This window comes from Salvia hispanica, chromosome 2 (genome assembly GCF_029641045.1).
Source record: "Salvia hispanica isolate PSC_SH4W2 chromosome 2, Shi_PSC_v1, whole genome shotgun sequence".
Classification (NCBI taxonomy): domain Eukaryota; kingdom Viridiplantae; phylum Streptophyta; class Magnoliopsida; order Lamiales; family Lamiaceae; genus Salvia; species Salvia hispanica.
The window spans coordinates 23,574,854-23,697,660 of NC_142693.1; the positions used below are offsets into that span (position 1 = coordinate 23,574,854).

At 36.9% G+C, this 122,807-nt stretch overlaps 14 protein-coding genes, 1 long non-coding RNA gene and 3 pseudogenes across 18 annotated transcripts; 12 read left to right on the forward strand and 6 right to left on the reverse strand.

The window, feature by feature from the left end:
* The first annotated feature begins 2,371 nt into the window (after positions 1 to 2,371).
* Positions 2,372 to 4,255, forward strand: LOC125202383 (uncharacterized; annotated as a pseudogene). Its single transcript, XR_016135385.1, has 2 exons — positions 2,372 to 2,921; positions 3,511 to 4,255. The product of XR_016135385.1 is annotated as an uncharacterized LOC125202383 (transcript).
* Positions 4,256 to 6,792: 2,537 nt separating this feature from the next.
* LOC148931848 (uncharacterized) lies at positions 6,793 to 8,743 on the forward strand. Its single transcript, XR_016135352.1, has 2 exons — positions 6,793 to 6,876; positions 6,965 to 8,743. It is a non-coding gene; the product is annotated as an uncharacterized LOC148931848 (long non-coding RNA).
* Positions 8,744 to 15,083: 6,340 nt separating this feature from the next.
* Positions 15,084 to 15,536, forward strand: LOC148931850 (protein ACCELERATED CELL DEATH 6-like). Its single transcript, XM_089064922.1, has one exon. It carries the CDS (start codon positions 15,084 to 15,086, stop codon positions 15,534 to 15,536), a length of 453 nt encoding a protein of 150 aa, XP_088921048.1.
* LOC148931849 (uncharacterized) lies at positions 15,084 to 20,427 on the forward strand. Its single transcript, XM_089064551.1, has one exon. It carries the CDS (start codon positions 18,543 to 18,545, stop codon positions 19,308 to 19,310), a length of 768 nt encoding a protein of 255 aa, XP_088920677.1. The 5' UTR covers positions 15,084 to 18,542; the 3' UTR covers positions 19,311 to 20,427.
* A 3,247-nt stretch (positions 20,428 to 23,674) lies between these two features.
* Positions 23,675 to 24,929, forward strand: LOC125213573 (uncharacterized). The gene is made up of 2 exons (XM_048114199.2): positions 23,675 to 24,051; positions 24,638 to 24,929. Exons 1-2 carry the CDS (start codon positions 23,750 to 23,752, stop codon positions 24,639 to 24,641), a joined length of 306 nt encoding a protein of 101 aa, XP_047970156.1. The 5' UTR covers positions 23,675 to 23,749; the 3' UTR covers positions 24,642 to 24,929.
* A 632-nt stretch (positions 24,930 to 25,561) lies between these two features.
* On the reverse strand, positions 25,562 to 26,553 carry LOC148931851 (uncharacterized; annotated as a pseudogene).
* Positions 26,554 to 29,608: 3,055 nt separating this feature from the next.
* On the forward strand, positions 29,609 to 31,640 carry LOC125189654 (uncharacterized). Its single transcript, XM_048086911.2, has 2 exons — positions 29,609 to 30,091; positions 30,741 to 31,640. Exons 1-2 carry the CDS (start codon positions 29,621 to 29,623, stop codon positions 31,509 to 31,511), a joined length of 1,242 nt encoding a protein of 413 aa, XP_047942868.2. The 5' UTR covers positions 29,609 to 29,620; the 3' UTR covers positions 31,512 to 31,640.
* Positions 31,641 to 44,050: 12,410 nt separating this feature from the next.
* Positions 44,051 to 46,881, reverse strand: LOC148931852 (uncharacterized). The gene is made up of 6 exons (XM_089066101.1): positions 46,310 to 46,881; positions 46,030 to 46,170; positions 45,784 to 45,943; positions 45,227 to 45,386; positions 45,012 to 45,152; positions 44,051 to 44,512 (listed from the first exon to the last, which is right to left on the reverse strand). The coding sequence occupies exons 1-6, from the start codon at positions 46,674 to 46,676 to the stop codon at positions 44,315 to 44,317; spliced, it is 1,167 nt and encodes a 388-aa protein (XP_088922227.1). The 5' UTR covers positions 46,677 to 46,881; the 3' UTR covers positions 44,051 to 44,314.
* An 8,218-nt stretch (positions 46,882 to 55,099) lies between these two features.
* On the forward strand, positions 55,100 to 55,552 carry LOC148931854 (protein ACCELERATED CELL DEATH 6-like). Its single transcript, XM_089064923.1, has one exon. The coding sequence runs from the start codon at positions 55,100 to 55,102 to the stop codon at positions 55,550 to 55,552; it is 453 nt and encodes a 150-aa protein (XP_088921049.1).
* LOC148931853 (uncharacterized) lies at positions 55,100 to 60,443 on the forward strand. Its single transcript, XM_089064541.1, has one exon. The coding sequence runs from the start codon at positions 58,559 to 58,561 to the stop codon at positions 59,324 to 59,326; it is 768 nt and encodes a 255-aa protein (XP_088920667.1). The 5' UTR covers positions 55,100 to 58,558; the 3' UTR covers positions 59,327 to 60,443.
* A 3,247-nt stretch (positions 60,444 to 63,690) lies between these two features.
* On the forward strand, positions 63,691 to 64,945 carry LOC148931855 (uncharacterized). Its single transcript, XM_089063732.1, has 2 exons — positions 63,691 to 64,067; positions 64,654 to 64,945. The coding sequence occupies exons 1-2, from the start codon at positions 63,766 to 63,768 to the stop codon at positions 64,655 to 64,657; spliced, it is 306 nt and encodes a 101-aa protein (XP_088919858.1). The 5' UTR covers positions 63,691 to 63,765; the 3' UTR covers positions 64,658 to 64,945.
* Positions 64,946 to 65,577: 632 nt separating this feature from the next.
* Positions 65,578 to 66,569, reverse strand: LOC148931856 (uncharacterized; annotated as a pseudogene).
* A 3,049-nt stretch (positions 66,570 to 69,618) lies between these two features.
* LOC148931857 (uncharacterized) lies at positions 69,619 to 71,655 on the forward strand. Its single transcript, XM_089063503.1, has 2 exons — positions 69,619 to 70,106; positions 70,756 to 71,655. Exons 1-2 carry the CDS (start codon positions 69,636 to 69,638, stop codon positions 71,524 to 71,526), a joined length of 1,242 nt encoding a protein of 413 aa, XP_088919629.1. The 5' UTR covers positions 69,619 to 69,635; the 3' UTR covers positions 71,527 to 71,655.
* A 12,419-nt stretch (positions 71,656 to 84,074) lies between these two features.
* On the reverse strand, positions 84,075 to 87,738 carry LOC125217929 (uncharacterized). Its single transcript, XM_048119510.2, has 8 exons — positions 87,505 to 87,738; positions 87,170 to 87,419; positions 86,334 to 86,724; positions 86,054 to 86,194; positions 85,808 to 85,967; positions 85,251 to 85,410; positions 85,036 to 85,176; positions 84,075 to 84,536 (listed from the first exon to the last, which is right to left on the reverse strand). Exons 1-8 carry the CDS (start codon positions 87,615 to 87,617, stop codon positions 84,339 to 84,341), a joined length of 1,554 nt encoding a protein of 517 aa, XP_047975467.2. The 5' UTR covers positions 87,618 to 87,738; the 3' UTR covers positions 84,075 to 84,338.
* A 4,929-nt stretch (positions 87,739 to 92,667) lies between these two features.
* Positions 92,668 to 97,339, forward strand: LOC125202440 (patatin-like protein 6). The gene is made up of 3 exons (XM_048100832.2): positions 92,668 to 94,043; positions 95,534 to 95,856; positions 96,953 to 97,339. The coding sequence occupies exons 1-2, from the start codon at positions 92,943 to 92,945 to the stop codon at positions 95,801 to 95,803; spliced, it is 1,371 nt and encodes a 456-aa protein (XP_047956789.1). The 5' UTR covers positions 92,668 to 92,942; the 3' UTR covers positions 95,804 to 95,856; positions 96,953 to 97,339.
* A 2,984-nt stretch (positions 97,340 to 100,323) lies between these two features.
* On the forward strand, positions 100,324 to 102,339 carry LOC125202442 (chloride conductance regulatory protein ICln-like). 2 transcript variants are annotated; one of them, XM_048100836.2, is made up of 7 exons: positions 100,324 to 100,582; positions 100,669 to 100,792; positions 101,334 to 101,448; positions 101,544 to 101,603; positions 101,698 to 101,736; positions 101,817 to 101,908; positions 102,046 to 102,339. In XM_048100836.2, the coding sequence occupies exons 1-7, from the start codon at positions 100,410 to 100,412 to the stop codon at positions 102,115 to 102,117; spliced, it is 675 nt and encodes a 224-aa protein (XP_047956793.1). In that variant the 5' UTR covers positions 100,324 to 100,409; the 3' UTR covers positions 102,118 to 102,339. The 2 variants fall into 2 exon arrangements, with proteins under 2 accessions (XP_047956793.1, XP_047956792.1); XM_048100835.2 differs by having other exon boundaries at positions 100,325 to 100,582; positions 101,692 to 101,736.
* A 1,144-nt stretch (positions 102,340 to 103,483) lies between these two features.
* EMB1144 (chorismate synthase, putative / 5-enolpyruvylshikimate-3-phosphate phospholyase) lies at positions 103,484 to 108,593 on the reverse strand. Its single transcript, XM_048100833.2, has 13 exons — positions 108,356 to 108,593; positions 107,312 to 107,462; positions 106,967 to 107,043; positions 106,790 to 106,848; positions 106,589 to 106,672; positions 106,359 to 106,451; positions 105,849 to 105,929; positions 105,174 to 105,305; positions 104,894 to 104,996; positions 104,668 to 104,762; positions 104,513 to 104,578; positions 104,031 to 104,115; positions 103,484 to 103,900 (listed from the first exon to the last, which is right to left on the reverse strand). Exons 1-13 carry the CDS (start codon positions 108,498 to 108,500, stop codon positions 103,752 to 103,754), a joined length of 1,320 nt encoding a protein of 439 aa, XP_047956790.1. The 5' UTR covers positions 108,501 to 108,593; the 3' UTR covers positions 103,484 to 103,751.
* Positions 108,594 to 110,510: 1,917 nt separating this feature from the next.
* Positions 110,511 to 116,069, reverse strand: EMB1997 (para-aminobenzoate (PABA) synthase family protein). 2 transcript variants are annotated; one of them, XM_048099295.2, is made up of 14 exons: positions 115,945 to 116,069; positions 115,293 to 115,718; positions 114,671 to 114,802; positions 114,191 to 114,258; positions 114,000 to 114,064; positions 113,707 to 113,773; positions 113,309 to 113,569; positions 113,099 to 113,225; positions 112,722 to 112,996; positions 112,548 to 112,627; positions 112,357 to 112,459; positions 112,200 to 112,282; positions 111,400 to 112,008; positions 110,511 to 111,267 (listed from the first exon to the last, which is right to left on the reverse strand). In XM_048099295.2, the coding sequence occupies exons 2-14, from the start codon at positions 115,615 to 115,617 to the stop codon at positions 110,757 to 110,759; spliced, it is 2,706 nt and encodes a 901-aa protein (XP_047955252.1). In that variant the 5' UTR covers positions 115,618 to 115,718; positions 115,945 to 116,069; the 3' UTR covers positions 110,511 to 110,756. The 2 variants fall into 2 exon arrangements, with proteins under 2 accessions (XP_047955252.1, XP_047955251.1); XM_048099294.2 differs by having other exon boundaries at positions 112,357 to 112,465.
* Between the last annotated feature and the right edge of the window lie 6,738 nt (positions 116,070 to 122,807).

A 122,807-nucleotide genomic window follows, 5' to 3' on the forward strand; every position in this document is an offset into this window, starting at 1 on the left:
AGGTGGCATTATGACATAGTATGTCTAACCATTATTTATTTTACACGTGGAAATAAATTTACACCTAAACTAATTTCATTTAATGGGGTATTAACTGCTTTGGAAAAAGGCTAAAATATGGTATAATATTTTTGGACTTCCTATCCATATATAATAATTTGCATCCATATATAACGTGTAGGAGCTGATTATAAGGAGATGACTAAAAATAATTTCATATTATGTAATTTCTATTTAAATAGTCTAAAATAAAATATTGTACTTAAGAGATTACTTTTACAAACGTAGCAATACATACTAAATTAAAAAATAATTAAAACTAATCATATCAATTGATCACAAAAATTCTAATCTAATTAAAATTACATTCTAAATTAAAAATAATGAAAACTTATATTATCAATTGATCATAAAAGTTTTAATCAAATTAAAATATTTAAATAGATAGAATACCTACTACTACTATCTTCGTCTCAACATGTTTCCTTTTTAATTTGACTCAAATAAGATGATACATTTCTATTTTATGGAAACTTTCTCTCTCCAATTAATAAACTCAATCATTTTTTTCTCACTCCAATTATAATATTCAATTCTATTTCTCTCTCTATTCAAATACTTGCACCCACATTTTCTCTCTCCAATTAAATACATTAATCAATAACTCCTAAAATCTCATGTCGGACAAGAAAACTGGAATGGGAGGAGTACCTATTACTTACTCTATTGCACATGCTCCTATTTTAAGCATGACATTTAGAAAAATGATATTATCTCCGTCCCGAAAGCTTGATACAATTTACCATTTCGGTTCGTCCTTGAAAGTTTGACACACTCCACTTTTTACCATTTTTTATAGTGGACCTCATATTCCACTAACTCATTCACACTCACATTTTATTATAAAACTAATACTTTAAAAGTATGACTCACGTCCCACCAACCTTTTCAATTCACTTTCTATTACATTTCTTAAAACTAATGTCTGGTCAAAGTGTGCCAATATTTGAGGGAAGGAGGCTGTACTTTAATAAATAAAATGAAAAAAAAAATAAAGTATGACTATCTCAATTTTTCTGGTTGTTATACCAAGAGGTGAATGAACATAGATCAATCTTTCAGATTGCATTAAAAAAATAGAGAGTAAGGAAATTTCTTAATGTCGTTCCTCTTTTGATTTGAATAAATTATCAGGAATTTTTAAAGGCTCGCCTACTGTTGTGTGAATATATTATAATATTAGAAGCTATAGTATATAAAAATTAAAATATACACCTACTCCACAATACTTTCTTGAAAAATGTAGAACTAGTTATGAACTGCCTACAGTATTGTCATTTTTTAAGGTTTCACACTGTTAGATCATGTGACTACATTTCTAACAATAAAATATTGCGCTAGATTTCCTGTAACAACAAAAATTATATTCTATCTAATTATGATCCATGTTACTCCATCCGTCTCATAAAAGTTGAGACAAAACTTTTGGGCACGGAGATTAAGAATTTATATTAAATAAATAGGAGAGATAAAAAAAGTAGGAAAGATAAGAGAGAGTAAAGTAAATGATGGAATAAAGTAAGAGTGATTAGATGTTTTGTCTTTTGTTAAAAAAGGAAATGACTCAACTTTGTTGGGACGGACTAAAAAGGAATACGACTCAACTTTTATGGGACGGAGGGAGTACTACATAGTACTATGTCGTAGTATGAGATAATTTTAGTCTAACTTTTACTGAATCCTCCCTTCATCCTCAAAGAATATGTATTTTGGATTCGCCACGAGTTTTAATGCAAAATTGATAAAGTAAGAGAGAAGTCGAGAGAAAAAGTAATTAAAGTATTATTAGTGGGAATGGTTCTCACCTCATTAGAGAGAAAAGAGTTTCCAAAATAGAAAGTGCATATTCTTGTGGGACGAACTAAAAAGAAAAGAGTGCATATTCTTGTGGGATGGAGGGAGTAGTATTTATTAAGAAGATATCATATAAAATTGTTCTATATTATCATGAGTAATGAGTCATGACATATACTAGTACTCCCTGGTGCACCTTAATTAATTACATCTGCTAATGACTACGAAGGAAACCATTTTTAACTTTTAGAGTCTATAATGACTATCTCAGATTATTAGAGATTTACATCAAAATAAAGAGAGAGAAAATAAAATCAGATGTAATGTGTGAATAGATCAGTTTTTGTCCTTTAATTTGAATAATGTTATGAGCCTTAACTGTCAGACATATGGATCCACGCATCTTCTTTTCTAGGTCAACCTTAATGGCAGGTCATTTTTTAAAGATTGCCAGGTTGTCTTAACATGTCTCATCTACTATGTGTCTGCGTGAATATACATTTAAACATAATACTACTATATATACATAATGAGTTAGAGAATCACAAGATTAATTATATGTAACAAAGAGGCAAAAATAGATTTGGCTGAAACAATGGTTGCAGAAGCAGTTACAAAGAAACTATACGATGCTGCAACGATGGGCGATGTGGCATCTTTCGAAACACTCGTGCAACAAGATCCATTTCTTGTTGATCAAGTTTCATTCGCACGTTCAAGAAATCTCCTTCATATTGCAGCTGCAAATGGGCACGTTGAGATTGCCGGAAAATTGTTTTTCTATAGCCCCTGAGATGTGCTGGTGGGTCGACGATCAAGGCATGAACCCGGTTCATGTTGCTGCCATGAAAGGGCATCTTGATATCTTGAAGGTTCTGCTTGAGCATGACTTGTCTCCTGCAATGGAGAGACTGCATCGTGGCCAGACTGTGTTGCACTTGTGCGTGAAACATCATCAGCTTCGAGCTCTGCGGTTTTTGGTGGAGAGATTGGGCGATCTTGCGCGCGCAAAGGATGATGATGGGGAGACACTCTTGCATTTGGCTGTTAGGTACAATCAAGTTGAGGTAACTGCCAACTCTTTTGTATGTCCTTCACAATACTATAGTTAGGGTGGATACATAAAAAATAACATTTGATGATATTTTTGCTACATATTTTGTCGTTTCTTCAAATTATTATTTTTGCATATTAATTTACGTAAAATTTGGATAAATTTGATCATAAGCCTCTTACCCTCTTCGTAATTGTCTATAGTCATACATTCGACTCAAGTTGCATCGACAATCAATTAACTCAATTCGTATCTACCTCGTCAAACATGTTTTAATCTCTCAATACATTTTGCCCACTTGTAATTTTATAGTCTAGTAGGAGGAAGAAGGATCCCCTGCAGCAGGGTGGTTGTGTTTAAAACACAGCAGTCTGTGAATAAAACGCAGCTTTCCTTTTTTTTATCATTTTTCTTTTTCCTTTTCTTTTATTTATTGTTTGTGTAAGAAATGGCACAGCACCTGCTGCAGCAGGTGATCCATTTCCCTAGTATGAGATGCATTACCAAATATATGAGGGGATTATTTCCAATAGATTTCCACAATCCATTTACTACCATTAACTCTGTTTGTGAATTAAATTATTATTGTATCAAAATCTCAGATGGTACAATATTTGCAAGAAAACAAAACAATAGAGAAGCTAACAGAGAATTCCATGGGCAAAACCGCGCTTGATATCTTGCGAGAGCGCTCGCAACACACATCCACATATTCCGAAACCGAAAAAGTCCTACTACGCTTAACCGAGCCGTTCATTTTCAACGAATTCCGTGAGGTAACCGACATGACGATGGTAGTGGCGGGCCTGATCGCCACCATGGCGTTCCAGGCGGCCGTCAGCCCCCCGGGCGGCGTGTGGCAGGAAGACTCGTCAACACACAGCGCCGGCAAAGCAGTGATGGCATCTTCTCATCCGGATCTGTACAAACAGTTCTCTCGCGCTAACACCACCGCTTTCGTCTCATCCCTCCTCGTGATCCTACTCGTGGCCTTCCGAGCGCCGACTAGCGCGCCTGTTTTCGTGATTATCATCTGGTACGCGGCGCTGGTGTCGATGGCGTCGATTGGAGTGAGCTATGGAATTACCTTTATCATGACAAATCCTGTGGAGACAGTAACGGTTGGCCTGATTGCTACGATACTTGTCCTTGTGTTTATGGGCATCTCTTTGTTAGTGGGCGCCTATAGTCATATACTGCAGTTGCACTCTGCGTGGAAGAGCACGAAACAGCATCAAGAAGATCAGACATTCGCTCATCGAATCTTTCGATGGTTTGATCAGATTAATTGATGTGTAATTTTAGAGTTTTTATTTCAATGCACAATGTAGCTCGAGTTTTGGAAAATGATTTCAGTATTACAACGATACTGCAAGAATACAACGTTGACAGTAGTATTTCGATTGCCAATTCACAGGGAGGTGTTGGTGATTTTATTCAAGAAACGAATAAAGCATGTAAAAGCACGGGAGGTGCTGCACTTGATGGCACAACGTAACTCGTGCTCGAGCACATGCAGGCGTGTGAGCACCGTGTGCTCATTGCCATGCTCTGCCATTGAGCAGTCATATTCACTCTGAAAAGCACGGCGTTGCGGATGCTCTACAAGACTTGGTACAAGTTATCCTACAGTTTATACAAATTAAGTTGTTGGTCAATCTTTTAAATTTTCACTATCTAGCTAGAGTAACTATATATCTCAAATTTTTTAAGTTTTTAAACCAAATAAGACAAAGATGCCACATCACTTATTCAGACTAAATTAAGAATAAAATGAGAAGAGAGAATCACATATGTGAATAGATTAGTTTTTTTTTTTCTTTCGTTTCTCATAATTTAAATCATTGAACTAAGCATTCATCTTCTTTGCTGGGTCAACACCTGAATGCAGGTCTTTGTTATAGTATTAAAAATACATACTCTACTATTTTATTTTTATGATCTGTCTACAATATAATGCATTTGCATGAAACGATAAACAAGAACAAATAATATTTTATGGTTTCACATGGTCAGATCATGTGACTACTTTATGGACACTACAGTCTAAAAGGTTGCACTAGATTAGATTCCTGTAACGTAACAACCATAATATTATTCTATCTAATTACGATTTATCAGTTATCATGTTACTACATCTGATAATAATAGGAAGACATCATCTAAAATGTCTCTATATATGCAAAACAGATATCGGAAATCAAATTTTATCCACCAACTTAATTTCAAAAAAATTCAAGTCAATTATGAACGGAAAATATTTAAATGTAGTATTTACTTAATTTGGTGCACCCACTACTAATGAGAACTTGTTATATAAGTAGTGGCACAAAACATCTAACAATTACTATATTTAATTTAAATTCTATAATGTCTATCTCAAGTTTTTCCAGCTGTAACTGAGAGACTGACATATTTGATTAGATTAGTATTTTTTTCTTTCATTTCTCTTGGTCAACCTCTTTTAGAGTTGGTTTTTTTTTTTTTTTAACCTTGAAAGGGTCAAAAACAACTCACACCTATTCAGGGTTTGTGAACATATATAGGCAAATTTATTAAAGTGGAGTGGGATTAGAAAAGAGTTGTCTATGGACTATGGATAATGTGACCAAAATTTTCAAAATTTTAAAAGTGAAAATAAATTAATTTTTTTAGACGGATCGAAATGATAAAATAAAATGATTTTAATTGGAAACAAAAGAAGTATTAAGATTATAAGTATTTATACATACTGTAAATCATTTTTTATGGTTTTTGAAACGGTAAAACACATTTCCAGCTCTGATCCTTGCCGACGTTAAATCATTTTTTATGGTTTCACCAAAATTCCTGTAACATGTGTATGGATCAGTTTTTCATTTTTCTTTATTAATTTTTTAAATTAATCAAGCATATGTAGCTGGATCCGCTCATCTTATTTTCAAAGTCAACCAGGTTTTTTTTAAACATTGTCAGGCTGTCTGAACATGTCTAATTACTCTGTGTGTGTGAATATACATATAAACCCAATGTATATATATATCATGGGTTAGCAACTTTCTAGGTTTGTTATGTAAAAAAAAGAGGCGAAAATAGATTTGGCTGAAACAATGGCAGCAGAAGCAGTTACAAAGAAACTATATGAAGCAACCTTCCAAACACTTGTGCAACAACATCCATTTCTTGTTGATCAAGTTTCATTCTCCCGTTCAAGAAATCTCCTACATATTGCAACAATGGTGGGACAACTGGGCGTCTTGGATGAGATGCTGAGGAAGTGTATATAGTAGATAGAAAATGTTTTCCTATAAACCAAATCTCTTTCGAATGAGAAATACTCCATCCATCCTCAAAGAATATACACTTTGAATTTGATACGGATTTTAATACAAAATTAGTAAAGAAAGTGAGAGATAGAGAGAAATAGTAATTAAAGTATTGTTAGTGAAAAATGGTCTCACCTCAATAAAGAGAAAAAAGTTTCCAAAATTAGAAAATTGCATATTCTTGTGGTACGGACTAAAAATGAAAAAATGCATATTCTTGTGGGACGGAGTGAGTACAATACGTTTAAGACATAATAAATAAAATAAATAAATAACATATATATACAAAATATATTATTAATAATGTTCAAAATTTAGTGTAAAACAACGAAAGGTACTATTCACAAGATCACAAAATATATTAAGGATAATCAAAATTTATTGTAAAATAACGAAAGCTACTATTTACAGGGAGTGAGTGGATGAGATTTTAGGTTTTTCTTTTAAAATATTGGAAAATTAGTTTCCAAAATAATTATTGGTTGGGAACGACGAAGACCTCAAGTCAATGCCGGGTCAATGTTTTCACTATCTAGATTCTTGAGTAACATATCAGATTTGTAAAGTTTTTTAACCAAATAAGACAGAGATGCAACATCATTTATTCAGACTAAATTAAGAATAAACACAGTGAGAAGAGAAATCACATATGTGAATAGATTGGTTTTTTTTCTTTTCATTTCTCATAGTTTAAGTAAGCACTCTTTCCTGGGTCAACACCTTAATGCAGTTCTCTGTTAAACATTTTCAGACTATCACCTATAAGAGCATCCACAATAGCGGCTAGCCGAACCATTGTAACCAGCCAGCCGAGAATCGGGGAGAAAATCGGCGTGGGCTAGCCGATTCGGGTGCGCTGGCCGCCATTGTGGCGTGCCGATCGACCAGCGATCGGCCAGCGCATATTTTCAATTTTTTATTATTTTTTTATTTTTTGAAAACCTATATATACGCGATTTTAGTTTCATTTCCATTTGCACCACTTGTTTTAACGAGTTTTCTCTCTTTCTAAATTTCTGTACAAGAGCAACATCGAGCGATGGACAACAACAACGAGTCCAGTCCGGCGACGAGCGGCTCTCATACTCCCACGGTACCCGTGGGATCTGGATGGGGCCAGATGGGCGGGCAGATAGGGCCAGGGTTTAACGTCCCTTGGCAACAGTTGATGGGGATGATGGCTGGAGCACCGGGGGGCATGCAGGGAGGGAACCAGGGAGAATGGAATGCCCGGCGGGGTGCAGGCGAGCGGCGGGCAGTCAGGGCCGGGGTGGGGAGGTATGCCTCAGATGCAGCAGCAGATGATGCAGCAGATGATGGGGATGATGTGGCAGGGAGGGATGCAGTCCGGTATGCATCCCGGGATGCAGGGGCCACCGGGGGGGGACACGGTCTATCGTCCCTCTCTTGATTTTTTGACGGCTTCGTCTCACACATCGACCCCAATGGAGACGCAGTTCACTGGCGATGACCTTTTGTCATTGCATGAGATGGGGATCGATCTCAGGGATCCGGACACTCCCGTTCCAGCGGGTCGGGCCGCGCCGAAGAAGAAGAAGGGCAAGGGGAAGGGCAAGGTGATCACGACACTCCCATGCGGAGGAAGTGGACGGAGGATGAGTACGCCGGTGTGGCCAAGGCGTGGTTGTCGGTCTGCGACGATCCGCTGGTTGCGAACAACCAGCGGGTCGTCAACATGTGGGCGAAGATTAGAGCAGCCTACAGGAGGAACTGCCCGCATGGGAAGGACTACAGCGGGGAGGAGTGCCGGAAGGGGTGGGAACGGATCAGGGCCGCGGTCAGCCGGTTTTCGAGGTTGTACGCCAACGCCCTCCGCCAGCTGACTAGTGAGCAGAATGAGGAGGACGCCCGGAGGATAGCGGAGAGTCAGTTCCCCTTGTCGGGGAAGTATAAGGAGTTCCTCTTCTGGGAATGCTATGTGTTGCTGAAGGACTCCGAGAAGTTCCGGGCGGGGTGCGACGTTGGGTGGCCGAAGAAGCAGAGGTTGAACTATTCCGGCGACTACAGCGGCAGCAGCGGATCCCACGACCTCCCCCCGGATGCTGAGTAGTTTCCATCCCCTCCATCCTCTACTCGTCGTCCTCGCCCGGTTGGCCAAAAGCGGGCGCAACGGGCAGCTAGGGGAGGAGGATCCCCCCTATCGACCCAGGAGGTCATCTCGGCACCCGCCCCCCCATGCGCATACACATCATTCTCGCATGCAAAAATGGAGGAACGAATGTTCGCGGTCTTCCAAGAGTGGAAGGCCGCAACCGACCCCACGGAGAAGAGGTTCCTCTACTCGATGCTCGAGAACATGCGGGTGGATTTGGATGCCTCGAGGGCAGTGGTGGGGGGTTTAGACGCGGGCTCAGATACCCCGGGTGGCGGCGAGGATGGCGGCGGCGACGACGAGGAGTAGAGAGTGGCAGGGCTCGTGTGTGGAAGCCCTTTTTTTTTAAAAAAAAAATCATGTATTTTTTTTTATCTATGTACATTTTTTTTAATGAAATGAATGAATTTTCCCGTATATGTCTCGTAAATTTAATTCCGTAATTTAATCGTAAATTTTATTCTGTAAAATGTAGTTATTTTTGAATTATTTTTATTGCGGCTGGCCTATGCTGATGTGGCAGGTGGATTTTTAGTGCTGATGACTTGGCAGGGAGAGAGAGTGGTTGGCCTATAGCTGGCCTATTTCTATTATGGATGCTCTAAGTAAAGGTGTGTGTGAACATGCATACTCCGTATAATAATAATAATAAATTGGTACAGAGTCCATAGTATTAAAAAGGGATATTGACACCTAATATCATGGAATTTTCAAAAAGTTAGGTTTTTCCCACGAACTTTGAAATTGACAAATAATACCACGAACTTTACCATGTGTTTGTTATTTCCCACCAATGCAAAAACTAAGGCAAATAATTTTATTTTACGAATTTTTTTTCATAATTTCTTGACAACAATTTCGAGAGTTTCAAGTTTTTCAATCTTTGAAGATAGTTTTTCTTGAAGCACATCGTCCAAAATTGTTCTTCAATCTATTAATATAGCCGGAATTTTTTTCATTGGTGGAAAATAACCAGGGACGGATGTAATGTATTACCAGGTGGGGCAAATGCCCCTCCTCCAATATTGATATATAGTACTCCCTCCGTCCCAAGGAAGATGACCCCTTTCTTGGGCGGCACGGGATTTTATACAACTTTATTTTGTGTGTTAAGTGGAGAGAGTAAAGTAAGAGAGAGAGATAAAGTAGAGATAAAGGGGTTTCCATTTTTGGTAATGGGTCATCTTGGTTGGGACAAACTAAAAAGGAAAGTGGGTCGTCTTCAATGGGACGGAGGGAGTACTATTTTATTTAATAATTTCTCAAATTCTAAAATTTCTTTATATTTGCCCCCTTCCATTTATATTCCTGGATCCGTCCCTGGAAATAACAAATTCAAGGTAAAATTTGTGATATTATTTGCCAATTTCAAAATTCGTGGAAAAAACACAAGTTCGTGATATTAGCAAGTGATATTATTTGCTATTAGTAGTACTATTTTATTCCATGGTTAGAACACGTGACTACTTTATGGCCACTACAGTCTAAAAGGTTGCAAAACAGATATCGGAAATCTTATCCACCAACTTAATTTCAAAAATATTCAAGTCAATTATGAACGGAAAATATTTTAATGTACTCCACTTAATTTGGTGCAACCACTACTATTGAGAACTTTTAATTTTCACTGTCTATGATGTCTATCTCAAGTTTTTCCATCCGTAACAGAAAGACTGACATATTTGACTTAGATTAGGTTTCTTTTCTTTTTTTTCATTTCTCTAGGTCCCCCTCATTTAGAGGTTTTTCATTAAAGTTGAGTAGGATTAGAAAAGAGTAATTGATATAGTGTCTATGGACTATTATGGATAATGTGACCAAAATTTTCAAAAATTTAAAAGTACAAAGTAGATTAATTTTTTAGACGGATCAAACTGATAAAATAAGATGATTTTAATTGGAAACGAAAGGAGTATTAAGATTATAAGTATTTATGCATACTGTAAATCATTTTTTATGGTTTTTGAAACGGTAAAACACATTTCTAGCTATGATCTTTGACGACGTTAAATTATTTTTTTATGGTTTCACACTATGATCTTGATCATATGAATACTTTTCTAACACAAAAATGTCAAAATTCTTGTAACATGTGTATGGATCAGCTTTTCATTTTTCTTTATAAATTTTACTTCCTATGTCCCATAATAAAAGTCACACTTAATTTTTACAATAAATGTTAAGTAGGTCTCACATTCCACTAACTCAATTCACTCATATTTTATTATAAAATTAATACTCCCTCCGTCTCACTTTAGAAGTCCAGGTTGAGTTCGGCACAGGTTTTAAGAAATATAAAGGAAAGTTGGTGAAAAAAGATAGTGGAATGTGGGTCCTACTTTTATATATTAGTTTTATAATAAAATGTGAGTGAGAAAAGGTGAGTGGAATGTGGGGCCTATTACCAATAATAAAATATTACAAACGAGACTCCTAAAATGGGACACCCAAAAGTAGTAAATCGGAATTTCTAAAGTGGGACGGAGGAAGTATAAAAAAGTGGTCTCATATTATACTAACTTTTCTAACTTTATTGAGTTAACATTGCCATGACTGTCTTAACATGTCTCAATTACTCTGTCTAAATTAACCAAGCATATGTAGCTAGATCCGCTTATCTTAGTCCATCCGCAACGCTATCTCTTATCCGTCTCTTAACCGTCTCATCTCTTCACTATTCATGGGCCCCACTGTACTTTTCAGCTCATCTCTTAGCTAAGAGACAGCACCTGCAACCCTCCATCTCTTAACCATCTCTTAACTATTCATTCAATTTCATTTTTTATTTTTAATTCCAACAAATTCAATTAATAAAAAACACACTTCATTATAAATAAAATAAAATTACAATTTAAAATACATAAAAAAATAAAAAAGACATAATAAAAAAGCTAGAAATTACAAATTGCACACTTAAACTCAAATAAAAAAAAATGGAGGCAAAGAAGCAGAAGAAGGAGTTCTCTAGTGACGATCATCTAATGGTTGCCAAATTTTGCCCAAATGTGCTCCATTAGATCCTCCTGGAGTTGGGCGTGGGCGGTAGAATCACGTGTCCTTGCCCGAATAGACAACCGCTCTTGCAAAGACGGATGCACTCCCGTTCGAGGCGGACTACTTGCGGTTGAGCTTCCAGGGGTTTCAGGGTTGAACCAATTTCCCGCCTCAGGTCCTTCGTCGGCGACAATCATGTTGTGCAAGATTATGCACGTATACATAATGTCGACCATATTCTCCATAAACCAATGTCGAGCCGGGGCTTTGATAATGTTCCATCGAGCTTGGAGAACCCCGAACGCTCTCTCCACATCCTTGCGAGCAGACTCTTGCTTCTGCGCAAAAAGAGACTGCTTTTCGTCCGTAGGCCTGTTGAACGTCTTCACGAAGGTTGGCCACTTCGGATAGATGTCGTCGGCAAGATAGTACCCCATTTTATACTAGCGATTGTTAGCGACGAAGTTGATGGCCGGCACTTTACCATTCAGAACTTCAGCGAAGAGGTCGAAGTTGTTGAGCACGTTGATGTCGTTGTTCGAGCCGGGGACCCCGAAATACGCATGCCAAATCCATAGCCGGTAGTCGGCGACGGCCTCGAGTATAACGGTGGGGTGGGTGCCTTTGTGGCCGCTCATGTATGACCCCTTCAACGCCACAGGGCAATTCTTCCATTGCCAATGCATGCAATCGACACTCCCGAGCATCCCGGGGAATCCGTGCACTTGTTCGTGAAGACGGGGCAGAAACTGACAATCTGCGGTGGTTTGCTTCTTCAGAAATTCGGCGGTGAAGGCTGCCCGGACGCCTTTGCAGAAGTTCAACAAACAAAGTCGCCCAGTGGATTCTCCGACGTGCAGGTATTCGTCGAACGCATCCGCCGTTTGTCCAGTAGCAAGCTGACGGATCGCCGCAGTACATTTCTGGAGCGTCGTGTGGCTAGGACAGCCAACAGCGTCGAACCCTTCTCTGAAGAACTCTTCCCGTGCCGCCAATGTATTCGCGATATGCAAAAATAGCGGGCGTCACATACGGAAACGGCGAAAGAAGTAGATATCTCCCCACACCGGGTTCGGACTGAAGTAATCACGTTCCAACCTTGCGGCGGCTTCCTCCCGGTTACGGTGGATGTATGTCCGGCGTCGCCTAGGAGGCGCGGCGGCTTCCTCCTCCCTACGTCGATCTGCTTCTAGCGATTCTTCCATTCTTCGACGCATTTGCTCAAATGGATCCATAATTGATTAAATTTGGGAGAAGAAAAAAATAAAGGAATGATTTTATAGAAATGATTGGAGAGGAAAGAAAGAGAGATGAGAGAATAGATGTGTGTTTGTGTGTAAAATGGAGAATGAAGAAGAGTATATATAGAATATATATAAAAAAAAAATTAAAAATATGACCATTCAGGTAATATTACCGTTTTTTATTTTAATTTTTTATTTTTTATTTTTTTGAAAAATCTGATTTTAAAAAAAAATTGAATTATGACGTCATAAATCCGACGCCCACTCGCGGGTCGGCGAGTGGGCGTCACGCCAGCAGCCCGCGCGCGCCACGTGGCGCCGGGCGCGTGTCTCGCGAGCTCGAGGCTTGCCTCGCCGGGACGCGTCGGGCGTCGAGACATCTCGTCTCGTCGAGACGAGACGGGAGCCGCAACGCTGTCTCGATGCCGTCTCGTCTCGTCGAGACGAGACCGAGTCCGCAACGAGGAAGCGTTGCGGATGCTCTTATTTTCTAAGTCAACATTGCCAGGTTGTCTGAATACATGTGCCTGTCTGAACATGTCTCAATCACTCTGTGTGTGTGTGTGAATATATACATCATGAGTTAGCAACTTTCAAGGCTTGTTATGTAAAAAAAAAAGAGGCGAAAATAGATTTGGCTGAATGAAACAATGACTGAAATGATAAAATATTAATTTGATATGAAAGGAGCATAAGATTACACTTGCTGAAGACTGCTATGATCTTTGAAGATGATAAATCATTTTTTATGGTTTCACACGGTTTGACCACGTGAATAAATTTCTAAAACCAAAATGTTGTGCCAAAATTCATGTAACAACCATAATATTATTCAATCTAATTTTGATTTTTCAACTATCAGGTTACAGGTTAAAATTTGAGTCAACTTTATTGACTAATAACAAAGAAACATATACCATATTCTTATGAATTAGTGGTATGAAATATGGAAAATAGACGACATCGAAATCAAATTTTATCTACCAACCTGGAGTTCAAATAAATTCTAGTCAATTTTGACATGAAGAGATTTAAATATCGTTACTCTAGCTTGGTACACCTGGTACGAACGAGAACTATATACCGGTTGTTGCGCAAAACATCCTACAATTTATACAAATTAAGTTAGCGAGAAGAGAAAATCACACATATGTAACGCCCAGTTTTATCGGTCTTTCGTCTTACTTAATAAGAGAAGTTCAAAACTAACCAACCATTTTGAGTCTGATCTGGATCGTCATTGTCACGGGATAGGTAGGAGTCATCCATGGTTAGTGAACCTACAAGAAAGTGAAAATGTTGAGGGTCATACTTGGTTTTATTTTATTGCACAAACACAACTTTTTCTGAATGTTGTTATACTGTGACTCTTTGAGATGGATGAAAGAATGTACTCCCTCTGTTCCATTAAAAATGCAACGTTTTCCTTTTTTGTTTGTCCCATTAAAAATGAAACGTTTCCTTAAATGGAAACAACTCTATCTCTACTTTTTCATCTCTCTTACTTTACTCTCTCTTCATTAACTCACAAAACAACACTACATAAAATCTCGTGTCAATTCTCAAATGTTGCATTTTAAGTGGGACGGAGGGAGTATATATTAGTGAGAATTTGATAGAAATATGATAGAGATATTAACATTACAACTAGAACAGACATACAAGTGCAATACATATTACAAGGTGAAAGAGACATACAAGTCCAATACAAATCAAACTCCATTAATTCAGTCACAATTCAACCAAAATATTACAAGGTGTGTCAGCTTAACAAACTATACACAAAAACATATTTTACTCAAGTGACATCAAGTTTTGGTCAAAATTTAACCAAATTATATTTTACTCATGTGTCATCAAGCTTCGAAAAATTGTACACTAATATACTCCAATATTTCTTCATACTTCCCATTTTTTTCCTAACCAATTTTTGACATCTAGTTTAGACGAGTTACTTCAATATTCAAGAAAATATTCAACAAAACTTGTAGGAAGAAGAGAAGAGTGAAATACCAGTTGTTAAACCTCTTGATTTCTCAGATTTGTCTGCCGCTAGAGTGAAGAGTTGGGAATGTCGGCTGTTCTTGTTTTGTCTCCCGCTTATGTTGATCTAGGGTTGTGAAGGGTAAATTGGACCCACAATAAAAAAAGTGATGGTAAATTAGGGAATATACTACCATGAATAAATTCTCTCACTTGTATCAAACGCATGTTAGCAATTCTGAAATATATTCAGAGTTGTATCAAACATGTGTATATAAACTTATTTTTCTAAAAATATGAATTCTTTTAATAAATATATTCTAACTTTACAGCTTCTATTATAGGCTATCAATTAATCAAGCATATGTAGCTGGATCCGCTCATAAATCAAGTCAACCTTGAATGAATGTATTTTTTAAATATAGCCAGGCTGTCATGTCTCACCTACTCTTGTGTTGAATATATGAACAAACATAATATATATACATCATGAGTTCCCAAATCACAAGCAGGAGAAAATATAGTTGGGTGAAACAATGGTCTCAGAAGAAGCTAAAACGAAACTATATGATGCTGCAACAAAGAATGATGTAGCAACTTTCCAAATACTTGTGCAACAACATCCGTTTCTTGTTGATCATGTTTCATTTCCACGTTCAACAAGTCTCTTACATTTTGCAGCCGAAAATGGGCGCGTTGAGATTGCCAGAGAATTGTTATCTGTAGCCCCTAGGATGCGCTGGTGGCAAGATGATCAGGGTATGAACCCGGTTCATATTGCAGCCATGAGTGGGCAGGTCAAGATCTTGGAGCTGCTGCTTCATCTGGACTTGTATCCGGCTATGGAGAGACTGAATCGAGGCCAGACTGTGATGCACTTGTGCGTGAAACATCGCCAGCTTGAGACGTTGAAGTGTTTGGCTGAGAAAATGCGCGATCATGTGAATGTGAAGGATGATGATGGGGAGACACTTGCATTTGGCTGTTAGGTGCAATCAAGATGAGGTAAGTGCCAACTCTTTTGTTTGAGTTTGAAAGGAAGGGGTTTTGCACGCGTGTCGTAGGCGCGTGTGCCTTCCTATTCAACAAGATTTATAAGTTCCCACTTTCCAAAATACTATTAATTAGTATATGGTAAGTTAGGGTGTCGAACCCACGAGAAACGGTAGCATCCGTTATGTATTTCCACACTTAGAAGGATTTTGGCGATGCCGCCACGCTCTAAATTGGGGGTGGGAATAAACTACGAAATATAAATAACACTTAACTAAGATTGGGAACTAAAAGTGAAAATAACATGCAAGTAAAAGAAAGCATTTAAACTGGAAAGTAGACTGGGCAAGTTGGTAAATTGGGCAACTTAGAAGTGGCGAAAATAAGAACATTTCGGAAATGAAAAGAGAGCAGCAACTTGCATGAGCATCCTAAGTTCAGAAAGCAAAATGAACTAAGTTAAAAGACTAAGAAAAATAAACTAAGTGTTGGCTCCTAAAAGAAAGCTAGAAAACTAGGATTGTGACACTTAAAAGTGGCTAAACTAATTTAATCCTAAAAGCTAAACTAAATAAGATGTAAATGGAGGTTGAGTGCAGAAATTAACTAAGCTAAAAGGGCTGCCAAAAGTGAAAAGAAAGCATGTACTTGTTGTCTCTTAAACCTTATTACCCAAGGTGTAAAACCAATGGATAAAAGCCTACAACTAATGGTCCTTTCACTTAACTTCTAAAAGCTGATATCTCTCCTAATTCTACATCATAAGGCACGAAAATATGGAGAAGAAAGAGAGTAGATGGCTGCTACATAATTAAAAATGCAAGAGAAACATAAAATCATCAATTAAACTACCTAAACATGCATTGGAAACACCAAATGAAAAGCTGAAAATTAAAGCACTTAAACATGATAGAAATAAGCTTCAAGAACTCTTAAACATGGTGAAGAGAAACTGATTTTAAAAGCTTGAAAAAGGTTTTAACTAAACAAGAACTTAACCAACACTAGAACTAAACAACAAGCTAAATCGGAAATCAAACAAGAACTAAACTTTAAAACACATTCAATACATAAACACTAAGAGCAATTACTACTTGAAATGAGCCTTTAAAACAAGTCCAACAACAACAACAACTAAGATTTAGAAAGGAGCAAAAGTACTACAAAATTAAGAACAAGCAAACTAGAGAAAGCAAACACTACTACTAAATTACTACTACTTCAACCCATGGTGAACAATGATCTTGGCAGCCTTGAAGTTGAAATCTCTCTTCTTAAGGAAGAGAGAAAAGTTTCCTACAGAGAGAGTAACTAAACTAAACTAAAGCTAAAGTGATGAGTGATGGTGGTTGGTGACTAAGTCTTTTTAATACATATATCCAATAAAAGATATTTTCCTTATTTTTTACTCTCCAAGGGCTGATATGGGCGTGTGTAGCAAGTGAGAATTGTCCTTGACAAATGTGTGGAAGTGGCTTTAGTCATTTTCCCGTCAGGTTCAAACTGGCCAGTCCAACAGCTTGGCCAGTTTGGGTCTTCTTTGCCTTCTTCCTTCACTTTCTTCCATTCTTTGTCAGTTTGCCCTCTTTCTTGCATGTTTTCCTCTTTGTGCCTCAATCAAGCAGCTTCCAAACTTAATGATCCATTCCCTGCCAAAATAGCATTTTCTCATGCAAATATTCAACTAATAAGTGCGAAAAGTGATCAAATCCGAGTGACGAAAACTAGCCTATCAGAGTTCCATGAATTAGCTAGCCATTTGATTTTTATATTTTATTACTCTCTCCATCCCTAATAATTCGTTAATCCGGCACGACTTTTAAGAAATATAATAAAAAGTGGGTTGAAAAAGTTAGTGGTATGTGGGTCCTACTTTTATATATTAGTTTTATAATAAAGTGTGAGTGTAAATGAGTTAGTGGAATGTAGGATCCACTACTAAAAATGGTAAAAGTGAAAGGTAACAAAGTTTTAGGGGCGAACGAAAAAGGAAATATGTGACAAATTTTCAAGGGCGGAGGGAGTACTACTTAATTTAGTCATACATTTGGCTTGAGTTGCAACCACAATCAATCCACAAAGGGTGCATGCTTTCTCTTTGATTGTCAATTTATCATGACAATGAGGCCTAATATAAGTTGAGAAAAGATGCGATATTATTATCATGAGTTAGATTGACAATGAGGAAATGGAGTTGCTTTATATATTTTACATATTTTCTCATCAAAGAGATTAAGAGGTAATATGACAATGAAGCTTAACTTAGTCGATAACACTTTTACCCTCGAATCATTATTGACCCTTCTTTTTAAGAAGGGGAAAAGAATTAGAGAGAGCTCGAACATCACGAGAGGACAGAGTGGGGCTGACAGTAGGATAGGATTGGACATATTGATCCTTTTATTTTAAGGGAGGATTTTGATAGTAATTTGTACTCCATATTTTAGTTTTTTGTGGGTATTTGATTAGTGTTTCCAATACAAATGAGTACAATAGAGTACTCCCTCCATCCCACTTAAAATGTAACATTTGAGAATCGGCACGGGATTTTATGTAGTGTTGTTTTGTGAGTTAATGAAGAGAGAGTAAAGTAAGAGAGATGAAAAAGTAGAGATAGAGTTGTTTTCATTTAAGGAAACGTTTTATTTTTAATGGGACAACAAAAAAAGGAAAACGTTGCATTTTTATTGGGACAGAGGGAGTATTAGTTAAGGCATCATATATAAGCTTAATGGTTGCGACCATCTTGTTCAAAATGCTTGAAAATGTATTGTTTTTGCATAGTTAGAATACAGGTTCACATTTTGTGCATATTTATTGATGTTTACAATAGAAATGAGTCTGTTCCTAAGCTTAATTTGTTGACCTTGATATCGCATTGACCGAAAAATTTGTCAAGGGCAACTAAGTTGTTGGCTAATACTCCGTATTTGATTTCCGTTGTACATTATTTCGCATCATTAACTCTATTTGTAACTTGAATAATCGTATCAAAATCTCAGATGGTAAAATATTTGCCGGATAACTATAAAGTAGAGAACCTAACGGCGAACTCCATGGGCAAAACACCGATCGATATCTTGAGAGAGAACTCCCAACACACAACTGATCGTTCAGAAATTGAAAAGTCACTACGTTTTGCATATGACCCATTTCCCAGCATCTCACGCGAGATAACCGATATGACAATGGTAGTGGTGGGCCTAATAGCCGCGATGGCATTCAGTGCGGCCGTCAACCCCCCGGGTGGCGTGTGGCAGGAAGACACTCCATCACACAAAGCCGGCAAAGCAGTGATGGCATCTTCACATCCCAAACTATACAAATACTTCTCTTTGGCTAACACCACCGCCTTCATTTCATCTCTCATCGTAATCTTACTCGCAACAATGCAAACGCCAACCTACGCAACTGTTTTCTTGGGATTCATCTTGTATGCAACGTCGGTGTCGATGGCATCTATTGGAGTGAGTTACGGAGCATCCTTTATTATGACCAATCCTATTGAAACAGTAACACTTGGCCAAATTGTTGCTATAGTAGTCGCTGGGTTAGTGGGCATTGTTGTATTAGTATCCATATGCACTGCTTCAACGCGGTCGTACTGTACGTGGAAGAGAGAGAAAAGCCAGCGTGAAGATCGTACAATACCTAATAATTTCTTCCGCAGTTATTATCAGTACCGACGGAGCATAGAAGATTCATTCACCGAGTCCAGAGGAAATTTATTCAATGCGGTAATATTACTCCCTCCGTCCCGGCTAAGATGACACATTGCTTAGCCGGCACAGGATTTTAGGAGTTATTGGTTAAAGTGTTTAATTGGAGAGAGAAGGTGGGTGTAGGTATTAAAGTAGAGAGATGAAGATAGATGGATATTTTAATAGGAGTGAGAAAAAGTGGTTGAGTGTATTAATTGGAGAGAGAAAGTTACCAAAAAAGGAAATGTGTCATCTTAGTTGGGACAAACTAAAAAGGAAAACGTGTTATTTTAAGCGGGACGGAGGGAGTACATTTTAAAAAAGTTCTTGGGATGAGTGAATGATACTCCCTCCAACCTATTAAATATGCAACATTTGCTTTTTCGATACAGTTGACATACTTGGATTTTACATGGTTTTAGAGGGTGGTTTTGTATGAACTTGAGCATATTTCGTCTATTATTAGGCGTGTTTATATCTACTTCTCTATTATGTTGGTATGTTGACCATTTTGTTAAGAATGTGTAGGAAAAGGTACAAAATATGTGGATGTGCAGCAGCCTTGGTTTGAAACAATATTTACTGGATATTTTGAAGTTCAATCAGCCCCTAATGCATATCAATCTTTTCGTCTTCAAAAGAGCTTCGCGTGGGTATCTCGCACGCCTCAATCGGAGTTCGATAGAAGAAGTTATGACTGTTATACGAACACTGCGCTGTCCAGAAATTCCCACCCGGCCGGGTGAATTATTACCCTATAATTCCACCCGGCCGGGTGGCGTAATTATGCCTGCGAGATTCCAGAGAGTACCAAGAAGTCCCACCGGGCCGGGTGAATTTCCAGTAGATTAATTCCACCCGGCCGGGTCCGTCATTTTGGCGTTTTTCAAAGCAGAAACGCTATTTTTGAAGAGGGGAATAAGAAGGAAGAATTAGGTCAATTCTATTCATTCTCTACAAGCGACAAAACACATCTCTCTCTTTGTGAAGAACTCTTGGAAGAAGATTGAAGATTCAAGCTTCAATTCTTCCGCCAATTGCAATTCGGATCATGATTTTCATTGTTTTGCTTAGTTTCTTTTTGTTTTTTACCATGAACATGAGTAACTAAACTTCTTTTATGTAGAATTCTTGGTGAAGATGCATTGATTCATAGTTTTAATCCAATTGACTTCGTTTTTATCTAGCTCTTGTAATTGTTTGGTTTATTCATGTGCTTTTTCCTGTCAATTGCTTGATCACCAATTGGTAGTGTTAGGGTTTCTTAGAGTAATCGGGAGGTGAAATATTAATCTTGAAAGAGGGATAATTCACACCTTAATTCAATAAAACTCGGGAGAGTTGAGGTTTTGAGTGGGATCTTTAATCTAATCGAACTATTAGGAGTTAGGTCTAAGAATTAGAAGGGGACTTCAATTAATACACCTAATCTACGGATTTCTCACCTCGGGAGGGGGTTTAATCTATATTTGTGATTGATTCAACAATTCTGGAGACTTTAAATGGTAAATCGGTTTCAATTGGGTTAGGCTATGAGTTGTGCATCGGATCTTTGAATTCTGCATATTTCTCTATCATTTTCTACAACTTGCTTAATTGTTTTCTTGTTTAAGTGCTTATATTTATCTATTTGTGCATTATATGCTTTTCGTAGTGTTAGAACAAAACCAAAAATTTCCTGATTCTCTAGATAGTAGTCAACATTTGTTCGTGGTAGTTAAGTTGATACGAATTTGTCTCTGTGGGATACGATATACTCTTGCTTGCTATTTGCTACAGTAGCCCTGTACACTTGCAGGTATTATTTGGGTAAAACAAAGTTGAGTCAAGTTTTGTTTTGTGAGTTAATGAAGAGAGAGTAAAGCAAGAAAAAAGAAAAAGTAGAGAGAGTATAATTTTCATTTTTAGAAGCGTTTCATTTTTAATGGGACAAATAAAAAAGGAAAGCGTTTCATTTCTAATGGGACAGAGGGAGTATCAGGGACATGTTTTATAGTGGAATCGAGCCACCGTGGGCTGGGGAAAAATACCAAAAAATGATATATCGCTCGTGTCATATTGAAAAATATCGAAAAATTATCGAATTTTCGATACGATACGATACTGTATCGTAAGTTTTGGATACGATAACGATATGAATTTTCTTATATCGCGATATATCGTTTTATATCGAATATACGATATATATCGATACTTTCGATATATCGTTTTATATCGAATACACGATATATATCGTATATATCAAAACATATTGAAATTCAATACATATTCAAGTTTAAAATTATAAATATATATAAATCCATTTAATTTTTGTGTAATTTTTCGATTTTGAAATTATATTTTTCGATATACATGTATTTGATACGATAACGATATTTCGATATATCGTTCTTAACGATATATCGAATTTCGGTATGATATATCGAAATATCGATACGATAATGATATTGATATTATCCATATCGAAACTTCGATATATCGAAACTTTCAATACGATAACGATATGAAATTCTTCAATATCGATATTTTCGATACGATACACGATACAATGTTTCCGATACAATATATCGTATTGACCCACCCCACCCTTAACTGTGGCACACCCTATTCTGATGTATTACTTACAAAGTTACAAGTGAATGTAAAAGGAAAGTACAATTATTTGATTTCCTTCGAATAAAACTCTAATTCCTTGAATTGAAGTTTTTCCTTTCTAACACAAGCTAATTGTGTTTAAATTAATGTATTTCTATATTAACACAAGCTAATTCCTTTCTATACTTTTTAATTAAATGCATAAATAAATTTTTTTTTTTCAAATAAACCAATTTTTGGTTATACAAAATTTGGTTGCATAGATTTATTTATTTCAAAAACGTGATAAATAATATCAAGCCCATTAATCTCACCTTTTTATACCAGCTTGGATCACCTATCTACCTACCTCTAAACACGGCCCAACGAATTCAATACAAAATGATGAGAAGTGTATATAGTAGATAGAAAATGTTTTCCTCTTTCCAAATCTTTTTCTAATGAGAATTACAATACATTTACGAGATATATAATAAATAAATAGAATACATACAGGGATGTGTGGTCGATTGTTAACTCATCATTTAATTGCTAACTACAACTAATTTAAAACTTTATAATTTTAGAGATCTAATGGTCTATAAAAAGATAATAACAACTAACAAATTTAGGATTTTGGAACTCAATGTCAATATAGTTTATAAAATATATCAACAATGTCAACACAATTTAACTAAAATCAGAAAATTATTGTACTATAAAAGATGAATTTATAAATTAAACATTTTAAGTGGACCCAGAATTCCATTATCACAACCCATTTATTACACACTCCACCACTTTCTTAAAACTCGTGCCCTTTAGAAATTGGGCTGCTATTGCTGGACGAAGGGAGTATCTCACATCATCGTTGTATATAGTTAAAGAATGAAATACGCCAGTTCTACCTAGGATATTGTTTTACAACTAGGAAAAACTACATCTTAGATAATTTTGAACTTATTTCCCAAATTAACTAGTATATGATAAATTAAAGGATGATACATTATAAGCTCACACGAGAAAATTGGACACATAAAATTGAAGTTTGAAATATCTCATGTCATCATAGTATAAATTAGAAATATATAATTAAAATATGAAATACTTTAGGTCATCGTAATATATAATAGTAAAAAATACACTATTTAAGATGTTGTTTGACCATTTCAAAATATATAACTTTGATATTATATCACATTATTTGTATGAAAAATCTTAAAGTAAAAAAGTGGAAATACATATAATTAGAGTATGAATTACATGTCATCTAGATGTTCCTTTGTTTTTTCTAGTGGACTAGAAAAAACAAAGTCGTGCAAAGTTTTTCTCCAATATTAGCCGTCGTATTTTGATTTACTAGAAAAAACAAAGTCGTGCAAAGTTTTTCTCCAATATTAGCTGTCGTATTTTGATTTCGCAATGTATCACCCCCTCATTCCTTGGAATTTTGTCACATTTTTCTATTTCCATCCGTCCCTCAAAATTTGTCACATTTCAATTTTTACTATTTTTTATAGTGGACTCTACATTCCACTAACTTATTCTCCCTCACATTTTATTAAAATAATACTCCCTCCATCCCATAGAATCAGCGTGTGAACATATAAATTTCATTTGAACATTTATGATTCAAGTGCAAGTGCTTAAACTAATTATAGTAGTATTTCATTTCCCAATCTGGTTGTGAGCTTGGAAAAAGTGAATGTTGCAAGTGTTGAATCTAATGCGGAAAATATAAATAGTAACCTAGGACTACAAAAACAGTTATATGCAAAATTAAATAATTTATTATTTTTTTAAAAAAAATATTTTAAGTATTATTATTTTTAAAAATTTCAGCCCCGACTTACTAAATTTTCTGGCTCCGCCACTGCTTAAGCCCTACCCTCTTCTTTAGTGTGTCCACCCATGGGCATGTTGAGATTGCCAGAATGTTGTTAACCGTAGCCCCCGATGAGATGTGCTGGTGGATCGATGATCAAGGCATGAACCCGGTTCATATTGCTGCCATGAAAGGGCATGTTGACATCTTGAAGGTTCTGCTTGAAAATGACTTGTCTCCTGCTATGGAGAGACAGCATCGAGGCCAAACTGTGTTGCATTTGTGTGTGAAACATCGTCAGCTTGAGACATTGAAGTTTTTGGTGAAGAAGTTGGACATTCTTGTGCCTTTGAAGGACGATGATGGGGAGAAGGCCCTTCAATCTGGCTTGTTAGGTGCAACCGAGATGAGGTAAGGCCACTTTTTCTTAATTTGGTTGTCAATTTATCACGAGTAAATAGGATAAGAAAAGTTGACAAAAGATGCAATAAAATTTATCTAGTACAGATTGTGGGGAGTATGGAACCTGAAAGGAACGTTAAGTAATCCCCGCAAGGCTGAAAGGAAATTTACCTAGTACAATTTGTGTTGAGTATTGGATTGATGTACAATTACTATATTTTAGGCCCAATTCGAATCTTATCATAACTAGAATTAGGTTTCATTACTTTTGCATATATACATATAGGGTGCGTTAATAGTAAAGATGAAACAATTTTTTGAACACACCCCACCCCCTATATATGATCTTACATTTTATCACGTATCCAAAATTTATTGCGAAAATCATTGTCTTAACATCGCTCCGAAACGTAGATATACATCGAATCAAACTGGTTCGACTTTTACATTCATGATATTATCTATGCTAATATCCTAACAAGTCGTACTAGTTATGGCGCCCAACATTTAAGTCTCTACATATCCAAGTCAGGCTAATTTTTATTGAAATTAACTCAATTTGTTATGTGAATTAATTATTGCATCAAAATCTCAGATGATACAATATTTAATGGAGAAGAATACAATAGAGAAGTCCATCATCAACGATATAACCGACATGACAATTGTGGTGGTGGGCCTGATAGCCGCGATGGCATTGTCATCTGGTATGCAACATTCGTGTTGATGGCATCTATTGGAGTGAGTTATGGAGCTTCTGTATTCATGACTAATCCTATGGAAACACTACCACTTGACAAAATTGTGGATATTGTAATCTTTGGATTCGTGAGCATCCTTGTATTAGTACTCGTCTGGATTGTTATAAAGGAGTCGTCAAATAAGAACATTTGGACCCGACTTGGACTGGTGGTCAGGCGAATAAACAAGTCATGGCCAACAAGTACATTGGTTGTTGAGAGGGGATTCTTACTTTTGGGATAAGTTCTCTATTGGAATATTTTAATATGGTCCAACATAATCGTCTAAAGATTGTATAATATTTATGACTATTTATTTGAATGATCCGATTACGTGATCTATTAAGTTAATATGTTAAGGACCTAAATCCCTAACGATCCGATAAAACGGAAAATAACAAGATAAAGATAATCCGGAGCCTGTGAGGGTCGGCGGAGATAAGGATCTGGGCGGTTGTGCGCGGGTTCCAACCCGTCAGGCAACGGCTACAGATCAGATATACGTTCCGGCTGTGCGCGGAGACCTTCCGTCGGGCAGCATGTAGCGTAGGAAATTATGGATTCAAAGCATTTCGCAAGGCATTTGGCCAAAATAATATATTCATTGATTGGATGATTAAATATGATAACAAGCTCGCCTATTTATAATGCTAGACTTCTACCCTAACTTATTGAATAAGAAAACAAAGATATGGAAAAAATATGGTGAAATAAAAGATACTAAATAATTAGGAGATATGATCGTATCAACTCCCCCGCGGTTAAAATCCGCCTTGTCCTCAAGGTGGAAACCACAAACCAACGACGATAGTTGAAAGCAAAAGCTTTGGCGAGGCGTCTCCTCCTGGATCAAACACACACCGAACAGCTAAACGTCTCCCTTTATCACCTCTATAAAAAATCAACAAAGGAGACCCAATGTTGTCGGCAAAATTCCATGCCAAAATGAAAAGCTTGTCCATGTCTCTCAGAATGCTCAAACATGGCGTGTCATTGCGTGGAGGGATCAACCTTGCATCGGTGTCGAGCGATGTTGATTGAAGATTCAGAAGTGGGGCATCACTGACATTCAAATCCACATAGACACAAGCAAGTGCATGCGAACCGGAGTGAGCATCCCCTATCTTACCCAACTCTTCCGCTTTTAATTTAAGCTCATCCTCAAACAACCTTCGCTTCTCTCCATTTCCTCTTGATTGTCTTGTTTTTTCATATCAAATCCAGCTTGGATGTCATTAACAAGGCTCTGATTCTCCATGCTCTCTCCCTCACTCGGCTTCTCTGTCAACACACTAAAATCTTTCTCTTTCGGCTCTAAACTAGATCGAAGGGCTTCGGCTTTATTTTCTTTCTCCAGCAAAGTCTCTGTATCTTCTCTCATCTCCAATTCCTTATGTGTTGGAACACTAAGATCATCAATCTTCTCATCATATACCCGGACGAGCACTCGCCGCAGCGTATTGTCGGTCTTGACGATCCCTTTGAGGGACTCGTCATTTGGTACAACAAGATTAGCACCCCCATTGTGAACGGCATTGTTGGGAACATCCTCAACTAGATTTTCGTCAACAATATTCTCCTCAAATTCGCACTTCAACTGGGCGAGGAGGGCAGCTTGCTCCCATCTATAAACACGCAATTTCTCGTTGTAATCATTCACGGCAGCTAGTTGGGCCGGGCAAGGCAAACGAACCTTGAGACTGGGAGCAACAACAGAAAACGGCGTTGTGCGGTGACACAACGATCGGTCGCACTGCGGTGGCTGGTACATAGGATGCGCGTGCAACACTTCCCGAGAGTCCCAATAGGTAGGCGAGCGCGGAGGCTGGTCCGGAATTTGACTGGTCACACGCGCGAGCTGATTGTACAGGTAGGGGTGTGCTTTCAGTTTTCGGTTCGGTTTTTTGCTTAAACCGAACCGAACTGAAAAACCAAAATATTTTGAAAATTAAAATCGAACCGAAACCGAATAACCGAAACCGAAAAAACTGAAAACCGAATTGTAAAAACCGAATTAACCGAAGAAACTGAAATTGTAAAGATCTCAAAATATCAAAACTTCAAATATGAAAAAGAAAAAAAACATAAAAGCACAATATTATTAGCATCCATCAACGACAAAAACAAATATTAACTCACAAACAAAAACTCAAAATATAAAATATGTACAATTTGTTCATCACAAAAATACGAAACCAGTATTCTGTACCAAATTGAAATACAACTAGTTCTAGTGAATAAGAAAAGAGAGAATTGTGCTTTGAATTATGAACTAAATCGGTGAACTAAAAGCATTCAGTATTTATGCATTTATCGTGGAAGAGACGGCGTGAAGGCTGGGAACGACAAAGGCGACGGCGTGGAAGTGTCGCCGGGAAGTGTGGAGGCGACGGGAATCACGGGATGGAGGCGTGGAGGCGACGGGATGGAGGTGTGGAGATGTGGAGAAGAAGAGATGTGGAGAAGAAGAATTGGAAGCGGCGGAGTATTCTGATTATTTTAGGGCTAGGGTTTTTTTAGTTAAATACTATATATATATAATAAATCATAATATTTAAATAAATTCGGTTTTTTGGGTTTTTTTTCATCCAAACCGAACCGAACCGAAAAACCAAAAAAAATTTTAAATTGAAACCGAACTGAACCGAAAAATCGAAATAACCGGATATTCGGGTTTCGTTTTTTTGTTCACCCCTATGTACAGGTCCCACGGAGGCTGTTCGGCGGAGTAGCGAGGCAGGTGGGATGCGGTCTGGACTCGCATCGCTCTCACCTCCTCCTGAGGGTGAAGTTGGTCCCAGTACGTCTCCAAGTGCCGGGGCCGGTCAAAGGTCGGGTAGCTGCGCTCCTGCTGTCGCGCCGGTGAGTCCTAGCACGTTGTCGGCCTGCCCCTGCTCTCTATGCGATCCCGATCATCAACGCGACGATCGCGCGGTCCATAGTTAGGGTTTCTGGGGCGAGACCACCTCTCCCAATTGCGTCTTCGCCGTGCCCCGTCACCATCACAATCGTCGTCGTCATACCCTATTCACTGATCATGCCTGCGGTTGGGGTTTGGTTCAAGATTATCGAACGGCGATCCGTTTCATCCCTCCAAGAATCAAATTTATCTAGTCTATCCAACAATTGATCCAGTTTGCCGCTAATGGAGTTGTTGTTGTTGCTGTCATCCAAAGGCCGAATAGACGGCTCCTCGTCCAAGGGTGGTCGCTGAAGTCCAAGGTAGTCACGACGGACACCGACATTGTGCGGCAGGAGGAGCCGTTCGGAAAAGTGTCCATGCGGTGGCTCCCCCAAGTTCCATTCCCGTTATTATGAAAGCGGGACATGAGTAAACCGATCAAAGCACCAGTTGTTAAGGACCTAAATCCCTAACGATCCGATAAAACGGAAAAAAAAACAAGATAAAGATAATCCGGCACCCGTGAGGGTCGGCGGAGATAAGGATCTGGGCGGCTGTGCGCGGGTTCCAACCCTTCGGGCAATGGCTACAGATCAGATATACGTTCCTGCTGTGCGCGGAGACCTTCCGTCGGGCAGCAGGTAGCGTAGGAAATTATGGATTCAAAGCATTTCGCAAGGCATTTGGCCAAAATAATATATTCATTGATTGGATGATTAAATATGATAACAAGCTCTCCTATTTATAATACTAGACTTCTACCCTAACTTATTAAATAAGAAAACAAAGATATGGAAAACATATGGTGAAATAAAAGATACTAAATAATTAGGAGATATGATCGTATCATAATATAACTTATAGGCTCACACGATTATCTATAAGAGTATGAGGACTTGTGTAGATACTACTTTGGATAACTTTAATTTTGTTATGAGTGAAATTAGAGTTATAATAAAGTTAGAGACGTGTTCTCTAAATAAATGTGTTCGAATTGTTCTTGGGATTTGTTGTTCAGTTGTCCATCAGTTCCTCTGTGTTTTCTAATGCGAACACAAGATTTCTTTTGACAAATTATTGAAGAAATTTCGAACGAAAATTTGAAGTTGTTTGTTTAATTCATTATAAAGAATTTCAATAGTTGTTGATTTTTTAATGAAAATAGTTAGCAACTCTTTTCAATATAGAAATCACCAAAAACAACAGAAATTTATGGTGGATTCGATAATGACTAATGGATCAGTCGTTATCAATATGTATCAATTTGGCCGTAACAAATAAGAACATTTGGACCCGACTTGGACTGGTGGTCGTGACCAACAAGTACATTGGCTCTTAAGAGGGTCGATTCTTACTTTTGGGATAAATTCTCTTATTTGGTACGTAATATGAAATCGTACAAAACTTCCCATCTCAATAAAGAATAATACTCCCTCCGTCCCCCATTAAGAGTCACACTTTTCCATTTCAATCCGTCCCCAATTAAGAGTCACATTTCATTTTTACCATAAATAATAAGTAGGTTTCACATTCCACTAACTCAACTCACTCACATTTTATTATAAAATCAATATAAATAAATGGGTCTCACATTCCATAACTTTTTCAACCAACTTTTCTTTACATTTCTTAAAACCCGTGCCCGGTCAAAGAGTGACTCCTAATAGGGGACGGAGGGAGTAATATATATAGCACATAATCAAAGTATTCACTCAAAGAATCTCCTTTTTCTTCTCTCTCTTTTTCTTGTATCCTACGATTGTCGCTACTAGGAAAATTCTATGTCCTGAGGTGATTAGGTCTTCTTTACGACAGGTTGTCTTAACTATTTTCTTGTGTGCTTGAACATACAAATAAAAATAATATATATACATCATGCGTTAGGAAATCACAAGCTATAAGTAAAAAAAAGGCGAAAATAGAGTTGGCCGAAACAATGGTTTCAGAAGAAGCTAAAAAGGAACTATATGATGTTGCAACAAAGAATGACGTAGAAACTTTCCAAATAATTGTGCAACAACATCCATTTCTTGTTGATCATGTTTCATTTCCACGTTCAAGAAGTCTCTTACATCTTGCAGCTGAAAATGGGCGCGTTGAGATTGCCAGAGAATTGTTATCTGTAGCCCCTGAGATGCGTTGGTGGCAAGATGATCAAGGCATGAACCCGGTTCATATTGCAGCCATGAGAGGGCAGGTCGAGATCTTAAAGCTGCTGCTTCAGCTGGACTTGTATCCAGCGATGGAGAGACTGAATCGAGGCCAAACTGTGATGCACTTGTGCGTGAAACATCGTCAGCTTGAGACGTTGAAGTGTTTGGTTGAGGAAATAAGCGATCTTGTGAATGTGAAGGATGATGATGGGGACACACTCTTGCATTTGGCTGTTAGGTGCGATCAAGTTGAGGTAAGTGCCAACTCTTTCTTTGTGTTCTATGAAATAGCTAGCCATTTGATTTTTATCTATTTTTAATTTAGTCATACATTCGGCTTGAGTTGCAACCACGATCAATCCACATAGGGATAAGGGTGCATGCTTGAAAATGAGGCCTAATACACATAGAAGTTGTTAAAAGATGCGATACCAATATCATGAGTTAGATTCAAAATGAGGAAATAGGGGTTCTTTTTCAATATGGAGTAGTATATGTTTTCCATATTTCCTCGTCAAAGAGATTGAGAGAATATGACGATGAAACTTAACTTAGTTTGTAAGACTTTTCCTCTCTAACAGTTATTGACCTTTTAAAACAAGTGAAAAGAATAGAGAGATCGAACATCACAAGAGGATAGTAGAATGTGGGTCTTATTTTTATACAGTATGGTATTAGTTCTATAGTAATAAAATGTGAGTGAAAATGAGTTAGGGAAATGCAGGGCCCACTACAAAAAATAGTAAGGATTAAAGATGACAATTTTTTTGGAATGGATGAAAATGGAAATGTGATAGTAAATTTTTTGGGAGCGAGGGGAGTATTTGATTTTCATTATTCATATTGTATATTTCGCATCATTAACTCTATTTGTAAACTTGAATAATCGTATCAAAATCTCAGATGGTAAAATATTTGGTGGAGGACTATAAAGTAGAGAATCTAACGGAGAACTCCATGGGCAAAACACCGCTGGATATCTTGAGAGGGAACTCCCAACACACCACTAGGCCTTCAGAAATTGAAAGGTTACTACTTTTGGCATATGACCCAATTCCCAACACCTATCGCGAGATGACTGACATGACAATGGTGGTGGTGGGCCTGATAGCCGCGATGGCATTCAGTGCGGCGGTCAACCCCCCGGGTGGCGTGTGGCAGGACGACACGTCATCACACAGAGCTGGCAAAGCAATAATGGCATCTTCACATCCCACACTATACAAATACTTCTCTCATGCTAACAACACCGCTTTCATTTCATCTCTCTTAGTAATCTTACTCGTAGCCATGCGAGCGCCAAGAAATGCATCTCTTTTCGTGGAAGTCATCTTGTATGCAACGTTGGCGTCGATGGTATCTATTGGAGTGAGTTATGGAACATCCTTAATCATGACCAATCCTATTGAAACACAAACAGTTGGCCAAATTGTTGCTATAGTAGTTGCTGGGACAGTGGGCGTCATTGCATTAGTACTCGTATGTACTGTTTTAGAGAGTTCGTTCAATACGTGGAAGAGAAAGAAACTGCAGCATACAGATCGTAAATTCAATGATTTTATATTTCGCTTTCAATATCAGTTTCAGCAGACCATGAACTATCTCTTTGCCAGACTAATTAGGAGGGGCGGGCCACCCCCTCCTACCCGTCCGGGGAGCCCAAATATCCTCTAGAGTTGAGCCGAAAATAACATATCCTCTAGAGTAGTAGTATTTGTTTTCAATTCATGTTATGCAATGATTTAACTTATAGAATGAACTACAAAACTAGTATCCAGAAAATGTGGTTTGCATCTTTCCGGGACTCAGCATTTACAAAATCACATTTTCAGTCAAAAAATTCCAAAATCCTAAATTCAGTCCCTCCTTGAGGGATGTATTTGTCCATTTAGCTTCATTTGCCCATTTACTGCTCTAGTTTTGTAGTTCACTCTAACTTATATAGCCTTTCGGCTATTAGGTCTATGGTTCAACGTACTTTTTCTTTTCTTAGTCCCTTCTTTATTTTATCATTTATATTTCTTCTTATTAATAATATAAACTCAAATATTTACTACTTTACCTAATTACTTTTGTATTTTTAATTAAAATCAATTTTATTCATATTTTAAATTTATTTATTTTAAAAGGATTAAATTATTAGCAATATAAACCCAAATATTTACTTTACCAGTAATTAAATATATTTGTATAATATTACAATAAGTTTGGATTTGTTTAAATTAAGGTGTTTCTCTAACTTATTATGTCTTTTACGAAACTCACTAATGAAACAAAACAAAGCTTGTTTACGGTTATAAAATCTTTAATTTCTTGTAATATAATGAGGACTGATAACAAGAAAATCAATCATCATAGAGTTGTGATCAATGTCGAACCAATTTTAAAGAACCGAACTAGAGACCAAATCTGGGCCACTAGATCTAGCTTTTTTTATGAGATGTGCTGCTGTGAAAATTTTTTCGGCTTCATTACTAGCCCATTTTACTTCATTGTATAGGTTTATTACTTCATTCTGTACGTAATACCTTGAAACTACAACATGTTTTTACTTGTTTCCAGTAAGTTTGAAATGATTTAACATATGCTTCATTCAAATTCATTGACATGGGTTTTTTCTTGATTAACATTTAAAAATGTAATTTATTCAAGTGAGTTTATTACTTCATTCAGAAACGTTATTACTTCATTGGATAAGATTTTTACTTCATTCCAGTAAGACTTCAAATGCTTCTACACATACTTCATTCCAATAATTTATTACATTATTCCATGTGTTTATTAAACCATATTAGCGCTATGGCGGTGGTGATAGATATTGTAGAGAGAAAGAACGGCACGCGACGGCGAAACCACATTTACGTATTGGAATGAAGTATAAACCTACTGGAATGAAGTAAAAAGCTATTAGAATGAAGTAAAAACCTACTAGAATGAAGTAATATATTCTGGAACGAAGTTAAATCTTCGTAACATGTTAGTATGACTTATTTACCTTCGGATGAATTAAAATAGGCTCGTGATGAAGGCGAAAATAATTTATAAATTTTTGTATCTTATCCATAAAAAACTAGATCTAAAAGCCCTAATTTGATAGGGTCCGGTAGTTCGATCTTTAAGAGTGGATTTGTGGATAATGGGACTCAATCATCATATATATATATATATAGGGTAGTGATAAAATGCAAACCCATATATTGTACAAACTCCAAACTTTTTCAACACAATATCAACATAATGTCAACACAGTATAAAATTTCAAGATTCTGATATCAACACAATATCAATACAATGTCAACACAATTTCAACACAACATCAACCGTTCACATTTTTTGTTGCTATTATTTCATGATCTGTTGATATTTTCTAACGGTCCAGATCATAGTTTGGAGTTTGTACAATATTTAGAGTTTGCATTTGATCACGTCCCTATATACAAGTTTTAGATGGATATAATGTGTATGTGCAAGTTAATGCATCTCATTAAAAAATCAAGCATAATCTTATTTTGTTGGGTATATTTTATTTTGAGTTAAACTAAAAATGGAGTGTAATATTAATATCTTTTATGACAAATTTTTAATTTTCTTGTAAAACATGTACACATGATTAATTCAACTATTAAGAGGGAAAAGGAAAATTTATTGATTTTATTATTAAAATTATATGGAGTATTAATATTTAAATTATTAAAAAATTATAAATCAATATTAAATTCGGCTCCATTTCCGGATTTTCGGATCGCCACTGAACGATTCAATCACCGTGTCCGGAGGACATGTAGTCAAAGCTGCAGTATTACAAGAAAGACTTGGGATGAGTCCTTTGAATGATATTCAGAGACATATTTTACAGAGGAATCGAGACCAAACGTTTGAATGTATAACGCAAGAGGAATGTACAATTATTTGATTTCCTTCAAATAAAAGTCTAATTCCTTGAATTGATATTTTGTCCTCACAATAAGATTATCGTCCCAAATGTGGGCTCAAAAGGAGTAAATAGATGACTTGGGCTCATAACAAGTAGTACTAGCTTTCTCAAGGAAGGAAATGGGCTAGAAAAAGAATAATTGTTAGGCCCAAATTATAACTTGATTTGTTAGAGTTTAAATTTCTCATTTACTACTTGATATGCCCAACATGTAAATTCCTTTGCCATCATGATATAATATGTCTCGTTCTTTGGTTCTATTCGTATCCTCCACATTGGTCACGTAAACAAGTAATTAAAACGTAAAAAGAACTTTGGTTATTGGTAATAAAAAATGCAGCCACACAATCGACGTCCTTCCGAGAACGGCCAAAAAGATAGAAAAAGTCATAGTGTTACTGAAAACATCCTTTGTGAATGAGGCCAAACTAATGAATTCGAGGGGACGAGGAGTGAATATTTGATTCACACCAGTAGTTAGTAGTACATGTTATAAAAATAAAGAATTCAGAGACACTAAAATTTATCTCCACAATCAAATAGAATATTATCTCATGCTATTATTCCAAGCACAGGTTGGGCTTTTAGTGGACTTTTTCAACTCTTACATAATACTACATGTGCATTACATATATACGAAGTAAAATATTACAAGCCCAAAAAAAAAATTAAAAAGTAACATAGTACAAAATAAAAATCAAATAGAATATTCAAACATCTTCTAATTAGTTAATTATCAAACCTTGTAATATAAAAAGGTCATTGCTGGTAATAAACTTATTTCTTAAGTTTAACTCGTTAGCACAAATAATTAACCATCGTCAATCTTAACTACGTATAATCCACTAATTGTTACATTCCATAAAGTAAAATAAACAGATTCTCGTATACATGTCTTTAAGAAAAACTTTACAGTTTGGAAAACTTGTATCAGCAAATAAAATTATTGGAAATGCCCAATTTTGTCCTAATTAAGTAGTAGTATAAGCTCGAACTTTGATAGTTAATCTTTTGGTGTTAATTTGCTTTGTTGCTTTGTTCTAGCCAACTTGTGGCTATATGTCTTTTGTTCTCCCTCGGGTATGCCCGAGCGTATGATATAAGCGTTTGATTTGGTTTATTTAATTATTTATTCATAAAAAATAAAAATAAAAAAAGAATGTGTGGGGTGACGAGGATCCGTCTTACAATCGGGCCCCGGTATGTTGGGACCCTCCTCAACGACAGGCCCACTTCGGATCACCAATCGGATCAATCTTAATTACTTTGTGTGTGTGAATATACATATATACCCATCGTAAATAAATCATGAGTTAGCAACTCTCAAGGTTTGTTATATGAAAAGAAGAGGCGAAAATAGAGTTGGATGAAACAATGGTTGCAGAAGCAGTTACAAAGCAACTATATGATGCTATAACAATGGGCGATGTACCAACTTTCCAAACATATGATAGTTCAAAATCAAATGCTAGTAACCAACTTAATTTTAATAGTCGGAAACTACAACAAGTACAGGTCAATTTAGTTCTTTAGTCTTTCTATCAACCTCTGTGAGTAGACAATTTCTAGAGTCAAGAATACTTCTGCCAAAATTAAAATCTATGTGGCATGTCCAACAACAACTTTAATTTTTTAATTTTTAAATAATGTGAAGATAATATAATAAATTTAGTGTTGAAATGTCAAGTTAACACATCAAACCAAAATGTATTTTTTGGCAATGGTGAAAGCAAGAATCAGCCTATAATTAATTGGTGTATTTTTCAGCTATGAGCCCTAATTTTAACAATTTCAGTAATGGGCCTGAATGCACCGTGTCTAGACAATTATTATATGATATGAGATTTTGATGCAATAATTCAAGTAAATAATAGAATTAATGTTACGAAATACAAACATACGATAGTGCAAAATCAAATGCTAGTACCCAACTTAATTTTAATGTCTAATTAATAGTCGGAAACTACAACAAGTATAGGCCTATTTAGTTCTTTAGTCTTACTATCAACCTTTGTGAGTAGACAAATTCTAGAGTCAAGTATTCTGCCAAAATTAAAATCTATGTGGCATGTCCAATAATAACTTTAAACTTTAAATAATGTGTAAAATCTACCTCTTCCTCTCAATTTCACCGGTACTCACAAATCATTCTGTGTCACAATGACTTGAAATTCGCACGGTACTCACAAATCGAGCTTAGAAAATGATTTCAACATTGCCCCCTAAACGATGTAAGATTGGACAATAGCTATCGTTGTGTTAGGTTTGGTATACTGAAAAGCATGTTTCGAGCAAGTTTCGCTCGAATAGAATCTTGCTTGTATACGTAAAACTCCCACTTTTAACCCGATTCAGTATTATTCGAGCAGTCTCGCACGAATAGAATCACCATTATTATTACATTGTGTTTGCTTGTGCATTTATAAGATGTTTTACAAATATTTAAATGCATAAGAAGTAAACAAAGTCTAAGTCTTTTGCTTAGTAGACCGGTTGTGGGCGTTGTCCACTTTAAGGTAACACGGTCGGATCTATGCAATGCTTTGCAAAAGAAAAAGAAGAATTTCACAACCTAGATAGGCTTAGACTACCTATCGTGAAAGGTTGCAATGTCAGTCCGCATATTTCTAAGCCTTACTGAAATAAGATGACATTAGTGTAGTATAGCACTGAACGGATCTAACAGCAAGACGTGTCTTTATGCTATCTACTGAAAGACTAGGTCTTGATAAAATATTTTTTCTTAATCTACATATGTTAGTATTGAGCATACGGTATTGATTATGCACTACTTTGACTTATCAAATGGTGCGGGTTTTTCGCAACCCAATAATCCTGATATATTGGGTAGTGGTGATTAATATCTAGCGGTGCTAGGATTGCTATTATGTTGAATCGTGCACGAGGTGAGTCTCGTTTGTTAATGTCCTCAAGAGGAGCTCGAACAAGGTTTTATTATTCGGAAAACTGGCCAGTTGGAGTTTTATTACTCTATGAATAATAAATAAATGTTTCTTGCTAAGTCCACTCTTGGAATTAATAAGATATTAATTAATTAAGTCCATAGCAGACATTAATTAATTAATGGACATTTATATCTTAAGCGCGGGAAATAAATAATAAACAAAGTGGAAACCCGGATTACTTGTAATTTCGGATTTGGATGGGGAGAGTTCAATATTACTTCTGTAGTGGCTTCTCGTAATATTCCAATATAAGCTTGTATTAAATTGTGGGTTCAATTTAATTAGTAAAAAGCTAATCGAGGGAACCCATATCCAAAACCTTCCATAGATCCCTGTCTGGGCCCAAAAGAAACTTAATATAAATAGGAGAATAAAGGAGGCAGAATGATCACAATTTTCATACTTGAAATTTTTGAAAATTTCGAACTCTCCAGCTGTGGAGAATTTCGAATTCTTCACCTTTTCCCAAAAGGATTTCTTCTGTCTTCTTTATTTAAGTCCTAGTATTTTGATAAGATCAGCCCACCCTGATATCAAGATACAGTTCGGGAACCAGAGAGAAGATTCGTGGTCTAGTATTGAAGATCATCACGTGGAGAAGGCGCCAGCAATCGACGATTCTTTGGAGAATCAAATCGGTAACTCTAAACCGTAGAAATCATGTTTAGGATTTATTTTCTATGAGCATGAATTATTTGCGTTCTAGCATGCAATTATCTGTTTAAGATGTGAATTGATTAATCGCATAATCGGTCAAATAGATCCGTGTCTGATTTATTTGTTTGTACAAGTCTTCCGCTGTGCAAGGGGCTCCAAACCCCAGCACGTTGATCATCGCGACACCGTGCGAATTTCAAGTCACCATGCGAATTTCAAGTCATGCTAATACAAAACCTTTTTGGCTCGTTTTTTTCGTCGACGATGTCTACCACTAGAACTACATAACAAATTCAGTGTTAAAATGCCAAGTTAACTCATCAAACCAAAACGTATTTTTTGGCAAGTCAAATAAAATGTATGACTAAAGTATTCAGACAACACAAGAATAAATTGGGTAGCTAATTTGTGGAACTCGAACTCAAACAAAGAATTGTCTCTTACCTCTGGCTGATTGTACTTAATAGAAAAACTCAAGACTGTCTCCCATCAGCATCCTGCTCATGAAGAAGGCTGAGAAATTTGTCCACCAGAAACCTTAACCCTGGTAATTGACGATGTTTCAAGCTCAATGCCGGCACATTCTGGCGACGCTCCAATGGCTCCATTCCTAGAGACGAGTCATTCTTCAATACTTTGTCACAATATTTTTGCAAAAACTGCATAAATGGATCCAAGGTTGAATCTTGAAGTTCTAATTTCACTAATTGTTTCCTTGTTTACCATGTTTGCAGAGAGGCTATGGACACCTTATGACAAAGTAGCAAATGATCCAGAGAAGGTCAAGAGTATAATGATGTATTTTCGATGTCTACTGAATCAAATGGGAGTCGGCGTTGCTTCATTGGATTGACTTGGGAGGAAAGAACATGTTAATTACTTGCAGTGAAGTAGTTTTGCTACAAGTATAACATGTTTACTGAACATTTACATCAATGTAAATGTTGGTTGTTATTGATAACAACATTTTCAGACTTTACTCACTCTTTTATTAAAGTATATATATATATATAGAGAGAGAGGATTGTGTTAGTGTGCTAACTAATTTACAGTAATAACTAATAACTTTCAATATTGTGCATTATAATTATCAACACAAAGACATAATAAAATATGATCTAAAACTGCTTAATTATGACCTTCCGTATTTTTGGTTAATTATTGACCATTGGATCATCTAATCCTAGGGCCATGATTTGGGCTGCATTTCTTGATTTAAGCACATACTTGTTTTGATCATCTCCCTATATATATATATATATATATATATATATATATATTGAAGGCTATTTAGAGTATTATATTTTGACATTCATCTGGTTTTTTTATGTAGAAGAAGACATACATTAGGTTTTATTCTATCATGGTTTTGGTAGAGTTAACAAGTCCACTAGAAGAACAATTATGTGGCTTGTATATAAGTAGAAGATTTTAGGATTGATCATGGAAACACATAATTTTGTTTGTATCTTTATCCAGCAATCACAATGTGTCATAAATTTGGAAAGGAAAATTTTAATTCAAGGGATAAGACTTTAAATCGAGGGATCGAAATGAAATACTCCTACGAATTGTAATATACAAGCACTTCCTCTTATACTGAGACAATTACTCAATAAGATTCAATCATTTTCTCTCTATTCCTCTGTAAACAATGTCCCCAAAATTCAACTCGGAGCTTACGCAATCTGTTACTATTTTCTTGAATCATTTCTCACCCTCAAATTGCAACATAGCAGACAAATACTTGACAAAAAGATAAGGAAAGATAGATAATCTGTTAGTACTAATTGTGTGATGATAATACTTCTAAGTCTGATAAAATGTCTGATAAGGAAATATAGATAAAATGTCTGATAAGAAACAAACTGAAACTTCTATTCTAGAGCATTACATGGCAGAGCTCCTAAGTCTTTCCTAAAGTTGAAGCAGATAAAAAACGTGGAAGACTCGATCAGTGAATGAACGATCTTCACTCCACAGATTCTGCTCCTTCCACTTCGTGTACGCATTCTTCAAAACAGCCATGGCAATTGCTAACACTAAGACGCCCACGAACGCAGCACCTACAGTAGCAATGAAGCCTGTATTTGCACCGGATTTGTGATGACCATTGCAGTTCCATAGCACAGTGAAACACCTCCTAACGCCACAATCGTCGCAAGCAATATGGCGAGCGTGTAGCTAAATGACGTCTGCGGCGGACTAATGAAGATGAGAAGGAGGACCAGGAGAGACGAAACGTAGGCAGTGTTGTTAGAACGCATGAACAGCTTGTAGAGTCCGGGATGAGTGGATGCCACCACTGCTTTGCCGGATTTGTGTGATGACGTGTCGTCTTGCCAATAGCCGCCCAGGGGGCTGAGGCTCGCCGCATGCGCCATCTGAGCAATCAAACCCATCACAACCGAGGACATTCCGGTTGCATTTCGGATCATGGCAGTGATGGGCCTGAATGTACCGTGTCTAGACAGATATGTTATGGTTTGAAACTACAACAAGTTAGTTATGCCGATAACAACTTTAATCTTTAACAAATTCAGTGTTGAAAAGTCAAGTTAATTAACACATCAAACCAAAACGTATACTACTTAATTTTGGCAGTGGTAAAAACGAGAACAGCCTATAACAATTTCAGTAAGCATACAACATGGATTAAATTATTGTGGTTGCAAATCAAACAAACAGAATATATGTTTAGTGTTGAAATGTCAAGTTAATTAACACGTCAAACCAAAACGTATAGTACTATTTATTTTTGGTAGTGGTAAAAACAAGAATCAGCCTATAATTAATTGGTGTATTTGTTTAGCTATGAGCCCTAATTTTAACAATTTCACAAAGCATACAACATGGATTAAATTATTGTGGTTGCAAGTTAAACAAACAGAATGTAATGAAGAACATAATGTATTTTTTAGCCTATAATTAATTGATGTATTTTTCAGCCTAATTTGAAGAATTTCAGTAAGCATAAACATAGATTAAAAAGCATTTTAGTCATACATTAACCACAACAATTTAATCCTATGTTCAGACAGGACAACAGAATGTATGACTAAACACACCAATAAATTAATTAAGCACTTAATTACCTCAGGATGATTGTACTTAATCGCAAAGCTCAAGATGGTCTCACCATCGGCATCCTGCTGATGAAGAAGATTCGGAAACTTTTCCACCAGAAACGTCAATGCCGCTAACTGCCGATGCTTCACACTCAACAACAACACACTCCGGCGACCCTCCAACAGCTCCATTACGGGAGACGGGTCATGCTCTAGCAAAAGCCGGATGACGTCTACATGGCCGTTGGCGGTTGCGACATGAACCGGGTTCATGCCGCGGTCGTCGACCCTCCAACACATCTCCGGTGCTAGAAGAAAAAGCGCTCGGGCAATCCCGACGTGCCCTTTCGCTGCCACAATGTGAAGCGGCGACGACCTCTTGTCGTCGAGTTCTTGAGCTAGCTGTCGCCCCACCTCCAACAGTAGCTCCACGATCCGCTCTTGTCCCTCCGCTATTGCAATGTCAAGTTAATTAACACATCAAACCAAAACGTATAGTACTATTTAATTTTGGCAGTGATAAAAACAAGAATCAGCCTATAATTAATTGGTGTATTTTCTAAGTTATGAGCCCTAATTTTAACAATTTCATAAAGCATACAAGTCGTCTTTGCCGGGTTTGTGTGATGGCGTGTCGTCTTGCCACAAGTCGTCTGGGGGGCTGAGGCCTGGTGCGCCATCGTAGCTATCAAACCCACCACTACCGTGGTCATTCCTGGCAGTGATGGGCCTGAATGCACCGTGACTAGACAAATATTCAATGATCTGATATTTTGATGCAATAATTTAAGTAAATAATAGAGTTAATGTTACGATATACAAACATACGATAGTGCAAAATCAAATGCTAGTAACCAACTTAATTTTAATGTCTAATTAATAGTCGGAAACTACAAGTATAGGCCAATTTAGTTCTTTAGTCTTACTATCAAACTTTGTGAGTTTCTAGACTCAAGTATTCTGCCAAAATTAAAATCTATATGGCATGTCCAATAATAACTTTAATCTTTAAATAATGTGTAAAATCTACCTCTTCCTCTCAATTTCACCGGTACTCACAAATCATTCTGAGTCACAATGACTTGAAATTCGCGCTACTAACAAATCGAGCTTAGAAAATGATTTCAACATTTGCCCCCTAAACGATGTAAGATGGACAATATCTATCGTTCATCATCGCGACACCGTGCGAATTTCAAGTCACCGTGCGAATTTCAAGTCATGCTAACACAAAACCTTTTTGGCTCTTTTTTTTGCGTCGACGATGTCTACCACTAGAACTACATCACTCTCGTTTTTTCTCTCTTCGTAATCTTCCGCGTCTTTGTCCGAGCGCCAACTCAATCATTTGTTTTGGGGGGTCATCTGGTATGCAACATGGGTGTCGATGACATCCATTGGAGTGAGTTTTGGAGTTTCCGTAATCATGATCAATCTTGTGGAGACATGAACAGTTGGCCAAATTATTGTCATTGTAGTCTATGTGTTCGTCGACATCCTTGTAACCGTACACGTCTACACTAATATACAGGAGTTGCACTCTGTGTGGAAGAAACGGATACAGTTGTATCAAGATATTGCCATCGTTGATCGAATCTTTCGTTGGTATTATCAGCTTAGACGTAATATTGGAAGGAAAGCCACTAAACTAGAAAACAAAGCCTTCAATATGTTGAGACAGTGGCAGGTTTAGGTTAGGTCGAATGGGGTCGATCTACCGCACCGCCGGCCTAGGAGGGCCGGAAAATGCCATTGATTTCGATCTATATAACTTCCTCGACCCCATGCACGGTACGTTGAAGAGGATAAAAGAGTAGGAGAGTATACATTGTCAATTATATCCGCAGTGCACAATTTATTACTTAGTGTAGATGTTGAGGACGGGGATAGCGAAGGAAGTGGCGAAAAGGACGACATTATGTTTCCAACCAATATCTATCTGTTTTCATAGGATTATGTTTTTTAATATGACTATGATCTGTTTTCTTAGGATTATGTTTTTTAATATGACTATGTTTTCTAATGTGAGTGTGACTTCTGTTTTCTTAAGATTGTGTTTTCTAACGTGACTATGTTTTCTAATGTGAATTCTGTTTTCTTAGGATGATGTTTTCTAATGGGGCTATGTTTTCTAATGTGACTTCACTACAACAATTAGTCCTTTAGAGATGTGAAAATTTGTTGCTAAATAATGTAACGACACTTCAAAAAAGCGTCCCTATTGATAGCATGCCAAACAAAAATAAGGGCGCAACATAGAAGCGTCGGTGAATTATTTTTAAAACGCTTTTTTAAAAAGTGTAAGTAAATAATTTAGAGACACTATTAAAAAGCGTTCCTAATTGACATTTAAAGACATTATTAAAAAAGCGTCCTCGAATGCAACAAACCATTACATCTAATGATATTCAATACATATTACGGCAAAAAATATTCAACAAGCCATTCAAAAAAATATAGCTGATAATGGAAGCTAAAATATAATATAAAAATATTAAACGAAACATTCACAAATCATGTATATATGTATGATCCTATTGAGGATTCACTCTTACAATTCTTGTCCTTGTTTCACTATGTCATCCAACTATTAAAAGTCATTTTAATAGAATAGCTTCTAGTGGTTTCCATTGAAGAACAATCCAAATCTCTCCTGTTGGAATTCATTTCTGGAGCAAGGTTGAATTTCTCAAATTAGTTTACTTCTATAACCTCCCACAATAATGTACAACTATAAATTCAATAACAGAATCATCAAAAGAAAATCAAGAATTAAAAAAATCATAAGACATTCAAATGTATTCAGGAACTCATTGAAAAAAATAGAATAGGCAACTAAGAACAATGGACTACAATTAACAAGGACATCCTCTACTTCAAAAAAGCCATCTTCTCAAGCATTAACACGAAAAGGTTAAAACAATGGTTATCGGCTCCCAACAACAAGAAGTTCTTTTCTTTGTTGTACTACTAAACTCATTGATATAGAGTTGAAAGATGCATAACAACATAATAATAACATTGTGTATCAACACTGGTAACAAACTAAATACCGAATAAATATATGCAACAATTCTTCTTTAACAATGAGTGAAGCAACATAACAGCTTACCTGATCATCCATTGGGGCGAAGCTAAGATGATTAAAAGAGGAGGTTGGAGCACCGCCGAAGAAGTCAGCATAACCCTCAGAGACAGGCTAAGAGTAGTTATCCATGTATTGCACCACTTGCCCATCCTCTTTCAAAAAATTTAATTTGAGACATAAGTACACATCGTATCGAATTGAGTAGAAAATCCTTGTGTTCATCTCTTTTGTATTTGTGATTATTTTTGTGTTTTTTATCGAACCGAGTACTTAGTTCTTGTGTAGTTGTGTTCATCTCTTTTGTGTGTGTGTTATGCCCATCAATTGGTATCAAGAGCCTCGAGTTTAAGAGAAAGAAATCACGATGAGGATTGATGGAAAATTGTTGCGGAAAAGTTGGACACATCTGATTTTAGATCAGAAGATGTCAATCGGTGATTTCATTAATCTTTGTATTAAAAAGAAATGCTTCACTTAGGTGTTATGGAGAGAATAGTATGTTACATATATGAACTTAGATTTATATCATATACCAAATAGTACATTATACACTATACATTACACATTTACACAATCATATTCCTAAAGTCATCCTCTCCCTAACTTCTTACATATCATATTCATGAAATCCCTAACTTCCTACATATCATATTTACACCAAACTACATATAAATCCCACCAACACCTTATAAGTCGATTTATCATGTTCGGACATCTAGAAGAACAGATCGAGATACCTTGTACACAGCCACAAATAATGTGTATCATGGTTGCACAAATGAGAAATCTTGAAGGATCTGTTGCAACACAACCCCACAAGAAAACAATCCCACACCAAAAATGGCAGGATATGATTTAGACAATGTTGTTTGCTCAGTCTCCTCACCTTGTTTCTTCTGCTTCATCGCCCAAGCCATTGCCGGAGGCAGAACTCCATACAACACCGTCATGCAATACCCACCCTGTTCAATCTCATGCTCAGCACTACTCACTCAAAAAAAATCTGAAACCCAACTTTTTTTATGGAGAATTGCATACTTAGCTCCTTTATTATATTTGATAAGTAGAGTAGTCCATGAAACTTATATAGTGATTTCGGTTCTCTCCTTACATCGTTGTGAGTTGTTTGTTTATTTCATTTGCCAACAAAAATGATATACATTTTACAAGTTATCTAATTTTTCTATAGTTTCTTTGAATTTCTCCATATCGTTACTTGGCATCTGGAAATAATTTGGCATAGCTTTGTGAATACAATACGATTGTTTAAACAACATCGTATTGTATTCATAAAGCGACATTTTATTTTTTGCCGAAAGATAGTCGCATATAGCGGCCAGTTTCGTTTTGGGTAATTTCAAATATATCATGGAAAAATTGGGGAAGTAGTAAACATCGTGTATTTTCAGAAAAAATTATAAGTTCGTATATTTATATGCATTTAACCCTTTATAGACTTACAGCGAAATCTGTGGCTGCAGAAAACGCATCCGGGAGTGCATTTGACACGAGAAGTGAAGGCGCAACTACCATTGCTGTCGCAGTGATGCTTGTCTTGTTCTTCTTCCACCAGCCATTGATGGAGTACAACGATCTCGGTTTCTACACATAATCACTCAGTTAGTGAATTAGTTACCTCGAATTGGAAAGGCCTAGACTACAAAGATGGAGGCTACCTCTACAACTACAAGTTGTTTAGGAGGAAAATTCGATGCTAGATTGTTTAACTGCTCCTTGAAGAACTCTGAGAAGCTCAGAAGGGTGCTGATTTGGGAAGTTCCGACAGCTAGAAGTGCGAATGCCTCGACCATATATGGGACACCTTCCCATCTAACACTGTAATAGAAATTGAAACAGAGAGTGAAAAAGAGAACAATTTTAAAAATAACTATGATAAGTCTATAAACCTGCTGTAAATTTTGAGGATTTAAGGAGTTCCTTTGCTATATGTATCAAATTGTTTGAAACAAACTTTCTGAAACTGTCGAGTTTTGATAGATTGTGAGAAAATGTGTATATCTCACAAACCACTAGGAAAGTTTGAGTGAATCTTTTTGCATTGAATTCTAGACTGACTGAGGTATTCATAAATGTTAAGGTCAGTCTCTAAGGCCCTCTGGATGGATTTGGTAAATTAAGTTTAAGTCGGTGCATTGCAGTAGATTGTTTCGGAAATAAGATAATTTTAATAGAAGTGGTGAAAAAGCGGAGGAAGATGAAACGATTAGCTAACCTTAGAAGCAATTCAACGGGATCAGACACGTTGTTTGCCCCGTTGGAGAGACCTAGCGCGATAGCATCCCAAACGAGCAATGTCAGCAATGGCACCACACTGCCTAGAACGACTGAAGCACGGATACGTGCAAGATCCCCTTCGAGATAAGCACATAGAACTGTAAATAAACAAGAACAGAGTCTACTCAGAAATCATCATCTTATAATGTGCCAAAAAGATATCCAAACCCTGATCATCACCCACCCGGAGTTATATCATGGTAAACTAAAGCAAACACCATGACTGGAAGAGTGGCCGGAACTTTCCCCCAATCTCCGCCCCCGGCCTCAAATCCAGACCACCCTCCAAACAGAAGAGCAAAAGCCTCTATTGCCACAAGAAGGCCTATTTTTCCCAATTGCAAATATCAACAACAACAAAAACAAAATCAAACATGATTAGCCTTAACACCGAGAGGTGGTCTACCGTTAGTGGGGACCACACTCAACTAGGATCAAACAATAGTACTAGTTTCGAAAGAAACCTATCATGGATGCAGTGAGCCACTGGTTAACTTGATCTGTGGCTCGAGTGCCACCCACGCAAACAAGAATGGTGAACGAGAAAGTGAAGAGGAATCCACAAAACGACACTGGGAAATCGGTTAGGTGGTGAAGGATCTCGCCCGATTTTGAACAATTAGCTACCACATAAGTGTAGCCTAAGAACATATACAGCAAAGAGGCTAGAGCTCCACCCCATTCTCCTAGAGTCTCTTGAGCCATGGTTCGGATAGACATCGCCTCGAGTTCATCACTCTCTACTTTCCCCTTCTTGTTCCTCTGCAAAGCGACATTGATCTCGACTAGCAAGAGGGCTTCTATCAACAGAAATGCCCAACACAAAGTCATTGTTATTGAACTTGGAACTATCCCCTACAAAAATTAGATCAGAAGCAAGCAACCAAGATTTAGCTAGTTAAGAGAACTATATTTAATACTCCATCTCTAACAAAGTCTATTAATTTCATTCTCAAGAAAAACATTTTGGTCATAACCCAATGAATTGTTTGTTTCAACTTTTCTTGTTCTTTTAACACATCTTGAAGCAAAACTCATCTTTTTTTCTTCATGCATTGTTCTTAGATTATTATATCATTCAACGTGAATAAAAAGACATCGTCAATGCCTACGCGATAGAAGACTGAAACACATTTCACATTAGTAATGGGCTATCCACAATAGCGGCTAGCCGAACCATTGTAACCAGCCAGCCGAGAATCGGGGAGAAAATCGGCGTGGGCTAGCCGATTCGGGTGCGCTGGCCGCCATTGTGGCGTGCCGATCGACCAGCGATCGGCCAGCGCATATTTTCGATTTTTTATTATTTTTTTATTTTTTGAAAACCTATATATACGCGATTTTAGTTTCATTTCCATTTGCACCACTTGTTTTAACGAGTTTTCTCTCTTTCTAAATTTCTGTACAAGAGCAACATCGAGCGATGGACAACAACAACGAGTCCAGTCCGGCGACGAGCGGCTCTCATACTCCCACGGTACCCGTGGGATCTGGATGGGGCCAGATGGGCGGGCAGATAGGGCCAGGGTTTAACGTCCCTTGGCAACAGTTGATGGGGATGATGGCTGGAGCACCGGGGGGCATGCAGGGAGGGAACCAGGGAGAATGGAATGCCCGGCGGGGTGCAGGCGAGCGGCGGGCAGTCAGGGCCGGGGTGGGGAGGTATGCCTCAGATGCAGCAGCAGATGATGCAGCAGATGATGGGGATGATGTGGCAGGGAGGGATGCAGTCCGGTATGCATCCCGGGATGCAGGGGCCACCGGGGGGGGACACGGTCTATCGTCCCTCTCTTGATTTTTTGACGGCTTCGTCTCACACATCGACCCCAATGGAGACGCAGTTCACTGGCGATGACCTTTTGTCATTGCATGAGATGGGGATCGATCTCAGGGATCCGGACACTCCCGTTCCAGCGGGTCGGGCCGCGCCGAAGAAGAAGAAGGGCAAGGGGAAGGGCAAGGTGATCACGACACTCCCATGCGGAGGAAGTGGACGGAGGATGAGTACGCCGGTGTGGCCAAGGCGTGGTTGTCGGTCTGCGACGATCCGCTGGTTGCGAACAACCAGCGGGTCGTCAACATGTGGGCGAAGATTAGAGCAGCCTACAGGAGGAACTGCCCGCATGGGAAGGACTACAGCGGGGAGGAGTGCCGGAAGGGGTGGGAACGGATCAGGGCCGCGGTCAGCCGGTTTTCGAGGTTGTACGCCAACGCCCTCCGCCAGCTGACTAGTGAGCAGAATGAGGAGGACGCCCGGAGGATAGCGGAGAGTCAGTTCCCCTTGTCGGGGAAGTATAAGGAGTTCCTCTTCTGGGAATGCTATGTGTTGCTGAAGGACTCCGAGAAGTTCCGGGCGGGGTGCGACGTTGGGTGGCCGAAGAAGCAGAGGTTGAACTATTCCGGCGACTACAGCGGCAGCAGCGGATCCCACGACCTCCCCCCGGATGCTGAGTAGTTTCCATCCCCTCCATCCTCTACTCGTCGTCCTCGCCCGGTTGGCCAAAAGCGGGCGCAACGGGCAGCTAGGGGAGGAGGATCCCCCCTATCGACCCAGGAGGTCATCTCGGCACCCGCCCCCCCATGCGCATACACATCATTCTCGCATGCAAAAATGGAGGAACGAATGTTCGCGGTCTTCCAAGAGTGGAAGGCCGCAACCGACCCCACGGAGAAGAGGTTCCTCTACTCGATGCTCGAGAACATGCGGGTGGATTTGGATGCCTCGAGGGCAGTGGTGGGGGGTTTAGACGCGGGCTCAGATACCCCGGGTGGCGGCGAGGATGGCGGCGGCGACGACGAGGAGTAGAGAGTGGCAGGGCTCGTGTGTGGAAGCCCTTTTTTTTAAAAAAAAAAATCATGTATTTTTTTTTATCTATGTACATTTTTTTTAATGAAATGAATGAATTTTCCCGTATATGTCTCGTAAATTTAATTCCGTAATTTAATCGTAAATTTTATTCTGTAAAATGTAGTTATTTTTGAATTATTTTTATTGCGGCTGGCCTATGCTGATGTGGCAGGTGGATTTTTAGTGCTGATGACTTGGCAGGGAGAGAGAGTGGTTGGCCTATAGCTGGCCTATTTCTATTATGGATGCTCTAAGTAAAGGTGTGTGTGAACATGCATACTCCGTACAATAATAATAATAAATTGGCACAGAGTCCATAGTATTAAAAAGGGATATTGACACCTAATATCATGGAATTTTCAAAAAGTTAGGTTTTTCCCACGAACTTTGAAATTGACAAATAATACCACGAACTTTACCATGTGTTTGTTATTTCCCACCAATGCAAAAACTAAGGCAAATAATTTTATTTTACGAATTTTTTTTCATAATTTCTTGACAACAATTTCGAGAGTTTCAAGTTTTTCAATCTTTGAAGATAGTTTTTCTTGAAGCACATCGTCCAAAATTGTTCTTCAATCTATTAATATAGCCGGAATTTTTTTCATTGGTGGAAAATAACCAGGGACGGATGTAATGTATTACCAGGTGGGGCAAATGCCCCTCCTCCAATATTGATATATAGTACTCCCTCCGTCCCAAGGAAGATGACCCCTTTCTTGGGCGGCACGGGATTTTATACAACTTTATTTTGTGTGTTAAGTGGAGAGAGTAAAGTAAGAGAGAGAGATAAAGTAGAGATAAAGGGGTTTCCATTTTTGGTAATGGGTCATCTTGGTTGGGACAAACTAAAAAGGAAAGTGGGTCGTCTTCAATGGGACGGAGGGAGTACTATTTTATTTAATAATTTCTCAAATTCTAAAATTTCTTTATATTTGCCCCCTTCCATTTATATTCCTGGATCCGTCCCTGGAAATAACAAATTCAAGGTAAAATTTGTGATATTATTTGCCAATTTCAAAATTCGTGGAAAAAACACAAGTTCGTGATATTAGCAAGTGATATTATTTGCTATTAGTAGTACTATTTTATTCCATGGTTAGAACACGTGACTACTTTATGGCCACTACAGTCTAAAAGGTTGCAAAACAGATATCGGAAATCTTATCCACCAACTTAATTTCAAAAATATTCAAGTCAATTATGAACGGAAAATATTTTAATGTACTCCACTTAATTTGGTGCAACCACTACTATTGAGAACTTTTAATTTTCACTGTCTATGATGTCTATCTCAAGTTTTTCCATCCGTAACAGAAAGACTGACATATTTGACTTAGATTAGGTTTCTTTTCTTTTTTTTCATTTCTCTAGGTCCCCCTCATTTAGAGGTTTTTCATTAAAGTTGAGTAGGATTAGAAAAGAGTAATTGATATAGTGTCTATGGACTATTATGGATAATGTGACCAAAATTTTCAAAAATTTAAAAGTACAAAGTAGATTAATTTTTTAGACGGATCAAACTGATAAAATAAGATGATTTTAATTGGAAACGAAAGGAGTATTAAGATTATAAGTATTTATGCATACTGTAAATCATTTTTTATGGTTTTTGAAACGGTAAAACACATTTCTAGCTATGATCTTTGACGACGTTAAATTATTTTTTTATGGTTTCACACTATGATCTTGATCATATGAATACTTTTCTAACACAAAAATGTCAAAATTCTTGTAACATGTGTATGGATCAGCTTTTCATTTTTCTTTATAAATTTTACTTCTTATGTCCCATAATAAAAGTCACACTTAATTTTTACAATAAATGTTAAGTAGGTCTCACATTCCACTAACTCAATTCACTCATATTTTATTATAAAATTAATACTCCCTCCGTCTCACTTTAGAAGTCCAGGTTGAGTTCGGCACAGGTTTTAAGAAATATAAAGGAAAGTTGGTGAAAAAAGATAGTGGAATGTGGGTCCTACTTTTATATATTAGTTTTATAATAAAATGTGAGTGAGAAAAGGTGAGTGGAATGTGGGGCCTATTACCAATAATAAAATATTACAAACGAGACTCCTAAAATGGGACACCCAAAAGTAGTAAATCGGAATTTCTAAAGTGGGACGGAGGAAGTATAAAAAAGTGGTCTCATATTATACTAACTTTTCTAACTTTATTGAGTTAACATTGCCATGACTGTCTTAACATGTCTCAATTACTCTGTCTAAATTAACCAAGCATATGTAGCTAGATCCGCTTATCTTAGTCCATCCGCAACGCTATCTCTTATCCGTCTCTTAACCGTCTCATCTCTTCACTATTCATGGGCCCCACTGTACTTTTCAGCTCATCTCTTAGCTAAGAGACAGCACCTGCAACCCTCCATCTCTTAACCATCTCTTAACTATTCATTCAATTTCATTTTTTATTTTTAATTCCAACAAATTCAATTAATAAAAAACACACTTCATTATAAATAAAATAAAATTACAATTTAAAATACATAAAAAAATAAAAAAGACATAATAAAAAAGCTAGAAATTACAAATTGCACACTTAAACTCAAATAAAAAAAAATGGAGGCAAAGAAGCAGAAGAAGGAGTTCTCTAGTGACGATCATCTAATGGTTGCCAAATTTTGCCCAAATGTGCTCCATTAGATCCTCCTGGAGTTGGGCGTGGGCGGTAGAATCACGTGTCCTTGCCCGAATAGACAACCGCTCTTGCAAAGACGGATGCACTCCCGTTCGAGGCGGACTACTTGCGGTTGAGCTTCCAGGGGTTTCAGGGTTGAACCAATTTCCCGCCTCAGGTCCTTCGTCGGCGACAATCATGTTGTGCAAGATTATGCACGTATACATAATGTCGACCATATTCTCCATAAACCAATGTCGAGCCGGGGCTTTGATAATGTTCCATCGAGCTTGGAGAACCCCGAACGCTCTCTCCACATCCTTGCGAGCAGACTCTTGCTTCTGCGCAAAAAGAGACTGCTTTTCGTCCGTAGGCCTGTTGAACGTCTTCACGAAGGTTGGCCACTTCGGATAGATGTCGTCGGCAAGATAGTACCCCATTTTATACTAGCGATTGTTAGCGACGAAGTTGATGGCCGGCACTTTACCATTCAGAACTTCAGCGAAGAGGTCGAAGTTGTTGAGCACGTTGATGTCGTTGTTCGAGCCGGGGACCCCGAAATACGCATGCCAAATCCATAGCCGGTAGTCGGCGACGGCCTCGAGTATAACGGTGGGGTGGGTGCCTTTGTGGCCGCTCATGTATGACCCCTTCAACGCCACAGGGCAATTCTTCCATTGCCAATGCATGCAATCGACACTCCCGAGCATCCCGGGGAATCCGTGCACTTGTTCGTGAAGACGGGGCAGAAACTGACAATCTGCGGTGGTTTGCTTCTTCAGAAATTCGGCGGTGAAGGCTGCCCGGACGCCTTTGCAGAAGTTCAACAAACAAAGTCGCCCAGTGGATTCTCCGACGTGCAGGTATTCGTCGAACGCATCCGCCGTTTGTCCAGTAGCAAGCTGACGGATCGCCGCAGTACATTTCTGGAGCGTCGTGTGGCTAGGACAGCCAACAGCGTCGAACCCTTCTCTGAAGAACTCTTCCCGTGCCGCCAATGTATTCGCGATATGCAAAAATAGCGGGCGTCACATACGGAAACGGCGAAAGAAGTAGATATCTCCCCACACCGGGTTCGGACTGAAGTAATCACGTTCCAACCTTGCGGCGGCTTCCTCCCGGTTACGGTGGATGTATGTCCGGCGTCGCCTAGGAGGCGCGGCGGCTTCCTCCTCCCTACGTCGATCTGCTTCTAGCGATTCTTCCATTCTTCGACGCATTTGCTCAAATGGATCCATAATTGATTAAATTTGGGAGAAGAAAAAAATAAAGGAATGATTTTATAGAAATGATTGGAGAGGAAAGAAAGAGAGATGAGAGAATAGATGTGTGTTTGTGTGTAAAATGGAGAATGAAGAAGAGTATATATAGAATATATATAAAAAAAAAATTAAAAATATGACCATTCAGGTAATATTACCGTTTTTTATTTTAATTTTTTATTTTTTATTTTTTTGAAAAATCTGATTTTAAAAAAAAATTGAATTATGACGTCATAAATCCGACGCCCACTCGCGGGTCGGCGAGTGGGCGTCACGCCAGCAGCCCGCGCGCGCCACGTGGCGCCGGGCGCGTGTCTCGCGAGCTCGAGGCTTGCCTCGCCGGGACGCGTCGGGCGTCGAGACATCTCGTCTCGTCGAGACGAGACGGGAGCCGCAACGCTGTCTCGATGCCGTCTCGTCTCGTCGAGACGAGACCGAGTCCGCAACGAGGAAGCGTTGCGGATGCTCTTATTTTCTAAGTCAACATTGCCAGGTTGTCTGAATACATGTGCCTGTCTGAACATGTCTCAATCACTCTGTGTGTGTGTGTGAATATATACATCATGAGTTAGCAACTTTCAAGGCTTGTTATGTAAAAAAAAAAGAGGCGAAAATAGATTTGGCTGAATGAAACAATGACTGAAATGATAAAATATTAATTTGATATGAAAGGAGCATAAGATTACACTTGCTGAAGACTGCTATGATCTTTGAAGATGATAAATCATTTTTTATGGTTTCACACGGTTTGACCACGTGAATAAATTTCTAAAACCAAAATGTTGTGCCAAAATTCATGTAACAACCATAATATTATTCAATCTAATTTTGATTTTTCAACTATCAGGTTACAGGTTAAAATTTGAGTCAACTTTATTGACTAATAACAAAGAAACATATACCATATTCTTATGAATTAGTGGTATGAAATATGGAAAATAGACGACATCGAAATCAAATTTTATCTACCAACCTGGAGTTCAAATAAATTCTAGTCAATTTTGACATGAAGAGATTTAAATATCGTTACTCTAGCTTGGTACACCTGGTACGAACGAGAACTATATACCGGTTGTTGCGCAAAACATCCTACAATTTATACAAATTAAGTTAGCGAGAAGAGAAAATCACACATATGTAACGCCCAGTTTTATCGGTCTTTCGTCTTACTTAATAAGAGAAGTTCAAAACTAACCAACCATTTTGAGTCTGATCTGGATCGTCATTGTCACGGGATAGGTAGGAGTCATCCATGGTTAGTGAACCTACAAGAAAGTGAAAATGTTGAGGGTCATACTTGGTTTTATTTTATTGCACAAACACAACTTTTTCTGAATGTTGTTATACTGTGACTCTTTGAGATGGATGAAAGAATGTACTCCCTCTGTTCCATTAAAAATGCAACGTTTTCCTTTTTTGTTTGTCCCATTAAAAATGAAACGTTTCCTTAAATGGAAACAACTCTATCTCTACTTTTTCATCTCTCTTACTTTACTCTCTCTTCATTAACTCACAAAACAACACTACATAAAATCTCGTGTCAATTCTCAAATGTTGCATTTTAAGTGGGACGGAGGGAGTATATATTAGTGAGAATTTGATAGAAATATGATAGAGATATTAACATTACAACTAGAACAGACATACAAGTGCAATACATATTACAAGGTGAAAGAGACATACAAGTCCAATACAAATCAAACTCCATTAATTCAGTCACAATTCAACCAAAATATTACAAGGTGTGTCAGCTTAACAAACTATACACAAAAACATATTTTACTCAAGTGACATCAAGTTTTGGTCAAAATTTAACCAAATTATATTTTACTCATGTGACATCAAGCTTCGAAAAATTGTACACTAATATACTCCAATATTTCTTCATACTTCCCATTTTTTTCCTAACCAATTTTTGACATCTAGTTTAGACGAGTTACTTCAATATTCAAGAAAATATTCAACAAAACTTGTAGGAAGAAGAGAAGAGTGAAATACCAGTTGTTAAACCTCTTGATTTCTCAGATTTGTCTGCCGCTAGAGTGAAGAGTTGGGAATGTCGGCTGTTCTTGTTTTGTCTCCCGCTTATGTTGATCTAGGGTTGTGAAGGGTAAATTGGACCCACAATAAAAAAAGTGATGGTAAATTAGGGAATATACTACCATGAATAAATTCTCTCACTTGTATCAAACGCATGTTAGCAATTCTGAAATATATTCAGAGTTGTATCAAACATGTGTATATAAACTTATTTTTCTAAAAATATGAATTCTTTTAATAAATATATTCTAACTTTACAGCTTCTATTATAGGCTATCAATTAATCAAGCATATGTAGCTGGATCCGCTCATAAATCAAGTCAACCTTGAATGAATGTATTTTTTAAATATAGCCAGGCTGTCATGTCTCACCTACTCTTGTGTTGAATATATGAACAAACATAATATATATACATCATGAGTTCCCAAATCACAAGCAGGAGAAAATATAGTTGGGTGAAACAATGGTCTCAGAAGAAGCTAAAACGAAACTATATGATGCTGCAACAAAGAATGATGTAGCAACTTTCCAAATACTTGTGCAACAACATCCGTTTCTTGTTGATCATGTTTCATTTCCACGTTCAACAAGTCTCTTACATTTTGCAGCCGAAAATGGGCGCGTTGAGATTGCCAGAGAATTGTTATCTGTAGCCCCTAGGATGCGCTGGTGGCAAGATGATCAGGGTATGAACCCGGTTCATATTGCAGCCATGAGTGGGCAGGTCAAGATCTTGGAGCTGCTGCTTCATCTGGACTTGTATCCGGCTATGGAGAGACTGAATCGAGGCCAGACTGTGATGCACTTGTGCGTGAAACATCGCCAGCTTGAGACGTTGAAGTGTTTGGCTGAGAAAATGCGCGATCATGTGAATGTGAAGGATGATGATGGGGAGACACTTGCATTTGGCTGTTAGGTGCAATCAAGATGAGGTAAGTGCCAACTCTTTTGTTTGAGTTTGAAAGGAAGGGGTTTTGCACGCGTGTCGTAGGCGCGTGTGCCTTCCTATTCAACAAGATTTATAAGTTCCCACTTTCCAAAATACTATTAATTAGTATATGGTAAGTTAGGGTGTCGAACCCACGAGAAACGGTAGCATCCGTTATGTATTTCCACACTTAGAAGGATTTTGGCGATGCCGCCACGCTCTAAATTGGGGGTGGGAATAAACTACGAAATATAAATAACACTTAACTAAGATTGGGAACTAAAAGTGAAAATAACATGCAAGTAAAAGAAAGCATTTAAACTGGAAAGCAGACTGGGCAAGTTGGTAAATTGGGCAACTTAGAAGTGGCGAAAATAAGAACATTTCGGAAATGAAAAGAGAGCAGCAACTTGCATGAGCATCCTAAGTTCAGAAAGCAAAATGAACTAAGTTAAAAGACTAAGAAAAATAAACTAAGTGTTGGCTCCTAAAAGAAAGCTAGAAAACTAGGATTGTGACACTTAAAAGTGGCTAAACTAATTTAATCCTAAAAGCTAAACTAAATAAGATGTAAATGGAGGTTGAGTGCAGAAATTAACTAAGCTAAAAGGGCTGCCAAAAGTGAAAAGAAAGCATGTACTTGTTGTCTCTTAAACCTTATTACCCAAGGTGTAAAACCAATGGATAAAAGCCTACAACTAATGGTCCTTACACTTAACTTCTAAAAGCTGATATCTCTCCTAATTCTACATCATAAGGCACGAAAATATGGAGAAGAAAGAGAGTAGATGGCTGCTACATAATTAAAAATGCAAGAGAAACATAAAATCATCAATTAAACTACCTAAACATGCATTGGAAACACCAAATGAAAAGCTGAAAATTAAAGCACTTAAACATGATAGAAATAAGCTTCAAGAACTCTTAAACATGGTGAAGAGAAACTGATTTTAAAAGCTTGAAAAAGGTTTTAACTAAACAAGAACTTAACCAACACTAGAACTAAACAACAAGCTAAATCGGAAATCAAACAAGAACTAAACTTTAAAACACATTCAATACATAAACACTAAGAGCAATTACTACTTGAAATGAGCCTTTAAAACAAGTCCAACAACAACAACAACTAAGATTTAGAAAGGAGCAAAAGTACTACAAAATTAAGAACAAGCAAACTAGAGAAAGCAAACACTACTACTAAATTACTACTACTTCAACCCATGGTGAACAATGATCTTGGCAGCCTTGAAGTTGAAATCTCTCTTCTTAAGGAAGAGAGAAAAGTTTCCTACAGAGAGAGTAACTAAACTAAACTAAAGCTAAAGTGATGAGTGATGGTGGTTGGTGACTAAGTCTTTTTAATACATATATCCAATAAAAGATATTTTCCTTATTTTTTACTCTCCAAGGGCTGATATGGGCGTGTGTAGCAAGTGAGAATTGTCCTTGACAAATGTGTGGAAGTGGCTTTAGTCATTTTCCCGTCAGGTTCAAACTGGCCAGTCCAACAGCTTGGCCAGTTTGGGTCTTCTTTGCCTTCTTCCTTCACTTTCTTCCATTCTTTGTCAGTTTGCCCTCTTTCTTGCATGTTTTCCTCTTTGTGCCTCAATCAAGCAGCTTCCAAACTTAATGATCCATTCCCTGCCAAAATAGCATTTTCTCATGCAAATATTCAACTAATAAGTGCGAAAAGTGATCAAATCCGAGTGACGAAAACTAGCCTATCAGAGTTCCATGAATTAGCTAGCCATTTGATTTTTATATTTTATTACTCTCTCCATCCCTAATAATTCGTTAATCCGGCACGACTTTTAAGAAATATAATAAAAAGTGGGTTGAAAAAGTTAGTGGTATGTGGGTCCTACTTTTATATATTAGTTTTATAATAAAGTGTGAGTGTAAATGAGTTAGTGGAATGTAGGATCCACTACTAAAAATGGTAAAAGTGAAAGGTAACAAAGTTTTAGGGGCGAACGAAAAAGGAAATATGTGACAAATTTTCAAGGGCGGAGGGAGTACTACTTAATTTAGTCATACATTTGGCTTGAGTTGCAACCACAATCAATCCACAAAGGGTGCATGCTTTCTCTTTGATTGTCAATTTATCATGACAATGAGGCCTAATATAAGTTGAGAAAAGATGCGATATTATTATCATGAGTTAGATTGACAATGAGGAAATGGAGTTGCTTTATATATTTTACATATTTTCTCATCAAAGAGATTAAGAGGTAATATGACAATGAAGCTTAACTTAGTCGATAACACTTTTACCCTCGAATCATTATTGACCCTTCTTTTTAAGAAGGGGAAAAGAATTAGAGAGAGCTCGAACATCACGAGAGGACAGAGTGGGGCTGGCAGTAGGATAGGATTGGACATATTGATCCTTTTATTTTAAGGGAGGATTTTGATAGTAATTTGTACTCCATATTTTAGTTTTTTGTGGGTATTTGATTAGTGTTTCCAATACAAATGAGTACAATAGAGTACTCCCTCCATCCCACTTAAAATGTAACATTTGAGAATCGGCACGGGATTTTATGTAGTGTTGTTTTGTGAGTTAATGAAGAGAGAGTAAAGTAAGAGAGATGAAAAAGTAGAGATAGAGTTGTTTTCATTTAAGGAAACGTTTTATTTTTAATGGGACAACAAAAAAAGGAAAACGTTGCATTTTTAATGGGACAGAGGGAGTATTAGTTAAGGCATCATATATAAGCTTAATGGTTGCGACCATCTTGTTCAAAATGCTTGAAAATGTATTGTTTTTGCATAGTTAGAATACAGGTTCACATTTTGTGCATATTTATTGATGTTTACAATAGAAATGAGTCTGTTCCTAAGCTTAATTTGTTGACCTTGATATCGCATTGACCGAAAAATTTGTCAAGGGCAACTAAGTTGTTGGCTAATACTCCGTATTTGATTTCCGTTGTACATTATTTCGCATCATTAACTCTATTTGTAACTTGAATAATCGTATCAAAATCTCAGATGGTAAAATATTTGCCGGATAACTATAAAGTAGAGAACCTAACGGCGAACTCCATGGGCAAAACACCGATCGATATCTTGAGAGAGAACTCCCAACACACAACTGATCGTTCAGAAATTGAAAAGTCACTACGTTTTGCATATGACCCATTTCCCAGCATCTCACGCGAGATAACCGATATGACAATGGTAGTGGTGGGCCTAATAGCCGCGATGGCATTCAGTGCGGCCGTCAACCCCCCGGGTGGCGTGTGGCAGGAAGACACTCCATCACACAAAGCCGGCAAAGCAGTGATGGCATCTTCACATCCCAAACTATACAAATACTTCTCTTTGGCTAACACCACCGCCTTCATTTCATCTCTCATCGTAATCTTACTCGCAACAATGCAAACGCCAACCTACGCAACTGTTTTCTTGGGATTCATCTTGTATGCAACGTCGGTGTCGATGGCATCTATTGGAGTGAGTTACGGAGCATCCTTTATTATGACCAATCCTATTGAAACAGTAACACTTGGCCAAATTGTTGCTATAGTAGTCGCTGGGTTAGTGGGCATTGTTGTATTAGTATCCATATGCACTGCTTCAACGCGGTCGTACTGTACGTGGAAGAGAGAGAAAAGCCAGCGTGAAGATCGTACAATACCTAATAATTTCTTCCGCAGTTATTATCAGTACCGACGGAGCATAGAAGATTCATTCACCGAGTCCAGAGGAAATTTATTCAATGCGGTAATATTACTCCCTCCGTCCCGGCTAAGATGACACATTGCTTAGCCGGCACAGGATTTTAGGAGTTATTGGTTAAAGTGTTTAATTGGAGAGAGAAGGTGGGTGTAGGTATTAAAGTAGAGAGATGAAGATAGATGGATATTTTAATAGGAGTGAGAAAAAGTGGTTGAGTGTATTAATTGGAGAGAGAAAGTTACCAAAAAAGGAAATGTGTCATCTTAGTTGGGACAAACTAAAAAGGAAAACGTGTTATTTTAAGCGGGACGGAGGGAGTACATTTTAAAAAAGTTCTTGGGATGAGTGAATGATACTCCCTCCAACCTATTAAATATGCAACATTTGCTTTTTCGATACAGTTGACATACTTGGATTTTACATGGTTTTAGAGGGTGGTTTTGTATGAACTTGAGCATATTTCGTCTATTATTAGGCGTGTTTATATCTACTTCTCTATTATGTTGGTATGTTGACCATTTTGTTAAGAATGTGTAGGAAAAGGTACAAAATATGTGGATGTGCAGCAGCCTTGGTTTGAAACAATATTTACTGGATATTTTGAAGTTCAATCAGCCCCTAATGCATATCAATCTTTTCGTCTTCAAAAGAGCTTCGCGTGGGTATCTCGCACGCCTCAATCGGAGTTCGGTAGAAGAAGTTATGACTGTTATACGAACACTGCGCTGTCCAGAAATTCCCACCCGGCCGGGTGAATTATTACCCTATAATTCCACCCGGCCGGGTGGCGTAATTATGCCTGCGAGATTCCAGAGAGTACCAAGAAGTCCCACCGGGCCGGGTGAATTTCCAGTAGATTAATTCCACCCGGCCGGGTCCGTCATTTTGGCGTTTTTCAAAGCAGAAACGCTATTTTTGAAGAGGGGAATAAGAAGGAAGAATTAGGTCAATTCTATTCATTCTCTACAAGCGACAAAACACATCTCTCTCTTTGTGAAGAACTCTTGGAAGAAGATTGAAGATTCAAGCTTCAATTCTTCCGCCAATTGCAATTCGGATCATGATTTTCATTGTTTTGCTTAGTTTCTTTTTGTTTTTTACCATGAACATGAGTAACTAAACTTCTTTTATGTAGAATTCTTGGTGAAGATGCATTGATTCATAGTTTTAATCCAATTGACTTCGTTTTTATCTAGCTCTTGTAATTGTTTGGTTTATTCATGTGCTTTTTCCTGTCAATTGCTTGATCACCAATTGGTAGTGTTAGGGTTTCTTAGAGTAATCGGGAGGTGAAATATTAATCTTGAAAGAGGGATAATTCACACCTTAATTCAATAAAACTCGGGAGAGTTGAGGTTTTGAGTGGGATCTTTAATCTAATCGAACTATTAGGAGTTAGGTCTAAGAATTAGAAGGGGACTTCAATTAATACACCTAATCTACGGATTTCTCACCTCGGGAGGGGGTTTAATCTATATTTGTGATTGATTCAACAATTCTGGAGACTTTAAATGGTAAATCGGTTTCAATTGGGTTAGGCTATGAGTTGTGCATCGGATCTTTGAATTCTGCATATTTCTCTATCATTTTCTACAACTTGCTTAATTGTTTTCTTGTTTAAGTGCTTATATTTATCTATTTGTGCATTATATGCTTTTCGTAGTGTTAGAACAAAACCAAAAATTTCCTGATTCTCTAGATAGTAGTCAACATTTGTTCGTGGTAGTTAAGTTGATACGAATTTGTCTCTGTGGGATACGATATACTCTTGCTTGCTATTTGCTACAGTAGCCCTGTACACTTGCAGGTATTATTTGGGTAAAACAAAGTTGAGTCAAGTTTTGTTTTGTGAGTTAATGAAGAGAGAGTAAAGCAAGAAAAAAGAAAAAGTAGAGAGAGTATAATTTTCATTTTTAGAAGCGTTTCATTTTTAATGGGACAAATAAAAAAGGAAAGCGTTTCATTTCTAATGGGACAGAGGGAGTATCAGGGACATGTTTTATAGTGGAATCGAGCCACCGTGGGCTGGGGAAAAATACCAAAAAATGATATATCGCTCGTGTCATATTGAAAAATATCGAAAAATTATCGAATTTTCGATACGATACGATACTGTATCGTAAGTTTTGGATACGATAACGATATGAATTTTCTTATATCGCGATATATCGTTTTATATCGAATATACGATATATATCGATACTTTCGATATATCGTTTTATATCGAATACACGATATATATCGTATATATCAAAACATATTGAAATTCAATACATATTCAAGTTTAAAATTATAAATATATATAAATCCATTTAATTTTTGTGTAATTTTTCGATTTTGAAATTATATTTTTCGATATACATGTATTTGATACGATAACGATATTTCGATATATCGTTCTTAACGATATATCGAATTTCGGTATGATATATCGAAATATCGATACGATAATGATATTGATATTATCCATATCGAAACTTCGATATATCGAAACTTTCAATACGATAACGATATGAAATTCTTCAATATCGATATTTTCGATACGATACACGATACAATGTTTCCGATACAATATATCGTATTGACCCACCCCACCCTTAACTGTGGCACACCCTATTCTGATGTATTACTTACAAAGTTACAAGTGAATGTAAAAGGAAAGTACAATTATTTGATTTCCTTCGAATAAAACTCTAATTCCTTGAATTGAAGTTTTTCCTTTCTAACACAAGCTAATTGTGTTTAAATTAATGTATTTCTATATTAACACAAGCTAATTCCTTTCTATACTTTTTAATTAAATGCATAAATAAATTTTTTTTTTTCAAATAAACCAATTTTTGGTTATACAAAATTTGGTTGCATAGATTTATTTATTTCAAAAACGTGATAAATAATATCAAGCCCATTAATCTCACCTTTTTATACCAGCTTGGATCACCTATCTACCTACCTCTAAACACGGCCCAACGAATTCAATACAAAATGATGAGAAGTGTATATAGTAGATAGAAAATGTTTTCCTCTTTCCAAATCTTTTTCTAATGAGAATTACAATACATTTACGAGATATATAATAAATAAATAGAATACATACAGGGATGTGTGGTCGATTGTTAACTCATCATTTAATTGCTAACTACAACTAATTTAAAACTTTATAATTTTAGAGATCTAATGGTCTATAAAAAGATAATAACAACTAACAAATTTAGGATTTTGGAACTCAATGTCAATATAGTTTATAAAATATATCAACAATGTCAACACAATTTAACTAAAATCAGAAAATTATTGTACTATAAAAGATGAATTTATAAATTAAACATTTTAAGTGGACCCAGAATTCCATTATCACAACCCATTTATTACACACTCCACCACTTTCTTAAAACTCGTGCCCTTTAGAAATTGGGCTGCTATTGCTGGACGAAGGGAGTATCTCACATCATCGTTGTATATAGTTAAAGAATGAAATACGCCAGTTCTACCTAGGATATTGTTTTACAACTAGGAAAAACTACATCTTAGATAATTTTGAACTTATTTCCCAAATTAACTAGTATATGATAAATTAAAGGATGATACATTATAAGCTCACACGAGAAAATTGGACACATAAAATTGAAGTTTGAAATATCTCATGTCATCATAGTATAAATTAGAAATATATAATTAAAATATGAAATACTTTAGGTCATCGTAATATATAATAGTAAAAAATACACTATTTAAGATGTTGTTTGACCATTTCAAAATATATAACTTTGATATTATATCACATTATTTGTATGAAAAATCTTAAAGTAAAAAAGTGGAAATACATATAATTAGAGTATGAATTACATGTCATCTAGATGTTCCTTTGTTTTTTCTAGTGGACTAGAAAAAACAAAGTCGTGCAAAGTTTTTCTCCAATATTAGCCGTCGTATTTTGATTTACTAGAAAAAACAAAGTCGTGCAAAGTTTTTCTCCAATATTAGCTGTCGTATTTTGATTTCGCAATGTATCACCCCCTCATTCCTTGGAATTTTGTCACATTTTTCTATTTCCATCCGTCCCTCAAAATTTGTCACATTTCAATTTTTACTATTTTTTATAGTGGACTCTACATTCCACTAACTTATTCTCCCTCACATTTTATTAAAATAATACTCCCTCCATCCCATAGAATCAGCGTGTGAACATATAAATTTCATTTGAACATTTATGATTCAAGTGCAAGTGCTTAAACTAATTATAGTAGTATTTCATTTCCCAATCTGGTTGTGAGCTTGGAAAAAGTGAATGTTGCAAGTGTTGAATCTAATGCGGAAAATATAAATAGTAACCTAGGACTACAAAAACAGTTATATGCAAAATTAAATAATTTATTATTTTTTTAAAAAAAATATTTTAAGTATTATTATTTTTAAAAATTTCAGCCCCGACTTACTAAATTTTCTGGCTCCGCCACTGCTTAAGCCCTACCCTCTTCTTTAGTGTGTCCACCCATGGGCATGTTGAGATTGCCAGAATGTTGTTAACCGTAGCCCCCGATGAGATGTGCTGGTGGATCGATGATCAAGGCATGAACCCGGTTCATATTGCTGCCATGAAAGGGCATGTTGACATCTTGAAGGTTCTGCTTGAAAATGACTTGTCTCCTGCTATGGAGAGACAGCATCGAGGCCAAACTGTGTTGCATTTGTGTGTGAAACATCGTCAGCTTGAGACATTGAAGTTTTTGGTGAAGAAGTTGGACATTCTTGTGCCTTTGAAGGACGATGATGGGGAGAAGGCCCTTCAATCTGGCTTGTTAGGTGCAACCGAGATGAGGTAAGGCCACTTTTTCTTAATTTGGTTGTCAATTTATCACGAGTAAATAGGATAAGAAAAGTTGACAAAAGATGCAATAAAATTTATCTAGTACAGATTGTGGGGAGTATGGAACCTGAAAGGAACGTTAAGTAATCCCCGCAAGGCTGAAAGGAAATTTACCTAGTACAATTTGTGTTGAGTATTGGATTGATGTACAATTACTATATTTTAGGCCCAATTCGAATCTTATCATAACTAGAATTAGGTTTCATTACTTTTGCATATATACATATAGGGTGCGTTAATAGTAAAGATGAAACAATTTTTTGAACACACCCCACCCCCTATATATGATCTTACATTTTATCACGTATCCAAAATTTATTGCGAAAATCATTGTCTTAACATCGCTCCGAAACGTAGATATACATCGAATCAAACTGGTTCGACTTTTACATTCATGATATTATCTATGCTAATATCCTAACAAGTCGTACTAGTTATGGCGCCCAACATTTAAGTCTCTACATATCCAAGTCAGGCTAATTTTTATTGAAATTAACTCAATTTGTTATGTGAATTAATTATTGCATCAAAATCTCAGATGATACAATATTTAATGGAGAAGAATACAATAGAGAAGTCCATCATCAACGATATAACCGACATGACAATTGTGGTGGTGGGCCTGATAGCCGCGATGGCATTGTCATCTGGTATGCAACATTCGTGTTGATGGCATCTATTGGAGTGAGTTATGGAGCTTCTGTATTCATGACTAATCCTATGGAAACACTACCACTTGACAAAATTGTGGATATTGTAATCTTTGGATTCGTGAGCATCCTTGTATTAGTACTCGTCTGGATTGTTATAAAGGAGTCGTCAAATAAGAACATTTGGACCCGACTTGGACTGGTGGTCAGGCGAATAAACAAGTCATGGCCAACAAGTACATTGGTTGTTGAGAGGGGATTCTTACTTTTGGGATAAGTTCTCTATTGGAATATTTTAATATGGTCCAACATAATCGTCTAAAGATTGTATAATATTTATGACTATTTATTTGAATGATCCGATTACGTGATCTATTAAGTTAATATGTTAAGGACCTAAATCCCTAACGATCCGATAAAACGGAAAATAACAAGATAAAGATAATCCGGAGCCTGTGAGGGTCGGCGGAGATAAGGATCTGGGCGGTTGTGCGCGGGTTCCAACCCGTCAGGCAACGGCTACAGATCAGATATACGTTCCGGCTGTGCGCGGAGACCTTCCGTCGGGCAGCATGTAGCGTAGGAAATTATGGATTCAAAGCATTTCGCAAGGCATTTGGCCAAAATAATATATTCATTGATTGGATGATTAAATATGATAACAAGCTCGCCTATTTATAATGCTAGACTTCTACCCTAACTTATTGAATAAGAAAACAAAGATATGGAAAAAATATGGTGAAATAAAAGATACTAAATAATTAGGAGATATGATCGTATCAACTCCCCCGCGGTTAAAATCCGCCTTGTCCTCAAGGTGGAAACCACAAACCAACGACGATAGTTGAAAGCAAAAGCTTTGGCGAGGCGTCTCCTCCTGGATCAAACACACACCGAACAGCTAAACGTCTCCCTTTATCACCTCTATAAAAAATCAACAAAGGAGACCCAATGTTGTCGGCAAAATTCCATGCCAAAATGAAAAGCTTGTCCATGTCTCTCAGAATGCTCAAACATGGCGTGTCATTGCGTGGAGGGATCAACCTTGCATCGGTGTCGAGCGATGTTGATTGAAGATTCAGAAGTGGGGCATCACTGACATTCAAATCCACATAGACACAAGCAAGTGCATGCGAACCGGAGTGAGCATCCCCTATCTTACCCAACTCTTCCGCTTTTAATTTAAGCTCATCCTCAAACAACCTTCGCTTCTCTCCATTTCCTCTTGATTGTCTTGTTTTTTCATATCAAATCCAGCTTGGATGTCATTAACAAGGCTCTGATTCTCCATGCTCTCTCCCTCACTCGGCTTCTCTGTCAACACACTAAAATCTTTCTCTTTCGGCTCTAAACTAGATCGAAGGGCTTCGGCTTTATTTTCTTTCTCCAGCAAAGTCTCTGTATCTTCTCTCATCTCCAATTCCTTATGTGTTGGAACACTAAGATCATCAATCTTCTCATCATATACCCGGACGAGCACTCGCCGCAGCGTATTGTCGGTCTTGACGATCCCTTTGAGGGACTCGTCATTTGGTACAACAAGATTAGCACCCCCATTGTGAACGGCATTGTTGGGAACATCCTCAACTAGATTTTCGTCAACAATATTCTCCTCAAATTCGCACTTCAACTGGGCGAGGAGGGCAGCTTGCTCCCATCTATAAACACGCAATTTCTCGTTGTAATCATTCACGGCAGCTAGTTGGGCCGGGCAAGGCAAACGAACCTTGAGACTGGGAGCAACAACAGGAAACGGCGTTGTGCGGTGACACAACGATCGGTCGCACTGCGGTGGCTGGTACATAGGATGCGCGTGCAACACTTCCCGAGAGTCCCAATAGGTAGGCGAGCGCGGAGGCTGGTCCGGAATTTGACTGGTCACACGCGCGAGCTGATTGTACAGGTAGGGGTGTGCTTTCAGTTTTCGGTTCGGTTTTTTGCTTAAACCGAACCGAACTGAAAAACCAAAATATTTTGAAAATTAAAATCGAACCGAAACCGAATAACCGAAACCGAAAAAACTGAAAACCGAATTGTAAAAACCGAATTAACCGAAGAAACTGAAATTGTAAAGATCTCAAAATATCAAAACTTCAAATATGAAAAAGAAAAAAAACATAAAAGCACAATATTATTAGCATCCATCAACGACAAAAACAAATATTAACTCACAAACAAAAACTCAAAATATAAAATATGTACAATTTGTTCATCACAAAAATACGAAACCAGTATTCTGTACCAAATTGAAATACAACTAGTTCTAGTGAATAAGAAAAGAGAGAATTGTGCTTTGAATTATGAACTAAATCGGTGAACTAAAAGCATTCAGTATTTATGCATTTATCGTGGAAGAGACGGCGTGAAGGCTGGGAACGACAAAGGCGACGGCGTGGAAGTGTCGCCGGGAAGTGTGGAGGCGACGGGAATCACGGGATGGAGGCGTGGAGGCGACGGGATGGAGGTGTGGAGATGTGGAGAAGAAGAGATGTGGAGAAGAAGAATTGGAAGCGGCGGAGTATTCTGATTATTTTAGGGCTAGGGTTTTTTTAGTTAAATACTATATATATATAATAAATCATAATATTTAAATAAATTCGGTTTTTTGGGTTTTTTTTCATCCAAACCGAACCGAACCGAAAAACCAAAAAAAAATTTAAATTGAAACCGAACTGAACCGAAAAATCGAAATAACCGGATATTCGGGTTTCGTTTTTTTGTTCACCCCTATGTACAGGTCCCACGGAGGCTGTTCGGCGGAGTAGCGAGGCAGGTGGGATGCGGTCTGGACTCGCATCGCTCTCACCTCCTCCTGAGGGTGAAGTTGGTCCCAGTACGTCTCCAAGTGCCGGGGCCGGTCAAAGGTCGGGTAGCTGCGCTCCTGCTGTCGCGCCGGTGAGTCCTAGCACGTTGTCGGCCTGCCCCTGCTCTCTATGCGATCCCGATCATCAACGCGACGATCGCGCGGTCCATAGCTAGGGTTTCTGGGGCGAGACCACCTCTCCCAATTGCGTCTTCGCCGTGCCCCGTCACCATCACAATCGTCGTCGTCATACCCTATTCACTGATCATGCCTGCGGTTGGGGTTTGGTTCAAGATTATCGAACGGCGATCCGTTTCATCCCTCCAAGAATCAAATTTATCTAGTCTATCCAACAATTGATCCAGTTTGCCGCTAATGGAGTTGTTGTTGTTGCTGTCATCCAAAGGCCGAATAGACGGCTCCTCGTCCAAGGGTGGTCGCTGAAGTCCAAGGTAGTCACGACGGACACCGACATTGTGCGGCAGGAGGAGCCGTTCGGAAAAGTGTCCATGGGTGGCTCCCCCAAGTTCCATTCCCGTTATTATGAAAGCGGGACATGAGTAAACCGATCAAAGCACCAGTTGTTAAGGACCTAAATCCCTAACGATCCGATAAAACGGAAAAAAAAACAAGATAAAGATAATCCGGCACCCGTGAGGGTCGGCGGAGATAAGGATCTGGGCGGCTGTGCGCGGGTTCCAACCCTTCGGGCAATGGCTACAGATCAGATATACGTTCCTGCTGTGCGCGGAGACCTTCCGTCGGGCAGCAGGTAGCGTAGGAAATTATGGATTCAAAGCATTTCGCAAGGCATTTGGCCAAAATAATATATTCATTGATTGGATGATTAAATATGATAACAAGCTCTCCTATTTATAATACTAGACTTCTACCCTAACTTATTAAATAAGAAAACAAAGATATGGAAAACATATGGTGAAATAAAAGATACTAAATAATTAGGAGATATGATCGTATCATAATATAACTTATAGGCTCACACGATTATCTATAAGAGTATGAGGACTTGTGTAGATACTACTTTGGATAACTTTAATTTTGTTATGAGTGAAATTAGAGTTATAATAAAGTTAGAGACGTGTTCTCTAAATAAATGTGTTCGAATTGTTCTTGGGATTTGTTGTTCAGTTGTCCATCAGTTCCTCTGTGTTTTCTAATGCGAACACAAGATTTCTTTTGACAAATTATTGAAGAAATTTCGAACGAAAATTTGAAGTTGTTTGTTTAATTCATTATAAAGAATTTCAATAGTTGTTGATTTTTTAATGAAAATAGTTAGCAACTCTTTTCAATATAGAAATCACCAAAAACAACAGAAATTTATGGTGGATTCGATAATGACTAATGGATCAGTCGTTATCAATATGTATCAATTTGGCCGTAACAAATAAGAACATTTGGACCCGACTTGGACTGGTGGTCGTGACCAACAAGTACATTGGCTCTTAAGAGGGTCGATTCTTACTTTTGGGATAAATTCTCTTATTTGGTACGTAATATGAAATCGTACAAAACTTCCCATCTCAATAAAGAATAATACTCCCTCCGTCCCCCATTAAGAGTCACACTTTTCCATTTCGATCCGTCCCCAATTAAGAGTCACATTTCATTTTTACCATAAATAATAAGTAGGTTTCACATTCCACTAACTCAACTCACTCACATTTTATTATAAAATCAATATAAATAAATGGGTCTCACATTCCATAACTTTTTCAACCAACTTTTCTTTACATTTCTTAAAACCCGTGCCCGGTCAAAGAGTGACTCCTAATAGGGGATGGAGGGAGTAATATATATAGCACATAATCAAAGTATTCACTCAAAGAATCTCCTTTTTCTTCTCTCTCTTTTTCTTGTATCCTACGATTGTCGCTACTAGGAAAATTCTATGTCCTGAGGTGATTAGGTCTTCTTTACGACAGGTTGTCTTAACTATTTTCTTGTGTGCTTGAACATACAAATAAAAATAATATATATACATCATGCGTTAGGAAATCACAAGCTATAAGTAAAAAAAAGGCGAAAATAGAGTTGGCCGAAACAATGGTTTCAGAAGAAGCTAAAAAGGAACTATATGATGTTGCAACAAAGAATGACGTAGAAACTTTCCAAATAATTGTGCAACAACATCCATTTCTTGTTGATCATGTTTCATTTCCACGTTCAAGAAGTCTCTTACATTTTGCAGCTGAAAATGGGCGCGTTGAGATTGCCAGAGAATTGTTATCTGTAGCCCCTGAGATGCGTTGGTGGCAAGATGATCAAGGCATGAACCCGGTTCATATTGCAGCCATGAGAGGGCAGGTCGAGATCTTAAAGCTGCTGCTTCAGCTGGACTTGTATCCAGCGATGGAGAGACTGAATCGAGGCCAAACTGTGATGCACTTGTGCGTGAAACATCGTCAGCTTGAGACGTTGAAGTGTTTGGTTGAGGAAATAAGCGATCTTGTGAATGTGAAGGATGATGATGGGGACACACTCTTGCATTTGGCTGTTAGGTGCGATCAAGTTGAGGTAAGTGCCAACTCTTTCTTTGTGTTCTATGAAATAGCTAGCCATTTGATTTTTATCTATTTTTAATTTAGTCATACATTCGGCTTGAGTTGCAACCACGATCAATCCACATAGGGATAAGGGTGCATGCTTGAAAATGAGGCCTAATACACATAGAAGTTGTTAAAAGATGCGATACCAATATCATGAGTTAGATTCAAAATGAGGAAATAGGGGTTCTTTTTCAATATGGAGTAGTATATGTTTTCCATATTTCCTCGTCAAAGAGATTGAGAGAATATGACGATGAAACTTAACTTAGTTTGTAAGACTTTTCCTCTCTAACAGTTATTGACCTTTTAAAACAAGTGAAAAGAATAGAGAGATCGAACATCACAAGAGGATAGTAGAATGTGGGTCTTATTTTTATACAGTATGGTATTAGTTCTATAGTAATAAAATGTGAGTGAAAATGAGTTAGGGAAATGCAGGGCCCACTACAAAAAATAGTAAGGATTAAAGATGACAATTTTTTTGGAATGGATGAAAATGGAAATGTGATAGTAAATTTTTTGGGAGCGAGGGGAGTATTTGATTTTCATTATTCATATTGTATATTTCGCATCATTAACTCTATTTGTAAACTTGAATAATCGTATCAAAATCTCAGATGGTAAAATATTTGGTGGAGGACTATAAAGTAGAGAATCTAACGGAGAACTCCATGGGCAAAACACCGCTGGATATCTTGAGAGGGAACTCCCAACACACCACTAGGCCTTCAGAAATTGAAAGGTTACTACTTTTGGCATATGACCCAATTCCCAACACCTATCGCGAGATGACTGACATGACAATGGTGGTGGTGGGCCTGATAGCCGCGATGGCATTCAGTGCGGCGGTCAACCCCCCGGGTGGCGTGTGGCAGGACGACACGTCATCACACAGAGCCGGCAAAGCAATAATGGCATCTTCACATCCCACACTATACAAATACTTCTCTCATGCTAACAACACCGCTTTCATTTCATCTCTCTTAGTAATCTTACTCGTAGCCATGCGAGCGCCAAGAAATGCATCTCTTTTCGTGGAAGTCATCTTGTATGCAACGTTGGCGTCGATGGTATCTATTGGAGTGAGTTATGGAACATCCTTAATCATGACCAATCCTATTGAAACACAAACAGTTGGCCAAATTGTTGCTATAGTAGTTGCTGGGACAGTGGGCGTCATTGCATTAGTACTCGTATGTACTGTTTTAGAGAGTTCGTTCAATACGTGGAAGAGAAAGAAACTGCAGCATACAGATCGTAAATTCAATGATTTTATATTTCGCTTTCAATATCAGTTTCAGCAGACCATGAACTATCTCTTTGCCAGACTAATTAGGAGGGGCGGGCCACCCCCTCCTACCCGTCCGGGGAGCCCAAATATCCTCTAGAGTTGAGCCGAAAATAACATATCCTCTAGAGTAGTAGTATTTGTTTTCAATTCATGTTATGCAATGATTTAACTTATAGAATGAACTACAAAACTAGTATCCAGAAAATGTGGTTTGCATCTTTCCGGGACTCAGCATTTACAAAATCACATTTTCAGTCAAAAAATTCCAAAATCCTAAATTCAGTCCCTCCTTGAGGGATGTATTTGTCCATTTAGCTTCATTTGCCCATTTACTGCTCTAGTTTTGTAGTTCACTCTAACTTATATAGCCTTTCGGCTATTAGGTCTATGGTTCAACGTACTTTTTCTTTTCTTAGTCCCTTCTTTATTTTATCATTTATATTTCTTCTTATTAATAATATAAACTCAAATATTTACTACTTTACCTAATTACTTTTGTATTTTTAATTAAAATCAATTTTATTCATATTTTAAATTTATTTATTTTAAAAGGATTAAATTATTAGCAATATAAACCCAAATATTTACTTTACCAGTAATTAAATATATTTGTATAATATTACAATAAGTTTGGATTTGTTTAAATTAAGGTGTTTCTCTAACTTATTATGTCTTTTACGAAACTCACTAATGAAACAAAACAAAGCTTGTTTACGGTTATAAAATCTTTAATTTCTTGTAATATAATGAGGACTGATAACAAGAAAATCAATCATCATAGAGTTGTGATCAATGTCGAACCAATTTTAAAGACCGAACTAGAGACCAAATCTGGGCCACTAGATCTAGTTTTTTTTATGAGATGTGCTGCTGTGAAAATTTTTTCGGCTTCATTACTAGCCCATTTTACTTCATTGTATAGGTTTATTACTTCATTCTGTACGTAATACCTTGAAACTACAACATGTTTTTACTTGTTTCCAGTAAGTTTGAAATGATTTAACATATGCTTCATTCAAATTCATTGACATGGGTTTTTTCTTGATTAACATTTAAAAATGTAATTTATTCAAGTGAGTTTATTACTTCATTCAAAAACGTTATTACTTCATTGGATAAGATTTTTACTTCATTCCAGTAAGACTTCAAATGCTTCTACACATACTTCATTCCAATAATTTATTACATTATTCCATGTGTTTATTAAACCATATTAGCGCTATGGCGGTGGTGATAGATATTGTAGAGAGAAAGAACGGCACGCGACGGCGAAACCACATTTACGTATTGGAATGAAGTATAAACCTACTGGAATGAAGTAAAAAGCTATTAGAATGAAGTAAAAACCTACTAGAATGAAGTAATATATTCTGGAACGAAGTTAAATCTTCGTAACATGTTAGTATGACTTATTTACCTTCGGATGAATTAAAATAGGCTCGTGATGAAGGCGAAAATAATTTATAAATTTTTGTATCTTATCCATAAAAAACTAGATCTAAAAGCCCTAATTTGATAGGGTCCGGTAGTTCGATCTTTAAGAGTGGATTTGTGGATAATGGGACTCAATCATCATATATATATATATATAGGGTAGTGATAAAATGCAAACCCATATATTGTACAAACTCCAAACTTTTTCAACACAATATCAACATAATGTCAACACAGTATAAAATTTCAAGATTCTGATATCAACACAATATCAATACAATGTCAACACAATTTCAACACAACATCAACCGTTCACATTTTTTGTTGCTATTATTTCATGATCTGTTGATATTTTCTAACGGTCCAGATCATAGTTTGGAGTTTGTACAATATTTAGAGTTTGCATTTGATCACGTCCCTATATACAAGTTTTAGATGGATATAATGTGTATGTGCAAGTTAATGCATCTCATTAAAAAATCAAGCATAATCTTATTTTGTTGGGTATATTTTATTTTGAGTTAAACTAAAAATGGAGTGTAATATTAATATCTTTTATGACAAATTTTTAATTTTCTTGTAAAACATGTACACATGATTAATTCAACTATTAAGAGGGAAAAGGAAAATTTATTGATTTTATTATTAAAATTATATGGAGTATTAATATTTAAATTATTAAAAAATTATAAATCAATATTAAATTCGGCTCCATTTCCGGATTTTCGGATCGCCACTGAACGATTCAATCACCGTGTCCGGAGGACATGTAGTCAAAGCTGCAGTATTACAAGAAAGACTTGGGATGAGTCCTTTGAATGATATTCAGAGACATATTTTACAGAGGAATCGAGACCAAACGTTTGAATGTATAACGCAAGAGGAATGTACAATTATTTGATTTCCTTCAAATAAAAGTCTAATTCCTTGAATTGATATTTTGTCCTCACAATAAGATTATCGTCCCAAATGTGGGCTCAAAAGGAGTAAATAGATGACTTGGGCTCATAACAAGTAGTACTAGCTTTCTCAAGGAAGGAAATGGGCTAGAAAAAGAATAATTGTTAGGCCCAAATTATAACTTGATTTGTTAGAGTTTAAATTTCTCATTTACTACTTGATATGCCCAACATGTAAATTCCTTTGCCATCATGATATAATATGTCTCGTTCTTTGGTTCTATTCGTATCCTCCACATTGGTCACGTAAACAAGTAATTAAAACGTAAAAAGAACTTTGGTTATTGGTAATAAAAAATGCAGCCACACAATCGACGTCCTTCCGAGAACGGCCAAAAAGATAGAAAAAGTCATAGTGTTACTGAAAACATCCTTTGTGAATGAGGCCAAACTAATGAATTCGAGGGGACGAGGAGTGAATATTTGATTCACACCAGTAGTTAGTAGTACATGTTATAAAAATAAAGAATTCAGAGACACTAAAATTTATCTCCACAATCAAATAGAATATTATCTCATGCTATTATTCCAAGCACAGGTTGGGCTTTTAGTGGACTTTTTCAACTCTTACATAATACTACATGTGCATTACATATATACGAAGTAAAATATTACAAGCCCAAAAAAAAAATTAAAAAGTAACATAGTACAAAATAAAAATCAAATAGAATATTCAAACATCTTCTAATTAGTTAATTATCAAACCTTGTAATATAAAAAGGTCATTGCTGGTAATAAACTTATTTCTTAAGTTTAACTCGTTAGCACAAATAATTAACCATCGTCAATCTTAACTACGTATAATCCACTAATTGTTACATTCCATAAAGTAAAATAAACAGATTCTCGTATACATGTCTTTAAGAAAAACTTTACAGTTTGGAAAACTTGTATCAGCAAATAAAATTATTGGAAATGCCCAATTTTGTCCTAATTAAGTAGTAGTATAAGCTCGAACTTTGATAGTTAATCTTTTGGTGTTAATTTGCTTTGTTGCTTTGTTCTAGCCAACTTGTGGCTATATGTCTTTTGTTCTCCCTCGGGTATGCCCGAGCGTATGATATAAGCGTTTGATTTGGTTTATTTAATTATTTATTCATAAAAAATAAAAATAAAAAAAGAATGTGTGGGGTGACGAGGATCCGTCTTACAATCGGGCCCCGGTATGTTGGGACCCTCCTCAACGACAGGCCCACTTCGGATCACCAATCGGATCAATCTTAATTACTTTGTGTGTGTGAATATACATATATACCCATCGTAAATAAATCATGAGTTAGCAACTCTCAAGGTTTGTTATATGAAAAGAAGAGGCGAAAATAGAGTTGGATGAAACAATGGTTGCAGAAGCAGTTACAAAGCAACTATATGATGCTATAACAATGGGCGATGTACCAACTTTCCAAACATATGATAGTTCAAAATCAAATGCTAGTAACCAACTTAATTTTAATAGTCGGAAACTACAACAAGTACAGGTCAATTTAGTTCTTTAGTCTTTCTATCAACCTCTGTGAGTAGACAATTTCTAGAGTCAAGAATACTTCTGCCAAAATTAAAATCTATGTGGCATGTCCAACAACAACTTTAATTTTTTAATTTTTAAATAATGTGAAGATAATATAATAAATTTAGTGTTGAAATGTCAAGTTAACACATCAAACCAAAATGTATTTTTTGGCAATGGTGAAAGCAAGAATCAGCCTATAATTAATTGGTGTATTTTTCAGCTATGAGCCCTAATTTTAACAATTTCAGTAATGGGCCTGAATGCACCGTGTCTAGACAATTATTATATGATATGAGATTTTGATGCAATAATTCAAGTAAATAATAGAATTAATGTTACGAAATACAAACATACGATAGTGCAAAATCAAATGCTAGTACCCAACTTAATTTTAATGTCTAATTAATAGTCGGAAACTACAACAAGTATAGGCCTATTTAGTTCTTTAGTCTTACTATCAACCTTTGTGAGTAGACAAATTCTAGAGTCAAGTATTCTGCCAAAATTAAAATCTATGTGGCATGTCCAATAATAACTTTAAACTTTAAATAATGTGTAAAATCTACCTCTTCCTCTCAATTTCACCGGTACTCACAAATCATTCTGTGTCACAATGACTTGAAATTCGCACGGTACTCACAAATCGAGCTTAGAAAATGATTTCAACATTGCCCCCTAAACGATGTAAGATTGGACAATAGCTATCGTTGTGTTAGGTTTGGTATACTGAAAAGCATGTTTCGAGCAAGTTTCGCTCGAATAGAATCTTGCTTGTATACGTAAAACTCCCACTTTTAACCCGATTCAGTATTATTCGAGCAGTCTCGCACGAATAGAATCACCATTATTATTACATTGTGTTTGCTTGTGCATTTATAAGATGTTTTACAAATATTTAAATGCATAAGAAGTAAACAAAGTCTAAGTCTTTTGCTTAGTAGACCGGTTGTGGGCGTTGTCCACTTTAAGGTAACACGGTCGGATCTATGCAATGTTTTGCAAAAGAAAAAGAAGAATTTCACAACCTAGATAGGCTTAGACTACCTATCGTGAAAGGTTGCAATGTCAGTCCGCATATTTCTAAGCCTTACTGAAATAAGATGACATTAGTGTAGTATAGCACTGAACGGATCTAACAGCAAGACGTGTCTTTATGCTATCTACTGAAAGACTAGGTCTTGATAAAATATTTTTTCTTAATCTACATATGTTAGTATTGAGCATACGGTATTGATTATGCACTACTTTGACTTATCAAATGGTGCGGGTTTTTCGCAACCCAATAATCCTGATATATTGGGTAGTGGTGATTAATATCTAGCGGTGCTAGGATTGCTATTATGTTGAATCGTGCACGAGGTGAGTCTCGTTTGTTAATGTCCTCAAGAGGAGCTCGAACAAGGTTTTATTATTCGGAAAACTGGCCAGTTGGAGTTTTATTACTCTATGAATAATAAATAAATGTTTCTTGCTAAGTCCACTCTTGGAATTAATAAGATATTAATTAATTAAGTCCATAGCAGACATTAATTAATTAATGGACATTTATATCTTAAGCGCGGGAAATAAATAATAAACAAAGTGAAAACCCGGATTACTTGTAATTTCGGATTTGGATGGGGAGAGTTCAATATTACTTCTGTAGTGGCTTCTCGTAATATTCCAATATAAGCTTGTATTAAATTGTGGGTTCAATTTAATTAGTAAAAAGCTAATCGAGGGAACCCATATCCAAAACCTTCCATAGATCCCTGTCTGGGCCCAAAAGAAACTTAATATAAATAGGAGAATAAAGGAGGCAGAATGATCACAATTTTCATACTTGAAATTTTTGAAAATTTCGAACTCTCCAGCTGTGGAGAATTTCGAATTCTTCACCTTTTCCCAAAAGGATTTCTTCTGTCTTCTTTATTTAAGTCCTAGTATTTTGATAAGATCAGCCCACCCTGATATCAAGATACAGTTCGGGAACCAGAGAGAAGATTCGTGGTCTAGTATTGAAGATCATCACGTGGAGAAGGCGCCAGCAATCGACGATTCTTTGGAGAATCAAATCGGTAACTCTAAACCGTAGAAATCATGTTTAGGATTTATTTTCTATGAGCATGAATTATTTGCGTTCTAGCATGCAATTATCTGTTTAAGATGTGAATTGATTAATCGCATAATCGGTCAAATAGATCCGTGTCTGATTTATTTGTTTGTACAAGTCTTCCGCTGTGCAAGGGGCTCCAAACCCCAGCACGTTGATCATCGCGACACCGTGCGAATTTCAAGTCACCATGCGAATTTCAAGTCATGCTAATACAAAACCTTTTTGGCTCGTTTTTTTCGTCGACGATGTCTACCACTAGAACTACATAACAAATTCAGTGTTAAAATGCCAAGTTAACTCATCAAACCAAAACGTATTTTTTGGCAAGTCAAATAAAATGTATGACTAAAGTATTCAGACAACACAAGAATAAATTGGGTAGCTAATTTGTGGAACTCGAACTCAAACAAAGAATTGTCTCTTACCTCTGGCTGATTGTACTTAATAGAAAAACTCAAGACTGTCTCCCATCAGCATCCTGCTCATGAAGAAGGCTGAGAAATTTGTCCACCAGAAACCTTAACCCTGGTAATTGACGATGTTTCAAGCTCAATGCCGGCACATTCTGGCGACGCTCCAATGGCTCCATTCCTAGAGACGAGTCATTCTTCAATACTTTGTCACAATATTTTTGCAAAAACTGCATAAATGGATCCAAGGTTGAATCTTGAAGTTCTAATTTCACTAATTGTTTCCTTGTTTACCATGTTTGCAGAGAGGCTATGGACACCTTATGACAAAGTAGCAAATGATCCAGAGAAGGTCAAGAGTATAATGATGTATTTTCGATGTCTACTGAATCAAATGGGAGTCGGCGTTGCTTCATTGGATTGACTTGGGAGGAAAGAACATGTTAATTACTTGCAGTGAAGTAGTTTTGCTACAAGTATAACATGTTTACTGAACATTTACATCAATGTAAATGTTGGTTGTTATTGATAACAACATTTTCAGACTTTACTCACTCTTTTATTAAAGTATATATATATAGAGAGAGAGAGGATTGTGTTAGTGTGCTAACTAATTTACAGTAATAACTAATAACTTTCAATATTGTGCATTATAATTATCAACACAAAGACATAATAAAATATGATCTAAAACTGCTTAATTATGACCTTCCGTATTTTTGGTTAATTATTGACCATTGGATCATCTAATCCTAGGGCCATGATTTGGGCTGCATTTCTTGATTTAAGCACATACTTGTTTTGATCATCTCCCTATATATATATATATATATATATATATATATATATATATATATATATTGAAGGCTATTTAGAGTATTATATTTTGACATTCATCTGGTTTTTTTATGTAGAAGAAGACATACATTAGGTTTTATTCTATCATGGTTTTGGTAGAGTTAACAAGTCCACTAGAAGAACAATTATGTGGCTTGTATATAAGTAGAAGATTTTAGGATTGATCATGGAAACACATAATTTTGTTTGTATCTTTATCCAGCAATCACAATGTGTCATAAATTTGGAAAGGAAAATTTTAATTCAAGGGATAAGACTTTAAATCGAGGGATCGAAATGAAATACTCCTACGAATTGTAATATACAAGCACTTCCTCTTATACTGAGACAATTACTCAATAAGATTCAATCATTTTCTCTCTATTCCTCTGTAAACAATGTCCCCAAAATTCAACTCGGAGCTTACGCAATCTGTTACTATTTTCTTGAATCATTTCTCACCCTCAAATTGCAACATAGCAGACAAATACTTGACAAAAAGATAAGGAAAGATAGATAATCTGTTAGTACTAATTGTGTGATGATAATACTTCTAAGTCTGATAAAATGTCTGATAAGGAAATATAGATAAAATGTCTGATAAGAAACAAACTGAAACTTCTATTCTAGAGCATTACATGGCAGAGCTCCTAAGTCTTTCCTAAAGTTGAAGCAGATAAAAAACGTGGAAGACTCGATCAGTGAATGAACGATCTTCACTCCACAGATTCTGCTCCTTCCACTTCGTGTACGCATTCTTCAAAACAGCCATGGCAATTGCTAACACTAAGACGCCCACGAACGCAGCACCTACAGTAGCAATGAAGCCTGTATTTGCACCGGATTTGTGATGACCATTGCAGTTCCATAGCACAGTGAAACACCTCCTAACGCCACAATCGTCGCAAGCAATATGGCGAGCGTGTAGCTAAATGACGTCTGCGGCGGACTAATGAAGATGAGAAGGAGGACCAGGAGAGACGAAACGTAGGCAGTGTTGTTAGAACGCATGAACAGCTTGTAGAGTCCGGGATGAGTGGATGCCACCACTGCTTTGCCGGATTTGTGTGATGACGTGTCGTCTTGCCAATAGCCGCCCAGGGGGCTGAGGCTCGCCGCATGCGCCATCTGAGCAATCAAACCCATCACAACCGAGGACATTCCGGTTGCATTTCGGATCATGGCAGTGATGGGCCTGAATGTACCGTGTCTAGACAGATATGTTATGGTTTGAAACTACAACAAGTTAGTTATGCCGATAACAACTTTAATCTTTAACAAATTCAGTGTTGAAAAGTCAAGTTAATTAACACATCAAACCAAAACGTATACTACTTAATTTTGGCAGTGGTAAAAACGAGAACAGCCTATAACAATTTCAGTAAGCATACAACATGGATTAAATTATTGTGGTTGCAAATCAAACAAACAGAATATATGTTTAGTGTTGAAATGTCAAGTTAATTAACACGTCAAACCAAAACGTATAGTACTATTTATTTTTGGTAGTGGTAAAAACAAGAATCAGCCTATAATTAATTGGTGTATTTGTTTAGCTATGAGCCCTAATTTTAACAATTTCACAAAGCATACAACATGGATTAAATTATTGTGGTTGCAAGTTAAACAAACAGAATGTAATGAAGAACATAATGTATTTTTTAGCCTATAATTAATTGATGTATTTTTCAGCCTAATTTGAAGAATTTCAGTAAGCATAAACATAGATTAAAAAGCATTTTAGTCATACATTAACCACAACAATTTAATCCTATGTTCAGACAGGACAACAGAATGTATGACTAAACACACCAATAAATTAATTAAGCACTTAATTACCTCAGGATGATTGTACTTAATCGCAAAGCTCAAGATGGTCTCACCATCGGCATCCTGCTGATGAAGAAGATTCGGAAACTTTTCCACCAGAAACGTCAATGCCGCTAACTGCCGATGCTTCACACTCAACAACAACACACTCCGGCGACCCTCCAACAGCTCCATTACGGGAGACGGGTCATGCTCTAGCAAAAGCCGGATGACGTCTACATGGCCGTTGGCGGTTGCGACATGAACCGGGTTCATGCCGCGGTCGTCGACCCTCCAACACATCTCCGGTGCTAGAAGAAAAAGCGCTCGGGCAATCCCGACGTGCCCTTTCGCTGCCACAATGTGAAGCGGCGACGACCTCTTGTCGTCGAGTTCTTGAGCTAGCTGTCGCCCCACCTCCAACAGTAGCTCCACGATCCGCTCTTGTCCCTCCGCTATTGCAATGTCAAGTTAATTAACACATCAAACCAAAACGTATAGTACTATTTAATTTTGGCAGTGATAAAAACAAGAATCAGCCTATAATTAATTGGTGTATTTTCTAAGTTATGAGCCCTAATTTTAACAATTTCATAAAGCATACAAGTCGTCTTTGCCGGGTTTGTGTGATGGCGTGTCGTCTTGCCACAAGTCGTCTGGGGGGCTGAGGCCTGGTGCGCCATCGTAGCTATCAAACCCACCACTACCGTGGTCATTCCTGGCAGTGATGGGCCTGAATGCACCGTGACTAGACAAATATTCAATGATCTGATATTTTGATGCAATAATTTAAGTAAATAATAGAGTTAATGTTACGATATACAAACATACGATAGTGCAAAATCAAATGCTAGTAACCAACTTAATTTTAATGTCTAATTAATAGTCGGAAACTACAAGTATAGGCCAATTTAGTTCTTTAGTCTTACTATCAAACTTTGTGAGTTTCTAGACTCAAGTATTCTGCCAAAATTAAAATCTATATGGCATGTCCAATAATAACTTTAATCTTTAAATAATGTGTAAAATCTACCTCTTCCTCTCAATTTCACCGGTACTCACAAATCATTCTGAGTCACAATGACTTGAAATTCGCGCTACTAACAAATCGAGCTTAGAAAATGATTTCAACATTTGCCCCCTAAACGATGTAAGATGGACAATATCTATCGTTCATCATCGCGACACCGTGCGAATTTCAAGTCACCGTGCGAATTTCAAGTCATGCTAACACAAAACCTTTTTGGCTCTTTTTTTTGCGTCGACGATGTCTACCACTAGAACTACATCACTCTCGTTTTTTCTCTCTTCGTAATCTTCCGCGTCTTTGTCCGAGCGCCAACTCAATCATTTGTTTTGGGGGGTCATCTGGTATGCAACATGGGTGTCGATGACATCCATTGGAGTGAGTTTTGGAGTTTCCGTAATCATGATCAATCTTGTGGAGACATGAACAGTTGGCCAAATTATTGTCATTGTAGTCTATGTGTTCGTCGACATCCTTGTAACCGTACACGTCTACACTAATATACAGGAGTTGCACTCTGTGTGGAAGAAACGGATACAGTTGTATCAAGATATTGCCATCGTTGATCGAATCTTTCGTTGGTATTATCAGCTTAGACGTAATATTGGAAGGAAAGCCACTAAACTAGAAAACAAAGCCTTCAATATGTTGAGACAGTGGCAGGTTTAGGTTAGGTCGAATGGGGTCGATCTACCGCACCGCCGGCCTAGGAGGGCCGGAAAATGCCATTGATTTCGATCTATATAACTTCCTCGACCCCATGCACGGTACGTTGAAGAGGATAAAAGAGTAGGAGAGTATACATTGTCAATTATATCCGCAGTGCACAATTTATTACTTAGTGTAGATGTTGAGGACGGGGATAGCGAAGGAAGTGGCGAAAAGGACGACATTATGTTTCCAACCAATATCTATCTGTTTTCATAGGATTATGTTTTTTAATATGACTATGATCTGTTTTCTTAGGATTATGTTTTTTAATATGACTATGTTTTCTAATGTGAGTGTGACTTCTGTTTTCTTAAGATTGTGTTTTCTAACGTGACTATGTTTTCTAATGTGAATTCTGTTTTCTTAGGATGATGTTTTCTAATGGGGCTATGTTTTCTAATGTGACTTCACTACAACAATTAGTCCTTTAGAGATGTGAAAATTTGTTGCTAAATAATGTAACGACACTTCAAAAAAGCGTCCCTATTGATAGCATGCCAAACAAAAATAAGGGCGCAACATAGAAGCGTCGGTGAATTATTTTTAAAACGCTTTTTTAAAAAGTGTAAGTAAATAATTTAGAGACACTATTAAAAAGCGTTCCTAATTGACATTTAAAGACATTATTAAAAAAGCGTCCTCGAATGCAACAAACCATTACATCTAATGATATTCAATACATATTACGGCAAAAAATATTCAACAAGCCATTCAAAAAAATATAGCTGATAATGGAAGCTAAAATATAATATAAAAATATTAAACGAAACATTCACAAATCATGTATATATGTATGATCCTATTGAGGATTCACTCTTACAATTCTTGTCCTTGTTTCACTATGTCATCCAACTATTAAAAGTCATTTTAATAGAATAGCTTCTAGTGGTTTCCATTGAAGAACAATCCAAATCTCTCCTGTTGGAATTCATTTCTGGAGCAAGGTTGAATTTCTCAAATTAGTTTACTTCTATAACCTCCCACAATAATGTACAACTATAAATTCAATAACAGAATCATCAAAAGAAAATCAAGAATTAAAAAAATCATAAGACATTCAAATGTATTCAGGAACTCATTGAAAAAAATAGAATAGGCAACTAAGAACAATGGACTACAATTAACAAGGACATCCTCTACTTCAAAAAAGCCATCTTCTCAAGCATTAACACGAAAAGGTTAAAACAATGGTTATCGGCTCCCAACAACAAGAAGTTCTTTTCTTTGTTGTACTACTAAACTCATTGATATAGAGTTGAAAGATGCATAACAACATAATAATAACATTGTGTATCAACACTGGTAACAAACTAAATACCGAATAAATATATGCAACAATTCTTCTTTAACAATGAGTGAAGCAACATAACAGCTTACCTGATCATCCATTGGGGCGAAGCTAAGATGATTAAAAGAGGAGGTTGGAGCACCGCCGAAGAAGTCAGCATAACCCTCAGAGACAGGCTAAGAGTAGTTATCCATGTATTGCACCACTTGCCCATCCTCTTTCAAAAAATTTAATTTGAGACATAAGTACACATCGTATCGAATTGAGTAGAAAATCCTTGTGTTCATCTCTTTTGTATTTGTGATTATTTTTGTGTTTTTTATCGAACCGAGTACTTAGTTCTTGTGTAGTTGTGTTCATCTCTTTTGTGTGTGTGTTATGCCCATCAATTGGTATCAAGAGCCTCGAGTTTAAGAGAAAGAAATCACGATGAGGATTGATGGAAAATTGTTGCGGAAAAGTTGGACACATCTGATTTTAGATCAGAAGATGTCAATCGGTGATTTCATTAATCTTTGTATTAAAAAGAAATGCTTCACTTAGGTGTTATGGAGAGAATAGTATGTTACATATATGAACTTAGATTTATATCATATACCAAATAGTACATTATACACTATACATTACACATTTACACAATCATATTCCTAAAGTCATCCTCTCCCTAACTTCTTACATATCATATTCATGAAATCCCTAACTTCCTACATATCATATTTACACCAAACTACATATAAATCCCACCAACACCTTATAAGTCGATTTATCATGTTCGGACATCTAGAAGAACAGATCGAGATACCTTGTACACAGCCACAAATAATGTGTATCATGGTTGCACAAATGAGAAATCTTGAAGGATCTGTTGCAACACAACCCCACAAGAAAACAATCCCACACCAAAAATGGCAGGATATGATTTAGACAATGTTGTTTGCTCAGTCTCCTCACCTTGTTTCTTCTGCTTCATCGCCCAAGCCATTGCCGGAGGCAGAACTCCATACAACACCGTCATGCAATACCCACCCTGTTCAATCTCATGCTCAGCACTACTCACTCAAAAAAAATCTGAAACCCAACTTTTTTTATGGAGAATTGCATACTTAGCTCCTTTATTATATTTGATAAGTAGAGTAGTCCATGAAACTTATATAGTGATTTCGGTTCTCTCCTTACATCGTTGTGAGTTGTTTGTTTATTTCATTTGCCAACAAAAATGATATACATTTTACAAGTTATCTAATTTTTCTATAGTTTCTTTGAATTTCTCCATATCGTTACTTGGCATCTGGAAATAATTTGGCATAGCTTTGTGAATACAATACGATTGTTTAAACAACATCGTATTGTATTCATAAAGCGACATTTTATTTTTTGCCGAAAGATAGTCGCATATAGCGGCCAGTTTCGTTTTGGGTAATTTCAAATATATCATGGAAAAATTGGGGAAGTAGTAAACATCGTGTATTTTCAGAAAAAATTATAAGTTCGTATATTTATATGCATTTAACCCTTTATAGACTTACAGCGAAATCTGTGGCTGCAGAAAACGCATCCGGGAGTGCATTTGACACGAGAAGTGAAGGCGCAACTACCATTGCTGTCGCAGTGATGCTTGTCTTGTTCTTCTTCCACCAGCCATTGATGGAGTACAACGATCTCGGTTTCTACACATAATCACTCAGTTAGTGAATTAGTTACCTCGAATTGGAAAGGCCTAGACTACAAAGATGGAGGCTACCTCTACAACTACAAGTTGTTTAGGAGGAAAATTCGATGCTAGATTGTTTAACTGCTCCTTGAAGAACTCTGAGAAGCTCAGAAGGGTGCTGATTTGGGAAGTTCCGACAGCTAGAAGTGCGAATGCCTCGACCATATATGGGACACCTTCCCATCTAACACTGTAATAGAAATTGAAACAGAGAGTGAAAAAGAGAACAATTTTAAAAATAACTATGATAAGTCTATAAACCTGCTGTAAATTTTGAGGATTTAAGGAGTTCCTTTGCTATATGTATCAAATTGTTTGAAACAAACTTTCTGAAACTGTCGAGTTTTGATAGATTGTGAGAAAATGTGTATATCTCACAAACCACTAGGAAAGTTTGAGTGAATCTTTTTGCATTGAATTCTAGACTGACTGAGGTATTCATAAATGTTAAGGTCAGTCTCTAAGGCCCTCTGGATGGATTTGGTAAATTAAGTTTAAGTCGGTGCATTGCAGTAGATTGTTTCGGAAATAAGATAATTTTAATAGAAGTGGTGAAAAAGCGGAGGAAGATGAAACGATTAGCTAACCTTAGAAGCAATTCAACGGGATCAGACACGTTGTTTGCCCCGTTGGAGAGACCTAGCGCGATAGCATCCCAAACGAGCAATGTCAGCAATGGCACCACACTGCCTAGAACGACTGAAGCACGGATACGTGCAAGATCCCCTTCGAGATAAGCACATAGAACTGTAAATAAACAAGAACAGAGTCTACTCAGAAATCATCATCTTATAATGTGCCAAAAAGATATCCAAACCCTGATCATCACCCACCCGGAGTTATATCATGGTAAACTAAAGCAAACACCATGACTGGAAGAGTGGCCGGAACTTTCCCCCAATCTCCGCCCCCGGCCTCAAATCCAGACCACCCTCCAAACAGAAGAGCAAAAGCCTCTATTGCCACAAGAAGGCCTATTTTTCCCAATTGCAAATATCAACAACAACAAAAACAAAATCAAACATGATTAGCCTTAACACCGAGAGGTGGTCTACCGTTAGTGGGGACCACACTCAACTAGGATCAAACAATAGTACTAGTTTCGAAAGAAACCTATCATGGATGCAGTGAGCCACTGGTTAACTTGATCTGTGGCTCGAGTGCCACCCACGCAAACAAGAATGGTGAACGAGAAAGTGAAGAGGAATCCACAAAACGACACTGGGAAATCGGTTAGGTGGTGAAGGATCTCGCCCGATTTTGAACAATTAGCTACCACATAAGTGTAGCCTAAGAACATATACAGCAAAGAGGCTAGAGCTCCACCCCATTCTCCTAGAGTCTCTTGAGCCATGGTTCGGATAGACATCGCCTCGAGTTCATCACTCTCTACTTTCCCCTTCTTGTTCCTCTGCAAAGCGACATTGATCTCGACTAGCAAGAGGGCTTCTATCAACAGAAATGCCCAACACAAAGTCATTGTTATTGAACTTGGAACTATCCCCTACAAAAATTAGATCAGAAGCAAGCAACCAAGATTTAGCTAGTTAAGAGAACTATATTTAATACTCCATCTCTAACAAAGTCTATTAATTTCATTCTCAAGAAAAACATTTTGGTCATAACCCAATGAATTGTTTGTTTCAACTTTTCTTGTTCTTTTAACACATCTTGAAGCAAAACTCATCTTTTTTTCTTCATGCATTGTTCTTAGATTATTATATCATTCAACGTGAATAAAAAGACATCGTCAATGCCTACGCGATAGAAGACTGAAACACATTTCACATTAGTAATAGTAAAAAGTAGAATTGCAAGAATTATATGCACAAAATTGAATCTTTTTCACACCCCACATTTCATCATGGAAAACTTAATGACTTCAATTCCAAATATAATCTTGTTTCATTTCTAAGCAAATCTAAAGAGAGAGAGAGAGAGAGGGTTACTGCAGGGGATGTCTTCTTTGGAAGAGCAAGAATCCCAGTGCCAATGCTTGTCCCAATAATTAGAGCAACTGCACCAGCAATGCTGCCCTTTTTCCTACTAATCTTCACAGGATCATTTCCCAATTTAGCTATCACAAGTTTCTTGTTTTTCACCTCTGCAAATTTCCTAATATATGGTTGTTTTTGGCATTCCAGCTTAGGGTAGCTGAAGCCACACCCAAACAGGGCACTGTTGAATGAAGAAATTTCTCTGAAATAAGTTAATAAACACACACAAAATTAGAAAATGTGTTATTGAAAGATCAAAAAACAATTGAATCACAATAACTTAATACCTTAATTTAGAGAAATTTGTCTCTTGTTGATGATGTCTCTGCCATTTTGGACTTGAGCTTCTGCAAATTCTTGACTGATGGGGAGAGGAGAAGATCAGGTGGTTGAAATTCATCAAACTTCACACACACACACACAGAATGTGGGATTTCAGTCCAAAAATGTGGGAAGAGAAGAGATGGTGCGTGTGGAGTTCAGTTAACTTGTGTAAACAATCACAAAGGCAAAATATCTCTCTTTTTATTTTGGGGATGATATTTAATGATGAAAATTGGTATTTTGACTTTAGTGTTTCGTAGAAAGGTAATCAATTGAAGAAATATTGTGTACCGTGACATAATAGTAACGGTGGATTAAAACGTGATTTTTTTTTCTTTTTTTTTTTAACCATAGGTGTACCGAATTTGTCTTTTGGCGGAATCCGACTTATCCTGTTTGATCGAATTTGCGGATTAAGACTGTAAGTAGGCCAGATTGATTCTTTTTAAACAATCGCTTTCATGGATATTGAAAACTTTAATTACTCTTTGTTGGAGTATTTTAGAAGGGGAAAATGATTGAGTACGGCATCATATTTGGTACGTTAAATAGTTTGATTTTGATATAAGACTTTGAATTTTTAAATTCTTTTTTACCTAGAGCCATAAATTTTGTTCGAACTAGAGTTTGATGAAATTTCATAAGTGCTATCTACTAATATTCTCTATTTATTTTTAAAAAATTAAATTAAGTTTATCATTTTGGGTTATTTCTTAAAATTAGACTAAGTCTAAAAATAGAAAGTTTTTAACAATATATCAATGTCCTATAATCTATTAACACTATTTTCATAACCTTTTTTTTTTCTCTCTCTTACTTTTTCCTTATCTCTCTTTTTTCGTGTCGCTTACAAATTTATCTCATTTTTTTAGAAAAGAGTGAGTATGAGTAGAAAACAATCTAATGTATTTCTTCTTATATAGTACCTCCTCCGTCCCACTCAAGATGACAACCTTCTTGAGTGGCACGGAATTTTAGAAAGTGTTGTTAAGTGGAAAAAAGATAGTTGAATATTATAATGAAGAGTTAATAAAGAGGAGGTTATTTTCAAAATTGGAAAATGATTATCTTGATTGGGACAAACAAAAAAGGAAATATTACCATCTTGAATGGAACTGAGGAAGTGTATAAAAAATCACATTAATAACAAAAGTATAAATGTAACTATATCTAACCAAAAGATTGGGCCTTTCATTGGTTTGGTTAAACAAATGATTAGCTTATTTTGTATGACGTTATCAGGCCAAGCCCAAATATACGCCCACTAATAGTAGTGTAGTTTATGGTGTTCAATTTAAGGGATACACTATTGAATAGCTTTTTATATTGTGACTTAGGCAAAAACAAAATAATAACATAAATTCATGCATGTAACAATTTGGTAGTATTAGTTTGAATCCTATGGTTAGCGAGTATTGATTTAAATAGGAAGTGAGAAATTGTATTTAATGAATATTATTTGTCACATCTCTGTGATAGACTGATTATTATTTACAAACGTTTTAATATTTATTTTCTTTTCTTAAAGAAATTTATTGTTGTTTACTAAACTTAAAAGAAAAGAAATAAAACAAGCTATACATAATACAAGTGCATAGTATATTAATAAAAAAATAACACTAATATAAACCAAATTGAATATTCAAACAACTTCTAATGAATTGGCAAGCCTTGTAATCTGAAAAATGGGAGTAATTGCTATTAATAAACTTCTAATTTCTTAAGTTCAACTTAAACATATAATTAAGTAATTAACCTGCATCAGTCTTAATTATAGCCCTCAAACTGTCACTTCCAATAAGTAAAACTAACTGATTCTCAATAGTGTGGCCATGTCTTAAAGAAAAATATTACAGTTGGAAAACTTTTAAATTTACCCATGATGGTGATATGAAATATACTAATAGTATTATAAAATAAGTAAATTATTTTTAATTATATTATCGAATTTTGATACAAATTGTAGCTTTTTAGTGCGAATTTAATTTAAAATAAAAACAAATATATATACTCATTTACATTATTCTCATAATAACTTGCATCAAATTCAGTGTTCTAAATCTTGCCCTTATCCAGTTATCCTCCATATTTTCATCAAATAATTATAGATAACAGGAGTGAATGTATCCTGTGAATATCTTTTAGATGGGGGTGAATTAGTTTTATACTATGAAATAAAGTATTTGACATGAATCATGCAATCTTTGACCATATTTGATCATTAAAATTTTTTCATCTCTATATCTTTGTCGTAATTGTTTGTCCCAAAAATCTTGGGACATTGTTTCTCTCATTACTGCGTCGGTGGACCACACGTATGTAATTACTGGCACTTATTCCTTACAGTATTTATTTTTCATTTTAATTAATTCGTTTCTATTAATCAATTCACATAGTACATTATTAGACAATGAGCATTAAATTATTTGATATGGAAAAGTGTTTCTAATAGATAAAGACGGAGATCTAATTGAAAATGTCAAAACATCACGGGTTTCAACTTTATTAATTTCTTAATATAAAATTACTTATTTGCTAATTTTTAATAATAATAAACCTGTCAAAAAATATTGAATTCTAAGGGATTATATTCGATTCGATTCAATTCAAGCGACCTACATTTCCAAAATTAAATAATTTGATTAGTTTATATTATTATTGTAGGTAGAGAGAAATGTTTGTAAGCTACTAAGCTTGTTATACCAGTATTTTGTAAGCTTGTTGGTTGGTGGACCATTAGTTGTAGTCTTACCCACGTTTTTTTTCCTCCTTATTAACCTCATTTATAAATATATTTTGAATAGTTAGTGATACTGGAATGTGATCAAATGAAAATTCTAAATATGGCACAAACTTAAAATTATGATCTGGACCATTGAAAAATGTCAACAGATTACAAAAAAATGTCAACAGAACTTCAGCGTAGTCAATGATTGATGTTGTGTTGATACTGTGTTGACATTAAAATCTTGAAATTTTACACTGTATTGATATTGTATTAACTATGTTGAAACTGTTTTGAAGAGTTTTGAGTTTGTACAGTATATAAGTTTGCATTTTATCGCTACATTGGTTATACTTATATTAGAATTGCAGTTTGGTAATGGCGTATTAATTTCACGTAAAAATGGTGTACCAAATCAAAATAGAGCAAATTTTGTGTGTTTTAAAGTAAATAATTAATTATTAACCTCATAGTACTCCCAGCCCATACAACATAATATTGCACGAAAATGAAACACAAAATTTATAAAATATTTTCTTTAATCAATAGGGTTGTATATTCAAATTACCATAGTCACACACTCACAGAGTTACGGAATAAATTATTTTAAAATATTTTAATTTTTCTTAAAAAATATTAGTATTATTTAATTAGTTAATTTTGAGAATCGTGACTCTATCATGTTGGAGCTTTAATCATACTTTTACATATTTTTTTTATTTTTTGTATGATAAATCAATGAACTATGGTAAAAATAAGCTTTTTGGAGGTTTTGTTAAATTTTTATAAATTTATTTTATTTTGATTTTAAACAAAAGGCATGCATGGAATGTGAAATGAGTTCTTAGGTCTCAGTCTAAAATGTTGGCTTCTACTACTGTTTTTTTTCGAATTAGATTGATCACATCTGAAATGCAAATTACTTATTTCGTTCACTGTTAATGAAGTATCATAAAAAATTGATTAATTAAGAAATAATTAAAAGAAAAAAATTAAACTTTGTTAACGAATAATAATAGTATAAGAAAAACTTCCCAACTAAATTAAAATACTGATTTTCTTGAACACAGAAAAAATGAAAAGAGTAAGATTATTGGTGCGGCTGAAATATTATCAATAACATGTACACCACGCCCATCGGCAATCACGCATATAGTCCACTATCACTCTACACCGTTGATGTTAACAACCAACGGCTATGATTTGACAACACATTCTCATTTCTCAACGGCCCATCACTCAATGATACACCACCTGAAACTGACCAAAAGGTTTTCGCAAATAAAAACCAAAACAAATTCGCAGCCTTTTCCTTTCAATAAAACTATTTTCTCACTAAGACAAAATAGTGTCTGTATCATATATTCATACATTGCTCCTAACAAATTAGGTCTATTCCATTCCCATCGTTTCATGCAAGTTGAATCAACCATAATATTATTGTAGTAATTTGTTTATTATGCTTATATTATCATCAATAGTTGATGATCAACCTGTGCTCACAAGGTACAAGCAGTGCAGTGACCATTGTTGACACTGGATAGTACACAGAGGATTGTGACGAAATTATCGTAACGTGAGTCAAAATCAATTCAAAAAATCGAATTTAATAGAATTTTTTGGTTCCAATAGGATGATCGATCTTGACTTTCATCTGCTATTGATTATTATCCCGTGTCAATGAAATTTAAAAATGAATCAAATAGGAGTATTGTTTATGGATAATAATATTTTTAAGTTTTATTGATATAACGGAACTCATAAATTTTTTGATCTTAAAAGCCTAATACTAAATTTAACTATAACAGCCTTAAAGGCAAAAGATTGAAGAAATGTTAAAAATATCCGAAAATAGTGAAATGTACTTTAAATGAAATTAAGTCTTTGTCCAATGATATATGGTGATATATATTTTTATGATATAATAACATAATTCAGAAAATTATTTTTGAACGTGATAATATTTAAAAATTGGAATTTAACTAAAATAGCTTTAAAGGTAAAAAATGAAGAAAGAGTAAAAAATATTTTAAAATAATGGAAAAATACCTCAAACAAAATTAATTGTTTACCCAAAAGACCAAAGTGAGTATGTAGTATTTATTCTTATGAGAGAATGAAAGAAAATGCTAACTATGCAGAAGTTCACTGGTCTCTTATTTCAAAATGCTGTAAATTGACAGATTTGAGTGATAATTTAGCAAAACAAAAAAAACAAATTTACTGAAACTTACATTAATCAACTAATCTGCAAAAAATCACAAATAAAAAGTCCAAAATGTCGAAAATAACAAAATTCGGATTTTGTTTCGGATCTAATAATTCTTCTTTCTCGGATGCCTTTTTCATTTTATTTTTTTATCAAAATTATAATTCTATATAAAAACCAAAAGGGTAAACAGACATTCTGCAAAAAAACTGCTCTCTCTCCCTTTCTCTCTCTGCAATCTCTCTTCGCCATATCCATTTTCTGATCTACTTTCTTCCAGCAATTGATTGCCATTTGACTCTCCGTCTCTGTATCTCTAGCCTGCAACTGAAGAACTGGTAATCTCACTGGTTCTTCGATTTCAGGCTCATTACATTATACATACATATATATATATACACGCAATAGATACATTTTGTAAATATATGTATGTATAATCCAATTTAGAGAAAAAATACGTTGAGAAAATGGCGTGTGTAGCCGATCGTGCTGATAGCATCGATACAGATAAATTGAGCTACGAAATTTTCTCAATTTTGGAGAGCAAATTCCTGTTTGGCTACGACGATCCAAAGCTCTGGCTGCCGAAGCCGATTCCGGAGCCTAAAAACGGCGTCGGCGAGGCGGAAATCCACGCGATTAAGAATCAGAGGGGGAAAATACGCATTCTGAGCGTCGACGGCGGCGGCGGTGGCGGAATGCGAGGCGTCATTCTCGGCAAGGCGCTGTCGTATTTGGAGGCGGCGCTGAGGAGCAAATCCGGCGATCCGAACGCTAGAATCGCCGATTACTTCGACGTCGCCGCCGGCACCGGCGTGGGCGGGATATTCACGGCGATGCTCTTCGCCGCGAGCGATCAGAGCCACAGCCGCCCGATTTTCCGCGCCGACGACACGTGGAGGTTCCTCGCCGCCGAGGGGAGCAAATTCCGCCGCCCGCGGCGACGGAAAATCGGTCTATTGAAGCGAGTTTTCGGCCGGAGCGCCTCCGCCGGCGCGTCCAGCGCCGGCCTGGAGAGAGCGATGAAGGAGGCGTTCAAGGATCGGAAAACCGGACGGAGTTTGACGCTGAAAAACACGATAAAACCGGTTTTAATCCCTTGCTACGATTTGGCCAGTACGGCGCCGTTTCTGTTCTCGAGAGCTGCCGCTTTGGAGTCGGATAGCTTCGATTTTAATCTGTGGGAGGTGTGCCTCGCCACGTCAGCTGAACCGGGTTTATTCAACCCGGTTCGCATGGAATCGGTGGACCGGAAGACGCGGTGCGTTGGCGTCGACGGTGGACTGACGATGAGCAATCCGACGGCGGCGGCGATTACGCACGTGCTGCATAACAAGCAGGAGTTTCCGTTCGTGCGAGGGGTGGAGGACATTTTGGTACTTTCACTCGGTGCGGGAGGGCAGCTGACGGAGAGCGCCTTCGATTACGAGCAGGTTCGGAAATGGACGGCGGAGGATTGGGCTCGGCCGTTGGCTCGGATTTCCGGCGAGGGGTCGGCGGAGCTCGTCGACCACGCGGTGGCGATGGCCTTCGGCCAGTGCCGGAGCAGTAATTATGTGCGAATTCAGGTGATAAATCTTTTCTTAATTACATTTTTCTGATTGCATCTCACATTGATCACATTGAATGAAGCAATTAAAGTTTGTTTTAATGCCTCTTTTTAGATTCTTCTTATTGACTGAAGTGGAATTTGGCAGTAATATAATTAATCACAAATACTGACTTTATTTACTTTGTTCTCCACTTGCACGCTTTTTGAGGGTGTTTATTTTCTGACGAAATGAGTAAAAAATTCTCTATCTTTTGATACCTGAGGGTTGATATTTCATGATAATAATGATGTTTTTCTTACACCTGCTTTCTTGGGTTATGGATCATACTGAACTAGTCTTTTTGTTTTGGTTAGATAATGTAAATTTAATGGATGAATTATCACTTTAGAGCAATTATACGAAGTTATGCAAATTTACCCCCTTCATTTGACTATTTAGCCTCATATTATATTCCACTTATTTCAAGATTTGCTTCACTTTTGTTGATGATCATACTAATATGTCTATCAAGTACTCCTACTCAGAAGACAAAGCAATTGGAATTGATATATTGAAAATAATTGGGGGTTGGGAATGGGGACAGAATGGTTAGTCTTTTGCAGATTTGCAGTAGGCAGAGTGAATAATTTCTTTCTTTATTTGTTTTTGACTGTATCCCTACAGCCCACAGTAAAGTCACATGTTTGACTGTATCAGTATGATATTAAAAGTAGTTTTCACAATCTCAATTCATTATTTTACCAGAACTAATAGAAACTGGCTTCTGAAATCTCATGAGCCCACATTATATATTTGTATACTTGCATGTACATAATTTATCATGATGCATCCTCTGTACAAATTACTGGAGTGAGTAAATCATGAGAGTGAAAGGAAATGGCTAAACTGGACACAGCTTGCTTTCTTGTCTGTTTTATAGAGGGCTAGTGTGTTGAGAGTCCTTTTCCCATGCCTGAACAGGAAAATTGATTGCATATTCTATAAGTGAGACATAGCAGTGACACTGTCAAAATCCTCAAAACAAATATAAATACAAGTATAAAAAAGAAATTGCAATTATTTTCCTATAAAAGACAAGATCTTAACATCATCATTCCAATTTTTGTGATACATATTGTGTGCTGGCATTGAGAAGTGTGGCCTTGTTCAGTTTCCTTTCTTGTGTATCACCTAACTTTATAGACTATGGAGTATGAATTTTTTTGGAAGTTTTGACAAATATTTTGGGGGATGATTATGATATTTGAGAATTGACTTGTAGCTATAAGAGTACTGTTGAAGCATATGATTAGTTATGGATGATAATTTAATTAATTAGTCCTAGTTGTCTTCTTTAAATCTGTGGTGGTGGTGGATGGATAATGCTGAGCATAATTTGGACGTATATTAATGATCTAATAATTTCCATCTCAATTGTTGGCTAATTTTCTTGAAACGTGAGGCATTAGTTAGCATTTGGTAGTTGATCATAGCCTAATCTTTTAAATGTTATCATGTACCAATAGGCCAACGGATCGAGTTTCGGTAGGTGTGGGCCCCACATTGACTCAGACCCGAGTCCGAGCAACATAGGCCTACTGACTGGAATAGCGGATGAAACTCTGAAACAGAAGAACGTCGAGTCCGTCCTATTTGGAGGCAAGAGGCTCGGAGAGCAGAGCAACTCAGAGAAGCTCGACTGGTTCGCCGAGCAGCTGGTCTTGGAGCACCAGCGGAGGAGCTGCCGGATAGCCCCAACAGTCGTGCTGAAGCAGCCCATCTCGAGACCATCTTGACCGATCTCCGCAACGTGACATACAACAAATTGGGAGCAAGGGAAAAAAAACTGGTAAGCTCTCTCTGTTAATGCAACTGCAATACGAATGTCAACCAACTGTTTATGAGTAATTATTGCTACATAATGTTTGATTGATATGTGGTTTACTTTCCTAAATGAATCAAGAAATTTGTGATGAGTCCCTATCACTACAACATAACAATGTTAGGTTGGTCATGGTCCCATGTTTTGGCCTATAACGGTGTCGTTTTCAAGATATTCAAAGAATGAAAACCTAACAATATCAAATTGAAATAGTTTCCATTGTTGTCTGCCCACCGACACCAACCCTTGGATGCTTGCCAGGGGCTTATTTGTCATTTTTGCCAACATATGTAGGGGGTTGTTCCTAGGTAAAGAATCATCACTTTGGTTTTTCGTTTTTGGACATGTATGTCTTCAATGTGCCTCAGTAAACTACGAAGTGTACCACATTAAGTAAGACGAATCTCCTACAACTAATAGGTCGGGTAAATGGGAAATCATCATTGATCATCTTGGAAAAAATTGCCGGGTAGGGGAAAATGGGTTGCTCCGTAAATTTTCAGTTCTTCCATTCTCCATCAAAGAGAACGCACTCCTAGAATAATTTTTCGAGTTCATAGAGAATTTACATGACAAGCCATCTTGGTTGTCCTAAACTTCATTTTTTTCGTATGTATGCTGGCTAGTGCAAGTGTCCATTTTTACCAGTCTTTTTATCAAATGGGTCTACCATATTTTTGTCAGTTTGAAAATATAGGTGGGGTTTAGGGTTGCCTTGTAAGATATTCGTGAATTTACATGTGAGATATCTATGTATTATTGAAGCATAATAATTAAATAAAATACAATAAAGAAAAGCATATCTCATTGGAGCAAAGAGGCTTGATGTGAGTGAAGTTTGTTGCTCCATTGCCATCCAAACAATTTTTACCAAATCTTTCCCAAAAATATGGCTCTAAAAAGGGACAAGACAATTTCTGCTGTGAAATGTGTTCTTGTTCAATAATCTTCATGATATCCAAGAAAGTCATATAAGTGAAAAAAAAGTCATAGGAGTATTTAATTGTTTATGAAATTTCTTCACCTCCTTTTGTAACATGTCAATTTGCACCTTTTTATGCAGGCAAAGGTGTTTGAAACTAGGTATAGAATACCAAAAAAAAAAAAGAAATGGAAGAAGAAAAGTGATGATGATAGTGGCTTGAACATTTCTTTGGATTGGTGGGGGATGTAGTTGAGGAAGTGGGGTAATGTGTGAAGAAGAATTTCAGCTGTAGTGGAGAGAGAGGGAGAGAGAGAGAGAGAGTCAAAGACAGAGACAAAGACAAAGTGGTGGATCTTTGTGGGATTCTTTGCCGGCCAGCGGCGGGGGTGGTGTTGCCGCCACTCCCACGGTGGTCAAACAAACTGTTTTTTTCACTATTCACTTTCTTTGTATTTTGTCTTTGAAGAAAGTGTAATATATAATTACTTATTAATTTTCCCTTATTACTCACGTTGATTGCAATTACCTATCTATTTTTTCTTGGCTTGAATTTTAATAAATGTAAAACAAAATTGGACGAAATAACCCATTTTGATTGCAATTACCTATCTATTTTTATCTTGGCTCGAATTTTAATAAATGTAAAAAAATTGGACGAAATATAATGTAAATACTTTTATAGTATTATTATTATGATAACAAAAATATATGGAATAAACTAGTAGATTGTGATTTACCAAAAGGTAATTAAAAAATGAGATCATTTATTGCATACGAATAATATCACTATCAGACATGTAATCAGGGAAAATTATTATTATTATTAGTGTCTTTTTGAAAAAATAATTAGTTAATTATTATATTAATTAGTGTATGGTTTCAAATAATTCAAACAAACTATGTACTTATCAGAACGAAAACTATATAAAAAAAATAACTTATCAATATAATCAATTCAAGGATTTGTTTTTTGAAATTCTAAAAGTATATAAACATACACTCCTCGCATACAAATAAAGATACTCCGTATTTCTAATATCAACAATAAATAGATATAAATAAGTCTCTTAAACTAAAATTAGATGTATACACACTGAAATTCAATGTGTCATTTCAATTTATTAATCAACAAATATTGCTAAAGGCGTATATAATAAGCATTTCATATTGATTTATACTAAAATAACAATCATATACGGAATGGTTATATTAGTTTTAGAGCATCCGCAATGGTGCTTAGGCCAGCCATAGGCCAGCCATTCTCTCCTCTGCCACGTCAGCAACACTAAAAAAACCACCTGTCACGTCAGATTTAGGCCAGCCATAGGCCAGCCGCAATAAAAACAATTCAAAATATACTACATTTACGGAATTAAAATTCCGATTAAAATACGGAATTAAATTTAGACACGTATACGGGAAAATTCATTAATTGCATTTAAAAAAGTTACATAGATAAAAAAAAAGTACATGCATAATAAAGAAAAAAAACTATCGTCGTGCAGTCCTTCGTGCCCACAACTCTTCAATTATATCCTTTTGGAGTTGAATATGAGCATCCACTTGGCGCATGTTGGCAAATTCCTTGAGTCGGCCGGCTTCATCGAGAGGTACCCTCTGTCGTACACTAGGGGTGGCCGTTTCGTGGCTTGGACCGGCTTCATCGTCACTGACCCAACTAGTCAGTTGTACGCCTTCGTCTTCGACGATCATGTTGTGCAGGATAATGCAGGCGTACATTATCTCGGAAACGCATCCGACATCCCACAAACGCGTTGGGCCCTTGATTGCCGCCCATCGAGACTGGAGCACACCAAATGCGCGCTCCACGTCCTTGCGCGCCGACTCCTGTCGTTGCGCAAAGTAGGCCTTCTTTTCATCACTTGTTTGTCGGATCGTCTTCACAAAGACCGGCCACCGAGGGTATATCCCATCCGCCAAGTAGTAGCCCATATCATGCCGGTTGCCGTTGGCCACAAAAGAGACGGCTGGACCGACGCCCTGGCACTTCTCGTTGAAGAGGGGAGACGAGTTCAGGACGTTGAGGTCGTTGTTCGACCCGGCTACCCCAAAATACGCATGCCAGATCCACAGTCGGTAATCAGCTACGGCCTCGAGGATTATCGTGGGGTTCTTTGACTTGTAGCCGGTCGTGTAGGCCCCCTTCCAGGCAGTCGGACAGTTCTTCCACTCCCAATGCATACAGTCTATACTGCCTAACATCCCCGGGAACCCATGCTTCTCCCCGTGCATCTGCATCAAATTCTGACAATCTTCGGGAGTAGGGCTTCGAAGGTACTGCTCACCGAAAATGCTGATCACGCCCCCACAGAACTCCTTCAGACATTTCAGGGCTGACGACTCACCGATGTGGAGGTACTCATCCCACATGTCTGCCGCGCCTCCGTACGCCAACTGCCTGATTGCCGCCGTACACTTTTGGATAGGGGTGTGGCCGGGTCTGCCAGCCGCATCGTGCCTGAAGCGGAAACACATATATTGACGCTCCAATGCCCTAACGATGCGCATAAACAACTCCCTGCGCATTCTGAAACGCCGCCGGAACATGTTGGCGGGAAACCGCGGGTACTCTGCAAAGTAGTCCTCGTACAGCCGCTGATGTGCAGCTACGTGATCCCGATCAATCACTGCTCGGTGGTGGACAACTCGTGGAGGGCGAGGTATCGCCTGCTGTTCCACCATACGCATGTACCGCTCCATCCCGCGGTTCATGTAGGCCTCCATAGCCTCGTTCATCCTCCGTTCGTACTCCTCAGGATCCACACCACTACCACTACCACTACCACTACCACTACCGCTACCACCCGCGTTACTCATCGTTCGATGATGCTCTTGTACAGAAAGTTAGAGAGATAGAAAACTTGTTAAAACAAGTGGTGCAAATGAAAATGAAACGAAAATCGGCGCTGGCCGATCGCTGGCCGATCGGGCCTCCACAATGGCGGCTAGCCGATCGGCTAGCGCTTCGGCCAGCGACGAGCGATCGGCCAGCCCACGCCGATCCGCTCGCCGAAATCGCCCTCGCCGGTTGCAATGGTTCGGCTAGCGCGACGAATCGGCTAGCCGGTCGCTAGCCGACCATTGCGGATGCTCTTAAAACAAATCTATACTATACTTAAAAGCTCGGTTTTTGGGGGGAAATCAAAGGGAATTCCCCCCTATTTTCAAATTTTCGATTTGGGGGGAAATTTGCAAGTGGTAGGCGCCAACTTACCCTTCCATGCTTTGACCAATAGTTAAAATGATCCCATCACCTTCATGCATTAAAACCATCAGATAATAGCATCATTTTTAATTGTAAAGCTGACTAAACATCACACCATCTATATATATATATATATAAATACATTTTGTATGCATATGAAACACATAGCATAATGGCCATGTTTGGTTGACGGAAAAGTAAAGTTGGCAAGGAAAATGATTCCTGGGAAAATGAATCCCGGGAATATGATTCCTAGTAGTGTATATATTTGAACAGAATTAAAGAGAGCGCCATTCCACTTTTAAACCTGACCGCACCAATATTCAAAACCCTAAACCCCCATTTCTCCTTCTCTAAATTCCACCGGAAATGGCCTCCGGCATTCGATCGGTGACTGAAAGAAGCGGCGAAGGCGTCGGAAAACCGATCCTCAACGCCGACAACGGCGAGGAGCTGATGCTCGTCCAGCACGATGTCTCCATCGTCCTCGGCAGCAGCCGCCGCGCGCCGGAATCCCCCGGCACTCTCTACATCACCTCCAGGTTGTTTGAGCTGTCGATTCTCATCGCTTATTTTATACGTAGCTTTGCGGCGTGATTGATTCGTTGTTTTGAAATTTGATGGAAAGGCAAGTAGTGTGGCTGAGTGACTCGGATATGGCGAAAGGATATGCTGTGGACTTCCTTTCTGTGTCGCTTCACGCTGTTTCTACAGATCCTGAGGCTTATCCTTCCCCTTGCATCTATGCTCAGGTGCGATTCATCCTTAGTCTAAACACTCCTGCTCTCTGTCATTTATTTTGCAGTCTGCTGTGTTAAATATAGGATGATTTAAGCTGCATTTTGAATTTTAGAAGGTTAAAGTCTGGATATGGATAGATCTGGTTAGAATTGCACGGTTGAAGAGATTGCACAATTTTTATGTGATATTTATAATTTGTGCTTCAGTATCGTGTATCTTTGCAATTGATATTAGTTTTGCGCTATGATTAAAGTGATATGGAAGAAGTTTCACTTTCCTGCTTTGAGATTTGAACTCAATCATCACGTTATTTCCTTGGATTTGTATCCGTCAGTGTATCTGGCAGTATTAGAATATCCTCATTGAAGTGATATTATTGACAATGACATAAGCAATTGAAATGTATAACTATTGGTGAAGTGATCTAATATTGTGAATTTGCAATGTATGCAAGCTTGTACTTTTCTCTTTCCTCTTATTGAGATTTGAATCATTGATATATAGTTTTTGAATGGTCCAATGGTGATCTTTGTATTTATTTTATTTTTCAAGATTGAGAATGGTACTGAGGATGATGAATCTGAAGATTCAGATTCCGAGAGTGATGATACGTTGAACTTATCGAAGATAACTGAGATGAGACTTGTGCCGTCAGATCCTAAACAATGTAAACTTTGGTTTCTGTTTTCTTTGCCTTTTTAATTTATTTGTTCCTTGTGGATGTTTATTCATTCCCCTTGAATGAGAGTTTTATCCTTGCAGTGGATACACTATTTGCTATGTTCTGTGAATGTGCTGAGCTAAATCCTGATCCGACTGAAGGTGGTATTAATCTCCATGTCAGACATATACATCGTTTTCTCGTGTATTCGTCAGTCACTGATTAACTAGTGTGTTGTGCTTCCTGTAGAAGTAGACGGTGAATACGATTGGATTACCAGTGCTGATCAACTTGGTACTAATTGATACTAATTCCCTTTTCCCTTCATTATAACTTTTTTTGTGTTATTTATGGTTTCTCCCTTGGCTCATCAGAGGATGACGACTCTGAAGGGGATGCCGACCCAAATCCAGCTCATCCAATTGGTGCCAAAGAAAATCTCGGCCTGGCTCATTCCATAGTGCAGGTTACCTTCAACCCTCAGCATGCATGAAACATTTAGAAATTAAGTTCGCCATTGTTGTTGATTAGTTCATCTGTGCCCTGTGAATTTCTTTATGTAGGAGTATGTAAAGCTAATATATACATTCTCTCTTGTTGCAGCTTCAGATAAACGACCAACGATTCGAGGATGCTGATGAAATGGAGCAGGATGGTAAAAATGGTGATAACTAAACTCTGCCCTTTTCTTGTCTTTCAAACTTTGAGAGATAGAAAAGCTTTATGGAAATCATAATAACAATGGTATATGGTGGAATATGGACATTCTGTGATTAACCTAAAACTGCAAAAGATTTAGCTAACCACTCATGAACTACATCTTATTTGTGACAGTATTGTTGAACCTCTTTCACCCTTCCTATTTTGTTATGTGACATAGCATTAGTGTTGTTTGAAGATGGTAATGGAGTTTACCTATAAATTGACACAGACCCCTGCCAATAAAAGGATATAAAAAATTTGAAATGTTATTTTTTTCAATCTTGAAATATATATGAGCATCTACTAATTGAGGGGCTAGGGTTATTCATTTTATATATTATCCCTCTTTATGTGCAATCTGTATTATACATGAACATTTCTGCATGGCATGTCATTGATAAATAGGCTTAGTTTATTGGTAGGATTATATTTTTGGTTACTTACCAGTCTCAGACGCAATTCTACAATTTAATGATGATAATGATATAATCCTAATTGATAATGTAGTTTACATCCAAATTTAAATTATTGAGAAAGAGATGTGTTGATAGTGACGAGGCAATAATTTAGAAAACGCATTCGGAGTTTTTTCTTCGAATTATTAATACAATAGGCTCTGTTTTGTTTGGAGTTTTTAAACCTTTTTTCTTCGCATAAATACATATTTATTCATTGTTTTTTGTAGAAAATTGAATTCCTAAGTAATCTATAATGTTCTTCAAATTTCTTTATTTTTATTCAAAGTCTACAAATCATATGAAACTGACGGATTCACTCAGATAAATGTTAGGTACAATTCCAACATATCATTGCATGACTCTTATCTAATTTGTATACTTGTGATATAATATTATGAATATTATATCTACATAATATTATGAATATTATATCTACAAGTAAACAAATTAGATATAGTACTATTGTTTGGTTTTATAGTATTTATTTTGATTCTACTAGTCATTAACTTTACAAATTACCTAAAAATCAGAACTCAATATATTCACTTTTACTATGATTTGAAACAAATAAAATAAAAAATTGAGTTTTAATTTATGTACGTATTTTATAAAAGTAATGATAATTTTAAGATACTGGAATTAAACTATTTGTATCAAACAAATAAATGGACTACATAAGACGATGTTCATAGATAATGCTCATGTGGGTATAAATTATTTCTTGTTACGGGATGTATAATTTAAGTATGTCAAGCAAGAGATTATAAATTAATGAAATTCGAAAAATTAAATCTAATTTGCATGTAATTATCACATTAAAACTCTTTTTTCAACGAGAGAAAATAAGAATCACTTTCAATGAAAAAAATAAAACTGAAAAGTAAACTGCAAAAGTATACGATTTTTGTAGTGTTCAAACTCAAATTATTTTACATATTATTCGTCGCCAAAACTAGCAATAAATATGTTGGGAAACATTCCGACTACATAGAAAGTACATACACAATGTTATCAGAATAAACAAAAACTAAGCATACAACATCGAGCGAAAACGCAGCAGATAGTTTGCCTTCAGTCACTTATCCGAATGACGAATGATAAACAACGCGATCAAATATGAATAGACTCGTACCAGACAACGAGGCACCATTATAGGTTAAGCTTTGCCTGAGCGTCATGGGGCTGTTTGAGGGGTTCCTGTAATGCTGGGTTTATTGGGAACAGATTACACTGTGCATACTGTGCCATTAGTTGATCAACGAGCACCATGGCTACGGCTGCTTCCACCATTGGAACGGCTGCATGGTAACCATGAGGTGCACGTAAGTGGCATGTTAAGTTATATGGCGCGTAAACATTTAAAAGAGGATAAATAGTCAACAGATGTTAAGGCAATTGAACAGAAACATCCATAACTCAGTGGCATACCTCTTGGAACAACACAAGGGTCATGACGACCTCGTGCTATGAGCTCTGTCTCGTGTTTGTCTCTAGTTACAGTATTTTGCTTCCTCTGCATAGAAATATGACAAGTTTGATAAATTTTACATTCAATTTGAACAAATTACACAACATCCATGAGACGATTTGAACTCTCCAAGGCACAAGAACAAATTACGCAAAGGAAGTGACTGAAAGCAGTGATATGGAAAAGGATTTGCAAAAGAACTTTCCATTAGAGTTAATCCCAAAACACTCGTCTTGACATCATCCTTAAATCCCCTATGAGACGAACTTGTACTTTTAAGATTTTTAATTTCAGTTTTGAACTTTAGATAAAAAAAATATCAAGGGTCAGATATAAACTGCCTAGATGCTGTAATCCAAAACGAAGCTGAACACAAAAGATAAGTGGACATATTAATGAATGCCCTGAAGTCAAGGGACAAGAAGAGAGACAAAGAACATACGGAGATTGTCGCTGTTGGCTTGAAGCAGACTCTCATGTTGATGATTTCTCCATTTGATATTCCACCCTGAAAATGGATATTGGATCATGAATAAAGACACATTGGAAATGATGAATGAAAAAGCAGACCTGTCTCTCAAAATTAAAATTAATTACCTGAATCCCACCAGATCGGTTCGTTTTTGTCCTAATTCGACCATCCTTATCCATGTAAAATTCATCATTATGCTCACTACCGGTCATGAATGTACCTGGTTAAGTTTTGAGTTGAGATGAAATTAGAGCGAAAACAGATGTAGCTAAGAACAATAACTTGAAAGAAGTTCTATGTAAACTGTTGGCCTAATATGATAGGTAAAGTAGAATCGGAGGGCTTTTATACCTGCGAATCCACTGCCGAACTCAAATCCCTTTGTTGCAGGTAATGACAAACAGGCTTTAGCCAACTCCGCCTCAAGCTTATCAAAGACTGGAGAACCAAGCCCCTACAAATACGCAAAATAGTTGCTTATATTATTCATTTATTTATTATTTTTTCAGGATTTTCCTGAATAGTAAACTTAACTAAACTATAATTTTGTAAGTGAATTGATTAAAAGAGCCAAAGGTGGGGGTGAAAGGAGCTAGAGGGAGAAGGGCAGGCATAGAACAGGTGGGTTTACCCTTGGAACATTCCGAACAATGCAAGTGACAACGCCCCCAATAGAATCACCTCTCACCCTGACAGCATCAATAGCAGCAATCATCTTTTCCGCATATTCGGGATCTGGACACCTTACAATGTTGCTCTCTACCTGGAAAAAACATAATTAATAGAGAAAATTAAAAACTAACAAGCCAGATGGATGCTGCATAAAATAGTAAAGACGAAACTTGTCAAAAGATATGCTACGAGAAAATAAAAAACCAACAGAAAAAAGGAGATGATTCATATTTACGATTATATGGATAACGTATGTAGCTCAGTGTGCAAACAAGAGCTCGGATATACTCACTACTCAGGCAGCAATTTGACCAGTTTATCCTAAACCCTCCCTAACTCACGACAATCATATTCATATGGCTCAGCCAACCTTAAGTTGGGAGTATTTTTAGGTCTTGCACACTGTCTTAGTATAGTAGTAATTTTTTTTTTAGTATGATAGAAACAAAAGAGAAAAAAAGAGTCAAGGAATTACTGAACTGGTCATTGATATATGAATCACAATGATCAGCAGGTTTTACAACGGTATCAGTACTCAGTAGCAACTATTACCACCAAACGCATTTCTGCAATATACTCGAGGCATTACCAATGACAATATGCAGAAGAAAACATGGTTCGATGTTATGTTCACCTGATCAAGGGATACAGTATCATGATCAACCAGACCTTCAGGAAGGATAACCTTGTGCACTTGTGAAACATAAGCAATAATCTGCAACACAAGCATGAGGATATAAACTAATTGAATAACAAACCCCGTAGCAGGGTGAGCACTTTCCACATTATCATTATTTAAGATAAGATGTTCCCGTACACTTCGACAAAGAAGATAACATAAAAGTAAACACAAAGCAGGTTTCTTCACCTTGACCTCTAAGGCCCATGAATCATGAATAGACATATGTTGGCAAATTGTGTTTTCTTATCTTTAGCTAAAATTTCATTAATTAAAGGGGGCAGCTAAGATTTGTTATTATGTATAACAAATCTGGTAGCAATATCAGGTGTAGCCAAAGAATCTATTTATAATGAAGAAAAAAATGTAAGTTCTAGTGAGGTGGAAGGCATATCCAATGACACTAAAAGCTAAAAGAATTTGTGACACTTTAAACAGAAATTTGGCTCAAATACGATAACTTACTTCAGTCCCTGCATATAGCTTTAGAATTTTCTTGGCGACAGCTCCGGCAGCAACTCTTCCTATTGTTTCTCTTGCAGAAGATCTGCCACCACCCTGGGTTTCAGAAACAAATTAACATAAATCAATAGTTTGATCTTGATGAAAGATGTCCCAACATTTCATGATAATAGTAACAGATTGTATGGCATGTGAAAGGACTGTATATAGCAGTTAAAGTAACATGACAGTACCTGAACTGATCTAACACCATATTTGAAATCATAAGTTGCATCCGCGTGAGATGGCCTATAGGCTTGTGACATTTCAGTGTAGTCCTGGAAAGTATTCCACAACAAAATATAACTAAGCAACATATAGCTTGCATGCCTCTGTTATGATAATTCTTGAGAAAGCTCCCTGAAAGAAGTAGAGAAGGAGAATAAGGCACTTACATTTCCTCTTTGATCAGTATTGGGCACTTCTACCTTAATTGGAGATCCTGTTGTGAATCCTGGAATAAAGATGACACAAAAAAGCCCATATTATTAAAATCAAAAGGGCCACCAACTGGTGCGAAGGTGCAAGACAAGCAAAATAGTCCATTCAGACTGGAAAACGATTTGACTGACCATCAGCAGTCCCTGAAGCAATTTTGCATTGGTCGGTCTCCTTTCTTGGGGTGGTTATTCTACTCTGGCCTGGCCTCCTAAAAGAAATAACTCATACATTCACAATCAACTAATGCACTGATGACAGACAACTAACTAATTCTTTCAGAAACAACTGACAACTTCAATAGAAAGCTACTCCTCCCAAATCTCATTACCACTTCTTAAATCTTGTGAGTGAAATCAGTCTACATTAAGTCATTAACCAACACTCCCTCTCATAAAAGATAGTAGCAGGTTTCATCCATGTATACATGAAGCTATTAAACAATACAAGAGAGAACAACATAGTAGCTTTGCAAGCACCTTCTGTCAAGATCTACTTGCATATCAGCTTCTGAGAGGGGAAGTCTAGGAGGGCATCCATCAATTACACAGCCTACACCTCCTCCATGAGATTCGCCAAATGTTGTAACCCGGAAATAGGTTCCGTATGTACTTCCCGCAGCCTGTATCTCTGTTCAAAACAAGCATGCAAGTATTTAGCATTCTTAACGACCTCATATAGGGGTGGGAGCTAGTAAGAACTTGAATTTATGTGAGGAAGAGAATGACAAAAAAGCATATAAAATCATTGAAGCCGCACACAAAAACAACAAATAATAAATGAACGAATTAAAGTAAAATTCCCGGTCCTAATAGGATTCAAACTCAGAAACAACGAATAATAAATAAAATAAAATTTCCGATCCTAATAGGATTCAAACTCAGGTGCTGCATTGTCCAGAAAGGAGAAGCATCAACCACAGATATTTGTGATAAAGAGCTGATAGTAATTCTCATTTCACTCCTATAACAGTCATTCGCACCAGATCCTTTTTATACACACGTAAATATAAACTTCATCTCCATCATGGATCTCTCTGTACACTATCATCAAAAGTTGGTAAGGAAACAGAACTAATTACTTTCTCGTACCCCCTACTAATCGGTATGCTCTAGGTAGTTCGATCTAAATGACACTAATCGGATTCAAAATAACCATAACATGAAGTCGTAAACTCCACCTAAGCGAGGCATGTTGTAACAGAAGGCACAAAACATCTCAAAAACCTCAAGCTATTAATCTAACTATAACCTAATTACACAAACATTACGAAGTAAATTAAAACCGGAACAGCAGCTAAAATCTACTGATAAAAACTCAACTATTCTCCATCTCGAACACAACGCTTCACATTTCATTTCGATTCGGATTTCACCAGCACAAAAGGAAGCGCACAAAAACACGCAATCAAACAACAATAGTCAAATAAAATCCACCAGCTATAATCACGCCCGATTTTACCAAAAGCAACATCAATTTCGCAACTCAAACTAGAACAAAGCGGAAAATCAGGAGATCCTCACCGAGGCGTTTGACGCTGGATCGGCGCGCAGGCAGCTGGAGGCTGCGCGACGGCGGCAACGGCTGCGACTGGAGAGATCCAAGGCGAGCGAGTCCATCGGAAGACGATTGAGCTCCGAGGAAGTGTTTGGTGAGGCTCGACGCCATTAATCCGACGATCACCTCGAATTGGAGGTTGGTGCGAGTCTCTCTCTGGTTTGGTGAGTGCAGATAGAGAGAGGAAATCTCGGTGTCTCAGCAAGCATAAAAAATGTGTGTATATATATACACACACGTGTGTGTGTGTGTGAGTGGAGAGAGAGAGAGTAGATGGTTTCACTTTAATTTTGGTAGTTGGTGTGGGAAAAATAGTTTGGTGTGAGCGGGCTCACAAGATGGGCTCGGGCCGTACGGTACCACCACCTACCCATCCATTTCACCTTCACCAATTTTTCCTCTTGTCTTTTTCCTTATTTATTACTAGTACTTCATGGTATCTCCGTTCCCCAAATATTGACACACTTTGATTCGATATGGGTTTTAAGAAATACTCCCTCCGTTCTATAGTAATGGATGCAAAATTTTTCGGCACGGAAATTAAGAAAAATTGTGTTAGGTGAGTTAAATAAAGAGAGAATAAAGGGAAAAATGAAAAAGGTAGAGAGATGAAGATAGAAAAAAGTAAGAGAGAGTAAAGTAGGTGTGGAAAAATGTGTTGACTTTTACTAAAAAGGGAAATGACTCTATTACTATGGAACAGACGAAAATGGAAAAACGCCCCTATTACTATGGAATGGAGGGAGTAGTATTAATGGAAAGTGAGTTGAAAAAGTTGGTGAGATGTGTGTCCTACTTTTAAAGTATTAGTTTTATAATAAAATATGAGTATGAATGAGTTAGTGGAATATAGGGTCCACTACCAAGAATGAAAAAAAGTAAAGTGTGTCAAACTTTAAAAAACAGACCAAAATGATAAATTGCATCAAATTTTCAGGTGGAGATAGTACTACATAAATTTCGAAAATAAAGAACCTATTTTAAAAGTCGTTTTATACTTTCAATATTGGCCAAAGTCAATAGTTTTTAATTCAAATACGTTATTAATTGGGAAGAAATAATTAAATACATCTTCGTATTTTCTTTTAATCCACACAATTGCCCATTCAAGTTTAGGGAAACACCATTAAATGTTAGTACCAACTTATTAAGCTACTGTCCAATTGAAATCATATTTTTCTTCCATAATATTACTCCGTAATTGTTTCAAGCTTAGTTATTTAAAGAATACAACTTTTTTGATAAACTGGTCCAATTGAATTCATTTCTCTGCTTTCGGAATATTATCCGTTATTGTTTTAACTTTTAAACTTATTCGAAGAATGAATCCTCAGTTCATTTTTTCATCAAATACACGTACTAGTAAAATAAAAACTGCTCTCTCTTTCCTATTACTACTACATTGGATTATTATATTGCTAACTCAATGCTTAATTGCTAACTACAACTCAATAATAGCCATTAGATATTCAAATTAAAGGCCTAGATCATCAACCACGAAATATCAATACGATCAACAAAAACGTCAATAAGGCTATAGGATTAATTCTAATAAATATCAATAGGGGTATTAATGTCAAGTTAGTTATAACTAACTTTTAAAAGAAATCCCAAAACTTTAAATTCATATAACATATATCAAATTAAAGATAATTTTATAAGGATTCCAACGATATACTACATGCATATGTTTCGACGTCAAAATTTGAATTTTTTTTTTTTTTGAATTTTCGTATTTTTTACGTACAGATTTATGTCAATACACCTTACATAATGTCAATATTATGCTTGTAAAATGTCAATATGAAATTGTGTTGACATTATTATGTCTTCGTGTTGATGTATTTCATACACTGTATTGACATTATATTTCTAAACCCTAAATTTGATACTTGCTATTATCTTTTTAATATTAAAAAATGAAAAACGAAATTACATATGGCAAATTATAGACCACAAAAATTTTAAAATCTTATGGTCTTAAATTAGTTGTAGTTAGCAACTAAGGGATGAGTTAGCAATTGATCACTCCCCCACTACTACAAATATAATTATTGAGTGTGTTGAAATAATAAGAAAAACAAAATCTGTTAGATATTTTAATCGGAAAAGAAGAGAGAATTTTAAAAAAAGGAATCATTAATAACGGAAGGGGTGATAGTTAAACCGAAGTCAATTGAATTACACTGTTGAATCCCATTGGAACGGGAGTATAACGATTGAGTGAATTTCGAAAATCAAAGGTTTCGGGTTCGAGTCTCACTAATTTCTCCTACGATATATGTGAAGCAACACGGACGAAAAACGGGTAAAAGAGAGCTGAGATCCACGGGCCATCGGATCACCGATCACATGATGGATACTCGGTTATGTCTCATCATCTATGGAGAGAATGCTGCTCTGATACTCTAAAACAGCTTTGGTTGGTGCTCTGGTTTTTAGCACCATTTCCTCGTACTCGTCGGCCGGATTCGACAGAGCCGTGATGGCACCTCCGGCTCCTATGGAGGCCTCGCCTTCGTGGATGACGACGCTTCTGATGACAATGTTGAGGTCGAACGTCTGGTTGTAAGAGAAGTATCCTATGCACCCGGAGTAAACGCCCCGGGAGCTGGTTTCCAAGGAGTCGAGAATCTCCATCGATCTCAGCTTCGGTGCACCTGTCATCGAGCCCCCTGGGAACGCAGCACGGACGCAGTCGACCGCGCTGGCGTCCGGCCGTTTCTGCCCTCGTATCGTGCTCACCATCGTGTGGACAGTTGTGTAGGACTCGACCTCCATGAGATGAGGCACGTGCACGGAGCCAGGCTCACACACGCGCCCCAAATCGTTCCTCAGAAGATCCACAATCATCAGGTTTTCGGCCTGGTCCTTCTCGCTGCAATGAGATGTAAGAACAGACTATTATAAAAATGTGTGTTCTTACAAAAAATTTCAATGTAAATGGAGTAAATTTTATAGAAGTAATTAAATATGCAGCAAGTTTATGGTTCGGATTTAGCAGACTTGCCTGTACTGCAGCCGTTGCTTGAGCAGCTCGTCCGCTTCCGGAGAGGCTCCGCGAGCTACGGTTCCCTTGATCGGCTTCGCCTCCACCACGCCGTCCCTATCCAAACGCAGGAACCTCTCGGGCGATGAACAGCAGATGCACAGGTTTTCTCTGGGGAAGCTGAGCCACGCCGCGTAGGGAGCCGGATTTTTCTCGCGCATCTCCAGATAAAGCGCGAGGGAATGCAGCTCGCCAACACTCCTCCTCATCTGCGTAGTGAGACACAGCTCGTAGCTCTCGCCGTCTCTGATGAACTTCTGGCATTCCTCGACGTCTGCGATGTACTGCTGCCTCGATTTCTCAGCGGAGAATCCTTGTGTTGGGGAGACATCTGCAGATGCAACAGAGAGGGGCTTTCTCGGGCCATGGGGTTTCATGTCGAGCAACTTCTGCTCGACCTCATCCATCCATGAAGTCATGCCCGTGTCATCATCGTGCAAGGACATGACATAAACATCATCATAGTGATGATCTATCACGACAAGGTTGTCTGCGAAGAAAAGGCAGGCATCGGGGGTGCTTGACTCGTGGCTATTCAGAGACGCACCGCATTCGACTTTAAGATTGTACCTGCATTCGACCGACGCATTCTCCACTCCTCAGATACTTGAAACCAGTTATATATGCTAAACATCACAATAGGGCTTATATAGAGTAAAAATCATCCATAAAGACTCCACGCGTTCACTTTTTAGATCGAATGTATAATAGTCGTATTGATTGATGTATTTAAGAAACACATGTAGAGATGGCTGGCATACCCGATGTAACCAATATAGCCACCATAGAAATCGAAAGGAAGTCCATCGAAATCGGCTGCATCATAGCAAATTGATTCGAGCTCCTGAAGCACGAAACACAGAGACAATTTAGTATAAGAAGAAAGGTAAGAAAACACCACATTCTTGAGAAATTTACCTGATTCAAAAAGTCGAAAAATCCCTTCTGCAAATAAGTGTTTGTAACAGATCCATTGTAATCTCCAACTGAAAGATAGCCTCCGTGACCAGATGTCGTGTTACTGCAACTAATATCCACAGATTGAGCTCGTAAGTGATTCAGCGTCTAAAACAGCGGCATCTTATAACCACAATAGGCCGGAGACTAACCACTTATTCGAAAGCCTAAACGTCACTTGTTTCCACAGTGGTCCACCTTTGCCTCCCATAAACGAAAAGCGAGCTCTGTTCTACAAAGACAAGATGGTTTATGATCAGAGGCTAAAGAAAACGCAGACTACATTTCTACTTCTATTAGAAGAGACGAAGAGGGAAGATGGAAACCATCTCAGTCGAGGAACTATCCAGCCAAAACGTGTTTTCTGCACGATGGCTTCCAAACAGCTCGGAGAATATGCTTCCTGAACCACCAACTTGGTTGGCAGAACACTCGAGTTTTCTCCATTTCAATTTCAAATATTTTGCAAATCTCGAGTTTGGTGGTGACTTCATTAAGTTGCAGAGGCCGGCATGCTTCAGGTTATCAAATCCATTCATTAAAGGCTTGCTTCTCGCAACTTCTTGGAATAGTTGATTTACGGCAGAAACCTGCATACGCGCTAAGTAAAGTTCACTTTCACCAGTTTCTATGGTGATTTTCATATCTGAACATTCTACACGAATAAAACAGAAGAGTCGTCTTATTTATTGAATTAGATTACCAGAACGATAAAAGTCCCTCATGCTATCTGAGGATGATTGCAATCGGGACCAATGGTCTTTCGTGATCTCCGCAAAATTCTTGAATATTTGCCTTCCATGGTATGTAGCAACGCTCTCTGGATGAAACTAGAACCAAATAAACAAAGCCAATTAATTGTTGAATAAGTAACACCAAAGTCGAAAAACTTATGAGTTGGATGACAATTCACCTGAAGGCCGTAATGAGGTCGACTACAGTGCATAATACCCATAAGAATATCTCTAGTCCGCAACTCCTGTGATTTGGCAGGATGCCGATGCAAACCATTGTCGAACTTTGTAGATAAAGATTTAGCAAAAGTGTTCAGGTCACCTTGACCCTCAAAACCATCAAGAAATGGAATTGTTTCATGAGATGATGTCCAGGCTATAGGTATGAGATCTTTGGGAAGTGAGCTCGGGTCTATCACAAGAGAATGGTATCGCACCACCTGCGTCAGGTCAACACACTAGATGTTCAACAATTTCCACCATGTCATATTGATGTTACACAGAGCCGAGCAAGATTTTAACTACTGACACAAACTACCAATTTGTATTTTTTTGGAGGAAGATCTTTAAATGTCACCTTAAATCCTGAATTTCGTCCAGAAGGAATCCCATTGAACAATTCGCAAGCATCATGCTCAACGTCACTGTAAAAGCCACAAGAAAACAATTCAAATCAGCCACAATATTTCGGAAACTAACTCTTCAATGCAAGGGATAGGCTCAGGGGTCATGTATTTTAGAATCAAGATCTCAATGCAATAGTAACTTCCGTATTCTTCGATGAAAGTCGTAACACCTTCAACTACATTTTCAACTGTGTCAGAACTTGAAGGCACGACTCTTAGTAGAAAACCCAACAAAAATGTATACCTTAGTCGTCCATGAATAGGCTCGGGAGCATGGATGATCCGAGCACCATGCACGTAACCTAAAGCCTGCACGGTTTTTCATGTCCATAGTTCAGTTGACATCAGAAAAGCCTAATTTATTGTATTAGAAAGAGGAAAAAAAGAGAAATGTGGAAAAACATGTACAAAACCAATATGATGGACAAAATATACCTGATGGCCGAGGCAAACACCTAGAATTGGGATGTCTGTGCATTCAAGCAGCAGCTTGAGGCATATTCCTGCAACAATTCAGAATTCAGAGTCGACACAAATCGAACAATATATCATTACATATTGGAGCAGAAATCTCTTTTTACTACAAGACCAGTTTGAACTAAAATATGATTTGTAAGTTGTGATCACGGACAAATTTAACCTTGATTATAACACATATTAGAGAAATATTATTCTTGATCAACTTCGCATTTGATAAGTTTTTGGAGTAAGAATCTAAGGCAGCAATGAAATCCAAAAAACTCATCATTTCACCTTGCTAAGTGAAAATAAGATTAACAATTCACACAGAATGTGTTCGCCTCCTAAAGGAGATGCTTGGAAGAAAACAAGGATTCCATATAATAAACTAGTAAAGTAGGTTGCATTGTCAATGTAAATAGTAAAAGTGCTTGAATCGACGCTTTTGGGTCTAACCTATATCGGCTGCACAGGTTGGAGAACCTGGACCAGGAGATATCACGATGTTGTCAAATAGCTTTTCCTCGTACAGGTAATGGCAAACTTCTTCCCACGACCATTCATCATTACGGATGACCACCGGAGGCACTGATGTAATGTCAACAATAAACAATAAAGTATGAGTCGGGAGCACTCCTTTCCACAGCTTTTAAGAGAACCTTCACATATACAAAAGCAACTGCCATCCACCATCTACTAAGAAAGTGACCTTTAACCAACCTCATTGAATTGTACACAATAACTAACTTCAGTCCCTCAGTAAAAACAATTCCAAAATCTAAGTTGATCTAATCATGCAAAAACAGAAAACAATTATGGCTTCCTTTGTTCTAAAATTAAATCCAATAGCCCGATTTTCCTTCAAGAAATCACAATAAAACTTTACATCAGAAACTAAATTCAGTCCCTCATTCTCCCTATCCTCTTCCGGTATCATATACAATGGATTTAATAGAATTTTGTTCAAAACTACCATTGCCTAAGTAAAATACACAAAATTGCATCTCAACCACATTGCAGAAATACCAAACAAACAAGCCAAAAACTGTACAAACAGCAAACGAGAGAGAAATCTTACATCCATTGATGACAGATAGCTCCTGATAAATATTATACGTGTAGCTATCGTAATTATCAATCAGCAACGTCCGCACAAAATCCAGCTTCATCGATGGCTCTTTGAGCTGCTTCTTGCCGACAAACGACCCTTCCAAGTGCCCCCTCACCAAATGGCTCGACACGGACCCCTTCTTCACAACCCCATCACCTCTTTCCTCTCTATTCAGCTCACCAAGTCTACTGAATGTCTTGGGAAAAACATGTTTCGAGCTCTTGTTCTGAGAAATGCTCTCTAAGCTAGAAAATGAAATCTCCTTCGAAGGCGAAAACAAAGCAAACCCCATTTCTCTCAATTAAATCTGTTCACACTTCTTCAGTGTGATAACACAAATATTCAATTAACTTCCCAATAATTAAGAAATCCGAGCTAAACCCTTCAAACACCCTGCAAAAAACAGTATCCCAATGCTTATTATATCTTTCCACAGATCATCAAAAATCACAAACGGGAAAATTCTAAATCTCAAAATAAATGAAAGAAAAGTGGGAAACTGGATTCTGACAAATGAACACATACAATGAATATTAGCAGATCTCAAAATTTCGAAAAAGTAATAAATAAATAAATAAAAAGGAAGGAAATTTATGAACAATAAGCTAAAAACAAATACCTGTATGCGGAGTAAAAGCTCCAGGAATCAAAATTTTCTGATTTATTTCCCCTTTTTTCCAAGTATTTTTGTGTTTATTTTGAGGGATGAGGCTGTTTTCAGCCACCTCTTTTTTCGAAAAGAAAAGTCGGCGCGTATATATCATATGAGTGTGTGCTCCACTGGAGAATTAGTTAAAACTACCGGAAAACACGAAAAGGGTAATTTGGTAAACCGTCATATGAGAACCACTTATTTCACGACACGTGTCTTCAGCGGGTTCACCAACAACCGTTACACCAAACGTTTATTATAGGTGTAGATTATTGATTTACTAGTAGTACTACTATTAATCAACTTAAATAAGGTTAAATAAGATTTACTAGGAGTAGCATTATTAGGTTAAATAATGTTCATACTGATTACTCTGATTTCTACGATTGTCTTATTTTATTTTTACAAATAAATTTTTTATTTAATTAAAATATATATATATATATATATATATATAAAAGTAATCTATCTATTCACGTAAAAGTACAATCATTCAATCATGAATATGACCATGAAGAAGGAGTTTGCGGTGATGCAAGAGAGGGAGGGACAGAGAGGAGGAGGAAGAGGTAAGGCAACGAGAAGAAGAGTATAAGCTAACCAGGGACGAAGCCACTATGGGCCTGGGGGGCCACTGGGCCCCCCATCTTATATTATTATTAGTATATATATTCTACACAAATACATAAAATCTCACCTAGTGCAGTTGGTTTGGGCCCAAGCCTCTAGTCTTAGTGTCCCAGGTTTGAATCCTGGTATGGACAAATCCTTATATTTTTCTTTTTTTATGTCCTACTGTTTTATTTTCTTCGTTTTGTGTCCCAAGTTCGAGTTCCCTCTTGAACAAATTGATTTATTCTCCTTGTTTTATGTCCAATTGTATTGTCTAACACTCTTTTCTCTATAATCTAAAATAAATACATTTGTACATTATATGCCAATAATCATTTGAATTGATAAAAAAATTTACAAATCTTAGTAAATTAAAACTAATTATAGAAAAATAATTTACCTAATTAGATAAACTAACATATCAAATAAAATGAATTTATCGACAGCTTTATTTGACGATTGTATGCTTGTAACACCATTTGGTTATTTGTAATTTAATACCTAATCTTTGGGATCATTTACAGCTAGCTCTAGCAATCATTGCAATTTATTAGATCCCTTCAATTTTTCTATGTGAAATTGCATTTGAGATTTGACATGAGTTATATTCATACGAGTCTTTATTTTATTTTCTTACACTTTTATGTCGAAGAGTTTTACCCGGACTGCTATTTATTTTCATATATATCCGATTTTTGTCTTATTTTCTAATTTACTTACACTTTATTTTCTAACAATGACCAACATATCTATATCTAGGTTCTACTACGTATCTCTAATTTTTTTTCCTCTAATTATTCATCTATATCGCTTGCAACTATCTATTTATTGAAACAACTTTTGGCCATACCAACACTAAAAAATACCTAAAACTCGGGCCCCTCAATAAAAAAAAATTCTGGCTTCGTCTCTGAAGCTAACGATAGCGGTGGTCAATGATAGATCTACAATGACATGAGGATGGACTTAAGCCCTTATTTATATTTTTTTGTATATAAATAAATACTTCATTCGTCCCAGATTAATTGTCACTCTTTGACCGGACACCATTTTCAAAAAATAAAGAAAAATTGATTGAAAAAATTAGTTAAATGTGAGACCCTTAGGCCTTAGGCCAAATAATGCCCCATGCAAAATAAGCTAATCATTGTTTAACCAAACCAATGAAAAGGCACATCTTTTGGTTAGATATATCGTTACATTTATGCTTTTGATATTTATGTGATTTTTTATATTGAAAGAAATACTAATTGTAATTCCTCTTATACTGAGACAATTACTCAATAAGATTCAATCGTTTTCTCTCAATTCCTCTGTAAACGATGTCCCCGGAATTCAACTCAATATGTTACCATTAACTTGAATCATTTCTCACCCTCAAATTGCAACATAGCAGACAAATACTCCCTCCGTCCCCTATTAAGAGTCACTCTTTGACCGGGCACGGGTTTTAAGAAATGTAAAGAAGAGTTGGTTGAAAAAGTTAGTGGAATGTGGGACCCATTTTTTTATATTGGTTTTATAATAAAATGTGAATGAATTGAGTTAGTGGAATGTGGGACCTACTTACTATTTATGGTAAAAATGAAGTGTGACTCTTAATTGAGGACGGACCGAAATGGAAAAGTGTGACTCTTAATGGGGGACAGAGAGAGTACTTGACAAGCAATCTGTTACTATTAACTTGAATCATTTCTCACCCTCAAATTGCAACATAGCAACAAATACTTGACAAAAAGATAAGGAAAAATAGATAATCTATTAGTCTGATATAATGTCTGATAATACTTCTTTCTGCCTTAGGGAATAACTGAAACTTAGGGAATGTCTGATAACTAACTAAAAGTTTTAGTCTAGAGCAGGACGTGGCAGATAAAGTTGAACTAACATTGAAACCGATAAAACACACGGAAGACTAGATCAGTGAACGAACGATCTTCATTCTGCAGATTCTGCTGCTTCTATTTCGTGTACGCATTCTTCAAAACAGCCATGGAAATAACCAACAGCAAGATGCCCGCGATCGCAGCACCTACAGTTGTAATGACTTGACGAACAAGATGTATTTGCACTGGATTCGTGATGATCGTGGCAGTTGCCAAGCGAAACACCTCCTAATGCCACAATCGTCTCAAGCAATACGGCGAGTGTGTAGATGATTGATGTCTGCGGCGGAATGATGTTGATGAGAAAGATCACCAGGAGAGCCGAAACGTAGGTCGTGTTGTTAGAACGCACGAACAACTTGTAGAGTCCGCTATGAGTGGATGTCACCACTACTTTGCCGGCTTTGTGTGATGACGTGGTGTCTTGCCAATAGCCGCCCGGGGGCCTGAGGCTCGCCGCATATGCCATCTGGGCTACCAGACCCATCACTACCGAGGACGTTACGGTTGTATTTCGGATCATGGTAGTGATGTGCCTAGTGATGTGCCTGAATGCTTTATGTCTTGACAGATATGCTATGATCTGATATTTTGATTCAATCAATTCAAGTAAATAATAGTGCTAAATGATAGTGCAAAATCAATTATGCCAATAACAACTTTAATCTTGAACAAATTCAGTGAATGTCAAGTTAATTAACACGTCAAACCAAAACATATTTGAATTTTTCAACTATGATTTCAGTAAGCATATTGGGCATTTTGAGCATATATATGATTTTAATCCATGTTCAGACAACAAAACGTATGATCACTAAACACAAAAATAAATTAATTGGGTGGCTAATTGAGCACTTAATTACCTCAGGATGATTGATTGTATTTAATAGCAAAGCTTAGTGTCGAAATGTCAAGTTAATTAACACATCAAACCAAAATCAAACAAACAGAATGTATGAGTAAACACAAAAATAAATTAGACCTATTTTTTTTTAGTTTGATTCTGAAAGAATCCAAGGCCACTATTTAAAGCTTTGTGTCTTTGTTTTCATATTTGATAAAGATATTTGAACCTATATTAGACCTTCATATTTGGGCAGGGCTACATGGTGATAATGTATTTTTGCTAAGTTGTGACTGAGATTAAAAATGCTTTACAAAGTTTTTTGTTTTCAAGAATGTAATGAAGAACATAATGTATTTTTGAGCCTATAATTAATTAATTGATGTATTTTTCAGCCTAATTTTAACAATTTGGGTACAACATGGATTAAACTAAGTGAAACAAACAGAATAATGTATGTCTAAAATAACACAAAAATATATAAATTAATTGGGTGAGCAGAGCACTTAATTACCTCAGAATGATTGATTGTATTTAATAGCAAAGCTTAGTGTTGAAATGTCAAGTTAATTAACACATCAAACCAAAATCAAACAAACAAAATGTATGAGCAAAACACAAAAATAAATTAGACCTATTTTTTTTGGATTTGATTTTGAAAGAATCCAACGCCACTATTTAAATCTTTGTGTCTTTGTTTTCATATTCGATAAAACCTATATTAGACCTTCATATTTGGGCAGGGCAGGGCTACATGGTGATAATGTATTTTTACTAAGTTGTGACTGAGATAAAAAATGCTTTACAAAGTGTTTTTTGTTTTCAAGAATGTAATGTATTTTTGAGCCTATAATTAATTAATTGATGTATTTTTCATCCTATTATGAGCCCTAATTTTAACATAAGTGAAACAAAGAGAATAATGTATGACTAAAGTAACACAAAATATATAAATTAATTGGGTGAGCGGAGCACAAAAAAGCCCTTTAGTCATACATTAGTCACAAAAATTAATTGATGCCCTAATTTGAAGAATTTCATTAAGCATAAATAGGGTTGGGTCGATACGATATATTGTACCGAAACTTTTGTATCGTTATCATATCAAAAATATCGATATGAAAGAATTTCATATCGTTACCGTATTGAAAGTTTCGGTATATCGGATTTTGGTATACCGAAATTTCGTTATAGATAATATCTATACCGTTACCGTATTGAAATTTCGGTATATCGTACCGAACTTCGGTATACCGTATATCAAAATTAAATGGATATCTATTTATGATTTTAGGATTTTCAAATATTTTTTGAATATATAAATAAATTAAATGGACATCTTTTTATGATTTTAAACTTTCAATCTTAAAAAAAAAATTATACTCCCACGTCCATGAAAAATAGGTCATATTGTGAAATGATATGAGTTTTAATGTGGAACTGGTAAAGTAAGAAAGAAGTAGTGTTAGTGGAATGTGGGGTCCATATTTAAAGTAAGAGACAAGTAGTGTTAGTGGAATGTGTGATGCATATTATTAGTAAGAGAGAAGAGAAAATAATAAGAGAAAAGTTGATGAAAACTTTCCTTTTTTAAATGTGCTATATTTTTCGTGGACAACCTAAAATGGCAAATGTGCTCTATTTTTCGTGGATGGAGAGAGTATTATTATTATTATAATCAGTATAAACGGTATGTATTTATAATTCAATACGTATTGATTTTTTATATATTTCGGTATACCGACAATATCGATATATATCGTATATTCTATATAAAATGGTATACCGCGGTATAAGAAAATTCATATCGTTATCATATCGAAGACTTACTATACGGTATTGTATCGTACCGAAAATTTCAGTATATCAAAAATTTGATATTTTTGGATATTTTTCAGTACGATACGATCGATATACCGTTTTTCCGGTATATTTACCCAGCCCTAAGCATAAACATAGATTAAAATAGCACTTTAGTCATACATTAACCACAACAATTTAATCCGATGTTCAGACAAGACAACAGAATGTATGACTAAACACAACAATAAATTAATTGAGCACTTAATTACCTCAGGATACTTGTACTTGATCGCAAAGCTCAAGATGGTCTCACCATCGACATCCTGCTCAAGAACAAGATCCGGATACGTTTCCACGAGAAATGTCAACGCTGCTAACTTCCGACGCTTCACAATCAACGACAACACACTTCGGCGACCCTCCAACAGCTCCATTCCGGAAGACAGGTCATGCTCTATCAAAAGCCGGAGGACGTCTACATGGCCGTTGGCGGCTGCGACATGAACCGGGTTCATGTCGTGGTCGTCGAGCCGCCAACACATCTTGGGGGCCACAGACAACAGCATTCCCGCAATCCCAACGTGCCCTTTGGCTGCCGCATGTGAAGCGGCGTCGACCGTTTGTCGTCGAGCTCTTTCAGCTAGTTGTGGGCATTTCTTCACCAACAGACCCACGATCCGTGCTTTTCCCTCCGCTGTTGCAATGTGCAACAAGTTTCGTGATCCAGAATACACCGTTTGTTCAACAACAAAAGGATGTTGATGATACAGTGCGTCGAAGTGTGGCAGATCTTCCACCTTTGCAGCAAAATAGAGTTGCTCTTCTACTGACTTCTTCATCGTTGCACCATCATCTACTCTGGAACTGGAAGCCTCCATTTTTTCGCCTAAACAGAGAAGGTTGTGTTTTTTTACAGAGAAGGTTGTGAGAACACAAGGAGAATAATTGCAATTTTGTTTATCCTAGGAGTAGTATTTGTTTTTGGCGATTTTGACTGTCGTTGCTTGCATGAGAAAAAGGACTCTGAAACCACCAACTCTCTCTATGTGCTGTAGAACCCCGGTTTAGCCATCAAATTTTCCCACTCTTAGTAATTTTAGATGCATCTTGATCACCAATAATGCATGCAAATATGGAATGCAGACTGTGAAATTTGCTTTAATTTCATCACTCGACATGTGACTTTTTTAAATTAACACCAAAAAACAAGTATTTCTTTGTATCAATATATACTACTCCGTATATGATTTTATTTTTTACAACAATTTTATTTGCTGATACAACTTAGTAGATTATACGTATTTAAGATTGACAATGCTTAATTAACTTAAACTAGCATGGAATGACCTTTTTATATTACAAGTTTTGATAATTAACTAATTAGAACATCTTAGGCTATACTAGACTTGTTGTAGTTTCCGACTATTAGCCATTACTAGCATTTGGTTTTGCACAATCGTATGTTTGTATTTCGTAACATTAACTCTATTTACTTGAATTATTGCATCAAAATTTCGGATCATATAATATTTGTCTAGACACGGTGCATTCAGGCTCACCGCTGCCATGATCAGAGATGTAATAAGAATGACCACGGTAGTGGTGGGTTTGATAGCTATGATGGCGCACTAGGTGAGCCTCAGTCCCCCGGGCGGCTTGTGGCAAGACGACACGCCATCACACAA

Coding starts and splice junctions, on each gene's coding strand:
- LOC148931850 (XM_089064922.1), top strand. CDS start 15,084: ATGGTCTCAGAAGAAGCTAAAACGAAACTATATGATGCTGCAACAAAG.
- LOC148931849 (XM_089064551.1), top strand. CDS start 18,543: ATGGTAAAATATTTGCCGGATAACTATAAAGTAGAGAACCTAACGGCG.
- LOC125213573 (XM_048114199.2), top strand. CDS start 23,750: ATGTTGTTAACCGTAGCCCCCGATGAGATGTGCTGGTGGATCGATGAT.
- LOC125189654 (XM_048086911.2), top strand. CDS start 29,621: ATGGTTTCAGAAGAAGCTAAAAAGGAACTATATGATGTTGCAACAAAG. Junction 30,092..30,740: donor TTAGGTGCGATCAAGTTGAG/GTAAGTGCCAAC, acceptor TCAAAATCTCAG/ATGGTAAAATATTTGGTGGA.
- LOC148931852 (XM_089066101.1), bottom strand. CDS start 46,676: ATGACTTTGTGTTGGGCATTTCTGTTGATAGAAGCCCTCTTGCTAGTC. Junction 45,153..45,226: donor AACAACTTGTAGTTGTAGAG/GTAGCCTCCATC, acceptor GATTATGTGTAG/AAACCGAGATCGTTGTACTC. Junction 44,513..45,011: donor CTGCAGCCACAGATTTCGCT/GTAAGTCTATAA, acceptor GAGATTGAACAG/GGTGGGTATTGCATGACGGT.
- LOC148931854 (XM_089064923.1), top strand. CDS start 55,100: ATGGTCTCAGAAGAAGCTAAAACGAAACTATATGATGCTGCAACAAAG.
- LOC148931853 (XM_089064541.1), top strand. CDS start 58,559: ATGGTAAAATATTTGCCGGATAACTATAAAGTAGAGAACCTAACGGCG.
- LOC148931855 (XM_089063732.1), top strand. CDS start 63,766: ATGTTGTTAACCGTAGCCCCCGATGAGATGTGCTGGTGGATCGATGAT.
- LOC148931857 (XM_089063503.1), top strand. CDS start 69,636: ATGGTTTCAGAAGAAGCTAAAAAGGAACTATATGATGTTGCAACAAAG. Junction 70,107..70,755: donor TTAGGTGCGATCAAGTTGAG/GTAAGTGCCAAC, acceptor TCAAAATCTCAG/ATGGTAAAATATTTGGTGGA.
- LOC125217929 (XM_048119510.2), bottom strand. CDS start 87,617: ATGAATTTCAACCACCTGATCTTCTCCTCTCCCCATCAGTCAAGAATT. Junction 85,968..86,053: donor TTACCATGATATAACTCCGG/GTGGGTGATGAT, acceptor GTTTATTTACAG/TTCTATGTGCTTATCTCGAA. Junction 85,411..85,807: donor CCCGTTGAATTGCTTCTAAG/GTTAGCTAATCG, acceptor TTTCTATTACAG/TGTTAGATGGGAAGGTGTCC.
- LOC125202440 (XM_048100832.2), top strand. CDS start 92,943: ATGGCGTGTGTAGCCGATCGTGCTGATAGCATCGATACAGATAAATTG. Junction 94,044..95,533: donor GTAATTATGTGCGAATTCAG/GTGATAAATCTT, acceptor ATGTACCAATAG/GCCAACGGATCGAGTTTCGG.
- LOC125202442 (XM_048100835.2), top strand. CDS start 100,410: ATGGCCTCCGGCATTCGATCGGTGACTGAAAGAAGCGGCGAAGGCGTC. Junction 101,449..101,543: donor GCCGTCAGATCCTAAACAAT/GTAAACTTTGGT, acceptor TTATCCTTGCAG/TGGATACACTATTTGCTATG. Junction 101,604..101,691: donor AAATCCTGATCCGACTGAAG/GTGGTATTAATC, acceptor TGCTTCCTGTAG/AAGTAGACGGTGAATACGAT.
- EMB1144 (XM_048100833.2), bottom strand. CDS start 108,500: ATGGCGTCGAGCCTCACCAAACACTTCCTCGGAGCTCAATCGTCTTCC. Junction 104,763..104,893: donor GTTCGGCAGTGGATTCGCAG/GTATAAAAGCCC, acceptor AAACTTAACCAG/GTACATTCATGACCGGTAGT. Junction 104,116..104,512: donor AGCCAACAGCGACAATCTCC/GTATGTTCTTTG, acceptor ATTTCTATGCAG/AGGAAGCAAAATACTGTAAC.
- EMB1997 (XM_048099294.2), bottom strand. CDS start 115,617: ATGGGGTTTGCTTTGTTTTCGCCTTCGAAGGAGATTTCATTTTCTAGC. Junction 114,259..114,670: donor AACCTGTGCAGCCGATATAG/GTTAGACCCAAA, acceptor GAATTGTTGCAG/GAATATGCCTCAAGCTGCTG. Junction 113,774..113,999: donor CCTATTCATGGACGACTAAG/GTATACATTTTT, acceptor TGGCTTTTACAG/TGACGTTGAGCATGATGCTT.